The 119,027-nt window shown below is 41.0% G+C and overlaps 4 protein-coding genes, 1 long non-coding RNA gene and 3 other non-coding genes across 12 annotated transcripts; 3 read left to right on the top strand and 5 right to left on the bottom strand.

Annotated features, from left to right (window-relative positions):
* Window positions 1-49,305: 49,305 nt before the first annotated feature.
* gmeb1 (glucocorticoid modulatory element binding protein 1) lies at window positions 49,306-55,874 on the bottom strand. Of its 4 annotated transcripts, none has more exons than XM_057354220.1 (10): window positions 55,756-55,874; window positions 53,720-53,871; window positions 53,537-53,592; window positions 53,328-53,449; window positions 53,145-53,248; window positions 52,697-52,845; window positions 52,482-52,613; window positions 52,265-52,402; window positions 52,032-52,184; window positions 49,306-51,391 (listed from the first exon to the last, which is right to left on the bottom strand). In XM_057354220.1, exons 2-10 carry the CDS (start codon window positions 53,848-53,850, stop codon window positions 50,577-50,579), a joined length of 1,800 nt encoding a protein of 599 aa, XP_057210203.1. In that variant the 5' UTR covers window positions 53,851-53,871; window positions 55,756-55,874; the 3' UTR covers window positions 49,306-50,576. The 4 variants fall into 4 exon arrangements, with proteins under 4 accessions (XP_057210203.1, XP_057210204.1, XP_057210206.1 ...); XM_057354221.1 differs by lacking the exon at window positions 55,756-55,874 and adding an exon at window positions 53,969-54,481; XM_057354223.1 differs by lacking the exon at window positions 55,756-55,874 and having other exon boundaries at window positions 53,537-53,608; window positions 53,720-53,830.
* A 488-nt stretch (window positions 55,875-56,362) lies between these two features.
* Window positions 56,363-56,496, bottom strand: LOC130567561 (U11 spliceosomal RNA). Its single transcript, XR_008964610.1, has one exon. It is a non-coding gene; the product is annotated as a U11 spliceosomal RNA (small nuclear RNA).
* A 3,100-nt stretch (window positions 56,497-59,596) lies between these two features.
* rab42a (RAB42, member RAS oncogene family a) lies at window positions 59,597-62,932 on the bottom strand. Its single transcript, XM_057354233.1, has 2 exons — window positions 62,032-62,932; window positions 59,597-61,510 (listed from the first exon to the last, which is right to left on the bottom strand). The coding sequence occupies exons 1-2, from the start codon at window positions 62,244-62,246 to the stop codon at window positions 61,084-61,086; spliced, it is 642 nt and encodes a 213-aa protein (XP_057210216.1). The 5' UTR covers window positions 62,247-62,932; the 3' UTR covers window positions 59,597-61,083.
* Window positions 62,933-78,489: 15,557 nt separating this feature from the next.
* LOC130566625 (tripartite motif-containing protein 16-like) lies at window positions 78,490-89,948 on the bottom strand. Of its 2 annotated transcripts, XM_057354226.1 has the most exons (7): window positions 89,864-89,948; window positions 88,098-88,741; window positions 87,914-88,009; window positions 87,488-87,721; window positions 86,140-86,287; window positions 83,122-83,169; window positions 78,490-82,242 (listed from the first exon to the last, which is right to left on the bottom strand). In XM_057354226.1, the coding sequence occupies exons 2-7, from the start codon at window positions 88,668-88,670 to the stop codon at window positions 81,710-81,712; spliced, it is 1,632 nt and encodes a 543-aa protein (XP_057210209.1). In that variant the 5' UTR covers window positions 88,671-88,741; window positions 89,864-89,948; the 3' UTR covers window positions 78,490-81,709. The 2 variants fall into 2 exon arrangements, with proteins under 2 accessions (XP_057210209.1, XP_057210210.1); XM_057354227.1 differs by lacking the exon at window positions 83,122-83,169.
* A 79-nt stretch (window positions 89,949-90,027) lies between these two features.
* LOC130566629 (uncharacterized) lies at window positions 90,028-91,933 on the top strand. The gene is made up of 7 exons (XR_008964499.1): window positions 90,028-90,066; window positions 90,540-90,590; window positions 90,941-91,000; window positions 91,075-91,142; window positions 91,322-91,368; window positions 91,574-91,618; window positions 91,798-91,933. It is a non-coding gene; the product is annotated as an uncharacterized LOC130566629 (long non-coding RNA).
* On the top strand, window positions 90,741-90,876 carry LOC130567547 (small nucleolar RNA SNORA16B/SNORA16A family). Its single transcript, XR_008964596.1, has one exon. It is a non-coding gene; the product is annotated as a small nucleolar RNA SNORA16B/SNORA16A family (small nucleolar RNA).
* On the top strand, window positions 91,175-91,253 carry LOC130567546 (small nucleolar RNA SNORD103/SNORD85). Its single transcript, XR_008964595.1, has one exon. It is a non-coding gene; the product is annotated as a small nucleolar RNA SNORD103/SNORD85 (small nucleolar RNA).
* Window positions 91,925-101,427, bottom strand: ctps1a (CTP synthase 1a). Its single transcript, XM_057354224.1, has 18 exons — window positions 101,278-101,427; window positions 100,040-100,220; window positions 98,514-98,684; window positions 98,267-98,367; window positions 98,065-98,181; window positions 97,896-97,979; window positions 97,536-97,616; window positions 97,230-97,381; window positions 96,965-97,097; window positions 96,708-96,796; window positions 96,166-96,260; window positions 96,029-96,091; window positions 95,835-95,878; window positions 95,639-95,735; window positions 95,356-95,411; window positions 93,071-93,167; window positions 92,821-92,965; window positions 91,925-92,643 (listed from the first exon to the last, which is right to left on the bottom strand). The coding sequence occupies exons 2-18, from the start codon at window positions 100,215-100,217 to the stop codon at window positions 92,559-92,561; spliced, it is 1,788 nt and encodes a 595-aa protein (XP_057210207.1). The 5' UTR covers window positions 100,218-100,220; window positions 101,278-101,427; the 3' UTR covers window positions 91,925-92,558.
* Between the last annotated feature and the right edge of the window lie 17,600 nt (window positions 101,428-119,027).

Here is a 119,027-nt window from a genome sequence, read left to right as displayed (position 1 = left end):
CATATAAGTAAGGGATAAGGTTAGGGTTCGCATCGGGGGGGGGGTTCTTCGCTTCCACAACGTGCATTAAAATCCTTCATGGCTTACATTAAACGGTTTTAAAGGGGTCATATGACACGGCTAAAACGAATATTATGGTTTGTCTTAGATGTAATGTAATGTGTATACACCATTTAAGGTTCAAAAACGCTGTATTTTTCACATACCGTGCATGTTTGTATCTATATGTAGCCATTAGAATCGAGTATTGAAACAGACTATGGTATAAAAGTGTTCATGGCTTTGTTGTTGTTTCCAAGTGAAAAAGTTAACTTCTGTATGTGCTGCCATTGTATACGGTCAATATCCAGGTCAACTTTATTTTTTTCTTTGTGAAAACTTGAACACAGCAGATGAGGTGGATTAAAACATTCAGTGCTCTTTTGTGTTTGGGCTCATCTCAACTCCATTCAGTTTACAGTAGCTGAGCCACTTCAATCCCCAAACCTGGCAAACCTCACGACATCTCCACATTTAAAAGGTGTTACAGTATGATTTACACATTTTTTCTAAGATACAATCCAAATCAATGAAATGATTGCATTTAATCTAACTGCTGGTGTTGTGCTTGTAGTTTTATACTGTCAGAACGACATGCTTAAGAAGTACACAAAGCATCTTTACCACATTATATTTATAATGCTACAGTAATTGAGGCAAAGACAAGAAAGTCCTTGCTGGCTGCTTGACTATAAAAGTGCTGACTATTACAGTAATGTGTTTTTATACGATAGATGGTTGTGACAATAAAATAAGTGCATCTTCTGTCAAGAGTAAATTGCTTTCAAAAGGAATGATGCCTGGTCTTTCTTGTTCACATGATGCTCCTCTATGCGGCTATATCATCAATACTGACAAGTATTGACTATAAAAGATCAATATAAACTCCATTTGCCACAGTAAAATGTATTATATTGTACCTATTCAAGAGCAGCCCTATGGGACTAATGTACTAGCAATATGACATAGACTGACAAAAATGCACTTAGTTTTAAGGCAATAAAGGTTTTCTGTTCTTTTCAAGAAACTTGAATTTGTCATAAACATCAACAGGACTTTAAAGATGCATTAGAGATGCTGAAAATGAATTCAGACGCATTACTGCAGAGCAGACACGTGTGTTCATCAGTCCACAGTAAGGAAACTTAAATTCTGTAGTGTTGAGTGAGCGTCCTGCAGAGATCAATCCAAGAACACAACAGGCAATCCTGAAAGACATGAGAAACCGAACAACAAGAAGGACACAGCTAAAGAGGTGTCTGAAGAAAAAACATGTTTGCACAAGACCACATGTATGTCCCACAATGCATGTGGAAAAAAAGTTGACCATTCTGTCACGGTGTGACGGTAACCAGCAGAACCTCATCTCAACTGTGAGCATGGTGGAGGGGTCTTCATGTCTTTGGTCTGCTCTGCTGCTTTTCGATCGATAGAAAGTCATTTTGAAGACAGAAGGCAGCAGTCTATGAACTCGAGCTTAAAGAGAGGCTGGGTGATGTTACAAGTAAATCCACTGAAGAAGAAAGTCATGTGATTTGGAATGGCCATGGGTCAGAGATTTGACCTCAGCCCATCTGAGATGGAGTGGGTATGACCTAAACACGGCTTTGCATTCAGTACAGAACAGTGGGGAGAAATGTCCAAAATATAACCTCAATGTTGTGCAAGTCTTATAAGCAGCTCCAGAAACATTTAGTGGAGGTACTGTACTGTTACTACACCATAGTGTTCACTTTAATAAAACGATTACTCATGTCTTTAAAGTCCCCGTGAACCGGAGGTTGCGATCGTTTTTACTTCCGTATTCTGACACATTTCCGAGTGAAAAGGAATTTCAAAGGAGAAAATTAGTTGGCGTGGCTTGCGTTTTTTACTACGAATTGATTGGATGTGCTAAACAGCTGTTGCGTTGATTTTGAAATGAAACTGGCAGTAGACTGTGTAGAGAATCTAGCATAAGCCAAATGGTCGGAGTCATTGAAAGAATAGCCATCAACCCCCACTCCCTTTTGTCCTGGTTTCTTTTGCTATCATCATCAAAAGACCATAGCAAAAACCTGGCTCCAGGGGTCTGGTTTTAGAGTTTGGATAACGTTTTGTCTCTCGGTTGGATATTTATGACCCCTATGCTTCAAAGCATTGGTGAGAAGTCTCTGTCTCATCTCAATTCAATTCAATTCAATTCAATTTTATTTTATTTATATAGCGCTTTTCACAATGTGCATTGTTCCAAAGCAGCTTTACAGGAGCAAATAAGAAAAACACAGAAAGGTAAAACACAGCACAGTGCGTGGTGTTATAGACCAAGCAAGATCATTATAATAAATAATATCTAATGAATAAATAAATAAATAAATAAATAAATGCAGTCTCCCGGTGAGCAAGCCAACACTGCACTGCTCTGCTGTGGCGAGGAACCCAAACTCCAATGATGAATAATGGAGAAAAAAAAACCTCGGGAGAAACCAGTCTCAGCTGGGAGGGCCAGATCTCTTCTGACGTGTCATAGCTGCACTCAGTGACCCCGACCAAAGCCACCGAGCAACGTCCACGAAGAACAGGGAGAGCCCACGAGCCGCGACCCAGGAAGCCCCACCCGCCGAAACCGTGCAGGTCCAACCCGGTCCCATTCCGTGGTCAACAACAGACAACAGAGGAACAACCAGGGAAAAAAAGTAATGGCATAATTAACTTTATTCCTCTGTTGTCCGTCATCGACCACAAAACAAGACCAACCAGACCAGACCCACACAGTCCCAACAAATGTAACGCCCCGAACCACAAACAACAAGCCCCCCCCACTCCCCGCAACACCCACCCAGCTACCTCCAATCAAAGTCACTGAGTGCAGCCATAACTTCAAACTGCTGTCATGTGATGTAAGTTTAGCATTAAATACCAAGTATTGTAAATTTAGCATTTATGTGACAGGTAGTTCGTCTTTGCTCTCGGTTGGGGATGGAATCTCTAACTTAACATCTGAGGCTAACCAGAGAAATGTCCCTGACAATAGGAACTTATGTGATTAAACTGTCCTTTTCTATACATATATCTAATTATCTAGGTTGTGTGTTGGCGCTCGTGCCATTTTAAATAGTCTGTCACAGTTAGATATACAAGTTTAATTCAGGCTTTGTTTGTATGCGTTCCATCTGAATGAATCATGACTTGTTGCAATTCAAACCTGTCCATTTTTGATATCTAAATGTTTGTCTTTACAATTCCTCCTTGTATATCCTCCTTGTATATATACATTGTATGACCATAGAACACTTTCTTTTCATTATGTTATAATTGGGAATGATATTTTGTAAAGTTGCCAGGAGGTCATAAAGATGCAAATTAGCTGTTGAGTGGACAAAGAACCTCTTCCCTGCTCAACTCTGATTGGTTGATTCAAACTCAGGTGGGCATGCCCTCTCATGAGGTTAAATATCGAGCCTGCTCTGAAAACCCTCTCTGGTCTTGTCGTTCTCTCTTATCTTCCGGCTTTGTCTCTTCCTCTCTTCTCTTCGGAGACTGCCCTTCCCCCCCCTGGGGGAAGGGATGGAACAATGGACTTCTACTGCCATGTGGTTAAGCCATGCGGGCCGATCACGAGGCAACTTTTCTGCAGGACTGCCTTTCTGAAACCTTTTGAACAATTCCATCTCTACACGCGCATATGGATATCGGTCCAGCACAGAGCTTGCAAGTATCCGTTTCTATTTATAGAATAGCTGCGTTAAGTCTGTGCCTCTTTGTTAAAGATGATTTTTATTGGTGTTCAGAAATCGCTGCCATGCCCTCTCTCTCTCTCTCTCTCTCTCTCTCTCTCTCTCTCTCTCTCTCTCTCTTCTCACTCCTTCTCCCTCCGCGCTACCAAGCGTATTTGTGTTTAAATGTTTTGTTCGTTTTATGCGATCGTCATTGTTTTGTTATCATGTAGAGTAGAGTTTAATAAACGACCATACACTGTAAAAAATTGCTGTTAAAAAACAGCCAAATTCTGACAGTAACATACCGTTTTTTGTTAAAACAGTAATATACTGAAGAAAACAATGCATCCTGGGCATTATTTTGCAGTTTAAGAAACTTCTGTTAATTTACAGCCATCTGTCAACAGTAATCTACTGTTGTACTGTATGCAATGCATTGTGGGCTGTGTTAACCCCTTCAGACCCTGCTTCAATAAGAATGGACATTATGTCTTTTTTGGTTTAGACCAATAAAACTGCATGTTTCTATCATTTTAATAATACCTCACAGATTGTTTACAAAGTTAATGGTAACCTCATTGTCTTGCCCCTGTTATATTTTATTTGATTGTTATGTTTTTCAAAAAAATCTAAAGATATTTTGGAGTTGTACAACACAGGATTTTATTTATTTAATGTCCATCCCAGTGGACATGCAGTCTTAAAAATTATAAAATGGCAGACTTTTTTGCACTCCAGCTCATTACACACAATTGGCATTTCACAAACATTGATCCCTTGATTACCAAGCACAAGCATAAATATGATCAAATCAGCCATCAAGTATAAGCAGAAACCCAACAGGCACAATCAGACATATAGGGCCTATATATAGGCTACACATGTTGTACACAGACTGAAATACTGCAAAAAAATATGTTTTTTCTATTTACTTATTGTATTACTCAGTCCTACAATAAATATGTATTTTGTTAGCAATTTTTTTTACTTTGACTTCTATCACACTGTTTAGGTTTAAATTATAATTCACATGGTTAAAACATGCAATTTTATGTTGCTTCAGTTGGGGTTTACAGTGTTGTGGACTTGAAAAAAAACATACAAAATCCACAAGTTACCACAAATCCTATTTTTTACATTTGTTTCTAAATTAAAGAACAGTTAATGTCAACTGAATATTTTTGCATATCCGTTTAGCATAGGCAAATATCAGAGGGTAAATAACAGTACAATGCAGTATTTTTCTGGAGCATGAGAATTAGTTTTGTGAAAGTTCGTGATTGTTCGTCAGTTCAGTAAGTTCACAATTCTTTAGCGTCCCGAATCATTTTCAGTCAGGTACTTTTGGCCAGATGGAGTTTTCCCACAAATGTCAGACTTTTCTGCCTGAAGAGGACCCACGCGAGGACGGACCATCCGTAGCGCTTTATCTGCACCAACCTGCATTTGCACGTTCAAATTACACGGTAAATAAAGCATTTTTTACTTTTATCGAGAGTATGTGGTTCAGAAAGGAAGTATTATCAAGTAATGTTTGAAATTGCTGCCTAACAAGCTGTAGTTAGTAAGTAACTTACGCGATTTAAAAAGGGCTCGTCATCTCCGAGATACAGTATAACCCAAATGTTCATATTTACTTGCATTTTACAGACCCCAAGTTTTATCGGCTTGTTTTGCCATCTCTGAACTTTCAAAACTGTGGTTATTGCAAACTGGCTAACGTTAGTAAACTTAAACAGTCTATTGCTAATGCTAATAACAGTAGCTTCAAATCACCACTAAATGTAATGTTTGAAATTGCAATGATTTTTTGTTTAAATGTGGCTTATGTTTGAAAGGAAAGCAAACTGATAGTTTGAGTGTTTAGCAAATACAGATTGATTTAGCATCACTTGCGTAATGATTAGACATGGTGGTGGAAAAAAATGAGAGGGAAGAGACAAATATTTTTTCAAGCTTTTGCGTTATCTCGCAAAACTTTTGCGTTCACGTGAGAAACATTGCGTTCTCTCGCAAAGATATTTGGGTTATCTTGCAAAACATTCAAACGTCCTGTTGTCCCGCTCCGTACATTAACAATGGAGCGGTTTATAGTAGATTCCCAATAACTCGTGAGCTAAACTTTGTTATAACACAAATAACACACAATTCCTTAGATTAGGATCTACAACCCAGTCTTCCTCAAAACGAGAATATAAATTGATATCATCTGAGCAGGCGACATGGACAAGTCCAAAGGAACCTTCTGCAAAGTGACTGTAAATCCGAAAAGCGTTACTACAAAAATAGTAATTAATAACTTAAATGTTACACACTGAAGTCTCACCAAATTCAGTTTACACATTAATGCTCTCCTGCTGAATTTAAACTGGTTGTAGTTATACTACAGTACTGTATGTAGCACTGAAGTTAATGACTATTATTAGTAGCCTAATGATATTCGTGTTTTGCACTTTGCAGACGATCCCTTCGGTATTGTCTCAGCCAGCTCCCGCCTGAGATCAATAAAAGGCTCGATTTGTGGAAAATTAATTTAAAGTTCATTGTTTACGTTACATAGAATGAGATGTAATTTGTGTTATAAGAACGTTTAGCTCACGAGTTATTGGTTCGGGAATCTGCGACTATAGACCAATGTTTATGTAGCCTACGGAGCTAGTCTTAAATTCTGCCAGCGGGACATTAAACATGAAGTGTTTGCGAGATAATGCAAATATGTGTGCGAGGGAATGCAAATATCTTTGCGAGAGAATGCAATGTTTCTCGTGTGAATGCAAAAGTTTTGCGAGATAACGCAAAAGCTTTAAAAAATATTTTTCTCTTCCCTCTCATTTTTTTTCCACCACCATGTCCTTAAAAGGGCTCCGTATAATACTGATATTGGTCACATGGAAAATTTAGCCATTTATTCTCGTCTCATTTCTGACATATTTGAGCCCTATATCGCTGCATATTTAGTGTTTAGTGTCAACGCTTATCTAAATGTTGATTAAATTTAATTTGAGAATTTTTTTGTTTTTTGCTGTTTTACAGTGTTCCATGGAATACATCAGGGAGAAAAACAAGCAACCAACGTTATGGTCATCTGCAACAGATGGTGGATGGATAGTTCCTAATTACATTTTTGAATGCCAGCACCTTCAGTATCTCATAAGACTCTTAATAAATGTACTCTCATGTTTTAAATATGTCAAGTTTAAAGGGGGTAGCCTCTGTTATTTAACCTGTTTTATTGCCATTGTTTTTATTTGTAAGTTTCAATTATTTGTTTTGCTACTGAAAAACGTGACTTGGTTGCTTGGTACTTGAGTCATTCTTTTTTTGTGTTGCTGCTCTTAAATAAAAAAAGTTGTTTATGTCCTTTCTAAAACATTTGCTTATAATTTTATTAATATTTTTTTATTATAGATATTTTATGTTAAGCAGACATGTGTAGCCCAAAGGACAATATTGTGCAATAAAGATGAAGTTAAAAAACAGCTATGTACTGCCGTTAATTCTTACAGCAATATACCGTAAAATAATTCCACAGCATGAATAACGTAAAATTACAGTAAATTACTGGCGTCTCTGCTGCCAGCATTTTACCGTTAAATACGGGAAAAACAGCAATGCACTGTATTTCGTTTTTACAACAATATACCGTAAAATAATTTCACAGCATGAATAACGTAAAATTACGGTAAATTACTGGCATCTCTGATGCCAGCATTTTACCGTTAAATACGGGAAAAACAGCAATGCACTGTATTTCGTTTTTACAGCAATATACCGTAAAATAATTTAACAGCATGAATAACGTAAAATTACGGTAAATTACTAGCGTCTCTGCTGCCAGCATTTTACTGTTAAATACAGGAAAAACAGCAATGCACTGTATTTCGTTTTTACAGCAATATACCGTAAAATAATTTCACAGCATGAATAACGTAAAATTAAGGTAAATTACTGGCGTCTCTGCTGCCAGCATTTTACCGTTAAATACGGGGAAAACAGCAATGCACTGTATTTCGTTTTTACAGCAATACACGTAAAATAATTTCACAGCATGAATAACGTAAAATTACAGTAAATTACTGGCGTGTCTGCTGCCAGCATTTTACTGTTATTTTACAGAACAATTTTTTACAGTGCATTTGTGATGGGTTTTCTGTATTCATGCTCACAGACTTGGTCCCTTCCACTGTGTTTCGATTCGCTACCTTTGCTCTAAATCCTGTTTGGTAAAGTCATGTTACTTGTGGCTATGAGATAATGTAAAGTATATAATATCATTGAGGTATTTGCTGGACGAATGCATACAAGTATTGTTATGCTTTATATTACTAATCAGAGACCGTAAAATATGTATATTTGATCACTAAACTAAACTAATTCCTTGACTGAAATGGATGTTTTAAATAACTAATTTCATGGATATGATCTTGAAAGAACTGGTGGAGAGCCATATTTGGTGAGCTTTGCTCATCAATATAATAGTGTTAGCTAAAACCGCTATAACTGACAGTTAAAGGGGAGGAGTTAGCGGATGCTCTGCCCAAGCTGTCTAGTTTACGTCATTTGAGATGGATAGTCATTTCAGGGCGGAAGTGCATTTTCAAAAGATTATGAGACTACATGAATTTTAAAAAGAAAATGACCCACATTGATAAGCTATTTATTATAAATGCTGCAATATTTCATGAAAAAATAAGAATCGTCATAAATAAAATATAAAAAAACAGCAGGGTGGATAGTTTAGTCAGATTGTGTTTTTGTGACATAGATTTTATTTTTTTGCCGTTAAAATAAACATAATATTTATAATAAATGAAACAACGTGGTGGCAAAACCTCTAAAAGATATGAAATGTCAAGCTTTCTGGTTCTAGTTTACTGTACAGAATGAAATATCAGTTCTTTCTTTTTTTGAATAAGCAAGTAACACAGGACATAACAAAAGTCAATGACACCAAAAACAGACCCAGCGATATTAAGACGAATACAAAGTATACATACATAGCAGATTACAGTAAGAAACATAGAAAAAGAAAAAAAAGAAGAAAAAGAAAAAAGAGAAAAAAAATGACAGGTAGATGAAGATCAGACAACACAATCAATGCAGGCAAAAACAAATTGTAGACTTTTAAGCTGTTAACCAGTATATCACACTATATGAATCTAATGTAGAAAGTGCCCCTAAGATTTCACAAAATTAAGTTAACAAAGTTAACAAATTAGATGATGGGATTAACGGCAAGCTCGGGAGTCAGTTAGTCTCGGAGAGAGCCTTCTCCGCATTGGCCAGACACAGGCAGAGCAAGCAGTGTCCATGCGTGTCCTGCCGGTTCTATGAGCCTGGAACATAAGGCACACACGGAACACACTGGAACACACGAGCAAAAGGATCCTAGTTCTTCCTCTTCTTCTGGGTGTAGGAGTGAAGGAGAAAGATTCTGAGGGTATGCGTACAAGACGGTGTACTACAGGGGTGGTGGCCATCTTGAACTACATTGGCCAGTTCCATTTTCTTTCCAACGCCAGTAGAATAACTGCAATGAGGCTTCAGTAAAGGTTTGGAGAAGGGCGTTTCACGCAATGTCTCGTTCCCTCCTCTCAGGGAACCGAGGTTACGACAGTAACCGGAGACGTTGTGTCGTTACAGCAAGCACAGTACGTTAGGCTAGAGCTTCCATCTTTATTTTGTTTATTTTATTCCGAGTCACTTTCACATCCTGAATATATACTTCAAATGCATATTGCAGACTTTCTCATTGATTTTGGCTAAAAGTACACGTCTTTTTTTGTCCAGAAATGATTATTTCACGATAAATACTTGAAATACTTTAAAACCTAAATATAGCCAAGAAACACTTTTCCCATTGCCATATTAAGGAAATAAATACTCTCCTGTGTGGTGAGAAAACATTGCTATTTTAATTTTCTCCACTCCCACCTTTGGCAAGTTAATTCTGGATGCTGGGTGTATGAGATGAGTGAATCAGTAACAACCAAGAAAATACACTGCGACTGCAATTTGCAAATGTTTCATCTCTCAATAAAATCACCTGTGGACATTCGTCTTCTTCTCCAGACACGAGCAAAAATGAATTCCAAGTGTAAAAGAAAACATCCTGTCAATATGCATTCATTTCACACATGGTTTGCAAAAAGCACAAGCAATCCATATCATGCGTAGTGTGACAGAATAGTTGGGAAATTTCATCAGCCTCCCCTCACAAAAAAAGAGGTATACTTTAAGTTCATTTTAGTATACTTGGGTAAAGTTCAATTCTGCATCCCAATTTGCATACATATACTATGCCCTGTTTTTGTAATGAAAATGTATTTACTTTTAAGTGTGTAGCAAAAGTGTATGCATGCATTGGGACATACTAACGCAAAACGGAAGTGATCACTCTTTCTTAATGACAATGTGATCATCAACAAGCATTTGTTCATTTGTTATTTCTAATGTTGAGTAATTAAATGTATTAATTCTTTCCTGTAGTATCAGTGGTTAGAGCATGGCGCATGCAACGCCAAAATCATGGGTTTGATCCTAGGGGTTGCACATAGAGAAACAAATGCCTATAGTATAATGCAATGTAAGTTGCTTTGGATAAAAGCGTCTGCCAAATGCATAAATGTTATTTAGTGAAACATCACTTATTTCATTTTGTTAATACAGTGTAGTGTCACTATAAACTGTATTTGAGGCGTTGTCAGCCGTTTGAGTGTTCGTGGATCTGCATTTCGAATCTTCACTGAAACAGAGGCCCTGTCCCAAATGGCACACTCCGGTCTTGTGGACCTCCTCAAGTGCAGACCTATAGGCACGAGTCCACAAGGGTACATTGGAGCGCATTTTTGGGACAGACTTGAGGTTGTCATGCCGGAAAGAGGAAGTGGTGCTTTCTAATCGCTATTGCAGTACTTTAATGTCATCCGCTGATCGGTCTGCGCAGCATGAATTTGACCACACTGTTGTCCTTGTTGATGTTATTTGGAAAAGGACATTTCGGTTTTCATAGTTCTGTATTTCATATGGTGATCGTGCCATCTGAGCATTAGATGTTTGTAATGCAACTGCTTAGGCTATATTCATTTATTTACCTTATGTGCATAATGTGTTCTTAATATGCACATATGTTGTTACTTAACATGTCTGTATAATACAGAAGCTGTGTTGTTCTGTTTCATAGAGCCCAGAGACCATTAAATATAAATCTACAACTAACCATCAGAAGCTTATTACCTTAAGTAAGAAAACGCATTGCATTAAACATTTTTATACTTTAATAGTTGGCATAATAAGAAATAAATAAGCATTCATGTGAAAAAGAAAATTTGTAATTTTGAGTTTTATCCCATCTGTTCTCTGATTGGGCGTTCGCAAGGATTCCTGGGGAGGTAACTTCAGCGGAGTCTGTTTCAATGCAGGCTTCGCCAAAGACCCCATCGAGGGCACAAAGGCGACGCTCGCGAGCACACCTCTGAGCACAAAAAAGACAAATGGAACACCCTACGGACTTGTAGACTTGCACACTTAATTTAAGTCCACATGAAGTGCGCATGAGATTATCCGGGTACTTTGAGAACACTCATTTCAACATACCGTGATTTGGGACAAACTAATTCTAATTTCAAATACTATTAAGGGTGGATATCAATTTGGGATGCAGGGCAAGTATATTTTAAATGTACTAGCATACTAATATCATTGCACTAGCAGTATCCTTGGAAAAGTATAATTTCAATATTACTAAACAGGCCCACGTTTTAGTATACTCTTAGTTTTTAAACTACAAGTATAGGCTACTTCTTTAAGTAAAATTAACATCGTACTTATATATTACTTCTATCATTTTTTTTATATCTGAAACATACTACTAAATTCCAACTTTATTATTCAGTATTTTATATACGTAAAATGTACTTTTTTAGATTTGAAGTACATTTCTATGATAGATGAGCTTCTGTTTTCTACCCAAAAGCTGACTTGTTATATGAACATGAATGATTTAAGGCAGAATGTAAAAATGTGAATTAATTTAGAAGGACGTATACTAAAAGCACACTTCTGTTTTAGTAAGGGTATGGACAGCTGGTGTGGGTGGACGTGTATGTTGAAAATGAAAATGTATATCTAGTCTAAAAACAAGAGTGACTCTTAACCTTGACCCGTGTCAGCTGTCTTCCTGAGAAGCTCATTTAAGTGCAACAGAAGCACGAATCTCTCATGACCTCACACTGATCACTTCACGTGTTCAGCAGAATCTCACCGGCAGTCTGAGTTTGGAACGCACCCCGAGCCGCCCTGTTGCATATCACCATGACGACAGCGTGTCAGAATCAGTAATGAGTTGAGTGAATGCCGGGATAAATTCCCTGTAAAATATGCTGACCTTTAGCACAGCACCCTGCACTCTCACATATTTAACCGCTGAGCTGTTGGGCACGTCTTACAGGCATTAACATAAATATGAATTCATGCATATTGCAAATCAGGACCGGCCAGTTATGGGAATAATCAACTTGCATCCGTTGCGGAACCACCAAAGCTTTCATTGGCATTGAATAGATTCGCACAGAATACATATTGATGGTGAAATAGGTTAATTAATCATTTAGGGTTGGATATTTGCCACGGCACAGTGCGTGGTCACTACTGTTTTCCCCGTAAGACTCGTTGCATTACTAACATTTTGTTTTATCAACATACATTTTTCAATGAGATGCAGTTCCGCCTCAGAGCATTTAGTCAAAGAAGAGAACAAACGAGTCTAAATTCTCTCTGCATTGGTGCTTGCGAACGACAATCAGATATTTCATTAAAGTTGCGTTTTGCTTCGTCCCCAGAGCGCGGCTTTTGTTACAGGCATGACAATTTCATTTAGAGCCGTAGATATATGTCAAAACAGTTTAGCTTCCTGAGGACTGGAAAATAGCAGCGCACACAGAACAGATATGACGTGTCAGGAATCATCTATTGTGCGGATGCAACCGATGGTAAGCTTTAATGTGGCCCTGAACATCACTCCTGAGAAGAAAAGTGGACGTCTGGGTTAAAGTTTGGCAGCACCGAAAAAATGCTTCCTATTTTTTGGGGGGAAATAAAGTTTTGTGATCGATACTCTTAGAATTAAGTCGTTTATTTTATGATATTTACCAAATGACTCGAGTCTTACATTTACGTCTTGACCGGCAGATTTCAAACACGTTGAAAAATTGAAAATAGTAGTTAGGGGAGAGTGGGGTAAGACGAGCCAGTGGGTAAGTTGATCCACCCACTGTATCTCAGCGACTGAACACTTTTGTTGTCATATGACCATACATTTTGGAATCACCCTTTATTTCTGCCAGAATGTGAAAATGTGAAGCCCATGGGAGAATTGGACAGCATAAATTGGCTTGTCAAAGTAAAACGTTTGCATATCAGCTGTAAGGGCTGGTACATCAAAGCAAATGTATCCAGGTCTCCTCTCTTCGTTAGGTTGCACTGGCTCTCTATAGTCGCTCGCATTCAATTCAATCTCTGCTCTTAACCTACAAAACCACCACTGGTTCGGCACCCCCATTTCTTCACTCACTAATTCAGACTTATGTACCTGCCCGATCCCTGCGCTCTGCAATCCAACAACGTCTTGTGGTGCCGTCACACAAAGGGAAAAAAATCACTCTCACGCACTTTCTCCGGATGTGTTCCACAACTCTGGAACGATCTCCCTCTTGCCACAAGATCAGCGGATTCTGTAGCGGTCTTTAAGAATCGGCTAAAAACACATCTCTTCCGTCAACATCTGACCCATTAGTACAGTCTTCTACTTCTTTTCTACTTTTCTATCCCCCCCAAAAAAAATTCTTAGCTTCGTATGCTGTGATAGGCTGACTGAGACCAGCTGCACCTATGCATTGTTGTTCTTCTGTTGCACAGATTGCTTCTACTGTTTTTCGTCGCTTTGGATAAAAGCGTCTGCTAAATGACTAAATGTAAATGTAAAAATATTTATGATGCATGTTGGTGATTTACCAATATATAAAACCATGCAAATGATTTGGCAAAATAGTAGCCTTTGTAATAGCTAGTTTTTTCCAAAGGGGCAGCTATGGGGCAAAGTGAGCCAAATGCTGTGGGTTAAATTGAGCCAGTGTCGATAAGTCAAGTTAACTTCAATTTTTAAACCTTTAGAATTTTAAAGAAACTTAAGTCACTAATGGTCTAACATGTTTGGCATTAAAAAGCACTGTATAATACCAAGAATCTACAAAAACAGACATAGTGAGAGCAGAAATTCATGTATTTTTACTTAACTCTCTGTCTGTTTTTGGAAGGTTACAACTTTGGTGTTTCACAAGACAAGATACTAAAGAAATGCAAACCGAAAGATATTGCAAATTAAAGATGTTGAAATGTAAAGTTTTATTTGGTTATTTTTTGTTTAAGTTAGCTTAAAAAAAATAACTATTAGTATTTGTAAGGTAAAATAATGACTTAAAAGTTTTTTTAGAAGGTAAATCTTTAAAAACATGGTATTTATTCAAATTCAGTTGCATGCTCAGTATGTCTCCATATGGTTCAACTTACCTCCTGACTCGGATCAACTTACCCCTATCATGAGGCAAACTGAGCCACAGGAGCACTTTTTTTTATAAGAAGCCATGTTTTTAAAACCATATGTCAGAGTAGTGTTCTTATCGTTTAGATTGATAGGAAACATCCTGAAATTAGATTAAATACTTTTATTGCACTTATGCCTCATTTTCTTTCATCTTGATGAACACATAAGTAAAAAGTGGACCATCTTACCCCACTCTCCCCCTACATTTCAAAAAGCTTTTTTATCTATGTGATGCATTAAAACTAGATGTAGAACTGAGCTAAAATGAGAAGCCATGATGCTGATTTAACTTGACTGTTAGAAGAGACGGTTGATCTGGAACTTTCAATGATACAATAAAAGTAATCTCGAGGACATTAAAGAAGAAATAGTGAAAACAAATTCTAGACAGGAGAAGACCAGAGGTGACAGCTGAAGACAGAATTCGGAATATTAAAAATATTATTTAAGAAGGTGTGGAAAGAAAGAAAGAAAGAAAGAAAGAAAGAAAGAAAGAAAGAAAGAAAGAAAGAAAGAAAGAAAGAAAGAAAGAAAGGATTTGGGAATAAGAGATATATTCTGGGTTGTTAGAGTCATGTGCCAGTCAGTCAGGTGTTCAGCATCTGTTCAGTGTCTCTTTGGTCTTGATGAAGGTCTGCCAGCTCTCACACTTTACATTTTTACAGTGTCTATAAATAATGCACCTGCTAATACACCGCGGATCAATTACTGTTATTAATCACATCATTCTGAAAACACGATTTAGCATCATTTAACTTAGAATGAGATAGACATGTGTGAGATGTCCGAAATGGAATAAAGCAGTTTTGGTAAAACTTTGAAAGAGACATTATATAAAATCATTCACTTTTTATTCACCAGTAAAGCAAATACGTTTTACAGTCTACATAGGACCCAATTAGTAGTCCAGAGAGTCAGGTGACAATCTTGTTTATTTCCTCTTGTTGGATGCTGGATTGAAGTTTGATGTTGGAGAAGCTTTGGAAAGATCTCCATTTGGGATGTGTGAGCTCAACACCCAACACATGTTGCTTAGCAGAGCTCCTAAATAGCCAGCGACACAGATCGAAAAACAGAATTCATCTAGCGGACTGACACCAGACAGAGAGAGCATCATATTCAGCAGCAGGGTTTGAATACTGAATACAGGACGTGTGGTGATGGTCTGACGCTCAACACCGTCTGTCAGCCCTGCTAAAGGGGACAGTATGTGTGCGTCTGCGTGTGCGCGCGGTAGGCATCATGCATCTTAATGCAAACTAAGCGTGTCGTACTGACAGCACACAGCAGCATTCTTTACTCGATACTGACAGGAAGGAGACAAATACTGCAGCCCACCCCTCTATCTCATCAGCATCATTTCTTTTCACATGATGGATCACAAATTACACACATGCAGCCCCAAAGACCCTGCTGCAGAACAACTCTAACTCTCATACACCACAATAACTAAACCAACCAGTTATCAAAAGACCAGAAAAGCACTCTAGGTTGATGATGTGACTGTCTGAAATAGAACATTGCGTCAGAAAAGATACACACTTTACATCAATGTGTTCCAGTAATATGATGCATTTCTGAGTAAAACGGCATATTCAGTTTAGGAAAAAAACAGTAGAAAGTGGCTTTGATTTTATCTAGTGGGAATTCATTGGACCGTGGGGAAAAAACTCAAATGAATCGGAAAGTTTAAAGGGAAAGAAAACAGAGGCAGAACAAGAAATGACCATTCGATGAGAGATTCTAAAGACGTTTTTCTTGCGATAAGAAAATTAATAATGCCAAGAAGGTGTAGACACTAGGGTTGTCACGGTACCATAAACATGTCTTACGATACTATACCAGCTGAAGTATCTCGATACCAAGTAGTATCACGATGCTGTGCCATATAATTCAAATCTATACAAAAAACACAGATTTAGATGAAACATTTTGTATTTACTATAGTAAACTGTATTGTACTTTGCACTAGAATATGTTGTCGTATTAACTGTAGTAATTGGATAAATTGTAGCAATACATTTACATTTAGTCATTTGTAAATACTATAAATACTGTAGTATACTTAAATATTTACTCTGATAAGACTCAAAAACACTAGTATCTATGAGTTTTAGTAGTTTACTGTAGTAAATACTGAAGTACACTAGATCATTTTTCACGTAGGAACTAATTCAAATGTTGGACAAATTTAATTGATACAGCAGTCTTTATGAAGGGACATATTAGGCTTACTTTAAATACAGAACTAAAACGGCCAGTAGGTGGCGTCAATTTTCCACTGAGTTAGTGAATCGTTTAACCAACTCGTTCAAAACGCCAATTTGAATCATTAACTCGTCCGAGACATTCAAAACACACATTCATTTTGGAGATAAACACCGCAAAAAGGCAGATGTAAGTGTTCAAATAAATATTAATGCGCATATGCAACATTAACTACGGTACTACGATACTACCGTTTCAAAAATAGAGAGGCATCGCGGGTATTTTGAAGCTCTAGCATCGCGATGCTACCGTAGCACCGGTACACCGTGCAACCTTAGTAGACACTTAAAAAGCACATGGGCTTCATGCTTCATGTTGGTTTCAGAATGGTACAGTAGCTCTGTTGGTTTTGGAACAGACGTATTAACGTATCTTAGTATCGTTCAGCCTCCCTCCGCTGTTCACAAGCAACTAAAATAGCAGCCGTGAACAAATCTGGAGTCACTTGTTAGATGCAAAACAAGTAGGGACTTGGCAAACAGCACTTGTGTGGCAGCAGAAATGACTCTCTCGCTGTCACATCAGGGTAATTGCTGTGGAGATGGTATTTTAAGCCAATGCATTCTCATCAGCACGCCGCAATTAAACCTGCTCTCGGGGGTCCAGATATTAAAAATAACTATGGCTTGAGGAAGAACTTGCCAATTTCACGCAGGGAGGCCGTAGGGACGGCCAGATGCTTATTAAACAAACATCTCCGCACATTGTGAGTCACTGTCTCCCCTTTTTTATTTTACCCTCGTCCCCGACTCCTTTCTAACATTCCTGCTGCTGAAGTCTAACAGGAACGGATGTAAGCTAGTCAGGTTGTCAATGGTGATGACCTCTGTGATTGGGATTGAAGTGTATCACATTTAGGGGATGAGATGGTACTTGGGCAGATAGAGGGAAGGATTTATTTGCGTTTATGTGCAGGCTTTGTTTCGGCACCCGATTAAGGAAAGAAATCATTTATATCAGCTAAGATGTGTAGTGAATCACATGATGAAAATGATTACATTTGCTGGGGAAACAGGTGACAGATATGAACAAATAGTTAGGAAATTTGTCAGAAAACAAGAGGATGGGGTCAATACATGAGACATTAAAGAGAAAACTCTCAAACACACAACAGATGAAGGTCATAAACCATGTGCTCCAACAAAAAACAGAACACCACGTTGATCACAAAACACACAAAGAATGAGTTTAGACGCATGCCGTCAAGAAGTGACTAAAACTTAAGTGTCAGGATCCAAACACCATTATCTGACGAAGCAAGAAGATATAACACATAAAGCACAGGAGTCAGTAAACCAGATAAGACAAACCACCACAAACACTCAAATACCCACAACGGAACAAAAGGACAAGACCCCCGAACATGAGATCCTGTCGCCGACGCCAAAACCCAGTACAAGAACTGAGAGTCAGGCTCTGAACATCTTGCTCTGACCGAGTGCTGTCACGATCCGTTCACAGAGGACTTGAGTCTGTGACTTCCTGAGTTGATTGTTTGAAGCTGAATACACTGTGAAACTGTACTACAGCCAGAGAAAAGCTTCTGAGGAAAGATTATGAGACGCAGAAAGATCCAGTCACACAGCAGGAGTATAAACTGCTTTACTATCCTCTATATAAATCATCAACGTAAGTCCAACAAATGCTGAAATATGATTGTCATGATTATTATACATCATATCATTGTAATTGGATGCACCGATATATCGGCCACCGATATTAATCGTCCGATATTGGATTAATTGAACACCATCGGCATATCGGCAATAGCATGAAAAAGGCCGATACCGATGGTTTATTAATTAACTGCATGGAGGCAATGAGTTGCATGAATAATCCAACGTTATTCTCTTTGCAAAATAATTAAATCACAGACTTTATTTAGGTTTTTATTAAAGAAATGTTCAATGTTAAGTCAAATATGAGTTAATGTTAATATAATGTTAATAAATAAATATTGGATCACCTTTGAAGATTGTCATGTTGTCTTATTGTATTTTTATCTTAACTTGTGCCTCTCTTAAAATGTTGAATGGATCCAATTCATGTTCAGTCAAATTAATGATGCAGAAAAAAACTAGCTAGTATTGTAAAGTACTTTATGCAGTTGACCAATATCGGTATCGGAATCGGATGATAGGTGTTTGTTAAAATCGGTATCGGCCAAAAAATTCCTATCGGTGCATCCCTAATTGTAATGAGAACAAATCTATACTTTATGTGGTGTGTGGAACTGGAATAAGACATTTGCAAAAGTCACATATTATCAAGTGTCTTTGCGTTAATTTACATCCTTCTTCATCACTCAATGAATGCCTCAGTGGTTGACCAGAAATAATCCAACCTTTCTAAAAATGAACACATCATCTGTGAGGACGAGTGAAGTAAAGTGTTAAAGTTGTTTAATGAAGAATTCAGCTTTACATGTGCTTTACAGATCTACATGCATGAATACACCATGGATGTGCCGATCTAGTGTGAGCATATGTTCACTTCTCTCCTTTATAACTTTCAAACAACAACAGAAAAATTCATAGCACAAGAACAACAGAAAGAGTTTCACATTAGGCATGTTAATGCTTTACTAGTTGTATAGCTGTTCTACGTCAAAAGCATACAAAAATGTAGGACTTCATTATAAACAAAACCAGTTTGCATCTTCAAATGACAAGTCTCAAACCTCAAAAGTCAAAGTTTCAAGGAATTGCTGATGCCGGGGACAAGTTTAAGATACAGAACAGCTCTACACCTGCATTACTAATTTTAAACAAAGTCCGTTTACGGAAGTCGTGCCACTCGTCGGCCATGTTTGCAATGCCTCTGGGCAGCTATTTATGTCATAGCAAGTCCACAGTCCTATCTACTTGAATGGGGGAAACAGATACAGTATTTCTAAAATCCCTAGCAAAAATCACAATTAAACAGCATATTTCCGATCAATAATGAAACATGACATGAACTGTATCATAACTTTGGTTTTCTAAGCTTAAATTGCGCCAAAAATCACATTTTTCAAGGTCGCCTAATTTACTGCGCCTGTGCACAAGCTGGCAAGCGCCTCACGAGAGCCCCGCCTCAGAGAGTCCTCAGTCTTTACTGACTGACGATTGGCTCTTTTTTCTGAAAGGCGGGACTTCCTTCACGCGACCATATCGAGCATTGCATTCCCCGCCATTCATTGTAACAGCAGTGGCGCATCTTGTTAATATTAATATCTTTGTTATAAGTCATAACTTGACTATACAGTAAGCTCTTTCTTACACAAGCGCACTGAAAATGGAAATCTCACATTTGATTTACTTCTGAATTACTCTGGAAACATCTCTATCCAACATCACAGCTCAGGTATCATAGCCAATTCACAATCATGAATCAAATTTTCCTGGGTCATCCATGGGCATGTCATTCCACAAGATGATAGTTCTGACTCATAGAAACCAAATCATCCAGCCAAGAATTTGGTTATATTTTCATAAGCCTTCATTAAGCCTGTAAGTTTGTCCCGGCAATTACAAACCTGCTGAATGACATGCTGTCAGGATCTCTCTCTCATCTCTTCTCAGACTGCACTGGGCAGGTTCTGTGAATTATCTCGACTAACTTCAGTTTGACATGCTGTAATTACAGCAGTTTCCCCAACACAGTAAAGGGACTTTATTTGCAACATTCATTACCGAAGAAGTTTGACGAGATGAAAATCTGTTCCCAGTTTAACAACATCAAGGTGATTTTTAAATGGAAACACAATCTGTCTTGATAAGAACTGCTGAGAAAATAACAGGTTTGATTTATCATAATGAACAGATTTGGTAAAGCGGCTGACCCTAGACCCTAAGATACTTTCCAAACAATCTCACTTATTTTCACAACTCTACAGTGCCAGCAAACTTCTTTAAATAAACAAAACATTTCATTGTTTAATTTTATTGCTGTCAGAGTACTTTAATACAAAATACAAACATGTAAAAAATGAAAATTTAGCTTTTTGGAGCTTTGGATAACATGGTGCCCTTGTTATACATATGAAATTAGAGATGCACAGATATATCGGTTAATTATCAGTATCGGTCGATAAAATCAATTTTATCGGCTGATAGTTTTAAGGTCCGGTTGAACGGGCAGTTTCTGCCAATCTCACCTCAATCTTGAGTACCTATAGCGTAGTATTGCACACTTCGTCTGAGTCTTTAGTTTGATCACTTTTATAAAAGATAGATACAGCTGTACGATTATTTCCGAAAACATACGACATCCTGGGGGTGTGCGGGGGAGGAACTAAATCACGAGCACACAATACATCATCGCATTATCCCTGCATAACTGTTTTGATTCACTATAAGTTCGTGTTGTTCACATTATGCACATACGCGCCGATTGCCAACAAAGCACAGACATATGACTTAGTTTCACTTACCACGTGCAGTTCATGTCCGGTATCTTTTAGCGCTGGGACCGCACCATCTAACAGTTTCGAACGATCTGCAAATCCAGCGTTATATCCACCATTTATGACACCCATCACTGAAATGCTGTGAAAAAAGAAACACACCTCAACTTCTCTCACTAACGCAAAAGTAACGAGCTGCAGATGCAGGCCCAAAGCGCAGCCAATCTTGACGCAGCGCAGCCAATCTTGATGGTAGGTGGGTCTCCCTATCGCTCGTTGGTTGGCGCGTGGACGGGCAATTTCTTTCACCTTGCCGTGGGCTTGCTTTTCCGGGAGAATTGCCGGAAACTCTTTAGATTACGGCCCACAATGAACCGTGTAAGTAAACAGAATTTACAGAGTAACTATTTGTAACAATAATGTACCTCTACAGCACATATCTGTAGGTAACGGGGAACAATATGCAAAGTTTGGGGAATAAAGAAAAAATATTTATACTGTAAGTATTTTAAAACTAAGCGGTAACTATTTTAATATAACGTGGTATGCATGACCTGCAGTATGCTATACAACAATCTTAGCGTGAACACACTACATTTTTGTAATCACAATGTACCCATAATTAAGCTACTGTGGATATTAATAAAGTATGGGGTTCTTATTTTAGTATTATAGCAAACATGAAATAAGGGGAAATGATGAGCAAGCAAAACAGCACGAATGAAGCGCGCAGAAGCGCACTGTAAATTTTACAGAGTTTTGACTTTAGGAGTTTGTTTGATGAGTTTTAATGTATAAAATGCGCAAAATCAATGTTGATCTTCACTATAATCTGTAATCAAGTATTTCAAGAGCAGTTTGATTTGGATGTTTATATGGCATGCAGTTCCCTCATAAATATATTTATATTTAATTTTCCTTACTCTTAGCCCTTTATTCCCCAAACTTTACACATTGTTCCCCTATACTTACAGATATGTACTGTAGAGGTACATTATTGTTACAAGTAGTTACGCTGTAAATCCTGTTTAATTATACGGTACATTGCGTTACCGAATTGCCCAATAAAGGACAAAGAAAAGTTGTTACGTAATGGTTTTTCATGTTCGAAAAAAACTTTCCGAAACCTAAACGCACCTTGGGGGAGTGTATGGAGCACAGAAATACTACGTAATACGTCCAACTCGTTTTTTGACAAGTTGACCATGTCAAGCATGAGAAGCCAGCACGTTTAACATTGTAAAGAAGTCAGAATGAATGAAACGCCGTTAAATCTCCCCTTTAAAAACAACCAATGATACGAGTCGATATATCCTGGAAAATGCAATGAATTTGTGCTCTGTACATACTAAAGGTTACAAAATATCACCAGTGTGATGTTTAACATTAATAGTCATTATATGAATTAGCAACATTCAGAAAGTTAAGAAATATGAATTTAATCGTCAGAATTGGTATTGGCATTCTGAATAATCAGTATCGGTGGAGAAATTTTGTATCGGTGCATCTCTATATCAAATTATTATTTTGTGTTCAGCTGAAGAATGGGAGTCATACACATGATGAGAGATTTTCATTTTTTGCCTGAACCATCCCTTTAAATACAGCAGATTTAGTGTCATGCATTAGTTCTGAGTGCAGACGCTGTGGGTAATTCTGGATGGATTACGGCTGTTTCACGGAGGTGGTTTATTCAGGCGCTTCTAAAAATGACTACTGGGAATGTCTCTGAACACTCCCACCTCATGTCATATCTGTGAGGATTATGCCAAGAAAAGTTGAGAGGGAGAAGAAGATTAGTAAAGTATGAAATGATGATTAGAGGAGGACAGTTGTGAGCGTGCCCATGCTGCTTATCCGGTCGTGATAAGACCCATCACAACATGCGTTTGTTTTTCCGTTCCTGTACCCTGACGTCCGTCCCTCTGTTGTGTGGTGTCTCTCTGCTTCTGTTAACAGGTGGACTCCTCGCATCTCCCCGCCTGAGTGATGAGGTTCACGCCTCTGTCCCTCCACTTCCATTTTTCTTGCTCACTTTTTTTCCATCCTCTTTAGACACCAAAGTCACAGCTGCTGTTAGGAGCGCATTGAATGCGGTCCACAAGGGCTGGCAGCCTGGCGACCGTCGCTGAGACGGCACATCCAGAAGTCTCTTTAAAGCCATCAGAGACCTTCATCACAAAAGCTGGCAGACTCACTAATAAGTAAATCTGCTATCCGAACTAATGCAGAGACTTTCAAGAGCTGTGATTTCCAACCCCGAGGGGGTTTTAAGCAGGTATGTGGGGGTACTTAGAAAGATTTCTCTTTGTTAAATGTAAAGGAAAAGACAATGTGACAAAAATATTTGGGAATTTCATAGGTTAAAATCAGTCAGTCACATGATACTTGCTGATTGGTTTAAAAGAAACTCAATATTGGGGCAGTTTCCCGCACAGGGTTTAAGCCTAGTCCCAGACTAACTTAAATGTTAGAGGTGTCTTAATCAAAAACAATTTGCTCTGACATATCTTAAAATATATCAGTGCGATTGTTTAGTCTCAAGATGCAGACCGGTAATGTTTTTTGTATAGCATGTTTTTAAATTGACTTAAATATCCTAATTTAACTAAGGCCTAGTCCTGATTTAAGCTTATCCTTGTCTGGGAAACCACCCCATAGTTTTCATTAAATTACTGCAGCACTACTCTTTTCCATCTGTCTGTAACGGTCAATCTGTGAAGCTCCTCCTCCTGAAACACTCAGTCTTCTCTGATTGGTCAGGGGATTATTAGGGCTGATCACTACAGAATTAGGGAAGCATATTGGTTGCTATTATATTTTTTGTGTATTTAAATATACATTTGAAATAACATATGTGCAACTTTAAGTACAAAATGAAAATAAAAATGTATATCAATTACATTTGTCAGTTCCTACACTAATTTTAATATGTTATTTAAATGGAAATTTTTAACCCTCTTTAAATTGCAAAATTCAAATGAAAATGCATTCCCCGGATTGATTATATATGTTTAAGATAGTCAAGCAAAACTGTAGCAAAATGAAAATTCAAATGTCATTTTCCCTAAATGCATTAACATTAACAGGTCGAACATTTGGGATTGCATTTTCATTTACACACAGCGCGTCGGGTGTTGCAAAATTCAATGTGGACATGAAAATGCATTTCGAGCTGGCCACGCCCCCTCCCCGGTACAGCGTCATTGCGTGAAGGCGGAGCCAGCATCGCTCGTTATGTGTGTTGTTTTGAGGTGTTGAAAACACGTACGACTGCAGAGATTATAAAAGCGTTAAATCGCTTGCATCGTTTTCATCATGAACACATTCAGTATTTGTTGTCTTAGTCAATATCTTAACATAATAATTCAGATAGGGTTGTTCCGATACCGATACTAGTATCGGAAATTCCGCCGATACCACATACAATTCTGGTATCGGAATCGGCGAGTACTTGAATCCATGTACCGATCCGATACCAATTTCTTAAACAGGACGTAGGTATGCCCGCTAGCTTTGCTTAATGCTGCAAATGGCAAGGCTTCTTCACTGCTCATATTGCAAACACAGAAAGTTGTGCTATGAAGAAGAAATGAAAATGTGCTAGGGACATGCACGAATATTCGATCCGCAATAATTATTAGAAAATTAAAAATGCTATTTGAATATTTTTATTTTTCATAAAAAAACTGCATCACCACAGGTTTAGAATTGTCTTGTCTTATTTAACGCTTCTTCACTTCATCTATAATTACTTTATAATGTACAGAAAATATAAAAAATAGTTTGCATGTGTCCAAATCTTTCTACAGTCAGATCGCAAGCTAGTTTAAATATTTTAAGTTCACACAGGGCGGCCTGACGGATCGCGTGTTATGCTCAGCTCACATCACCAAACATGTTTTAAAAACTGGTGAGCCACAGAATTCGTTAACATTACATTACTTATATAAGTTGGTATAAAAATACCAACGTAATATTAAATGATTCGATGATTCATTTATTTATTACCATGACTTGTTCGGAGCGGTTGTTTGTTCGTTAGAAATATGTTGGGCTAACTAATGCTGATTTCAATAACTTTAAACATTAAAATGTACATTTCACTGCAACTAATGTTAATAAATTTGGCCTTAGCATAAGACTGGTACCTTTCTCCATACCTAAAACCTGCATTTTCTTCCAAAGAACTTCAGGGTCGTCGCCTTCAAGTTATAGCCTGTAAATAAATCCGCACGGGTGTTTGTTTTAAAACGCGTTGAAATTCTTTAGGTAGGCTTAGTTGAATTTACTTGTTTAGCTTTGCATTGCATTTACATCAATAAGACAGACACTGACCATGAAACGACAAAGAAAACAATATTTGCGATGGTGATCAGCAGAATTATTCATTCTTCCTCAAATGCCGGTCACGTAATAAACAACAAGCAGTAAAATGGCTCCGTCTTTGTTTTTAGGATCAATTAACAGTCGGTATGGAGGTATCAAGAAGCCTGTTTACTTTATTTATTATCAACATTATAAACAATAAAGCCAGATATTCTTGTCAGATATGGGTTTTGTTACCGGGAGTTAGAGAAGAGCCACGCAACGCATTATTCACATTTTCCGCTGTCGGTTTGTAAACCGTCGGCTTGTTGAACAGACTTTCAACAGAGTAAAATAGACCTACTGTATTATGCTTGTTTTTCTTATCAAGAACATGTTAAACAAAATAAAGAAGATAACCATATATCACAGACTTTCAATATGTGTTTTGTTTTGTACGTTTGGTTTTTGTATGATTTTGCTTTGCGCAGGTTTAAATGCAGTTTTTATGTATTTTTTTTCCAACGTTGCTAATCTTTTCAACATTAAAAACCCTATATACAGGATCTAATATTAGTTCATTATGAATATTTAATGATAGTGTAATAAGCCCTCCTAGTATTCAACATGTAGTAGTAGAGCATATTGTTCGGGCATCCGATGCTGTATCTGCTCAGAGTGTTCCCATGCGGTTGAGGTCATTTTCAGGGAAGGTACCCCGGCCTCCTAACGAGCCTGATTTTGATACTTGGAGGGCAAGTGTTGAATTTTTACTTGGTGACCCGTCCGTTTCTGATTTGTCTCGCATCAGAAAAATACTAGACAGCCTTTTGCCACCAGCGGCTGATGTTGTAAAACACATTGGCCATCTGGCATCTCCGTCAGTATATTTAGAGCTTTTAGAGTCTGTTTATGGGTCAGTTGAAGATGGTGACGAACTCCTGGCAAAGTTTATGACCTTGCTTCAAAACCATGGAGAGAAGCCCTCTAGCTACCTACATAGGTTGCAAGTCATGTTGAGTGCAACAGTGCGGAGGGGAGGCATTTCAGAAGCCGAGCGTGATCACTACTTATTGAGACAGTTTTGTCGTGGGTGTTGGGATAGCAGTTTGCTTGCAAATCTGCGTCTTGAAAAAAGAAAGGCCAACCCCCCTTCGTTTGCTGAGTTGGTGGTCTCTGTTAGGACTGAGGAGGACAGGCAGACTTCAAAAGAAGAGCGAATGCGAAGTCATTTAGGATTAGTTAAACCTGGTTCACACTCATTGAAGTCGCGAGCTGCAGCTCACCAGCTGTCTACGAACACTGATGTAAGCAGTGGAACCACCACTGAGATAGATCCGGTGAAAAAACAGATATCGGAAATGCATGCACAGTTAGTTCCTCCAAAGCCTCAAATTCATAAGCAGGGTCATACTGATTGCAAGGAAGATGTAGGGTTTTCCATGTTGAAAAAGGAAATAAATGAGTTGCGAGCGCAGGTCAAAGCTATGGGGTCAGCTGCAACTAAACAAACCCCCCACACTGATCCAAATTCTTCAGAACTCACAGAACTAAAAAAACAATTTCACATATATATCACATAAAACCGTAAATGAATTCAACAATGAGAAACCATAAAGCATTTGCATAACGAGTCTTTAGCACAATAAAATGTTTATCACATCAAGCTCAATCCAATTCCACACTGCAAGTTCCATAACTGGCTGAATTTTGTTAGTGAATCAGTCTTTGCAGTCTTTTTCACATCAATTGTTAATTTTACTTAGTCCTCCAGTTATGACGAATGTCTTCCGTGAAGAATAAAACAGGAGAAATGCAGGTGTGTGTGTTTTTGTTCAATTTCCTACCGTCCCACTCGGTATTGAAAGTGTCAATTTCACCAGATCACTATTTGATGCTAACTCCTCGTGGCTCGCCAGTTCCAACTCCCTCTAGGAACTCGGGAATCAGAACGAACTCCGAACTCCCCGTTGAAATCACAGGATTCAAAGCAACTCAAACCAAATCCAGCGGAAAAGAAAAAAAAAACTTGACCAAGATCAATAATAAATCCTTACTGATTTATTCTGCTCCAACAAAGTTTTAGTTGCTCTTATCAGCGGACATCTCTTATCAATCTCGTGTCTCTAATATGCTCTCTCTTCATATCATATCGTCAAAATCCTTACACTAAATAGTGCATAAGTAACTCTTTCTATTAATCAAGCCCCGCTGCATGATTAGATCATTTCTCCGGTCTCTATCTAGCTCCAAACGTTTTTTTTACCCCGTGTCACACGTGAAACGTTGCAGCACAACTCGTGCGCTACCGAAAACCCGGAAGTGTTTTAAGACCAGACAATACTCTGATACCTCATTGGTTGGCTCCAACCAGCGAACCGCATCCTCATTGGCTAATCCACTTCCCATAGAAATAAAGGGGTCCCGGCTCAATTATAGAAATAGCTAGGTTTTTATGACATTCGTAACAGGGGTTACACTCTCCCCCTTTGTTCTTATGCACGTCCTCGTGCATGCATTTGGCTGCATTGTCACTGCGCTCAAAACGCCTTCAGGTACCATGACACACTGATCACGAATTAACTCTGAATTATTCTCTGCTTGAGCAAACGCAGTACTTAGTCCTTGTAATAAGGACTGAACCACGGAGATTAGGGGATTCCCCAACTGGGGATAGTGAAATTTCTTTGGGGGTTTTACCACCCTTGCAGAATGCCTAATACCTTCACTTTGTGTGTTTTCTCTTTCTGGCACTCTGTCATCTACCACATCTCCTTGAGGTACTGTTTCTTACATAGGTTTGTTCCTCTCACTTTGAACAACACTCGACTCATTGACTGGATTCAACTCTACACTGTCAAGCAACTCAGCAGACTTTTCAATTAACTCCAACTGATCACATTCCTCCTCCCAAGATATTCCTTCAGTGTTGCCTTCCCTACACTCTTCAAACTCGACATTCTCAACTTCCACCGCATCTCTCATACGTAAGCTCTCATTTACTTGGCCAAACACCAGGTTTTGTTTTTCCAAACAAAATCAGCATTGGTTTGACATTTGTCTGGTACCTCTTGGTGAACTGCATTTGGGGTGATAGGACGGCGCGCCATTTGAAGAGGATTTTCGGGTACGACAAGGCGAGTAACCACCTCTAATGATCTTCGGGGTACAACACAAAAAAGAGATTCACTTTCCGAATCCTCCTCATTATTTGAATATCCTGCCTCACCATTATCTTCCAAAGCAGACTGAGCTCTGGTCCTACATCTTTGACGCACCTTTGGTGAAAACATCTCACTCGCTCCAACCCCGGATAAAAATCCACAAGGCAAGAGCAGGTCTCGATGCAAAGTGCGGACTGGACCATCCTTCCCTTCAGGACAAACAGTGTACACCGGAATCTCTCGAACTTTACTCAACACGACATATACATCAGGTTCCCATTTGTCTGCCAGTTTTTGTTTACCCCTTAACCGGACATTCTTGACCAAAACTCTATCTCCCACTTCTAAAACGGAGGGTACCACATTTCTGTCAAACCTCTTTTTATTTCGTTCTGCCACTTTTCTGCTGCTTTCTACTGCCATTTTATAGCTTTCTTCTAGTCTACACTTTAGAGAGGTTACATACTGCGAGTGGGATTGCTGTGATTCATCATTTAAGATTCCGAAGGCTATGTCCAGTGGCAACCGTGGCTGCCTGCCAAACATCAGCTCATATGGTGAGTAACCTGTGACATCATTCTTGGTGCAATTGTAAGCGTGCACCAGTGGCTTGACATACTCTTTCCAATGAGCTTTCTGTTTGTTCTCTAGGGTACCCAACATCTGCAGTAGAGTCCTATTAAACCGCTCTACGGGGTTTCCCCTGGGGTGGTATGGTGTGGTTCTAACTTTACGAATGCCGGCGATCTTTCACAATTCCTGTATAATGCGAGACTCAAAATCCGGCCCCCTGTCGCTGTGTAACTTCTCCGGGAAACTGTAATGTACCAAGAAATGTTCCTAGAGACATTTAGCTACAGTTTGAGCCTTCTGGTTTCGAGTTGGAAATGCAACCGCGTATTTCGTAAAGTGGTCAGTTATGACCAAAATGTCTTTGGTGTTGCTGCTATCGGGCTCGACGGACAGAAAGTCCATACAAAGCAACTCTAATGGCCTGCTAGTCTGTATGTTTACCAACGGGGCATCTTTCTGCACTGGAGACTTCCTTCTGACACAACGCTCACAAGTACCGATCTTCTTTTCTACAGCACTGGCCATTCGTGGCCAATAAAACCGGGCACGAAGAAGATCGAGGGTCCTCTCAACCCCCAAGTGACCCATGTCATCATGCAAAGAGGTAAGTACCATCTCTCTCAGGTCTTGCGGTAAGACAAGTTGCATCCGCACTTTTCCCTGATCTATGCGCTTTCGATACAATAGGCCATCCCTAATTTCAAATCTACGCCACTCACGAGACCACAACGACATTTCCAGTGGACTGTCTTTCATTCGGGGGGGTCCTTTGTTGGACTTCATGCGTTCAATGACCTCCCTTATTTCAGGGTCTGCTCTTTGTCTACATACCAAGTCATCCTCTGACAATTTAGGGATAACCACTAGGCCATGATCACTCTAGTCCAAGAAAGCCTGGGGTATTGCATCTGCATTCATCCCAGGGACTCAGCCAAAACCACCAAAGAAGGCTGATTAATCTGATGCCTTTCACAGATGGCTTTCACCACCTCTGGTAAAATAATCTGCTGTCTCTGGTCGACTTCACTCAAATGGTTCAGGGTGAACTGCTTTATGCGCTCGCGTTCTTTCTGGGACTCCAAATCATCCCTGAGCTGACCGTTTGGTCGTCGAGACAATCCGTCTGCGTCCAAATTTTGAGAACCTGCCCGATACTGAATTTTGAAATTGTACGTAGACAGGCTAGAGAGCCACCGATAGCTTGTGGCATCAAGCTTCGCCGAAGTCAAAACATACGTTAGTGGATTACTGTCTGTTACCACTGTAAATTCGCACCCATACAAATAATCACTAAATTTTGAGGTAACTGCCCATTTTAATGCTAAAAACTCCAGCTTATGGGCAGGGTATTTAGCTTCACTTCGAGTCAAACCCCGACTGGCGTACGCGATGACCCTTAACTGCCCTTCTTGCTCTTGATAGAGAGCAGCTCCGACCCCCGTAGTACTGGCATCGGTATGTAACAAGTAAGGGAGCTTGGGATCAGCATAGCCCAGAATAGGAGCAGTTGTCAGTTTCTTTACAATGGCTTCAAACGCTGCTTGGCATCCCTCAGTCCATCTTTCACCCAACGGATCTTTGGGGTTGAGGTAAGGTTGCTTCCCCTCCCTACACTTAATCTTTTTCCGCACTGGAGGATACCCCACTGTGAGGTCATTTAAAGGTCTAACAATTTTAGAAAAGTCCTTTACAAATCTCCGGTAATACCCGGCAATTCCTAAAAGGATTTTAACTCCTTAAGAGTCTGTGGTCTTGGCCAGGTTTTTACAGCTTCTATCTTACTTGGGTCAGTACTCACACCATGTTGCGAAACAACATGACCAAGATACCGCACAGAAGTCTGAAAAAATCGACACTTCTCGAGAGAAAGTTTTAACCCGTACTCTTTTAACCGGTTAAGAACTTTTATCAGACGGCGTTCATGTTCTTCTAGGGTGTCTGAGAACACAATTAAATCATCAATAAACACCAAAACTTCACTCCTATTTAGACTACCCATACAACGCTCCATTAGCCGCTGAAAAGTACTTGGGGCGTTTGTTATTCCCTGCGGCATCCTATTAAATTCCCTAAATCCAATTGGGCAAACAAAGGCTGTCTTGGCTTTATCCTGCTCGTCCATCTCGATCTGATAGTACCCCGATCTCAAGTCAAGGACGGAGAACCACTTGGAGCCCGTAAGTACAGAAAATGCTTCCTCAAGATTTGGGAGAGCATAGGCATCCTTAATGGTCTGCACATTTAACTTCCTGAAATCAATGCAAAGTCGAACAGAATTGTCTTTCTTTCGGACTACCACAATGGGAGACGCGAAAGGGGATTCAGACTCTCTTATTACTCCAGCATCTAACAACTCCTGCAAGTGTTTCCTAACAGCACTGACATCTTGCGGATGAATAGGTCGAGGTCGCTGCTTAAAAGGAGTCTCGTCGCATAGCCTAATTCGATGTTTCACCTGGTCTGTATGACCATAATCCATAATCATGCAGTGAGAAAACCTCAGGCATCACATTCAGCAAAGCTGTTATTCTACTCTTCCATTCGGTCGGCACAGGTGAATCACCAAAATCAATGTTTATCTTAGCTACTTTTGATTTCCCAGGAATTAAGGAGGTGTTACTTTTCTGAGGAATTTCTGTCACTTGTTGAACAGAGCAAACTTCAGCTAGCACGGTCTTAGGAGAAATGTCAATGTCGACCTGGGTTTCATTTTTTACCAACACCGGCACACTAAAGGTACGTTTACCAGGCAAGGAATGCAAACTACTGGCTACAACTAAACCACCAGGTAAGTTGGATACTTCAGCAGGCTCAATGACAGCTAAATCTTCAAAAAGACAATTGTTCAAATGAACCACTCCATCAAACACTGCAGAACTGCCTGCAGGTACTAATTCAGGATTGTCACCTCCCAGGGTCACACATCCCAGGACCTCTGTCCGCCTCTGCTGATGTTTATCACTTAAAATCTTAAGCACAGCTCGATAGCCATGGAAAGCTGGGTTGAGATCAGAATCACTTTTAGCATGCGTATCATACAAAGTGTCCAAGGAATTCGTCCCTATTAGTATCTGCTGCACTCCTTCCAAATCAGGGACCACTAAAGCTAAGGTGTCAATGTCTGCCTCGACCCCGAAGAACTCCTTAGGGAACATTAGGGTAAGTTCCACATACCCTAAATAGGGTACCGACTGCCCATTGGCCCCTTCCACCTCTAATAAAGCATCTAATGACTTCAGAGGGAGATCAGATAAATGTGCGTTGTGGAATGACAATGGGATGGTTGTTACCTGGGAACCAGTGTCTAGTAAACAATTCACCTGCGTCCCCTCAATGCACAATCTGAGCAGTGCACTTTGTCCCTATTAACCCTTTAGGTAACCTTCCTGATATTCTGTTCTTTGAACAAGAGTCAGATGTTTTTCTACTCCACTTAGGGCACTCTACTTTGGTTCCGACCTCTGCATGCCCCATTACAGGGTCGGCTTGAAGTTTAACGGCTGAGACTCAGCACGGTTCTGCAAATCCCATTGGGCTTGTTTCTCTCGCAACAAACAACGCTTTCGATCAACTTCGGCAGGATTTGGGTCATTTTCACAATGAACAGCGATATGCCCAGCCTCACCGCAATTAAAACAGTAACTGGGACGAGGTCGCGACGAGCCTGCACCACCTGACTGAAACTGGCTGCGCTTATTTAACTCAATCCGCTTGGGCTGTGCCTGTGACAACTTTTGTGTTTGACCTCTCTGTGCTCCACTCACAGCCAATTGAGCCTTTAGCTCAGCAAATTGTTTCTTTAGTTCTGTGAGTTCTGAAGAATTTGGATCAGTGTGGGGGGTTTGTTTAGTTGCAGCTGACCCCATAGCTTTGACCTGCGCTCGCAACTCATTTATTTCCTTTTTCAACATGGAAAACCCTACATCTTCCTTGCAATCAGTATTACCCTGCTTATGAATTTGAGGCTTTGGAGGAACTAACTGTGCATGCATTTCCGATATCTGTTTTTTCACCGGATCTATCTCAGTGGTGGTTCCACTGCTTACATCAGTGTTCGTAGACAGCTGGTGAGCTGCAGCTCGCGACTTCAATGAGTGTGAACCAGGTTTAACTAATCCTAAATGACTTCGCATTCGCTCTTCTTTTGAAGTCTGCCTGTCCTCCTCAGTCCTAACAGAGACCACCAACTCAGCAAACGAAGGGGGGTTGGCCTTTCTTTTTTCAAGACGCAGATTTGCAAGCAAACTGCTATCCCAACACCCACGACAAAACTGTCTCAATAAGTAGTGATCACGCTCGGCTTCTGAAATGCCTCCCCTCCGCACTGTTGCACTCAACATGACTTGCAATCTATGCAGGTAGCTAGAGGGCTTCTCTCCATGGTTTTGAAGCAAGGTCATAAACTTTGCCAGGAGTTCGTCACCATCTTCAACTGACCCATAAACAGACTCTAAAAGCTCTAAATATACTGACGGAGATGCCAGATGGCCAATGTGTTTTACAACATCAGCCGCTGGTGGCAAAAGGCTGTCTAGTATTTTTCTGATGCGAGACAAATCAGAAACGGACGGGTCACCAAGTAAAAATTCAACACTTGCCCTCCAAGTATCAAAATCAGGCTCGTTAGGAGGCCGGGGTACCTTCCCTGAAAATGACCTCAACCGCATGGGAACACTCTGAGCAGATACAGCATCGGATGCCCGAACAATATGCTCTACTACTACACGTTGAATACTAGGAGGGCTTATTACATCTAAAGGCAGGGCAGTGTGGTCAGGCACGGCATCTGCCTTGTCAGTCTTAGTCAGGTTGTGATCATTCCCTCGTTGAATGCTACATGACGAAACCCTATCGGAAAAGGAGGTGATAGTTTTCTCTTCATCTGCCTTTTGGTTTTGAGTCAATGACCCATGAGTCTGAGAATCAGACACAACAGGGGACTCATTACCATCACTTGGCATACGCAAGGGCTCACTGTGAAGACTAGCAACATTAAGCTTCTTGAGTTCTTGAAGCATGTCTTGAAAAGATCTTCCACTAGTTCTAGCAATTTCTTGCAGTTCTGCTAAACACTCAGTGACATCAGTTTCTTTCTCTTGAGAGTACACACCACTCAAGGTACGCTCATTAAAGGTTGTGTCTGGATCAGAAACACCAACAACACGTACAGGCAACAAAGGTCGCAGCTCATCCATAGCTGAGCCATCTCGGAACTCAATAATGGCATGGCGATGAAACTCAGAAGATGGGCTATCTATAAGCAAGGTTCGTTGTATGCTGCCAAAACGCGTTAGCCATGACTCTAACTCACTATCTGTTTCTGACAGTGTTAAACCAGTCACTAGAACAGCATTAAGGACGTTCACTTGTTCTCGTTTTACAATGTCCATAGTGGCTGATCACTATATTATATATAGTACTACTTTGGCACTCTATGGTCAATATTGTTGTATGGCACCCAAATTCTCCTGGCTGGCTCGCCAACTTTTTGTAACACTGCTTATCAATTCACTACAGACACAATGGGGTCTGTGTATGGACCAGTTCTCACAGAAGACCAAATCTGACTACTGAAGAACATGGGGCATATAACAATAATTAACCACTCACACGCTGTATTAGATTTTACTGAATGTATTTTGTACAGTCTGAACTGAAAATGTAATCCACAATTCGTTGCATGGAAAACAGAGGAAATAAAAGGTATATGAATGAAAATAGAAAACAACAACAAAAAAACAAAAGAAAGAAAATGCTGCTTACAGTAAGAGGGAATGGGAAAAAAACAATTTCACATATATATCACATAAAACCGTAAATGAATTCAACAATGAGAAACCATAAAGCATTTGCATAACGAGTCTTTAGCACAATAAAATGTTTATCACATCAAGCTCAATCCAATTCCACACTGCAAGTTCCATAACTGGCTGAATTTTGTTAGTGAATCAGTCTTTGCAGTCTTTTTCACATCAATTGTTAATTTTACTTAGTCCTCCAGTTATGACGAATGTCTTCCGTGAAGAATAAAACAGGAGAAATGCAGGTGTGTGTGTTTTTGTTCAATTTCCTACCGTCCCACTCGGTATTGAAAGTGTCAATTTCACCAGATCACTATTTGATGCTAACTCCTCGCGGCTCGCCAGTTCCAACTCCCTCTAGGAACTCGGGAATCAGAACGAACTCCGAACTCCCCGTTGAAATCACAGGATTCAAAGCAACTCAAACCAAATCCAGCGGAAAAGAAAAAAAAACTTGACCAAGATCAATAATAAATCCTTACTGATTTATTCTGCTCCAACAAAGTTTTAGTTGCTCTTATCAGCGGACATCTCTTATCAATCTCGTGTCTCTAATATGCTCTCTCTTCATATCATATCGTCAAAATCCTTACACTAAATAGTGCATAAGTAACTCTTTCTATTAATCAAGCCCCGCTGCATGATTAGATCATTTCTCCGGTCTCTATCTAGCTCCAAACGTTTTTTTTACCCCGTGTCACACGTGAAACGTCGCAGCACAACTCGTGCGCTACCGAAAACCCGGAAGTGTTTTAAGACCAGACAATACTCTGATACCTCATTGGTTGGCTCCAACCAGCGAACCGCATCCTCATTGGCTAATCCACTTCCCATAGAAATAAAGGGGTCCCGGCTCAATTATAGAAATAGCTAGGTTTTTATGACATTCGTAACAGGGGTTACAATAGTTATAAGCTTGATGTGAAATTGTAACTAAATAAAAACGAAACAAATTACGTATTTTTTTCACTTAATTTAAATAAACGAATATTCGTTTTTATGAGCTCAAATATTCTAATATGAAATTATTGAAAAATGCCCATCCCCAGTGCTAGCGCTGTTTGGCAGTATTTCAGAGTGGACCAACCAGCCAGTAAAACTGCGACAAGAAAAATAAATAATATTACTGTCAAATGTCTGTCAGATAATAAAAATACTCTCTAATTTACTGTATGTTTTTGTTCATGTTTTATTAAGGGATAAGTCTAAAGCACACCATAAAATAATTATATCAATTCACACAGGGCTAGTATATACAGCTGTATACAGATACACACCCTGGTATCGGATCAGTACTCGGTATCGGCTGATACCCTGAGCCCAGGTATCGGAATCGGGAAGGAAAAAAGGGTATCGGAACATCCCTAAATTCAGAAACTGTTTTTGTGGCGCAACGTTTCCGTAACTTCAGGAATCGAGTTACAGTGGTTCTGTCACAGCCCAAACTGCAGCATCTGGATGAAGGTTAATTTTCGTAAGGGCAGATCTCCACTTTGGCAATGTTTATGTATATTTGTGCATAATCTCTCCCCTTACACTGTCTCCAGCACGAAAGTAGCACAGTACAGACAGGTGTTTTTTCACGTGGATGGATCACGTTTGTGATTGTACAGTTGTTGGGCAAGTTACTCTGGAAATGTAATTAAATTACTGATTACTTTATTTCAAAAGTAATTAGTTACATTACTCATTACATTACTACCCCCACCCCTCAAAAACACAAAATAACCTCTTTAGCCTTCTCAAGACTAAACTTTATTGGGAAGTGCATACTCTACTCTATCTCGTCTTTAATTATTTTAAAGAGCAGGTTTCAAGGTTTTAGTAAGTGTCCTAATGTTGTATTAGAGTCCCCAACAGCATGTTCAAATGCATCAAAGGTAAAAAAACGGTGCTATTTTCTTAAAATAAGCATTTAGTATCTATCCATTTCTCAAAGATCCCTAAACGATTCCTCCGAAGCTGTTTAAATGTTCCGCTTCTCTAAGCTCCTCCCTACCGCGAGTCCAGTGTGCTCCGATTGGCCAACTGGCCCAATCAGTTGTGATTGGTCTTTTTTCATACACTGCGTGTCAGAAACGAAACGCCCATTACCACAGTTCATATCTCAGGAAGGTTTTTGTAAACAAAGACGCTGTAAGTGTGTAAAAATGGCATCAGTATTACCATATCACAAGTTTTTATCTTGATAAACTTATCTTCATAAACCATTCAGACTATTGTGTCCTATTGATCTTTTTTCGTCATAGCTGTGGGAGAACAACAACGGCTCTATCCAAAAGTTTATCATTACTTTGATTATACAGAGAGGAGTAACTGAGCAAGTTAGCGAGAGCTTCCAAAGATAATGCACACACCTTTACATAATAATATGATATAGTGCTGCAGTCCGTTTTTAAAATAATGACAAGCAAACCGTTTTGTTTGAAGGGGATCGTGACCACAGCTAAACTTTGCACACTTGACAAAACCATAATGTGAGACACGTTAGCAAAGTGCTACCGTGACTAAACGATAAAGGGATACAGTTTGTACAATACTACGACATGTAGAACGACAACAGTTTACAATAACCGCCATATTATTAGGTAAGAGTTGGATTATTAAAACTGTAACACTGTTATACGTTGTTTACCTGGAAACCTACAGCTGTACTAAATATACAACATGGATTAGCACAATTACTTTAACGTATATTGTAAGCACTCAATTTAACATGTACACATAACATATTTATCATACTTACAGCTTGTGGTTCTGAGACGCTTGTTAGTCCAAATAAAGTTGGTATTGACTTATCTTCAAGGGTCTAGCGGCTGGTAAATCCCGCATTGAACTCGCCAAAAGTTGAGAAGCAGTCGTCGGTAAAATGATGAGCACATTACACAAGGTTGGAATTGTACTGCAGTGGTATCGTGGAAAAAAAATGTAACCACTGATCCTTCACATCGTCATCCTTTGGCAGCGAAAACAAAGTACATTTGCATTCACAGCACAAAACACAGCGTCCCCTCGACATGTTGTATACGCAACACTACCTGAAGCGCTAGTGGGCAGGTCAGAGTGTTCCTGTTTCGCGGGAAGGCGGGGATTGTGCTGATGCATTACACTGTGACGTATCGATGTTACACTCAAAAGATTCGAAAGCCTAACGATTTTTTTGGGCGGTTCGGAGTCGACTCCTTACTTTGGAAGCCAATATCTTAATTTATCATGGATTTTTTGGAATAACAACTTTGCAGATCGTCAAAATTGAAGGAAAGCTACGTTACACACTGAAATGCCCGTAATTTTATGAGATTCATGAAACCTGCTCTTTAATACATTCTTTCTGCTTATTCCATACTAAAGCCTGTCATAAATAATAATAGTAATAATTAAACTCTGTGACATTTTAACTTTAAAAAAGTCACATGTTAACTAGTATTTAACTAGCATACTCCATAATGTAAAAAGTCTCTCCTTAGTTTCTTATAACTTGTATATCTTAACAAGTGCTTCTTCATATTTCTATGATGATTTCTTCGTCATTTAACAGATATAACAGCGTTAGAGCAGCAAAAACTAGTCTGACAAAACATAACATGTTGCTAATAGCAGATTCATTGCTCTCCGTGCCCAGTGACGTCACTTTCTCCAGAAGTTTAACCGTGCTGTACTGCCCTTTCAGGTTGTTTTTCGCGGGAGAGAGGGGTTTGCTTACCTCCACATGTCCGACAACGCACAACAATGCTCTTGCCTTTGACAGAAATAAACTCAAAATAATGATTGTATTTCCAGCTACAGAACGCATACGTTTCTCTCTCCATGCTGAGTTTGTTTTCGCTGGTAGTACCAAAGATAGTCTTGTGATAGGGATATGTATGGGTCTGGAATACTTACATTTGAAGCATTAAGACTAACATCGATCACGAGAGGCACCTCAGCCAATCATATCCGGTGTCTAGTCTCCTTGCCTGCGTTCCGCACGGTGATAGCGTTGGCCGTTACAAGTTTTTAGCTTAAGGTGGCAGGCTTTCCATGGAGTGGCTTTATGGAGCGATTTTAGTCTCATTAATTATTCACGCATAAAACACGATGTACACTTGCGTAGCCAGTTTCACATGCATAAAACCTAATTCACGTGCACAAATTATATATGTACATTCACAAAAAACAATTCACGTGCGTAAAATAAAATTCTATTCTCATAAAATATGTTTCACAAACGCTTAATACAATTCACAGACATACAACTAGGCACAAATATTTTGAAAGTTTACAATGTACAAGTTTATCATTGAATGTGAATGTGCAAATCGTCACTCACGTGTGAATTGCCCTGGATTTGTGTGTGTGTATTTTGAGACTAGGCTTGTTCGACTTGATGCGGCGCCGCAAGATCCGACAGGCAGATGACATCAAAGTACAGCGAGAGCCATTCGAAAAACCATAAAATGTTTGGTTTCTAATCGCTCTCGCGGCAGTGCTGTCCCTCCCACTTGAGTTGTCATTCTGTTTAAGCCAATCAGATTCAACCTTACAATTCAACAAATCATAATCGTGGAGAGCGCAAAACTCAAGGAGCACTAGTGTTAGCACTAAAGGCTCGTTTGTACAGCTTCGCTAATCTACTAAGCTAACATCTGATCTGTGATGCTGTATTAAAACATAATACAATAAATCTGTTTTTATTAACTTATTTTGTAGAAAAAAAAGTATGAAATAGTGAGTGAACATGACCACTTAAAACTACACAACCAGCAGTCACTTCCACTGAACTGCTAAAATCCGTCAGGGTAACAAACTGTGCCTGATAGATGAGATGTGTTCATGTTTGTACGTCCATAAAATGTATGTTTTAAATGAACAAGGGCAAACAAGGACAATAAATGACTAGTTCTTGGAAACATTGTTTTGTATGGGTGCATAGATTTGTAGCTAGCCGCCTTTTGGAAAATATCTTGCTTAAGGGGGCTGAAAAATGACTAAATTGGCAACAGGAAGTAAGTCAAACTGCGCAAAAGGTGCGCAGAGCCGTTTTCCTTGAGTCCTGTGCTCTCCGCTTTTATGATTGGTTGAATGATAAGGTTGAATCTGATTGGCTAAAGAGTACGACAACCACGTGGGCGGGGTTGCGCTGCCAGGAGAGTCTCAAAAAACACACACACACATCCAAGGCGATTCACACGTGAGTGACGATTTGCACATTCACATAACACGATAAACGTGTAAATTTTAAACTTTCGAAATATTTGTGCACAGTCGTATGTTTGCGAAACGTACTTTATGAGAAAATAGTTTTGTTTTACGCACGTGAATTGCTTTTTGTAAATGTATATTTATACATTGTGCATGTAAATTGGGTTTTATTCATCTGAAACTGTTTACGCATGTGTGTATCTTGTTTTACGCGTGAATAATTAATGAGACTAAAATCGCTCCATATTGGCTTTGGTAGTATTTTCCACGCAAGCGCGTTTCAGTTTGATGACGTCGTGGGTGCGACAGGCAGGCATCCAGACTTTGAAAAAGCTATTTCGCTTTTTACAATTTAAATGATAAAATGATACAACGGCAACGATGTAACGCAGCTGTAACGTATAGTTACCTGGGATAGGAACTATAATCTAATTACTATTTTAGGAATTATAACGCGTTAAATTATTCCGTTACCAAAAAAGTAATCAAACTACAGTAACGCGTTACTGCCCAACACTGTTGATAAGGCAGAGAATTCTCTACAAGATGTTCTAGCAATGTAGCTACTAGTTCCATATTCTACAGACACGTAATAATCTTAAAAAACACGTGAGTAATTTTTGTCTTTGTGCTCCAATTCGTGTGCAAGCGATAATGTTTTATCAGCTCTGCAGCCACACATCCATGCACATAAGGAGTGATGCTGGCTCCGCCTTCACGAAATGACGCTGTACCGGGGAGGGGGCGTGGCCAGCTCGAAATTCATTTTCATGTCCACATTGAATTTTGCAACACCCAACGCGTTGTGTATATGAAAATGCAATCCCAAATGTTCGACCTGTTAATGTTAATGCATTTAGGGAAAATGACATTTGAATTTTCATTTTGCTACAGTTTTGCTTGACTATCTTAAACATATATAATCAATCCGGGGAATGCATTTTCATTTGAATTTTGCAACTTAAAGAGTGTTAAAAATATCCATTTAAATAACATATTAAAACTAGTGTAGGAACTGACAAATGTAATTGATATACATTTTTATTTTCATTTTGCACTTAATGTTGCACATATGTTATTTCAAATGTATATTTAAATACACAATTGCATTGTCATTTTACATACTGCATTGCCATTTTGCGGATTGCATTTCAAATTGAAAATAGCAACCAATTTGCTTCCACACAGAATGAGATGCACTGTTTCTCTTCACTCCGTATTTTTTTTAATGTGCATTCTAATTAATATCAATAAAAATACAGCTACCTAACATAATAAAACACAATAAAAACATAACACATAGATAACATAATATCAAAAATTAAAAATGGAGTTATCTCATTTTGGAACCAAACTCTTCATTTATAGAGTATGTTTGTTGTCACTTTATATCACGCTGCACATGAATCATTTTTAAGCCTGTCTGAGACTTCTGATGCATGAAATGTTCTTACACAATGAGCTAGATGTATAGCCAGCTGTGCGAAGAAAATGACCATGTTGTAATGTTGTGTAAGCATTTTAAATAATCATGATTTTTAATAGCAAACAGAAGACTGGAAGGTATTTTCTAGTCAGGTGCTTAACAAAGGAAAATACAGAAAACTGTAAAAAATGACACGGATATTTACTTAAAAAATGTATGGTAAAAATATTACACAAAATATTTTTAAGTACTTTAAAGCATATTTTTGATGCAATATTCCATTAATAAATCAAGTAAAATTACATAAAATATTTAAGCACGTCACATGATAAACTTAAAAAAATCAAGAAGAAATACTAATTTGAGCATTGGAGATAACTTTTTGATCTTTTTTAACTTCAGTTTAACATTTATTATTGTTTATAACATATATGATGTACAGGTAAGCTGAGAGTTGACTCAGTACTGACATTAGCAGCATTACTGTTCACTGAGTGAAAAACAAACAGCTTGAGCTCTCCCACAACCTAAGCACAAGCACCACTCTTCTGAAAGATGGTAACCACGAAACTCAGAAATACAAACAGAATCCCTTCTAAATCCTAAAGACAACTGAACGATAAACACTAGCACAAAAGCACTTTTTCTCAAAAATGACTCTCTTAATGCTGTCGCATGCAAAGCATGCTGGGAACTCTAAATTCACTGCTCAGTTAGTGAAATTAACTGAAATAATTAATGTATTCCCACCACAAAATAATTAAGTAAAGATCCTTTATGGCAAGTTTATGTTGATTTTGTGACTATGGGATGATTATTAATCCTAGGCCCAGCCAGGACAATAAACTGTAGTACTTCGTTGTGAAACCTTGTTAATTACTCATTGTTTTTCCATTTTAAGTAATTTAAATGAATGTTTTAATTGTCTCGTGCTCACAGTCAAACTGGTCACCCCACGATACATGTTATGCACGCCTCTTCATTTTGACATTATTTTTATAATGTTGATTGTTACATTTGACATCATAATAATTGACTGTTAAAATACCACGTGCTAGATTTTGTCATACTGTGTAGTCTATTCAAGGACACAGCTCAGTGCAGGCAATAGTATGATAAAAGATTACTAAATAAATTGGTCAAGTCCTAGGCTTTGGCCTAATTTGAGTCTATTTATTTATATTAAATGAACTTAAAATGTTTAATTTGACCTATTGGACTCTCTCTTTATCAAGAAACACATAACAATCCAAGAAGGGAGATCCTTTCCTGAATTAAAGAGATGCAGCACGTGCTGCAAGGATTTCCACTGCCCGTTTTGCAGTTCTTCTTTGTTTCACCCAACAAAGTTGAGCAAAGTGAAATCCCATTTGGAGAGCCGTTTCAAACGTGCAGTTCTCCATAAAGGTAACATTTGCCAACATTCTTTTGGAAATGCAAATTGAGTTATGTTTGCAGTAGTATGTATAGAATGCATGAAAAGCAGCATTAATGTTAACCAGATTCTTTCAGATTTTGGGCATTCATACTTTACACTGATGGCCATCATAATAATACTAAAGTTTATTGTTTTTAAAATTTAGGGTGTACCATTCACAGACGTGGATTAGGTTGCCGAACAAAGTGGCATTACCACTGCATCCACTGTGATTCTATGGCGCAACGTAAACCAGACTTTTTTGTCTTCTATTGTGCGTGTTTCTGCCCTTTCATAGCGTACTGTATATGATACTGTATGCTGCTTATGTACAGACCTGTGTATATTTCAATTAAGCATTTTCTTTTGATAGGCCATCATATATGACCTGGCTGGGTTGCAGAATTTGTCACTGCAGGATGCTGAGCAGGCCTTCATCTCTGGTCCAGATTATCATCACAGGTAAGAGTAGAATTTGTTTTACACAATGTCCAATATCTTGTAAGCGTTAACAGTATTTCTGTTAACCCAGCAGTGATTATGTTCTCCGTTTTCTATTTCAGTGAAGTGGAAGAATTTAATTGAGCGATTGTGAAACAATTGAGAAAAGAGGGGAGAACATTCAATTGGTAGGTAATACTGCATACTTCGAATCTGAGCTTTAAATATTTAAAGGTCAGGAAAAGTCACGTCAATAACATGTTATTTCTATTCAGATTTCTTGCATCTCTTGTTATTATTTTTTCTCAGTTCATAGGGGCTTTATTGACATGAAAGTTTCAAGAACCTTTTGATCCCACAGCATCAAAACAATGTGTGTGTGTGCTCTGTGGTCACTATAAGATCTCTGAAATATGAAATTTAAAATTAGAGAGTTGAACATGTTCAACTGAATGTTCCTTATTTCATTCACTTCTCTCTCTTTCTCTCTACGCCTTTATCTCTCTTAGGATTCAATGAAGACGTTGATGAAGTCATTGAACAGCAATTAAGTTGAATTTAATGAGTGGTCATTAGTGAAGTGGTTAATGAATGTGGTTCATTTAAACATTTTTTTGTGTGTGTGCGTGTTCAACTGTTATTTTGTAAAATATACATGATATTAAATCTACCCCCAGAGTTCCATGTGTCTTCACTCTGTACTTGAAATGTGGTTGATCTAGTGACTGAAAAGGCTATAGCATGATTTCTTGTTTATTTCACATGATGTGTTACTATATTATGCTAGTGTCATGGTTCTGCCACAAGACCAAGAAAAACATGACAAGATGAGGCAGAGCCATGACAGAACCTCATGTTTCATGTGGAGGGAGGTAATTTTGGCCCGTATGGCTTGCCATACTCCCTCCGGTCTCGTCTCTGTTCCCGCCCTCTCGTCTCCTCATTATTGCTCGTTATTGTTTCATGCCCGTCTTGTATTATATCTAGTCTTGTTGAGTTTAGTGTAGTTGTCTAGGTCCCTGTTTACCCTTCTTGTAAATACCCTTGCTGTTTGATCTTTTACCCCCTCGTGGGTTTTTGTTTTATGTTTTGTGTTTTATTATTAAACCTTTATGTTAACCCCTTACCCGCTGTCTGCACTTGGGTCCTCTGTCCATGTCTCACCTCCCCGTTCATGACAGCTAGTTAGTCACAATAATTACTCAACATTCAGCTGTTAGCAATAAGGTTTAATTGCAAGAAATATAGTATTTGGGTGTAATAAACCTTTAAAAAACTAATTAGAATTGGGTGGAAATACTGTCTTAGTTGCACTTTTTCGGTCCTCAAAAACTAGGGTCTTTGGGACTGTGGATCTCCGAACGCAAAAAGGTCAAAAAAGGGTCCTGGAAGTGTGGTCCTGGAATTGCGGCCTACGGTATTGCAGTTGAATAATATTGTTTAAGTGGGTTGAACATGATAAAATTAAGTTGAATTCACTCAATAATTTGTGCATTTAGAATTCTGAGATTTTTTATAAAATTTTAACTTAAATTTTGGTTAAAAAAAATTGTATTAAGTAAAGTTTACTCAATTCATTTAATGAAATCTACTATGACACAGAATCATTTTTTACATCTGGTGCTTAAGCTCAAATCATGAAAAACTGTTTTTAGTCTAATTAAAGCAGTCCTATTATGCTTTTTCACCTTTTTAGCTCTTTAGTTTGGTAGTTTGCAAAGTTACAAATCTTAAAGTCCACTCCAAAGGGAGATATTCTCTTTTCCAGAATTACAACAAACGGCTCTGCAACGGAACAATGCATTGCTTCTGTAAATATTCATATTCTTTATTTTATTAAATACCGCTCAAGTCATATGCAAATAAATGTGCCGAGATCTGGTTGAGATGCTTCAGTAGACTGTTGGCACCATTTTGATTAAAAAACGTCGTTGTTTGTCCTTACTGAGATGGATGAATGTTAATGATATTTACTTTTCACATTTGGAAGCCAGGAGACGAGGAGCTGGGGACGGCCGCCGTGGCCATGACGCTGGGGTGAGGGGATGAGGTGTTGGGAATGGCTGCCGTGGCCGTGACATTGGAGTCAGGAGACGCAGAGCTAGGAGCGGCCGCCGCGGTCGTGGCGAGGAGACTGGAGAGGTATAACACGACCGTGGCGTACTGACGGTAGCCAGTCCTCTTGGCCATTTTTGGGAAAGCCGGGACGGCCACTTCGTCCCAACCCTGCTCCCCCTAAATTTACTTGGGGAAAGTTCAGGGATGCGGTGGCCGCCCAGGCGCAAGCCAGCACCAAGGCCACCATGGTAGAGTCTGGGGAAGCCATAGAGGAGGAGCCAGGGGAATCCATGGAATCCATGGTCGGGTAGCTCAGGAGCAGAGAAGTTCATCAAGTCGGGGGAGTTTTGGCCCTTTTGGCCTTCCACACCTCCCCCGTGTCGAGGAGCTTGCTAGGGTGAGTGACGAGGCGCGGGCTCGGGTGAGCGTTGGGTGGTGGAGGAGTGAGGTGTGGACCCGGGGTGAGCCGGAACGAACCCACTGCTAACGACTGGTGGTGGATGACCATCGCTCAAGTCCCCATCAGCCCTCCCGACGCAGAATTCTGAGCCATTACTCATCCGCGTCGGGAAGCATGATGAGGACGAGCAGATCGTCGTCCAGACCAGGTTAAAATACACGGTTAAGTATAGGATCGTTCCAACTCACCCGGTAACACACCTGCACAAACTCCTCCACGTAGCTCTCCAGAGGCCGTCCATCTTGTCTCAGGTCAATCAGGTAGGCCTCTGGAGAGAATCTGTAGCATTCCATTTTTTAGGTCCGGTATTCTGTAACATGTAGCGGGTAGAATCCACAAGGCACGACACGGAGTAATCCAAAACAGGTTATTTATTGCACAGAAACCACGGGAACACAATTACACTTGACACACTTACATAAACAATACCGGACACTGAACAAATGAGCAGGATATGTATAAATAGTCCACAGGTGATGACGGGCAGGTGTGGGGATTTCTGACGAGACAGGTGTGGGAGCTTGGGAAATGAAGTCCTTGGGGAAAACACGGGGAGAAACAGAAGGTAACCGTGACATACTGTAGGCAGAGCAACCGCTACTAGATAAAGCTTCTTTCCCCCATACATTTTTGACATACCGCCATCATTCCTGCCTGTGTCATCTGTTTAGTTACTTATACAGTAAGTAGCACAACAACAATAATAATTATTATAATAATAATGATCATTATCGTTATTATTATTATTGTTGTTTTTATCGTTATCATTGTAATTGTTATTATCGTTGTCATTGTTATTATTATTATTAAATAATATGTATACTGTAATCACAATGAGTCTTATGAAGCTCTATAAATCTAATTTTGGAACCAAACTCTTCAAATAATACTCTAAAGAATGCACATGTGAAAATCTGTCTCTGGTCCCTACAGTGAAGGCAGTTGTCTGAATTTAGAAGAATGAGATGAAGACAGCAGTGAACACTTCAGTGGTTTTACACAGATAAAAAGAATGTGTTGTTATGGCTGAAGGCATACGGTGGCATTTTGTTCTTTCTTTGGAAATATAAGGCTAAAGGGCACATCTCATATTTAACAAATAATACGTTTACTCACTGTTTGAAAGAATAGTTGGTTTGATTGGCATGACTGTATACAACATACTGTATATTATGCTGTCCAGAGGTCATTCAAGTGATTTTGATATAAATAAAACATTTTGTATCTTTCTCTTTTTGATTTGCCAACACAAACGTCTTAGTGACAGTAATACCTTTGTCACATATCGGCCTTATAAACCATATTTTCGAGGTAGATTTATAGGCATTCCTTATATCTTTAATAAGCAGATAGTTTATGTAGATGTCAAAGGTGCAACATTCCAAATATACAGAGTTTAAATGTTAACATCTAACAACCAAGGCTTATCTCATCTAGACAACAACACATTTGAGGTTCAAATAAAAATGACGGTGTAGTTCTCATGTGCACTGAAGCTCTTATATGAAAGCAAATCATTCTAATGTGACCTGTGATATGATGGCAACATAACAGAAGCACCACACATAAAACTCCCATCACAATCATACAGCATTATAAACATAGTCCACGTCTGTGAAGTCCAGCATGGTCTCTCTGAACTGAGCGACGTAATGATTCTTCAGAAATGTCTCTTTAGAACAACACAAGGAATGCAGTTTTTGGAAAGAAGTGTTGCTTTAAAGCACTGTGGTGTTGAGTGTTAAGCTCAGCTGTCTGAGAGAGTTTAGATCTCGTGGCTTTAATGACAGTCGGTCATCTCAAGAAACAGCGGTCGCCCGTCAGAGATACGAGAGCTGACAGCACTGCCGGAGAGACACGGACATGCCCATTACAGCAGTCTACTCGACTTATTCCTGCTCTTTATTAAAGCAGAAACACACTTCAGACCCCCACACACTTCACATTTCAATAATCACACTCACCGGCAGATGATACCCACTCACATACAGAATAAATCAACGGTGCTCAAGCGCCCCCTGCTGGATATTTCATCATACACCGTATAATCACAGGCAATGTCTGTTAAGAGCTGAGATCAGACCTGAAGCAGATCATCTTCAGGATTACAGTATATGAAATTATACAGACAGGTGTGTTTGATGAGGACAAAAGAATTGTACACCCCTGATCTAGATGACAATACAGTACAAATGCAGTTCACCCAAAATAAAACTTAAATTCTCTCACTATTTACTACATTATGATGATGTTCAGTTAAACCCAAAAGAATAATTTAATGCTACAATGGTGTCGTCATCTTCGTATATGGGTGTCAAAATAGATAAGTATGGATAATTTAAAGTCCCAGTGAAATTAAAAATGAAATATGAAATCATGAAATATTGTAGCGTTTATAGTAAATAGCTTATAAATGCGGGTAATTTTCGTTTTAAAATTCATGTACCCTCAAGATCTTCAGTTAAAATCTGAAAATGCACTTCCGCCCTGAAATGACTAACCATGTGAAATGACGTGTTTAGACGGCTTGGGCGGAGCATCAGTTAACTCCTCCCCTTCAACTGTCAGTCTGCTGCCAGTTTCATTTCAAAATCAGTTCCACATTGATCAATCCAATCAATTCGCAGTGAAAAACGCAAGCCACGCCCACTAATTTTCTCCATTGAAATTCCTTTTCACTCAGAAATGTGTCAGAATACGGAAGTAAAAACGATCGCAACCTCAGGCTAACGGGACTTTAAATATGGTGCACATTGTTAACTTCAAATTTCATTGGTTCTCATGTTATATGCACGTTTCCTGACACGCAACAACCAATGAAATTCGATTTGATCGTGCGCCGTCACGAATGTCACCATGATTTGTCTGAGATAATTGACATCCTTTGCCAAGACTAAATGTACGCATTTTGAAATCTCTTCATTGCTCTCATCTGTGGTTCAAGATGTCAGGTGTGGTTTTGCTAAGCTGTGAAGTAAAAGCCATTGGCTATTAAAAAAAAACATTATTTCCTGTTTTAATAAGTAGAACAACAAAAGGTTGTCAACATTGTGGAAACCACTTCAGAGGCTCCTCAAAGATCTGTGGTGTTGGTTGCAATGTCAAGATCGTCTGTGTTGTGTGTGCAGACATTTACTCTAAATTCATTTTTTATAAGTCCCAATATGTGCGTGGACAGTTGCATATCGCTGTTGTCCTTCTGAAACCCTGTATCTCCACATTTTGTGATTTTTATTTTTTGCCATAAATCATTTTATTAGTCACGCTTTTACGTTTGTCACTGGGTTTTGCAATAAGAAGTATTAAAAAGTGCTTGTTAATTTAGATGGAGTATTTGGTACCTAATCATTTTAAAATAACATTTTTTCCATTTCCTGAAAAAAAGGGAATCTGGACATATACAAGGTTCCAGAAGGATAGCGGGACTATACACATTTCAATGCCCATTTTTATCCATCAGGCCCGAGGAAATTCATGCATGAAACTGTAACGAGTTTAAAGAGATAAAGTCTTTATTGTTTAATTAGTATTTCAACAAAACAATTCTCTCTTTTTACATTTATTCAGGTTTGGTCTGTGAAAGTGGAGCTGTTACGCCTTGAGATTGGCTGGATGGCCTGTCAATCACTTATTCCGTCATTTCAATCCATATGAGGGGGCTCAAGAAAGACATCAAAGGGGTTTCTATAATCAGTCTCTCCAATAACAAAGGGGAAAACGATAGTATATTTGAATTAAAATCAAATACCTAATTAAGCTCTTAAACTCCAGTAAACATAACCAAAAAGTAGTTTATACAACTTGCATGCTGTAATCCGAAGTGTTACAATGACCTCAAGTCACTACATACCAAAAAAATCCTAACTGCTTTCTGTTCAGCTCTTCCAATTTTAGTCACACACATTCAAAGCCTTCGACTTGAGTCTGTTCTGAAAGTCTCACGCGGCTTCGGGATTCATACAGATTACTGTTTCAAGCCCCTGCATGATGACGGTAAACAGTTTTTGAGAAAAACATGAGAGAGAGCGAGCAAACAATACAAATCTTTATATTGAGTTCTTCCTCTAACGGTAATAAGTTAATTTTATAGAATTTATAAACCTCTATAGAAAGTATTTTAGAAATTGCTTACAATAAATGATCATCATAAATAATATCAAGGCAGCGCCAGTCACTGTAAACTCATGACTACCGGTTCTGTAACAGATGAACACACAGCTCACTCGACCGTCGTGTACAAGGAAAGGAAGAACTATTTATTTTCGGTGAAGGACAAGCAGGATCCTTTCAGACACATTCGTCACACGTCCAAACTCTCGTGTGCTAATACACTTAACTGAACATTAGTGCCATTTATACCCTACGCAGATCATAGACGGTGTCAAGTCTAACTACTGGAGTGTGCTAAACAGCAGTGAGCATGAGGCATTCATGAGACTGGAGATCTGTTATTTTGGCACCAAACCAACAAAAATGAGAACTAAGTGCTGAACCGAAACATCCGAGCTCAAAAGCAAACACAAATACTGATTGGGCTCCTACAAGTCACAAACTGTTGCGATTCTCATACAAAAAGGAATACTGAACTTGCTTTGACAAATACGGGACACGTCAGGCTTGGCTGTGCAGGAAGTAAGTCATGAAAAACAGGACAGCTGTAGCGGCAAACACGCGCGCTCCACCTGCTACGCCACAATCCCTTTCCCTGTCTGACCCGCTCTGTCAGTCTCTGAGGGCGGTTTGTGCCAGAGCGTCTCATTTGGCTTTGCCGGCGTCCTGCGTCTCTTCCTGCACCACTACAACCGGCAGATTGTGGAACTGACCGTTGGCCTCCAGCTGTATCTCCTCCTCCACTTCTCCTCGCACCACCTCCTCGTCGCCGTGCACCACGGTCGCTCCGCACTCCTCTTCTTCTTCTCCTCCGGCGGCGCTTCCCTCCAGCTGAAGCTCCATGACGCTCACGCCGTGATCGCCGTCCGACGGGTCGATCTCGATCAGGGTGGTGTTAGCCTGGTTTTCGTCCTGTTGCACGACCCTGACGACGCCGTCCTGCATCACTACTGTGCCCGCCACCACCTGACCGTCCTGAGCGACGCCGGCGGCGGTTCCCTTCTGCGTCAGCTGCACCAGCTCCACCGTCCCCATCTGTCCGTGCTCTTGCATGGCCGCCGTGCCCAGCAGCGTGAGCCCGGACGCGGGGTGGAGGGCAACGGCCTCTGTTTTTCCGTCGGGAGCCATGGCGATTCGCGTGAAGAGCTGTGAGCCCGGGGGCAAGGCGTGAAGGGTGACAGTATTGGAGGGTTGAGCGAGGCCGGCCACTGCGTACGACTGGCCGATGGATGACAGGGTGATCGGGGACAGAACGGTGAACTGTTGAGGCTGGAGGGCGAGAGGTTGGGCTACGGATGTGCTGAGCACCGTGGTGGATGCGGGCCGCTGGAGGCGGGGCCGTTTGGGAGCGCGTTTTGCTGGAGGGGTGGAGGGAAAAGCCACACTGCTGAGGGCCTGAGACTGAGACAGCCAGCTGAGGGACTGTAGCTTCTTCTGCTCTTCTATCTGCTGTTCTAATGCTTAACATAAACATAAGAGCTGTGTCAATGTTGTATAATGTGACCATTGATGCAACTACTAAATGAATACATGACTGTGCTAGTTTCATGTCTCTCGTGGACTTCTCGTATAATAAAATTCTCTTCGCTCAATATTAATTTCATGTGAATTTGCTAAGGTTTGCTAAGGGTTTCGCATTAATCATCCCTTCAAATGAGAATAAAATATAATTATTTTAATTACGTTAATTAATACAAATGTTCACTCATGATTTGCTACCTTTAAACTACCTTTATCGCCACACTAAAATCCCATATGGCCAGAATTTTTTTTATCTTTATAAAATAGCTTGTTTTAAATCTTTAAGAGCTTGTTTTGCCTTCAGAAGCCTCAAGTCAGTCCCACTGTCAGGATGCTTTACCATGTGTTATTTAACAATAATCAGTCATTCACATTAATTAAGGTTTTATGTTATTGTTTATATTATGTCATTGTTTACATGTCCATCTCGGAATCCATGTTTAACTGTGTAATGTGTACACATGTGTTCCTATGAGAAAATCTGTACAATTATAGTTAATAATATGATTATTATTATTATGACTAACTTCCTGCCTTGTAACGTTCAGAAGTAAACAGAAGTATTTTCTCTCGACTCACCGGTCAGTGCTCGCAGGACCTGCGTCTGCTCTGGGTCAGTGATCTGCCGTCGGACATTCACTATTTGTTTGATGGAGTCCAGCAGGTCAAAGACTTGAGCCAGGTTGCTCAGAACCGCGATCTCTGCAGGACAGACAAGTTCATCAGTGAGCACTACAACAAAGACGGACAACTTTTACTGTACAGTCAGAACTTCTTCTTGTAATAACGGTGGTATGTTTTGATGGACCGACCTGTATCTTGTAATGAGCTCTGATCACTGCGTAGCTGAACTCCTCTCAGCAGACCCAACAGCTCCGAGCGGATATTAGACACCACCTCACCCATCAGCCCCACCTCGGCGATACCCCTCCAGAAACTCAGCGTCTCATCTGAAGGTCACACACACAGAATGTCAATCACCAGCTCTGCGGATGTGTTTCTGAATGTTGTTTTATTCACTGTGTTTACCTGAGATGTCAGGTACATCCTTCTTCTCAGAGGTTTCTACCGTGGCTGTGCTCCACTCCACCGTGCCCACCACATCTTCTGTGTTCTCCTCAACTGCGACGCTCTGACCTCCGTTACCAACAGGAACATGGCCTTCAGGTCACACGCGTCACACCATCAAACCGGGTTTGTTTGAGATCTAACCTCGAGGTGTGTGTGTGTGAGAGAGCACTAACCTTGAGTGGTGGTGGGTGTGCTGAGCCCACTGCCGTCCGGTGGGAAGCGTGTGTTGTTGATCAGCAGGTCAAACTTGGTGCTGCGGCAGGTGTTTGTGCACAGTGTGCTGTGCTGATAGAAATCCAGCTGACCTGAGTCCATCATCCTCCTACACACAAACACACGCTTCACATGACTGTTCATCAGCTGAATTCACAAAACATACACACAACAGTGTGTAAAAGTCAACACACACTGATCTAATAAATGTTAAGACTGAACGTGCTCCAAGTCACTTGGAATAAAAGCGTCTGCCAAACTTCTTAAATGTAAAAATGTAGTGTTTCTGTTGCTGACTGGGTGTCAGCATCACAAAGGTTGTAGGTTTGATTGCCAAGGAACACAGATATTGATCAAAATGTACACCTATGTTGCTTTGGATAAAAGCATCTGCCAAATGCATTTTACCTGAGCATAACTCCGCCCATCCTGATGGCTCGCTTCCAGTCCTTCAGCGTGGCTTTACCAGACATGTGCACAAACTGCTTGGGACTTATCAACTGATCCTCATACTGCAAATACAGCCAGAAATTCAGATGAGACACGTAAGAAGCTGTTTCACGTACGGTCTCCATTCCCCTCGACACCAACCTTAACACATCTGACGTTGATTCCCGGGCAGACAAACTTCTTGAACAGGAGTATGGCTTTGCTCTCGCCACACGTGATGGGATAACCCAGCTCTAAATCCTCTCCTTCAGCAGACTCCTCATCTGAAAACAACACACACACAAAATGAGATCTGAATGCTGCAGAATCAGGTATTCCAGAGAGTTGTGTATTAATATGGGAACACTCGCCTGGTGTCTCCACCGCCACAACAGCAGCATCAGTCTCAGTGTTTTCCTCTCCAAGCCTAAAACAATCAACATCTGTCCATATCATCAACATCCACCCGTTTATGCCCGCAACAGTTTCACGTTCTTACGAACCGAATACATATGAATGTAGAGTAATATCCTCTGAGATGAGATCACACATACCCGGGTGTGATGGGTTGCAGCTGCAGGATGACTTGAGTCTTGTTTTGGTCATCAGGCTCAGCATCCTCTTCCTCAGTATCCTTCATCACCACCATGTCCTCCACGGACACAGTGACCTCAGTCTCTGACATAACCCGCACTCTCCTTCAACTCTGACAAGTACAGTATATTGCATATACAGTATAGTAATGAACTAATGATTGTCCGACAGCTAACGTTAGCAACACAACGGACATGGGTTCAACTCACAGGTAACATATACCTCCAATGCACTGCAAGTAGCGCTGGATAGAACGTCTGGCAAATGCGTAAATGTTAAACATTACTGCTGCCCCAAAAACAGCTCAAGATTCCCGTAGTTAAAGCGTATCTTATATTTGATATTAAATATTGTTGTTATGGATTTAACAAAATCCTCCACATCTTGCAATGAAGCTGCTCAGACTGCCCTTCACTGTCATGTTGTTTATTGTACTATTATAACAAAAAATAAACTACGGTTTCGGAAAACATTACTTTATTGTGACATTTTATGACTTAGTATTTGGAGAATTCTCAATACATCACAACTTTATTCTCGAAATCTTTTGTTACTGTTGTTACGTCACTGCTAGAATGTGCCTAGATGTAAACATTCATGGTTTTAGTTGGAAACATACTGATCACTGACCATTGAAGACTGGTCATTTTGTGTGTGTGTGGGGGGGGAGGAGGGTTTTTCGTTGTCAGCAGGTGATTTTTTCCTGAAAGTTCACCCAAAATTGAAAACTCTGTCATCATTTACTCACCCTCTTGTCATTGCAAACCTTTTTGTCTTTCTTCTGCAAACAAAATAATATATTTTGAAGAAAGTTGGAAATTGAACAGCGCCGGTTCTCATTCACTTCTATTGAATGAACACAAAACCAATGCAAGTAAACGGGAGCCAGTTAACAACATTCTTCAAAATATCTTCTTTTGTGTTCTGCGGAAGAAAGAAACTCATACAGGTTTGAAATGATAAGAGGGTGAGTGAATGATGACAGAATTTTCAATTTTGGATGAACTGTCACTTTATGGACATTAAAGGTTGGGAAGTCATTGGCAACCCCAGGTCACAAAAATTATGTATCTGAAAAAGTATAACTGTTTTGGAAAAAAACCTTTTAAAACCTACACCACACACAGAAAATGCTTTTATTACTCATCTCTAAGCCCAGCTAATAAGCACAACTGAATATGTCAGGAGATCTCAGTGAGGATTCATCATGTGTAAAAACACTAGAATTAAAACAGGTTTAACCCCGCCAAAAAGCATAGGCTACCGGTAATATCATTTAAAATACCACATACCTACTGAAGTTAATAAATATAGAACAATGCAATTGTAATGCCATCTAATAACCTCACTAACGTTATACCATTACACCCCTTACACAAATTTACCATGGTAACCATAGTGTCTGTCCACCAAAACAGTTACTACTTAGTATAAGCCACTACTATGGAAGAAGGATCACACTGTTTAAAACATATCAGTAGTAATTATACAGGAGGTGATATACGCTACGCTACTATGGAAGTATGGTGACTATGGTAGGTTTTAACTGACATCCCTTCTTGCAGTGGCTAATTCAGTTAGCACATTAGCATGAGTTTTCCTCAGCGCATCTCCGTTTACGTGCTAGCGCGCTATGCTAGCTCACGCACACTCCGCCGTTTTCTGTCGGTTTTACTGTTATATATTTTAAACGAATAAAAGTTACGTTCATAAGCGCCTCGAGCGCGGATCATTCACGAAGCATTTGCCGAGTAGGACGCACGGTATATAAATGACGCGCTGGCGTCGCGCCGCGTTGCTTTGCTCTCATGACGTCTGCTCGTGCGGCGGGACGCACACACACTCAAACGACCCGACGCACCGCCGCCGTGAGAGGCGGGTAGCCGCTGACGCCCGTCGCTAAAACTTCAGGTCGACGTCCCGATGAATTTCTCCGCGGCTCGGTTACGTTTAAGCGTCACGGTTAAGAGAGTAAAAGGCGCGGGATCGGCCTTACCGTTTAGATCGCCGTCGGTGTCATCCGTACATAGTGAGAGGCTTTAGCGAACATGCGCAGTTTGTTGAGCGAGACTTCCTGCTCGAGCGCGTCCCTGTTCCATCTACAGCCATAACAGACATTATTACACTCCACTGGATCGCCGAATAAAAGAAATGCTCAAAAAACAGATTCGCTGTGGTCGTGGAAAACGTGGGAGAATCAGGGAATTTAAAATGGGATTTTGCAGTTTCGCGGAGTCATGACAATTAGATGTGTTGCGTTCGTGGAGTCGCATATTGATATCAGACACGTCGTGAGATAAATTATGAGATATTTAAAAACATTTAGGTTAATGGGTTTGTCTATACTAAGTATAATTCTGGTTTTAAATAACTTCAAAGCTTGTATATACTTAGTGACAGTTACAACGTACGTGTACATAGATACATTAAGTGCAATCTTTTAACTCTCTTGCTTGACACTATAATTTTATAAACGGGCTAATGGACCTTTTCTAAGTCGCCTCCTTGTTGTAATTCACATACTGAAATCATCATGTTCAGGGTGAACCACTTTGTCCATGTGTTGACACCGTAATTCTAAAACTGTCTTTAAACCGGTTAATTGGGACGCTAAGACCAAAGATCACCAGCAGCCCCGATTTATAAAAATTGTGCATCCGAAATCTCTTGATAGCGATTCCGCAACAGTGGCAGAATATCTGTCCCCGCTGTGCCAAACATAGCAGATGCCCTTTTTAACTTGAAGTGCTTCCAGTCTGGTGTCCCGGTCACAGAGTCAGCGCGTCACAGTGACGGTAAACACAACACTTAACCCATCGCTCACTTTCGGCACACTTCACAATCTGACTGCGACTAACTGCATGATGAGGATGAAGTATACGTGACTCTAATGATTTGCTAATGTTGCTGTTCATTAATATGATAGAAATAACCAATGTATTTGGCTAGGAACATGGCAAAATGGAGGATCATGGGAAATGGGCGGTGACCATAATGATTGACAGGCCCATGGACCAATAATAGGCCATGATGGAGGTAGAGTTCGTTTTGTGGAAAAGTGAACTGGGGGATTATTAAAGCATGTTAACATTTATTTCAAGAACGTTACATATTGTTTATAACCGTTTGTTATGTCAGCTGTATTGATCATATTTTTTGTGGATTTAAATGTGCATTTGAAAAAGCCAACGCATCCTGAATTAAACAAAATAATTATTTTCACACAATAGTAAATATCATCTTCACAGTATATGTGAAATTATTTATAAATCGCATATTTGATTTATGTTGTGTTGCCGTGCTAATACAAACTAATATAGAGAATAGCACAGGTTATTTTATTAATATTTTATTGTAATTGTATTTTATTTAAACATGGGTGCTATGTACTGCTCTGGGGGTACGTGTGTTCACTACTCTCTGGATGGGTTAAATGCAGAGGTCACATTTCGTTGCCTTGTACATGTGCAATGACAATAAAATTGAATCTAAATCTAAAAAATCTAAATCTAAATCTAAATGTATGGCATATCAACGAACAATGCAAATATATTGACAATTTACAATGCTCAGAAGTTTGATGTACTGCATTGTTTTGGCTTGAGTATTTGTTACATATTGATTGATATATGTGCGATAGTGTAAGGGTGATAGTGGGTTCCTAATAAAAACATGTTTTTCTGTGGAAATTATTTATTCTATATCTATGATACACAATGATCTTCATGTATACTAGCTATTTTAACATCATTATGTTTTCCCCCTTCTCTTAAAAATGTGTAGTTGCAGTCATTATTAAGAACCACTAGGGGGCGTATGAAATGTTTTTAGGCCACCACCATATAACATCACAAAATATACCATATACAGGAATGAAATAAATGCAGTTACCATAGAAACTAGTCATCAAGCTGTGCAAAACCATTCAGTGACCAGAATGTAAAACAGTTCTGGCATCTATTTCAGTACTTTAGACCATTTTAAATCGTATTTATTAATATAAACGACCCCACACCATAGTAGTAAATTATTAAACACGCCCAACTTGAATAATTTGAATATTGTTCAGAACCACAGCTGTTCACACAGCATTTGACCACATTGCAAAAACAAGCATTTTAACATTTTACAAAATAAACCCTGATGATACAAATCCAGTGTTTACTCTGAAATGCAGATTGAAAAGGGTTGAATTATTTGACTAAATCTGGACCTCTTTGTGACGAGGCAGGCGTGACGAGAGCCGTGGGAGGAGAGATGCGAGGCCGTGTGGCGCCCAGCTGACACTCATTATCACTCGCACCACCGGCCTCGCTTCCTCCTCCCACGGGTCTTGTCACGCCTCCCTCGTCACGCTCTTGTTTAACTAAGCTTTACATTTTCACATTTACAGTATCTGATGGTTGTTCATCTGTACATTAAATGATGTAAACTTACTACTAACTTAAACTGATTGTCCTAATGCAACACATTATTAGATCCACATACAGACTTTGCACACATTTATTTGACATGTTCTTTGCTTGTCGGGGGAGATTAAAAGGGACAGTTCACCCCCCAAAAAAATTCTGTCATCATTTACTCACCTTCGAGTTGTTCCAAATCTGTATAAATTGCTTTGTTCTGATGAACACAGAGAAAGATATTTGGAAGAACAATTGTAACAGTTCTTGGACCCCATTGACTCCCATAGTAGGAAAAATTACTTAATAATTTTTTATTCTGTTGAACACAAAAGAAGATAGTTTGAAGAATGTAGGAAAGCAAACAGTTCTGGGGCACTTTTGACTAACATTGTAATTTTCCCTACTATGGGAGTCAATGGGGGCCAAGAACTGTTTGGTTACAAGCATTCATCCAAATATCTTTCTCTGTGTTCATCAGAACAAAGAAATGTGTACAGGTTTGGAACAACTAGAGAGTGAGTAATTCATGACAGAATTTTCATATTTGGGTGAACTATCCCTTTAAACATAGCAAAATGTGTTTCACAGATCTGAGAGTAATACATTCTAATACAGGGTCTATATCATCTTATTTTTTATGATCATTAGGATTTTTAGCATTTTGACAGTTTCAACATATTTAATTTCCCCATTAAATAAAAGTACAGTATTACAATTTGTATTGAATTATAGCATAAATCAAAGTAAAAGATAAATACGAATAAAAACAGTTGCTTTGTAGCTTCTTTCTTTTTGGACTCAACTCAACTGCTTGAGCCACGCAGAAACTATGAAATAAAAGAAACATAAATTAATCCAACTAAACCATTGACTGCCACCAAAACCTGTTGCTATTCCAAAGTATGTGTGTGTAACAATGTTCAAAGTAAGGAAGGAAGGAAATTAAATAAACTTTTAATAAAATAAACCAACCACAAAACGAAAGTAAAGGGCCGACAGCTACCTCACGGTCAACTGCTGGCCACACAAGGATAAATAAAACTTAACACAATATCCAGGCCTGGTCCTCTCTTGTCCTTCACTCCTGTCGCTCGTCCTTTTATGCTTCCGCTCCTCTGTGAGATGCGAGACTGGTGCAACTCGCAGCTGACACTCATTATCACTCGCGTCACCGGCCTCGCACCGTTCCCTCACGGCTCTCGTCCATCGTTTCTTATCTCACATGATATAAGAAACGATGAGTTGGGTTTGGTGGATTGCAGGGCGTTGCTGTGCAGTTATTTAGGAGTTTGGCATTGATATACAACATTGTCATTTTTGTGTGATCAATGTCACAATTTTGCTCATTTGATTAGACAAAGTAAAGAAAATCTTTAAAATTTTGCATTCATTTTATGTAATAGTGTTTCATTGTTTTCAATGTTTTGAAATCCAAAACGATTTGTTCATTTCCAGTTTTGACTTTTATTTGAATGACACATATTTCTCCTATAGAGATGATGGGCAGTGAGAGGAGACACGAGTGCTGTGATCAGCTCTATTACTGGCTGTGTATTGAGCTGTACTTATTTCTCAGTAGCTCTGTTCCAAAACCTACAGAACTGCTTCACCGTCTGCTTAAGCAAGTATCACGTAGAGGGAGAATCCTAACTGTCAGGAAACCAAAGTCAAAGATATCTCATACATTCCCACTTATCACAGAGCAGTCGCTCGACTGGCGAAATGCCCAGCACACACCGCCAGGACGCTTTTATACCTCGACCACCCAAACCATCAACCACATCTGTAACTGATACAGTATATGAAACACTCTACACAGAGGATTACAGTATTTTTAAAAACACAAATAACTCAACACACACCAATATTGGGTAAAAGAGCTCATTTTTAATCAGACTGAACTGTTTACCAATACTTTTTAAAGCATGGAAAGAATAATATGTATATTTATACTCAGTTCAATGAGGTGTCTATGATGCCCTCAAATTCGACCTAGGTGGGCAGATCACTAGGCTTTGGAACAGAGATCACTTTTAAAATAAATACTGATGAATTATTAATGTAAAAATAATAAAATGATTATAAGATATAACCCACTTATCTGAGTAATGCAGCAGAATTGTATGATTTTTTACATATATTGTGTGTGAATATAGCGCTCCATTACATTTGCAGAAGCCTTTCCACCCAAAATCATGTCTAATTTTTGCCCCACTTTTAAAACAATCCCATAACATCTGAATTGCTGCATGACTTAAATTAAAGTCTATGCTATCGATATATACTAAAATCATTAAAGAGACATTTAAAATGTACAATTCTGGCAATATAAACCAAATATTGATGATTCGCCTTGTTTGCATGGGTATATACAATTCTTCCCCAATTGCACAATAAATTGTCCAATGAACCTCTTATCTATTGACCATTTCAGAGCAAAAGAAAAAACCTTCTATGTCCCAACTTCTAATTTCAATAAGAAACCCATCCACACAGAAAATAGATTGTTTTAAAAGCTATAGAATGGACAATAATGTTATCACTAGATTTTTGAATGTTTTCTTTAAATGCGAATCATAACATAAATAACCAAAGGGGGAGAAACAACCGTTGACATCTCACAGATGTATAAAACCACACATTATTGTTCACAAGATTGCTGCAAGCTTTTTTCACCACGAGTGCCTTCAGAACATGGCACGGTCTCCGGTAAAGTTAAGCAGGGCCTGTCCATTCCAGCCCAGATATACTGATGCTTATTCACTCATCACATCAAACTACACCTCCATTCTCAGAAAGCAACAACAGGGTAAACACGATGGTGAGCAGAGACCAGACAGTGACCGTGATACGACACAGGTGAGGTGAAGAACGACTGAACGATACACAGGTGAGAGACTAAAGGTGCATGGTGGGAGTCAGCAGTTGCAGCTCTTTTCCCTCTCCGCCACCTCCTCGGCCGGATAAAGAACCTTAGCGGTGAGGCCACTTTTGACTCCGTCCCATCCGTCACGCGTGGAGATCTCGCCCATCTTCATCAGCTCATAGATGTCCCGTGTGAGCAGCTCGAAAGCTCGTTCCACGTTGCTGTTGCACTTGGCTGAAGTTTCCACGTAACGGAGGCCGAGTTCGGCCGCCAACTGCTCCGCCTCGTCCCGCGACACTTTGCGGTCGCGGCCTAGGTCGCTCTTGTGGCCGATCAGGATGTAGACCATGTGATGAGGCAGTATGTGCTCGCTGACTTCTCTGTGCCATTCCCGCACGTGATCGAAGGTCTTCCTATTGGTCAGGTCGAAGACGAGTAGCCCGCCCACCGAGTTACGATAGTACGAAGTGGTTATGGACCTGAAGAAGACAACATTTTCAAGATATACGTAATTCATTTGTAAAGACCACAAGTGCCGTTTCATTTGATCTGTTCACCGAATAATTACAAATGTTTTGAGCTTGGAGGCAGGCAGCGCATGTGAATATAGGGCAACAGATCAGAGACTCCAAACGGGTGAGACATATGACAAGACCTGGAACAAATCAATGTGATGAGCCTCTTTAACTCATTCATAAACACCCTGTTAGGCCTGTGCGCATGTCTGCTTTAACTGAATAACACAAAACCCCATCGTGAAAGGACTATCCCACACTATATACACGACCATCCATGCACAACCGACATGCATTAATACACAAAACACGCATTTCAATTGCCATCATTTCTCGTGTCATCCTTTTTCTTATTTCATCATGTCATGAATAAAGATTTAAAACAATATTACGATACACACATTCTACGTGGGTGTAGATTAGCCTAAAACAGTCAGCGAATGAGACATCATATGAATATTATTATCTATAATAATAATAATAACCTGAATCTCTCCTGTCCGGCTGTGTCCCATAGCTGTAGCTTGATTTTCACCCCCGGTTCAATGTCCAGTGATCGGGCGTAGAAATCCACCCCAACTGTCGGGTCCGCTACATCGCTATATATGCCATCCGTGAATCTCTTCAGCAGAGAAGATTTGCCAACCGTCGAGTCCCCGAGTAAAATAATCCTGAACTGATATTGCCATAAAGCATCCATGGCATGGCGCGGTCCGAGCCCGAAGACAAAGCGCACGGCGCACGGTGTTTACATTGAGTCTACGGAACGCAGGGGTGTGGGGTGTAGTAGAGGCGATGTGCTGCAGTCATGTGATGACGCAAAATCTCACACACGAACCTTCAGTCTTCCTGTAGGCTGTATAACTAAAAGCGAATTACTTTCACATTCGAGCTGGAGGAAGGGAAACATGCCGAGTGTTGCAAAAATAATGCGTTATCCTCAAAATCAAGTTTGTTTTTGCTTCTAACCTCCTATGTGCCGTATTTTACATTGACTTGAAGTGATAACTGTGTTCCAAATACCGCAAACCACAGCTTTAAGTGGCTTATCATTTTTCGAAAGCGGTTATTCCATAGGCTATCTGGCGAGGTTCAGAAACAATAATTGATGTTCCTCCGCCAAGCAATGTAGTTCTTCAGAAACAAAGCGCAGCGGCGCAGTAATACGAGTGTAATGAGGCCACAGATGTATGTTTCGTGAGTTCTTTACAGCGACTTTAAACGCGCGAACAAACACAATCAAATAAAAACGGTCATTCTGTACATCGCATGGCAGAGCACTGCATTACAGCGCAAAACAGATTGACTCCATCGTCCTCATCAAACGTGTCACCTGAATTCACGCTGTGGAGTTTGTTGAACGTAGACGTCACACAGGCTCTGTCCGTGGTGCTGAAACAGACGAACCGCGATCAGAGCCTTGACTCCGGAACTAGAACAGGTAACCCAAGATTTAAGTCAATTTCACATTCAAGAAAAAAATATGATGCCTAATGAGTTGATTTTAGTCAGATGACCAGTAGTAATAATAGAGTTTCACATTGAAAAACGATATGTCTGATCTTCACACAGATGCATTACTCCTGCACATGACTATGCCATTCACTGGGGGGCATGTTTTATACTATAGATACAGAATATTCTAAAATATTTATGTATGAACTGTGCAGTGTTTAAAGACTATTCGTGGATGGAAGATGAAAACCTACATGTTCAGGTGGAACTCTGTCCCAACCTAAAAATGTATTTCCTAGACTCCATCACCCCTCTGCCTTTTTAAATACTACCAAACGGCAATGCAGTAAGTTAATAAACACGAAGGCAATCAAAGTTTGACCTTTTTGATGATCTTCAGTCTTCTGACGACCTGGTCAAAACATCAGAGAAGTGGGTTCTGCAACACATGTTGCGTTTTGTCTCTATTCTGGTCTGGATTCACAGTTTTTAATGCAGTTCTTATTCACTTGACTTTGAATATCTGAATTCAAAATCTTCCACAGCATTCTATTTAGAGAAATGTTACTACTAAGAACATGGTTACGCTGAAACATGCATCTAACCTCTCGATCAAACTATATGAAATATTCAGGGGGGACAAATAATTTCTCACAGCTTGAGTCTTTCATGACAGGACTGTCTCATATGTACACACACATTTCTGTTCAGGTGCTGAAGGGTTTGGCGAATAGAAAATGAACAAAGATAGTAGTGTCAAGTAACGAGAGGACAGAACCCAAATGCAGGCAGGTGAAGGGTTTAAACAAAGAATTTAATGAAAGATTTAATAAACAGAAACAAAACACCCACGATGGGGAAAACTCACAGAAACTAAAACAAGAATCAAAACTAAAAACTTTCCCACAAGGGGACAAAACAAAACAAGGTCCTTTGAATAATAAATAATAAGTCCACAGGAACAAGGAATCTGGAACACGAAGGCAAGGTAAGGTGAGGTACAAGGAACACGAATACAATAATACAATGAACCGACAAGGACTGGGAATAAAGACAGCACTTATAAAGGGGAAACACTGACGAGGGATAACTGCACAGGGACGGTGAAGGACAGGTGACAATACTTAACTGTCATGGCTCTGCTTCCTTAGTCATGTTTTTCTTGGTCCTGTAGCAGAGCCATGGCAAAGCCTTAGGTTTTATGTGAGAAAACCATGAGATGTTTGTTTTTTGATATCTCATGTGTTTTCTCAGGTTTTGTCATTGGCCCCGCCCCTCTCGTTTCCTGTATTGTCTCCCTCTTGTGTCTTATGTTCTACACCTGCCCTTGCTCGTTATCCCTCGTTTGTCTTCCCTATTTATACCCTCATGTTCCTTTGTCCTGTGCTCGTGTATTGTGTGTGTTCCTGCCCGTGTGTCGAGTTGTGAATTTCGTGTTTGGATTACCTTTATTCCCTTTGTGAGTTTTGTGTTCTACCCTGTAATGTCGTGTTTAATTTTAGACGTTTGGTCGTGTCCTTTAGTTTAGTTTTACTGTTCTTGTTTTCATTTTGCCCCCGCGTGGGAAGTCTTTTGTTTAATATATATTTCTTAGTTCTGTTTTCCCCCATTGTGGGTGTTTTTGGTTCCGTTTTTTTGTTTGTAAAATAAAGTCTTTGTCATTAACCCCTTACTGCCTGCCTGCGCTTGGGTTCTCGTTCACCACCATCCTTGACAGAATACACGAGCCAGTTCAGAACCCAGCGGGTGGCACGGAGTCGGACGAGGCGTATAGGAGCCGCCAGGCTCACGTCCTGTTCAGCTTCCGCCAGAGGGGTACCCCCGTGAAAGACTTCGCCATGGACTTCCTGTCCACCGCGCGCTACTCGGGGTTCACCGAGGCAGAGTTGAAAGTAATATTCAACGGCTGCCTCGATGAACCCTTCGAGCCAGCTGAGATGCAACGGTTGAGACACCTGGGCTTCGCGGACCAGGTCGAACTCACGATGAATCGTGAGGAGCCCAGGGGAGTGTCCATGGCGGAGCCTCTCACGGGGCTGGCGGCTATCCCCGAGGACTGTCCCTTGCGGATCGGGGTTGTGGGCATCACCACACCGTCCTCTTCGCCGCCAGCGAGCCTCGGCGGGAAGCGGGGGAGACGTGAGTCCTGGGGCTCCACGTCTGAAGAGTCCCAGCCGGAGCCAGCCGCACCCTTTGCCTCTTTTCTTCAGCCGACCTCCAGGCGGGTGGCTCGGCTGAAGAGAAAGAGGCAGCGGCGGGCAGCGCGGACTTCCCTCCCTGCCGGAGCAGCAGCCGGCGTCCCAGCCGGTGCAACAGCCGGTGTCCAGCCCAGCATCCAGTCCGGTAATCCAGTCGGCATCCAGCCGGCATCCGTTCCGATGCAGCCGGGATCCAGTCCGGTGCAGCCAGCATCCAGTCCGGTGCAGCCGGGATCCAGTCAGGTGCAGCCGGTGTCCAGTCCGGTGCAGCCGGCGTCCAGTTTGGTGTCCAGTCTTGTGTCCAGTCCGGTGTCCAGCCCGAGGTCCAGTCTTGTGTCCAGTCCTGTGTCCAGTCCGGTGCAGCCGGTATCCAGTCCGGTGCAGCCGGTATCCAGTCCGGTACAGCCGGTGATCCAGCCGGCGTCCCAGCCGGTGATCCAGCCGGCATCCCAGCCGGTGGTGCAGCCGGCGTCCCAGCCGGTGATCCAGCCGGCGTCCCAGCCGGTGGTGCAGCCGGTGATCCAGCCGGCGTCCCAGCCGGTGATCCAGCCGGCGTCCCTGCCGGTGATCCAGCCGGCGATCCAGCCGGCGGTCCAGCCCTGTCCAGCCGGCCTTCCAGCCGGCGTCAAGCCCTGTCCAGCCGGCCTTCCAGCCGGCGTCAAGCCCTGTCCAGCCGGGCTTCCAGCCGGCGTCAAGCCCTGTCCAGATGGCCTTCCAGCCGGCGTCAAGCCGTGTCCAGCCGGCCTTCTAGCTGGTGTCAAGCCCTGTCCAACCGGCCTTCCAGCCTGTGTCAAGCCCTGTCCAGCCGGCCTTCCAGCCGGCGTCAAGCCCTGTCCAGCCGGCCTTCCAGCTGGCATCAAGCCCTGTCCAGCCGGCCTTCCAGCCGGCGTCAAGCCCTTTCCAGCCGGCCTTCCAGCCGGTGCCCAGCCCTTTCCAGCCGGCCTTCCAGCCGGTCCCTGGGAGACTCCCAGGGCCAAAGACTGTCCCCCCCAGGACTCCTCCTAAGTCCCCTAGGACTACGCGCCCTCGAGCGCAGCCGGGGACTGGGACTTCTCCACCCCCATGGACTGCCCCCTATGGGCCCTGGTTTGGTCCCTCCCCTCCTCCCATGTTTGTTGTTCTTGTTGTCCCACCCAAGTCCCTTTGTTATTTTGTCTTGTCTCCACTTATTCTGTTCTCCATGTTTTGTCTGGTCTTGTCTTTGTCTCAGTCTTCCTTGTCCTGTCCGTCTACCCCTTGGTGAGCACCTGGAGGTGCTCATTAAAGGGGGGGCTTCTGTCATGGCTCTGCTTCCTTAGTCATGTTTTTCTTGGTCCTGTAGCAGAGCCATGGCAAAGCCTTAGGTTTTATGTGAGAAAACCATGAGATGTTTGTTTTTTGAACATCTCATGTGTTTTCTCAGGTATTGTCATTGGCCCCGCCCCTCTCGTTTCCTGTATTGTCTCCCTCTTGTGTCTTATGTTCTACACCTGCCCTTGCTCGTTATCCCTCGTTTGTCTTCCCTATTTATACCCTCATGTTCCTTTGTCCTGTGCTGGTATTGTGTGTGTCTCCGTGGATTGTGATGTGTTTGATTACCTTTTCCCTTGAGTTTTGTGTTCTACCCTGTAATGTGTGTTTAATTTTAGACGTTTGGTCGTGTCCTTTAGTTTAGTTTTACTGTTCTTGTTTTCATTTTGCCCCCTCGTGGGAAGTCTTTTGTTTAATATATATTTCTTAGTTCTGTTTTCCCCCATTGTGGGTGTTTTTGTGTTCTTTTTTTGTTTGTAAAATAAAGTCTTTGTCATTAACCCCTTACTGCCTGCCTGCGCTTGGGTTCTCGTTCACCACCATTCTTGCATTAACTAATGGAAACTGGCGGGAAGATGATGGGACAGGTGAGAGGGATGAAACACTAACGGAGAAACAAGGGGCGGAGCTAAACGAAAGACAGGAGGACACGCGGCGAAATGTCAAAACAAACCGCCACGTGTCTCCACACAAGACGACACACACACACAATTCATGGTACTGTCACGACCCTGTCCACAAGACACGATAACTCCGAATAGGAAGGACAGGACCCTGACAGTACCCCCGCTCCAAGGGCCGAACCCCGAACGGCCCAAGGGGAAAACATTCAGCGGGACAAAACAGACAGGTACGAAGAAAGACACCACACAGACAAAACAGAACATACTAGGGGCAGGGCCGACAGAACAACGAAGGGGTTGGGGTTGGACAATAAGAAAAACATTAACGGGAAGGGAGGGGGGGGGAATGGGCTGAAAAAAACTGGGAACACTAAACTGGGGTGGGACAGGGGGTGGGGACCTAGGAGGGACATGGGTGTGTTTCCTAGGGCGGGAAAGGGCAGGACGGGAAGGGACAGACATGACAGGGGAAGGCTGGGACAATAATGGCTGGACCGGGTTGGACGCCGGCTGGAAGGCCGGCTGACAAAGGCTAGGTGCCGGCTGGAAGGCCGGCTGGACTCGACTGGACGCCGGCTGGAGGGCCGGCTGGACGGGACAGGACACTGGCTGGAAGGCCGGCTGGACAGGACTGGACGCTGGCTGGAAGGCCGGCTGGACAGGACTGGATGCCGACTGGACGGGACAGGATGCCGGCTGGAAGGCCGGCTGGATGGGACTGGACACCGGCTGCGCCGGCTGGACTGCCAGCTGACGCACCGGACTGGACACCGGACTGGATGCCGGAAACACCGGCCTGGACACAGGACTGGATGCCGGCTGCACCGGACTGGACGCCGGCTGGAAGACTGGTTGGGACGCCGGCTGCATCGTCGGCTGGATAACCGGCTGGGACGCAGGCTGCATCACCGGCTGGATAACCAGCTGGGATGCCAGCTGGATAACCGGCTGGAAACCGGCTGGACGGCTACGCCGGCTGGAGGGCCGGCTGGACAGGGCTAGACGACCGGGCTGGATAGGCCGGCTGGACAGCGGACTGGACCCTGGCTCGGAAAGGCTCGGCTGGACAGGGACTTGATGCCGGACTGGAGGCCGGGACAGGGTGATGCCGGCTGGAAGGCCGGCTGGATGGGACTGACACCGGCTGGAACGCCGGCTGGACGTTGACGCCGCTGGGACGCACCGGACTGGGACCCGGACTGGACTCGACTGGAACCCGGACTGGACCCAGGACTGGATGCCGCTCACCGGACTGGACGCCGGCTGGATCACGACTGGTTGACGCCGCTATCGTCGGTGGATACCGGCTGGGACGCAGCGCACGCTGGATAACCACTGGACTGCCGCTGGATAACCGGACTGGACGCTCGGAACCGGACTGGATCCGGCTGCCGGACTGGATAACCGGCTGACGGACTGGACACAGGGTGAAACAAGCTGGACGACCGGACTGGCGTCGGCATGAGACCGCTGGATAACCGGCTGGACTGCCGGCTCTGCGACCGGCAGGGGGAAGTTCCGTCGTGCTCGCTCATCTTGCCTCTCTTCTCTTTTCGCCGAGCCACGCGTCTGGATGGTCGGCTGAGGAGATAGAGGTGAAGGGTGCACGGCTTGGCTCAGGGTGGGAGCCTCAGAGTGGGAGCCCCAGCAAGACTCCTCTCCCCTCCCCCTTCCCAGCCGAGGCTGGCTGGCAGGTGACTAAGAGGGTAGCGGAGTGGTGTGGCGACGCCCAAACCACCCCGATCCGCAAGGGGTGCGTCTTGGGATAGCCGCCAGCCCCGTGCAAGCGTCTCCGCCCATGGGACGGACTCCCTCTGGGCTCCTCACGATCATCCAGTCGACGGCGTCCAGTTCAAGCCGCGCATCTCAGCTGCTCGAAGGATTAGCCTTTGAAAATTCCTTCCTCTGCTGGTGAACCCCGAGTAGCAGCGGTGTGGACAGGAAGTCCAGTGGCGAAGTCCTTCACAGGGGTCCCCCTCTGACGGAAGCCAACAGGACGTGAGCCTGGCGGCTCTGTGAACGCCTCAGTCGACTCCAGCCGTCAGCCGCCTGGGTTCTGACTTTGGCTCTGTCATTCCTGTCACGGTTAAGGAAATGACGAGAACCCAAATGCGCAGGCAGGCTTGAAGGGGTTAATACAAAGACTTTATTTTAAAAATAAAACAGAAACAAAAACACCCACACATGGGGAAAACAACTCACAGAAAACTAAAACGAAAGCATGAAAACACTAAAAAAACTTTCACACAAGGGGACAAAACAAACAAAACAAGGTACTTTGAATAATAAGTAAATAAGTCCACACAGGAACAAGTGAATTCTGGGAACACGAAAGGCAAGGGTAAGCGTGAAGGTAATAAGGAAACTAGCAATACAATAACACAATGAACCCGGACAAAGGACTGGGAAATAAAGGACCAGGACTTCTTATAAAGAGGGGAAAACACTTGACGAGGGGATAACTACACCGGGACGGTGAAGGACAGGTGACAATTGCTTTAACACTACTAATGGAGAAACTTGGCGGGAAGATTGATGGGGACAGGTGAGAGGGATGAAAACACTAACCGGAGAAACAAGGGGGCGGAGCCTAGAACAAACGACAGGAGGACACGCGGCGGAATGTCAAAAAACAAACAACCGCCCCACGGTTTCTCCACACAAGACGGAACACACACACAACAAATTTATGGAACTACTGTCACGAGACCCCGTCCCACCAAGACCACGATGAAGTTCGAATAGGAAAGGACAGGAGACCCTGACAGTACCCCCGCTCCAAGGGCCGAACCCCGAACGGCCCAAGGGGAAAACATTCAGCGGGACAAAACAGACAGGTACGAAGAAAGACACCACACAGACAAAACAGAACATACTAGGGGCAGGGCCGACAGAACAACGAAGGGGTTGGGGTTGGACAATAAGAAAAACATTAACGGGAAGGGAGGGGGGGGGAATGGGCTGAAAAAAACTGGGAACACTAAACTGGGGTGGGACAGGGGGTGGGGACCTAGGAGGGACATGGGTGTGTTTCCTAGGGCGGGAAAGGGCAGGACGGGAAGGGACAGACATGACAGGGGAAGGCTGGGACAATAATGGCTGGACCGGGTTGGACGCCGGCTGGAAGGCCGGCTGACAAAGGCTAGGTGCCGGCTGGAAGGCCGGCTGGACTCGACTGGACGCCGGCTGGAGGGCCGGCTGGACGGGACAGGACACTGGCTGGAAGGCCGGCTGGACAGGACTGGACGCTGGCTGGAAGGCCGGCTGGACAGGACTGGATGCCGACTGGACGGGACAGGATGCCGGCTGGAAGGCCGGCTGGATGGGACTGGACACCGGCTGCGCCGGCTGGACTGCCAGCTGACGCACCGGACTGGACACCGGACTGGATGCCGGAAACACCGGCCTGGACACAGGACTGGATGCCGGCTGCACCGGACTGGACGCCGGCTGGAAGACTGGTTGGGACGCCGGCTGCATCGTCGGCTGGATAACCGGCTGGGACGCAGGCTGCATCACCGGCTGGATAACCAGCTGGGATGCCAGCTGGATAACCGGCTGGATAACCGGCTGGGACGCCGGCTGGATAACCGGCTGGATAACTGGCTGGGACGCTGGCTGGATAACCGGCTGGATAACCGGCTGGGACGCCGGCTGGATAACCGGCTGGGTTGGGTTCCGTTCCTCTCTCCGTTGCCTCTTCTTTTTCAGCCGAGCCACCCGTCTGGTGGTCGGCTGGAGGAAGGAGGTGAAGGGCACGGCTGGCTCAGGGTTGGAGGCCTCTGATGAGGACCCCCAAGACTCTCGCCTCCCCCTCTTGCCACCGAGGCTGGCTGGAGGTGAGTCTACAGAGGGTGAGGCGGATGGTGTGGCGACAACCAAAACCCCGATCTGCAGGGTGCGGTCTTCGGGGATAGCCGCCAGCCCCGTGAAAGTCTCCGCCATGGACGATCCCCTGAGCTCCTCACGATCCATGGGGTCTCAACCGGCGCATCTCAGTTGAAGATTACCTTTAATTCTGCCTTGGTGAACCCCGAGTAGCGCGCGGTGGACAGGAAGTCCATGGCGAAGTCTTTCACGGGGGTCCCCTTCTGACGGAAGCCAAACAAGAGGTGAGCCTGGCGGCTCCTGAATGCCTCGTCCGACTCCGTCAAGCCCGCTGGGTTCTTTTTGGGTCGGTTCATTCTGTCACGTAACGAGAGGACAGAACCCAAATGCAGGCAGGTGAAGGGTTTAAACAAAGAAGACTTTAATAAACAGAAACAAAACACCCACGATGGGGAAAACTCACAGAAACTAAAACAAGAATCAAAACTAAAAACTTTCCCACAAGGGGACAAAACAAAACAAGGTACTTTGAATAATAAATAATAAGTCCACAGGAACAAGGAATCTGGAACACGAAGGCAAGGTAAGGTGAGGTACAAGGAACACGCATACAATAACACAATGAACCGACAAGGACTGGGAATAAAGACAGGACTTATAAAGGGGAAACACTGACGAGGGATAACTACACAGGGACGGTGAAGGACAGGTGACAATACTTAACACTAATGGAAACTGGCGGGAAGATGATGGGACAGGTGAGAGGGATGAAACACTAACGGAGAAACAAGGGGCGGAGCTAAACGAAAGACAGGAGGACACGCGGCGAAATGTCAAAACAAACCGCCACGTGTCTCCACACAAGACGAAACACACACACAATTCATGGTACTGTCACGACCCTGTCCACAAGACACGATAACTCCGAATAGGAAGGACAGGACCCTGACAGTACCCCCGCTCCAAGGGCCGAACCCCGAACGGCCCAAGGGGAAAACATTCAGCGGGACAAAACAGACAGGTACGAAGAAAGACACCACACAGACAAAACAGAACATACTAGGGGCAGGGCCGACAGAACAACGAAGGGGTTGGGGTTGGACAATAAGAAAAACATTAACGGGAAGGGAGGGGGGGGGAATGGGCTGAAAAAAACTGGGAACACTAAACTGGGGTGGGACAGGGGGTGGGGACCTAGGAGGGACATGGGTGTGTTTCCTAGGGCGGGAAAGGGCAGGACGGGAAGGGACAGACATGACAGGGGAAGGCTGGGACAATAATGGCTGGACCGGGTTGGACGCCGGCTGGAAGGCCGGCTGACAAAGGCTAGGTGCCGGCTGGAAGGCCGGCTGGACTCGACTGGACGCCGGCTGGAGGGCCGGCTGGACGGGACAGGACACTGGCTGGAAGGCCGGCTGGACAGGACTGGACGCTGGCTGGAAGGCCGGCTGGACAGGACTGGATGCCGACTGGACGGGACAGGATGCCGGCTGGAAGGCCGGCTGGATGGGACTGGACACCGGCTGCGCCGGCTGGACTGCCAGCTGACGCACCGGACTGGACACCGGACTGGATGCCGGAAACACCGGCCTGGACACAGGACTGGATGCCGGCTGCACCGGACTGGACGCCGGCTGGAAGACTGGTTGGGACGCCGGCTGCATCGTCGGCTGGATAACCGGCTGGGACGCAGGCTGCATCACCGGCTGGATAACCAGCTGGGATGCCAGCTGGATAACCGGCTGGATAACCGGCTGGGACGCCGGCTGGATAACCGGCTGGATAACTGGCTGGGACGCTGGCTGGATAACCGGCTGGATAACCGGCTGGGACGCCGGCTGGATAACCGGCTGGGTTGGGTTCCGTTCCTCTCTCCGTTGCCTCTTCTTTTTCAGCCGAGCCACCCGTCTGGTGGTCGGCTGGAGGAAGGAGGTGAAGGGCACGGCTGGCTCAGGGTTGGAGGCCTCTGATGAGGACCCCCAAGACTCTCGCCTCCCCCTCTTGCCACCGAGGCTGGCTGGAGGTGAGTCTACAGAGGGTGAGGCGGATGGTGTGGCGACAACCAAAACCCCGATCTGCAGGGTGCGGTCTTCGGGGATAGCCGCCAGCCCCGTGAAAGTCTCCGCCATGGACGATCCCCTGAGCTCCTCACGATCCATGGGGTCTCAACCGGCGCATCTCAGTTGAAGATTACCTTTAATTCTGCCTTGGTGAACCCCGAGTAGCGCGCGGTGGACAGGAAGTCCATGGCGAAGTCTTTCACGGGGGTCCCCTTCTGACGGAAGCCAAACAAGAGGTGAGCCTGGCGGCTCCTGAATGCCTCGTCCGACTCCGTCAAGCCCGCTGGGTTCTTTTTGGGTCGGTTCATTCTGTCACGTAACGAGAGGACAGAACCCAAATGCAGGCAGGTGAAGGGTTTAAACAAAGAAGACTTTAATAAACAGAAACAAAACACCCACGATGGGGAAAACTCACAGAAACTAAAACAAGAATCAAAACTAAAAACTTTCCCACAAGGGGACAAAACAAAACAAGGTACTTTGAATAATAAATAATAAGTCCACAGGAACAAGGAATCTGGAACACGAAGGCAAGGTAAGGTGAGGTACAAGGAACACGCATACAATAACACAATGAACCGACAAGGACTGGGAATAAAGACAGGACTTATAAAGGGGAAACACTGACGAGGGATAACTACACAGGGACGGTGAAGGACAGGTGACAATACTTAACACTAATGGAAACTGGCGGGAAGATGATGGGACAGGTGAGAGGGATGAAACACTAACGGAGAAACAAGGGGCGGAGCTAAACGAAAGACAGGAGGACACGCGGCGAAATGTCAAAACAAACCGCCACGTGTCTCCACACAAGACGAAACACACACACAATTCATGGTACTGTCACGACCCTGTCCACAAGACACGATAACTCCGAATAGGAAGGACAGGACCCTGACAGTACCCCCGCTCCAAGGGCCGAACCCCGAACGGCCCAAGGGGAAAACATTCAGCGGGACAAAACAGACAGGTACGAAGAAAGACACCACACAGACAAAACAGAACATACTAGGGGCAGGGCCGACAGAACAACGAAGGGGTTGGGGTTGGACAATAAGAAAAACATTAACGGGAAGGGAGGGGGGGGGAATGGGCTGAAAAAAACTGGGAACACTAAACTGGGGTGGGACAGGGGGTGGGGACCTAGGAGGGACATGGGTGTGTTTCCTAGGGCGGGAAAGGGCAGGACGGGAAGGGACAGACATGACAGGGGAAGGCTGGGACAATAATGGCTGGACCGGGTTGGACGCCGGCTGGAAGGCCGGCTGACAAAGGCTAGGTGCCGGCTGGAAGGCCGGCTGGACTCGACTGGACGCCGGCTGGAGGGCCGGCTGGACGGGACAGGACACTGGCTGGAAGGCCGGCTGGACAGGACTGGACGCTGGCTGGAAGGCCGGCTGGACAGGACTGGACGCCGACTGGACGGGACAGGATGCCGGCTGGAAGGCCGGCTGGATGGGACTGGACACCGGCTGCGCCGGCTGGACTGCCAGCTGACGCACCGGACTGGACACCGGACTGGATGCCGGAAACACCGGCCTGGACACAGGACTGGATGCCGGCTGCACCGGACTGGACGCCGGCTGGAAGACTGGTTGGGACGCCGGCTGCATCGTCGGCTGGATAACCGGCTGGGACGCAGGCTGCATCACCGGCTGGATAACCAGCTGGGATGCCAGCTGGATAACCGGCTGGATAACCGGCTGGGACGCCGGCTGGATAACCGGCTGGATAACCGGCTGGGACGCCGGCTGGATAACCGGCTGGATAACTGGCTGGGACGCTGGCTGGATAACCGGCTGGATAACCGGCTGGGACGCCGGCTGGATAACCGGCTGGGTTGGGTTCCGTTCCTCTCTCCGTTGCCTCTTCTTTTTCAGCCGAGCCACCCGTCTGGTGGTCGGCTGGAGGAAGGAGGTGAAGGGCACGGCTGGCTCAGGGTTGGAGGCCTCTGATGAGGACCCCCAAGACTCTCGCCTCCCCCTCTTGCCACCGAGGCTGGCTGGAGGTGAGTCTACAGAGGGTGAGGCGGATGGTGTGGCGACAACCAAAACCCCGATCTGCAGGGTGCGGTCTTCGGGGATAGCCGCCAGCCCCGTGAAAGTCTCCGCCATGGACGATCCCCTGAGCTCCTCACGATCCATGGGGTCTCAACCGGCGCATCTCAGTTGAAGATTACCTTTAATTCTGCCTTGGTGAACCCCGAGTAGCGCGCGGTGGACAGGAAGTCCATGGCGAAGTCTTTCACGGGGGTCCCCTTCTGACGGAAGCCAAACAAGAGGTGAGCCTGGCGGCTCCTGAATGCCTCGTCCGACTCCGTCAAGCCCGCTGGGTTCTTTTTGGGTCGGTTCATTCTGTCACGTAACGAGAGGACAGAACCCAAATGCAGGCAGGTGAAGGGTTTAAACAAAGAAGACTTTAATAAACAGAAACAAAACACCCACGATGGGGAAAACTCACAGAAACTAAAACAAGAATCAAAACTAAAAACTTTCCCACAAGGGGACAAAACAAAACAAGGTACTTTGAATAATAAATAATAAGTCCACAGGAACAAGGAATCTGGAACACGAAGGCAAGGTAAGGTGAGGTACAAGGAACACGCATACAATAACACAATGAACCGACAAGGACTGGGAATAAAGACAGGACTTATAAAGGGGAAACACTGACGAGGGATAACTACACAGGGACGGTGAAGGACAGGTGACAATACTTAACACTAATGGAAACTGGCGGGAAGATGATGGGACAGGTGAGAGGGATGAAACACTAACGGAGAAACAAGGGGCGGAGCTAAACGAAAGACAGGAGGACACGCGGCGAAATGTCAAAACAAACCGCCACGTGTCTCCACACAAGACGAAACACACACACAATTCATGGTACTGTCACGACCCTGTCCACAAGACACGATAACTCCGAATAGGAAGGACAGGACCCTGACAAGTAGAGGGAATAAAATTAGAAATGACAAATAAATTAAGAGAGAGAAACACAAGCCATATCAGTAGATGTTTCTCAGCATGACCATTACTGAAAACATCTCTCTATTAAAAACTATTCGAAGCGTCCAGACGACAAATTCCCTGGAAGTTAACAATGAACTTTAATGTGTATGTTTATAAATGATACACTCATTACAGTGCTGTGACCAGAGCTGTGATGAGTTCATGAGTGATACAGAAGGAAATCACAGTGCCATCAGGAACTAAAACTGACATGACTTATGCATTTTCTGTAAATCTGTTTTGCAACAATGCAAAACTGTGAAAGGTGCTTGTGACAATGCAATTTAATACGAATCTATATTCAAGGTTGTGTGATGTTTATTGTGGTGACAGATTAGGAAATTAAAGTATTTACTTGATGCACACTTTGCTTGACTTTTTGTCTGTAAACTAAAAATATATATATAAAAATCCTGAAAGTAGAAAGAAAAATAATAATAATAAATCCTCCTGACTTCTGATAAATGAAATGTTCTTTATAGCACCACTGAGGTTCTATGTAGCACAAGTTTTTATTCTTACAGAATGGGTTCTATTCATCACTAAAGAGGTTGTGCTATTGTTACAAGCGGAAGAGTCATTTTTTGGGTACTATTTAGAAATGATAGCTATTTTTCTTAAGAGCGCATCCTCCGCTAAAACTGTAATTTCCAACACATTATACCTTATCAGAAGCATGACAATGAGCTTTTACATTACATGAACTATCACTGAAAATTAGGGGAATTCTCTTTAATTTGTCAAGAAAATTTCAAGTTCTTTCTGGTTCTCGAATCTGAGAACTGCTTCACTGTTTGTATCACTCCACCACTAAGCTAAGTTGGATTTATGAAACTGAAAGTATACACATTAAATTTCGAGGTTGCACATCCTGGTACAGTAGGTGGCGGTGTGCACCTGAACACATTGGGTGCGCTATACACCACCCTGATAGCTCATAAACATTTGGCAAAGATATACATATTTGATGTCTGCATTTACATCTGCAAGACATAGTTTGCTCATCTGCAATACGTCTCGGAGACGTCTGCTGTCAGATGTCATATACAGTAGACATCTAGAAGACGTCTGTAAGATGTTTATGATTCAGAATGGATGTAAAACTGCTCTTTCTAAGATGTTTTTACACAGCACATCTTTTGCAAATCTCCAGATCTTTGGCAGACATCTTACAGACGTACCTGTGCTAGCTGCCCTTATCAAAAAGTATACTTGAAGTTAATATACTTACAGTAAGTAAAGTTCAAGTATATTTTATGTAGTAAGTATACTAATATCAATGGACTAGTACTTGGTGTCAAACTCAATTCCTGGAGGGCCGCAGCTCTGCACAGTTTAGCTCCAACCAGCTCCAACCCACACCTGCTTGAAAGTTTCTAGTAATCCTGAAGACCTTGATTAGCTGAATCAACTGTTTTTGATTAAGGTTACAGCTGCGGCCCCCCAGGAATTTAGCTTGAACCCCCTAGCAGTATACTTGAAAGTGCACTATTTGGATAACAGAGTTTGCTAAATGACTAAATGTAAATGAATACCGCTTGGGACTAAATTGGCCCACTTTTTAGTTTATAAAAGTATACTATTAAGTGTACTTTATGGGGCGGTTTCCCAGACAGGGATAAGATTAAACCAGGACTAGGCCTTAGTTAAATTAGGATATTTAAGTCATTTTTAAAAACATACTTTATAAAACGACCTCACTGGTGTGCATCGTAAGACAAAACAATTGCACTCATATATTTTAAGATTGTCATTGTAAGTTGTTGTCGATCAAGACACCTCTAACATTTAAGTTATTCTGGGACTAGGCTTAAGGCCTGTCCGGGAAACCGCCCCTAAGTGTAACAATAGTAAGTAGTTGAGTGCACAACTAGTTTACAATTACGTTTTTCAACTATACTATACTCCAAGTAAACTTGTGTACTAGTTAAATACTTTTAGCACACGTTTAGTCTACGAAAGTACACTTGGGCCTGGTTTCACAGACGAGGCTTAAGGCTAGTCCCAGACTAAAATGAATGAGTGACCTGTCTTAACTCAATATAACTTGCCCAGAAACATCTTAAAATATATCAGCGCCATTGTTTTGTCTCGAGATGCACACCAGTACTGTATTCTTCTAAGGCGTTTTCATAAAAGTGACATAAATATCTAAATTCAACTAAGGCATAGTCCTGGCTTAAGGTAAAATGTGTCTGTGAAACCTGGCCTTGAAGTTAACTCCCAGTAAACTATCAGTTAAGTAGTTTTTATCCTGCAAGTATACTTGTAGGTTTTCTTTAGGTGTACTGGTAGTTTACTAGTTCATTACTTGTAGCACAACTTAAAGCTTAAAGTCAGTAAACTACTAATTTACTTTAAGTATGCTTGTAAGCTTTCTTTAAGTGAACTTGCAGACATACTGATTGTTAAGTAGATAAAAACTTGTAGTACATTTGTAAGTATACTTCACAAGGTGGATTCTTAATAAACTACTAGTTAAAGTATGCTTGTATTTTTATGAACATACTATTTAGATATTACTTTTACACTTGAAATACTTGTAACATACCTTTAACTGCACAGTACTGGCCAAAAGTATTGGCAGTGAGTCATACATTTTGTGTTTTGCAAAGTTTGCTGCTGCTGTGTTTGTAGATTATTGTCCACATGTTTCTATGGTATACTGGAAAACAATGATGAGCATATCTTAAGTTTTAAAGGTGTTTATTGGCAAAAACATAATATATGCAGAGTTAATATTTACAGTGTAATTACAGTCTGTAATTTGCTCTGGCATGCTGGATATTAGCTTCTGGGCCAAATCCTGACTGATGATGAACCCTTCTTGCCTTGCTAGTGCTCTGAGATGATCACAATTTGTGGGCTTTTGCTCGTCCACTCGCTTTTTGAGGATTGACCACAGGTTCTCCGTATGGGATTGGCATCTGGGGAGTTGCTTTTTTAGCAATTATTTAATGTGTATCTGCATAATAATCTATAAACAATGTGAATTAACACTAGATCTTCTATCTATGCAATAGATAGAACAAATAGAAAACTTTTCAATAAGTTAAACACCAAAAAATAACCAAAGAGAGTCAAAACATTCATTTGAATGTGATGACATGTAATAACTGTACAAAATATTTCATACAGGCATATATATATTTTTGACATACAGTATAACGGAGCATACACGTATATCATATATGTGGAAGGTTTTCAAGGTATTGATTCCACTATTGGAAGCCTCCAAATGCAGAACGTGTTGAGAAAGAATTGATTTGGGTCATTTCGGATCGGGTACAGATCTTTGAACCCGAGAAGACCTCTAGTGTGTAGTCTCTGGTGATCGTTGAAAAACAGCAGTGTAACTTTAGATGAATCATTTTGTGGTTGTAGTGTGTTTGTTGTTTATTTCGTGATGGATTAGCTGCTGTTTGTGATGTATTGCTGATATCCTCTTATTTTCTCTTGCACTTGTTCTTTCCTATTGTGTTTTGAAATAGCTATGAAGTTTAGTGAGGACATGTTTTTCTGTTATATATTTTATGTTTTTAGGAAAGGTAGATTTTTTTAGGGAAGGCGTTATATAGGCCTGTATAAATAATGTTTTTTTTTCAAGTATTGTTACATAAAATTAATTCTGTGTGTTTGTCATTGACTACAATCAAATCAGTCAGACAGAACCCAAGTGCAGACAGCAAGTTTCAACACGAAACTTTTATTCAACAAAAGAGAAACTACAGCGAGCAGTGGTGAAGAACATGCACTTATAATGATAGAATGATGATTAATCAGGAAAAAAGAGGGTGCGATCAAGACACAAAAGCACACGACACACAGAAAACAAACCATGAACAAAGAACACAAGACTGAAGAACACACAGCAAACACAGATCATGAGCCATGTGCTCCAACAGCAAAACACCAAACACAGAGCATGAGTTTAGATCCTGACACAAGAACCATGACTAGAACACAGATGTCAGGATCCAAACTACACTGTTTTCTGAAAATAGTCTGTTTGCAAGCAGCAGAAAGCCGTCTGTATGCAACATACATACAGTAAACCCAAGTGTTGTTTACTCTGTTGCACATAATAGCACCAAATTAATAAAAACCCCCACAAAATATTCACCCGCGTTCTGGACAAGAACGATAGAACTATGACAATTTTCGTTAACCGAAAATTATCCGTCATTGACAGATTCTTTTTACCAGTGACGGAAAAATCTGAAGGCCGTCCGACACTTTGACGGATTACAATGAGTCATCTGTCAATTAATCAGACCCCCACGTCGCGTGCTCACACATACACTCAGGCGCGCACAGTGGTGCAGTGTTTGCAGACTTTTTTCCTTCACAGAGCGATAGCGACTAATGTCATTTTGGATAAACCTTAAAGGGGTGCTGCAACGATGTGTCATGCATTCTGACTTTACAATGTTGAACATGCTGTCTTCTCATGCTTAACATGGTCAACTTGTCAAAAAAACGAGTTGGGTGTATTACGTAGTATTTCTGTGCTCGATACACTCCCCCAGCGATCGTACAGGTTTCAGAAAGTTTTTTTCGAACATATAAAACTGTTTCATAACAATTTTTCTTAGTCCCTTATTGGACAATTCTCCCGGAAAAGCACGCGGCACGCCCACGCGGCAGCAAGGAGAGCAGGAGAAGGAGCGTGCGCAGACGTCACTTTCACTTACGTATGTGCAGGAGAGAGAGAGAGAAAAGTTCAGGTGTTTGTTTGTTCACTGCATTTGGGTGATGAATGTTATATAAATGGTGGATATAACGCTGGATTTGGAGATTGTTTGAAACTGATATATGGAGCCGTCTCAGCACTAAAAGATGCCGGACATGAACCGCATGCGGTGAGTGAAACTGATGTCTGTGTTTTGTTGGCAATGGTTGCGCACGTGCTTTAGTTCAGCCTACCCCTCCCCCCCCCCCATGCACCGTATGCTTTCGGAAATAATCGTACAGCTGTATCTATCTTATATAAATGTGATCAAACTAAATACTCTTCGAAGATACGAAGTATGCAATATTACTCTATAGGTACTCAAGATTAATATAAGATTGGCAGAAACCGCGTGTGTTAGGGCCGCTTCAGTGAGTTGAAAAATGTCTCTCTGCGTCTTTTCCGTTCAGTGAGCGGCAGAAGCAGCACATTCATAACCTAACAGCAGCTTAAAGTTACTTGTAAGTGAATAAATTATTACAAAACAGTATTTACAAGCATCTGCCATTGTTACTGATTGGACATGATTACAAACATTTGTCTGTAATTATTATTTTATGTCTGACAACAGAAACATTAAATCTGTAAACGACTTCAACTGCATTGAGTATTAAGTTCAGTAAGTTCAGAGAGTAAATGCATGTACATAGTGATGATGTCACAAACATGCTAATTAGCACGTAACATCACCTTAAAAATATATAGATTATGACAGATTTTTTACGAGCCAATGAAAAAGTCTATCGCAACCTCTGAACAACATAAAACCATGTGAATGGAGATTTTTAATAGTAATAAAATAAATGTTCAGTGTAACATGCTTAAATTTCACACTTTAAACTAAAATAGTTTTTGGATTGATCTCAAATTCAGATTTTGCTTTTCGTTTAGTGATTAAAACATCTGACAGTTTCTCATTCACCATTCAGTCTAAATCTGTGAGGTGTAGAATCTCTCTATAATCTATAGATCACACAGCTTCACTGATGAATTGTGACAAACAGTAAATCCAGGATAGAGCGGTTGAGTGAATGTGGTGCTGATGCTGTGGATGAGGGTCATTGTGTCAGAGATGCTGTAGAAGGACAGAATTCCTGCTCTCTCATCCACATACACTCCTAATCTATCAGATCTGAGTTTTACAGGGAGTTTAGTCTTGATCTTATTGTGTCTGAATGAGTAACTGGAGTCAGAGCAGATCAAACTCCAGGACTGATCATTATATCCAAACCAACACTCATCACCCGGTCCCTTCCTCCTGATGCTCTTATATGACACTGATATAAACACATTATTAACACCAGTCCTCTCAATCTCCCAGTAACAGCGTCCACACACACTCTCTTTACACAACACCTGACACGCATCATCAAATCTGTCCGGATGATTGGGATACTGACACTTCTGTAGGAAAGTGTTTGTAATCGTTCTGTTTCCCTCAGACAGACAGAGATTTTTATTCAGTGTGTTTAGATCCAGAGTCAACTGATGAGAATCTGATGAAGAAAAAACACATTACAGAAGGATGAATTTAAACATGAAAATAAACATCTGATCAAGGTCTCCTATCTGAACTCTTCATTGACTCTTAAATGTATGAATGACTGTCCTGAAGAACCGATTTTAACTCTTCGATTTTACTATTCAGTTTATCTTTGAACACAAAAATCCATACAGTATAACAAACGTAACTAAGAAAAATATGTATTTAATAAGATTAAACTAATGCATATATCACTATGCAGTCCCCATACGATTTTGCGGAGATTTTTTGTGATTTCTGCAGCCAAAAATGCTTAATTTTGCAGCAGCTTTATTCAAATTTAGCGATACAAATTGACCGAAAACGTTAAAAATACTACTTGAATTGCCAAATAGGGTACTTATTTAAAACTACCACCTGTTAAAACATTATTTATGCATTCCCTATGATTAAAAGGCATGCATCAGATTCATACTGAAGGTGTGCAAACCTTGGCCGCTTTAAATTTAAGGCCCGCCCAAGAGGCCATTTTGACTGACAGGTCAAGCAACCAATCACGTTTCGTTTCATGCCGTTACATGTTTATGGCTGTGGAAATGTCTCTGCGATAACGTTTATGAGTTCATGCCATGAACCTCGCATACTTTTAAGAAATCAGCATTTAGTTGATTGTGATTAAAGTTCATTGACACCAAAATAAACATGACAGCTTTCTTCATAGATCAGATGGCTTTATGTTGACCTTGAGACCTTGATTAGCTTGTTCAGTGTGTTTGATGAGGGTTGGAGCAAAACTCTGCAGGGCATTGGCCCTCCAGGGTAAGATTTGAGGAACCCTGTTATAAACTCTATCATTGTTCAGAAAGATAATCTTGTGGTGTGTGTTATTTACATTGTAGGAAGTCGTCTCTGATCCTGGGGACAGTGTTGGTGTGTGTGACTGTGGAAATCAGCAGATATAAACAATGTCAATCTCATGATATCATAATGTCCTTCCACTGGACTGTATTTCTAATATGATGTCAGATGTCCAGTGTTTTACCTAGCACTTTAAGTCACTTTGAAGCCTTGAGCTGTTAATTGAGTAGGTGGACTCAGCTGTGACGCAATCACTGACCCAATAAGCAATTAGGAATCCTCTACTTTAATGGCACTGATTTCTGAAGTGGCAGCCCTCGTGTGAAGACTGACCTGAGACTTTACCTGTGCAACTCCACCGCGCAGCGACACCAGCAGGACACTGCACACCACGCTGAGTTCTTCCACAGCTATCTTTCTTTCCTACTGTCTATTTTTCTTGCTACTAACATGCATTTCCAGTACATTCAGACTGTCCTCCACAGACCCACTTACAAATGTACACAGCGGAGACTTCAGCACCATCTTCATTCCCTCTTCATTCACTGTGCGTGTCTGTGTGTGTGCGCGTGTCTGTGTGTGTGTGCGTGCTTGTCTGTGTTTGTGTGTGCGCATCTGTGTGTCTGCGCATGTGTGAATATTGTGTGTATGGTGTGTTTTGTATGTGGGTGTGTCAGTCTTATGTGTTTTCACCTTTTTCTTGTTTTTACATGAATATCTTTAAATGTTTTGCTTATAGTCAATGTCTCATGTACAGCTGCTTTGTAACAATGAAAATTGTAAAAAGCGCTATATAAATAAACTTGACTCTGCACTAGCCCTCAACAATCTGCTTGTCTGGCTGTAGGGCCTGCCAGTCATCTGTCAACAAGGCAGACTTCATTCCGGCCTTTGCCAGTCAGTCTAACCTCAGTGTTCTGGCACTGACTGAAACATTGATCTGTAAAGAGAACACTTCCACTCCATCGGCCCTGTCCACCCATTTCACCCACACTCCTCGTCCTTCTGGGTAAGGAGGTGGAACAGGTTTGCTTGTTTCAAACACCTGGAAATTCACTCCTCTGTCTTTTTCTTGCAGTAACTCCTCATTCGAATACCATGCAATTACCATCAAAAATACATTGTGTTGTCATCTATCGCCCTCCAGGTCATCTGGGAAACTTCTTAGAAGAGCTTGACACGCTGCTGTCCTCTATCCCTGAAGACGGCACTCCACTGGTAATGCTAGGCGACTTTAACATCCACCTAGACAAACCACTAGCAGCTGACTCTCCTCTCCTCGTTTGACCTCCGCAGGGCCAACACCCCTCCCACCCACAGAGGAGGACAACTGCTAGATCTTGTTCTAACTCATAACTGCACCGCTAATAATATTTTCGTTACTCCCCTGCATGTCTCTGACCATTTCTTTATCAAGTTCACTGTAACTCTTCCCGTAATCTCACCTTCCACCCCAACCCTGTTTCTTTCCGCCGTAATCTTTGTTCCCTCTCTCCTACCTGCTTTTCATCCATGGTGTCTTCCTCCCTACCCACCACAACCCTCTACTCGTCTCTTAACGCCGAGTAAGCTACAGATAGTCTCTGTACAACCTTAACATCCTGTCTTGACAATGTCTGCACTCTCACCTCTAGGCCTGCACGTGCTACAACATCCTTCCCCTGGCTTTCTGAGACTCTTTGTGACCATCAGATCAAGCTAAGGGTTGCGGAGAGGAAGTGGCGCAAGTCTGGAGACCCTGCTGTCCTCTCCAAGTATCAACATCATCTTAACTCATTTGCTACTGATATATTTGCAGCCAAAATCAAGTACTTTCAAAACAAAATCCAAATTGCATCTAAAAAAAAGCGTCAGCTTTTCTCAACCTTCTCCTCTTTTCTCTGTCCCCCTCCACCTCCCCCCAGTACCTCGCTGACCTTTTCCAACTTCTTCACTGATACAGTGGAGACCATCAGCGGCAAATTCTCTGCTCAACACATCCCAGATCTTTCTCTTACCCCTTGCTGTCCTCAACTCCCTTCTTTCTCTCCTCTTTCTGAGACTGATGTCTTCAATTTTTTTCTTTCCACCTAGCCTACTGCCTGTCCCCTAGACCCAATCCCTTCCCATCTCCTACAGGTTATCTCTCCGTCTCTACTGCCTCAACTCACACACATTATAAGCACTTCCATCACCACTGGTATTGTCCCCACCTCATTTAAACAAGCCCTGGTAACACCTTTACTCAAGAAACCAGCACTTGACCCTTCAGTGGTCAGCAACTACAGACCAATCTCACTCCTGCCCTTCCTTTCCAAGGCCCTCGAAAGGGTAGTATTCAACAAACTCTCTGCTTATGAATGAGGAATAGAAAGAAAACCCTCTGCATCACTCTGTGATGATGAATGAGGAATAATGGATTTAGAGCTTGATTTCCTTGAAATGTAGTGCCCGCTGTACAGATGCCTTTTTACTATTCTGTCCCAGGTGCGTGTTTCGTCTATGCAAACCGACAGATAGCTAACAGGAGTCAGAAAAGGTCAGACGCAGAAGTAAGGTTGAGAGCTTTTACTGTTTTGTTCTTTCCTCTCCTTTCTCTTTTGTAAAAAGGCAAAGCCTTTCCAAGGCACAAACGTAAAGAGAAGATTAACCTCTAACCCGAGAGTCACATGACTTAAACAGCCACTTAGAAATTAGCTCAGTTATCGATGTACTTTGTAGCTACACCAAAATGCCACAAGGTGGTGCTAAAAAATAATAAACAAATCTTTGACATGACACATTCGGTTCCCCTGTGGTGGAATGAACTACCAACCTCCACTCGAACTGCAGCATCTTTAACAATTCAAAAAACAACTCAAAACATACCTGTTCCGCATTTATTTGACTAACCAATAACTGTCTATGTATTTGTGTCTAATACAAAAATCTTCCTTGTTGTTCATTCTCTCCCTTGCTTTCTTCAGCTGCAATCCTCCTTGTGACATGGCCTTGTAAACCATCAGTGTTTTTGCGTGTTGACAAAATGTTATATGCTTTGAATTAAAAACGTCTGCCAAATGTAATGATTTACCCGAGATCTTTCTCATGGGCTGTGTGCAGAAATCCTGCAGTTTGTCTCTCAGCTGACGGACAGATTCTCTCACAGCATCAAAAGAAATGAGAAAAGTGACACTGATGTCGTCTGGAGATTCAGGAGGTGCAGAGAGAGACTGAAAACTCTACAGCATCAAATAAACACACAAATCCCATCATGACTTCACATGAAAACAAGCAATACTGACACAATATATGATGTTGTTTAGACCATGCGGTTCTCAAACTGTGGTACACATACCACTAGTAGTACTTGATGAGACCCCTGGTGGTACGTGACACGACAGGAAATTAAAAACTAAATTCATTTTGTGTTTTAAATACAATGTCAAATGTTTAATACATGATCGATAAATACGGAATACATCTCGTATAGCCTATGTGCAATTTTAATACAGTTGTATTAATTATCGTTTATTTATCATTGGTCGATGTAAGCAGATTAAGCTTCTTATGTATTTCTGAACTTGAACCGCTGTTTAAAGCTGTTGTTATTGCTGTAAAGCGCTAATTCAACAAGCTGGACAAGATTGCATCTACTCAAGAGTTCCTGTTTCCTGCATCGCTGCCGGCGGCTTGTTTGTATCAGTGCTTTTACCACTTCGCTCTAATATTATTGTATTTTATTGTCGTTGCTAACTTATCCTGATATCTCAATAACCCTGTTCCTGTTAAGCAATAGCGTGCTTCTTATGTATTTCTGAACTTGAACCGCTGTTTAAAGCTGTTGTTATTGCTGTAAAGCGCTAATTCAACAAGCTGGACAAGATTGCATCTACTCAAGGTTAAATCAATGAAGAGCGCGTTGTGATTTAGTTTTGACGCGCCGCATTGACGAGCTGCTGCAGTAAAGTGCAAGTCTCTGTTTGTTATGTACAGCTTCATCACTTCTCTTGATATTTAAGTATACGTATATTTATTTATCTTCTGTCTTTAATATTCATTCTACATTGTCTGTCTTTAATACTGTAGGTTTGTGGTCTTTCTGCAAGTCCCTACAAAGTTAATAAATCCCCATAAAAGTCATTTACAGAGCCTTGTTAACTGTGCACTACAGAAAAGTGTTTTATTTTATTTAACAGTTGGTAAATAAAAAAGTGTTTGTATTATCAATACATTAGAATTGGAGGACGAGGTGTAAAGATAAAGATTCATAGCTCTACTAGCTGAAACTGAATGTTTATTCATGTGCTTTTTCTATGGCGGTCATTAGGTAGTTTGTTTAGTTTTAATTTTATTAAAGATGGCACTTGATCTGAAATGTATGAGAACCACTGGTTTAGACTGTCAGTGTAATGTTGATGAATGAAAGAGACTTCACAGACCTGTAGGAAAGTGATGTGATCATCTGTGTGTGAAATCTTGTCCAGCTCAGCGTCTCTCCTCCTCAGATCATCAATCTCCTGCTTGAGTCGCTCCAAGAGTCCTTCAGCTGGACTCACTGCAGCCGTCTCCTGATCTCTGATCAGCTGTGTCACCTCAGAGCGTCTTCTCTCAATCAATGACATCACTTCAGTCAACATCATCTCACAGTCCTCCACTGTTGTCTGTGCACACCGCTGTTACACACACACGCACACATTACAGTTACACACACACACACACACACACACGCACGCACGCACGCACGCACACACACACATTACAGTTACACACACACACACACACACACGCATTACAGTTACACACACACGCACACACACACGCATTACAGTTACACACACACACGCACACATCTCATCACACTTCACCTTATGACACTCCACAGCGTCTCTCAGCTCCTGAACATCTTTCTCTCTCTGGTGGATCTTCTCCTGAAACTTTCTCTGCGTCTCCTTCAAGTGTTTCTGAAGGACACAGAAAATAAAGATCATAAGTCATGTGACGATGTGTGAACATTAAGAGTCTACAACAGCGTGTGATTTCAGTTCAGACCTCTTCATGTGTCCTCTGTGCTGCCGCTGAAACTGTGTCGTGGTTTTTATGTTCATCCATCAAACACATCAAACAAACGCACTGCTGATCAGTACGACAGAAAACCTCCAGAAGCTTCTGATGTTGAGGGCAGATCATCTCCTTCAGTTTTCTAGTGACAGTCACTATTTTGTGTGAATTTCCTGAGAGAAATTCCTCATGACGTTCAAGATGAGTTTGACAGTAAGACTTGAGACACGTCAGACAGGATTTGATGGCTTTGTGTTTTCTTCCAGTACAGACGTCACACTCCACATCTCCAGCTCCAGCGTAACACACACCAGAAAGTCTCGTCTTCTTCAGCTTCTCCACCATCTCAGCAACCACCACATTCTTCCCTAGAACAGGCCGAGGGCTGAAGGTTTGTCTGCACTGAGGGCAGCTGTAGATTCCCGTCTGATCGTCCTGATCCCAGCAGTCTGTGATGCACCTCATACAGTAAGTGTGTCCACAGTGAAGCGTCACTGGATCCTTCAGTAGATCCAAACACACTGAACACATGAAGTGATCCTGATCCACTGAAATACTGGCCATTTTATCTCATTAACACACACATCAACTGCTTAAGAACACTTTCCTGAATGTGTTTGAGAAAACAGGAATGTCTGTAAATTTAATAAGAGTGTGTCATGATAAATAAACAAATACAACAAAATAATGAAACAATAAAAATGCAACAGAACTGCATCTATATTATCACACCTGTTGTAAAGTGTTACTGTAAACATGAACTAAACTGTCAAGATAAACTTAAAATAAAATATTAGTTCAAGTGTTTTCACATTAATAAGACTTTTATATAGGGATGTTGCAATATCAAAATCTCACTGAACAATAATACCTCGGTATAACATCCACAATACGATATTAATTGCAGTATTTAACATGACAAGTGATGACTTGGAAACGTGCCATAAGCATCCTCTTCTCTTTATCCTCCAATCATAACTGCTGCTTAGAGGTGTGAGTTTTAGTATGAGAGGGGTGAAATGACCTAAAAATCCTTTTTATAAAATTAAATCATTGCACCAGTTGGACCTCGCCAAAGGTAACATCTATTATTTTTTCTAACATTCTCTATGTAAGGCCAGGAAGACCTAACGTTTCATACAGTCATGTGACCACCATAACATTGAGACAGTTCAGTCAAAGTCAAAGTCTGCTTTATTGTCAATTCTGCCACATGTACAGTACATGCATATAGAGGATTGAAATTGCGTTACTCTCAGACCCATGGTGCATACAAATAACACTAACACAGAATAAAAAGATATATACAGATTATTATACACAACTTTTACAAGCAGTGATATTTAAAAAGAGAAAAAGAAGATAGGTAATGGGCCTGGCAGATAGAGTGCAAACCAGTGAAATACACAACAGTGCAGATGTGAGGTAGTGCAAAGAGCTTATTAGTCTGTTTAAAGCGACAAAGAGAGCAGGCTTTGTTTTGTTTGTTGCTATTGCGATAACACAATAGTGATAATATTGTTACATCCCTACTTTTTTATATAACTTTATCACGTTAAATAAGGTAGACATGCAGTGACTGTTCAACATGCACTTTAAAGTAAACGTTTATTCTTTACTTCTATCCTGAAGCATTTATTGGTCTTTCTTTATTAATGTTGGTTAATACATACAGTTGCTCATTGTTTGATGTTAACAGAGATACAGAGTTTGATTTAAAATTAATTAGTAAAAATAACATTGTTATGTTGCTGTACCTGTAGGCCTACGCGTGTTTTCTCTCCGTTTGGCTTACTTTCGATTTAGTTCCCCGTCACTTCGAAATCCCAACTACATATCCCATATCCCTATGCGGCCGAGACGTCGCCTTCAACCAATCAGCGTTAAGAAGCACTGTATAAAAGGGTGCGTCACGTTCTTTCCGTCCTTCTTTGATCTGCGTTGAACAGCTAGTGTGGAGGTAAGCGCAAATATAATCCAATAACGGCGACGCCTGTGTTGAGGGTTTCCATGTTTAGTTTTCTCTAAATAATTTATATAATCTATGTAGCGCTACTTACACTATACATTTTTGGTGTTCGTGGTTTTTGTCTAGTCTAGTCTAGCAGTAATCTTTGTCGCAACGTGGATTGGGTTAGGCTGAAAAGTCTGCATAATGTTTATTTGTCGTATGTGGTTGTTGAAGTTAATCTCTATTCGTTTTTATCAGCGTAGCGTTCTTTGTAATGTCAAGTTTCGCATGTAGACCGACTCGTGCCGTTAAAATGTAGAACGCAACGTGGTTGGCCATTTAATGCAGGGTTTTTTTTCTAAAGGTTTTTCGTTGTCAATTGTGTTTGCTTGCTTTAAAATGCACGTTTATATTCCTCTATATATGTAACTTTTTTTGCGTGGTTGTGTAAAATCGTTTATAATTGTGTATTTGCTTTTCAGTTGAATCCCTTGGCTTTCACCATGATGTCCATCCATCCACATGCCGCAGAGGTACATTTATTATTTACGTTCGTGTTAAGTGCATAAAACTGCAGCACGTGCGGGGCCTAACGTGTTTAAGGGGATAATTCGCGCAAAACTGGGGTCTGTGAGGGTGGTCTTTGCTGGCCAAGTTTAGGCACACTGCGAAAAAATTTTTTGTGTGGCCCTTATCGAAGCCGTTCCTGTTCATCTATAGCAGGCGCGGTCAAACGGGAGCCAAGAGCAACACTTTGACCGACGGTCGCTGTACAGTTCACCTGTAGCTGTCTCGGCAACATTAAGGCAAAGGACAACACACGTGTTTGTCAAAGATGTGCCTGTTTTTAAGTTGTCTGGGTCTGACTGTTGTTTTCATTCAGGTCTGATGGCTCGGATGTGTTTGACCGTGTTTTCAGAAGGATGAGTTGAGTGAACAACTGGTATGTTTCACCTTTTTTTCCTATTGTGATGGCTAATATAGGATTGTATTTACTTGTCTTGTTTTTCTACACAGGTGAAGATTTCCTTTGGTCGGTAGTTGTGCTAGGATGATCTGAATGACGGCAGTATGCCGCCTCGCAGGTTTGTTCGTTTCGTATTCCACCTGTTTTCATGTTGGCTGTGATGACCAGAACTTGCCCTATCTGAGAGAGCAGCTCTGTTATGAGAAAGTTATCTTTTATCTGAGCCACTGAAAACTGAACAAATGGCATGTTTCTCTTTCCTAAATGTGCTTTGCTGATGCTTGTTTCTTGTTTTAGATGGCAGTGAGATGGGATCACTTCCTGAGAAGTCTAGTAAGCTGAAGGTAATTTGCTTTTTATTAAATGAATGTCCTGAGGATCGGTGCAGTCACAGTGCACCTGGTTCTCCAGGTATTGCTTCATGAACGGGGAGACTTTGCCACAGACACAGTGGACTGAATAGCCAGTCACTCTACTGTCTGACATTTGGTCACTTCATTACGTCACTTGCTATATCAGTATTGAAATGAGCTGTTTTTCGTCTTGTAGGTGGAGATGACATGGGATCTCTGGAACGGGGCGATTCAAGGCCAGGTTCGTCTAACTTAAGCCATGACCAAAGCTAATGTGACCGCTCACAGATCGATGATGACAGTGTTTGTAATGGTGACTGCTGGATGAAACTTGCGGATATGGGGCTGAGATCATTCAGTCTGATGTTCGTGTATGCCAGCTGTATGTGTGGTTTGTTCATTTTACTTTCTAACCTTTAGGTGTGATCTTCACCTGGACCTGAAGGATGCAAGATGACCGCTGTAGCGGTTCTGTGTGATTGCAAGTGGACTGGACTGTGTGAACAGGCTTTAGGCAGTTTTCTGTTTTAATAAAACTCATAATCTAGAAGTTTAATATTCCTGTTTTTATTTGACCAATAAACCTTTTAAGTGTTGTGATGTCTAAATATCACTGGTTGCTAAAAAAATCACTTTAGCGAACAAAATCAAATAACATGCAGTTAAAACTAGCCCACAACTGAACAATACTGGGATGGAGATGTTAATTCTGACTGCATTTGGATGTCTTCCAGCTTTGACCAATAACCGGTAAAGGCTTAGTTCACCCAAAAATTAGTTATTTGCTCGCCTTGAGTTCCAAATAGTTTTCAATTTCATTGTTCTGATGAACAAACAGTTCTTGAACCCCCTTTACTACCATAGCATGAAAAATTCCTTTTTCTGTTGAACAAGACATTTTGAAGAATGTAGAACCATTCTGCGGCGCTTGTCTACAAGCATTTGTCCGAATATCTGTTCTACCAAACAAAATTCATACAGGTTTGGAACAACGAGATTAACAATTTTCATTTTTGGGTCAACCATCTCTGATTTTTAGTTAACTGGTAAGGGTTTAAATTGGTTTTGGAAATGGTAACTTTCAAGAACACTGCAATAAAATCAGCCCAAATGCAAGCACAATACTTTTCCCTGATTAAAAACTGCTTTGTCAAAGTCAAGCGGGATGAAATCATACAGATTTAATCTTGAGTTATTGAAAGTAGTTTGAAGTCTGTCATCTCTGAATCTGGAGAACTGCTGCCACTTCCATCACTGTATGTATCTCTGTGGAGAGAAAGGTAACCATTAGCCACAATTTTTATAGTATTTTTGCCGATGATTCAATAGAGACTCGATTTTCCATCTTGTGTAAGTCGAGCTTTTATTTAGACTTCAAATGGGACCAAAAGCTCCAGTTAAGACACATGTATGTTGAGCCGCTGGGGTAACACAGGTCCATACCGTGGTGAAAGCCGACAGCCTTTCTGAAGATAATTTGGAAGTCGCCCGGCAGCAGCCAACAGCAGACCAAAGTACGGTGGAGATGGTTTAATGGGTCTTGATGTGAATTCTGGGTGATACTGTACACCAACGAAATAGGGATGATCTGCAAAACAAAGATGCATCATGATCTCAAGACCCATAAACCGAACGATTTAGGATTCTTGAGTCTAGTGAATGTTTTCTAACACATTCGTCCTCTCTCACGTACCGTCCAACTCAATGACCTCCATTCTCTCACCCTCCACGTCCTGACCCACAAACCTGAAACCTTTATCTTCAAAGTGCTGCTTCAGCTCTGGGTTCACCTGCGCAACAGGGCAAATAATGATAGAGTTAAGACATTACATATAAGCACCATAAGTGGTGACAAAATGCGTTTTCTTGCTGGAAGACGGAGCGACTGAAGTTGAAAAATATCAACTCTGGGATAAATGGCGCACGACGTCAACCGCTTTTCTGCTCATTGTCCAATCAAATGAAAGGAGAGGTGGGCTATGGTGACTAGGGTTGGGTATCGAGAACCGGTTCCATTTTAGAACCGGGGATTCGATAGGACGCGCATTTCGGTTCTGTTTATTGATTCCTGACTTTTTCACTCGCGAATGGCAGTGAGAATTTTACAGTTGTATCTGTCTGCCAGGACCTGCGACAAGGACCTTATCTCATTACACACATGCGCAGTTCATTACCATCGGCACTATGAACGAAGCAAACGTTCAAAAGTTTGGTTAAACTTTGTGAAAGAAGATGACAGCATCACCACATGCAATACGTGGGGTAAAGATATTTCGTGAAAGGGAGGAAGTACCTCTTATATGATGAAACGCGTCTTTAATCTGAAGGAATGCACCGTGTTTAGTCTCAGCCTCGAGTCCTCCTGCTACAACGCACCAGATAACTTACAGCTATTAGCAGCGTCTCACACTCCGGTACAAAATACAGATAGAGATGAAAAGACAATCAGTTATGTTTAAGTTACTTAATTTTTTAAAATAGTGATCATAATTAAATGCATTCGGGAAGCTACAGGACAACATGTTCTAGTTTTTTTTAATTATATTCATTTGAATTATTAATTGAATCACTTTTAAAAAATGAATTAATTCAGTATTTTATTCACAAATAATTGTTTAGATAATGGATGATCTAGCAACTGCATGTTATATATTTTATGTTGTATTTTGTGTTATACTTAAATAGTTTGGGTTTGTAATTGCTTCTGATTATTCCTTAATGGAAGTGTTGTTTATTTCATTATTTGACGAATGTCACAGTTAACAGTTACAGCCTACTGGTTATAGCCTAAATGTGGCAAGAATAAAAGGTAAAAACTGTTTTTTAAGTATTTGCTATTTTTTCTCTCCCCCAAAAAATATTGGCATCGGAACAGAGAATCGATAAGAACCGGATTCGATAAGAAGAATCGGAACCGTAATCGCTAAAATTAAAACGATACCCAACCCTAATGGTGACGGAACTTTACAGTTCTTGAAACGTCCAGAGAGTGCAATGATGGAGAAACTTGTTCTGTCTGACGAGCATAGTCAGAGCAAGCGCCTTTTGCTTGTACCGGTTTTAGTTTCTGCTAATATGACATTTAACAGCAACTAGAGAGTTCGCGCTATATTCCTTGACTGACAGGGCAGCTGATTCAGTGGTTGTATAGCAAGCAAAGTCAACGAAAAAGGCAGTGGAGTGCACCACATTTTCAAACAGGAAAAGGCTAAGACCTCTTTTGTGTTATCTAGAGATGTACTCTTATATATTAGGCATTTTTTGATCAATTTTTGGTGACAGCATAAAATGATCATTAAAACAGACCGATAACTGTTAAGGCACAGAGTTGTATTTTACGTAATTAAATATTTGACTTGACAAAAAACCTACAAATTCCTTCATTCATTACATTTATACAGCGCTTTTTTGGGTACTCAAAGCACTTTACATCGAAGAGGGGGAATCTCCTCAACATCCACCTGGATGACGGCAGCCATATTGAACCAGAACGCCCACCACACACCAGCTTATTGGTGGAGAGGAGACAGAGTTATGAAGCCAATTAGTACACATGGGGATGATTAGGAGGCCATGGTGTATAGAGGCGAACGGGCGAATTTGGCCAGGATGCCGGGGTTACACCCCTTCATCTTTTCCAAAATACACCGTTAGACATGCATAGGGAAAACAACTGTTAATCAGGTGAGATCACTCATAAGCCATGCGCACTAAATAGAGAAACAAAAATGTCTGCAGTCTGAGCCTTTTCAAAATCAAACGAAAGTAGTACAGCTAACAATTTAAACACTTCCAATATCAGCCGATAGTTCATTGTAAAAACAAAGAAGCATCTTTAATCTTAACAATAAGACTCTGGTCATTTGACTATACGATTTAACTGTCGATCAGTATTAAATCACCCAGTTACAATTGCAGTATTTTGATCATTTCAAAAGCCCTAACACAAGTATAACAAACGAAGTAGAGAAGATGTACCTCAAAACGATGCCTGTGTCTTTCATCTACATAGTCCACATCCCCGTAAAGTCTTCCTGTATGACAAAAAATAACAATTTTATATAAAATGAAAATTATATTGTTTTGCCATACAGCTTTCCTGTAGCTCAGTGATTAGAGCATGGCACTTCGATCCCAGGGATTGCACATACATAGTAACAAATGTATAGTAAGATGCAATGAAAGTCACTTTGGATAAAAGCGTCTGCCAAATGCATAAAATGTAAATGTTTGGTATAGTATTAAAGTGACGTTTACTCACTTAGTATGCTGTTTTTGGATTTGAAAATGGTTCTCCTTTTTCCCAATCGCATGGTGCCGCCCATCTGTCCTGGATTGTGCTCTGGCATGTCAATCACCTGCGAGACAACCAATCAAAATGCATTCTTACGTTCATATCTGATTTAATTAGCTGTGTTCATGACCCTTCACTTTCAATGATAGGAAGGGAAACTCACCACAGGATGTTCTGTTTCCGGGTTAAATTCTGTGGAGTTTGCATCTGTGATGGAACAGAAGAATGACACTCTTAACATATTGTGTAAATACTAAATCATCAGCCGTTCTCTTTATCGCAGTGTTTTTCAATCCTAGTCCTCGGGGCACTGGGAATTGACTGGGAAACACGGATTTAACGTCACGGCAGCCGTACCTGTCCAGCCCAATATGTGCCTGGCGAATTCACACACAGCTAGCTGCATCCCCAGACACACGCCTGAAAGATAAACCGTGTTAGTACGAACACTGCAGATTTCATCATATTTGAATGAAATATCCATGTGATGGTACCCAGGAAAGGCTTCTTCTGTTTTCTGGCCCAGCTGATGGCCTGAATCTTGCCCTCCGTCCCTCTGACTCCAAACCCTCCCGGTACTAAAATACCACTGGACACATGAAATACAACAGCAGTAACATTAGCCTGGACACGAGGGCTGTCAATCATACACTTATAGACTTTCTATAATATTGAAAACGGCAAGAACTTGAGCCAGTTCATGTTTGCATGCATGTGAAGTGAAAAGTGTTGGTACTTGCCATGCGTTTAAACTTCTTCAGAAAGTCTTTACATGACCTCTTGTGAAAAACAAAAAGTTTACCTTTTGTGTTGATTTACAAAATTGGCAGATTGACTACCACTTGTATTAACCATATTTTACTACAAGTACCATAGCTGAATTATGTTTACTGTTGCTACACCATGAGTCATTTGTGGCTGCCACATGTTTTAGCATTTGTAATTAAACCATGGTTCATTTCATAAGTGGTTTCACTAACGTTATCATCTGTTGTTGTGGACGATGATGCAATGAACAGGTGACAATTGTACTCACTCAGCGCTGCAGAGTTTCTGCCAGGCCTCATGATATTTCACCGGCTCCTCCTGTAATGTACTGGACTCCAGATCTGCAGAATCTATATACTGAAAAAAACATGTGACGCTGTGTTACGTTATAAGTCACTTTATATGAAACCATACGATCCGAATAAAGCCACGATGGAGAACATGAACATCATTTGACTCCCAGTGACCTTCACACAAGTCTTTGACCATCAGCATTGACATGCAGCTTCGGGTGGACTGACTCACCTTCACCTCAAGTTTGTGGCTGATGGCGAGAGCTGAATGCTCCAGAGCTTTAATGACAGACGCATACGAGTCGGAGAACTTTGTGTACTTCCCCACCAGAGCAATGGAACATTGCTCCAACAACCTGTCGGACCTTTCACAATAACATACAATGGATGAACAAATCACACAACAACACACACACACTATCTTTTGATCCGGCGGCATCATTTCAGAGCTTTAAGCAACTTATAAAGCGCTCCTGAATCTGTGTCTATGGTCTCACCTGTCTGACATCTCCTTCCACTTCGCAAGCATCTTCCTGGGTCTGTTCTCTATGGGCAGGTTCAATCGGCGACAGAAGTATCCCACAACACCCTGGTCCTCTAAGAGCAATGGCACTCTGTAGATAGACGACACGTCATGGACGCAGATCACCTGCACAAGACGACAACAAATCATTCACTCTTTGCAGTCAAACGTCCTTCAGACACAAAGAGATTTTAAGCGGGGGTCAATGCATACAATACGTGTATAATATTTTAGTTGTCAGACCTGCGATTTTAGACGTTCCTGTAGAACCTTGACGTACCTGTTCAGGTTCCACATGACAAAACATGGAGATCTTCTCTTTAACGGAGTTATCAAGTGGTGTGGAGCATCGACACATGATCTAGAAGAGAAAGAACAACATGAACTCACAGGCGAAACAAACCTCTCGACAACACCACCTGTCCTAACTAAACAGACATGGGCTCAGTTTTCAAGTGAGCTGCCTCTTCAGACAACATTTAAGCCACCTGAATTTTGTTGCATCCTCATTTTTTTACCCAAAATATGTCCGCAGTGTGCGTGTGCACAAATGCATGAATTAGACTTGAGGACTTTTAGAAAATTGTTGCAATGTTGTGATTGGTCAGGATGGAGAAGATACGTTCTGATCATATCTCACCAGATCAGGTGACAGTCCCAGTCCTCTGAGCTCTCTCACGCTGTTCTGGGTGGGCTTGGTCTTCTGTTCTCCTGTCGCGCTGGGCTGAACATCAGAGATGGCGTGTCACTAATACGAACACATGCCATCTGACATCTGTTGTAATGTGTGTTTAAACACAAGCGCTCACCTGTGGCACCAGACTGACGTGAATGTTACAGAAATTCTCTCTTTTCACTTTAAACTGGAACTGTCTGAAGGCCTCGATGAACGGCATGCTCTCGATATCTCCCACTGTACCACCCAGCTGGACAAACGCAAATCCTCACATATTAAAAACCCATCAAAGGAAATGGATTTCATCACATGAGGTATGAATGTGGTGGTCTTACCTCAATGACACAGACTTGTGGTTCAACATCATCGTCGTCTACAGGAACAAGGGCCTGACGCATCATCCACTCCTGGATGGCATCCGTGATGTGTGGCACCACTACAACAAATGACAACGATCAATGTCATCCAACTTCTCCCTAACCACAGTTGGCTGGAAATCCATTTTAAAAACAGCATTTATCATGAAATTCTTAGTAGTAGTATCTTATGGAGGAAGACACATTTCTCAGAGGATCTTCTTACCCTGTACCGTTTTGCCCAGATAATCTCCTCTGCGCTCTTTATTGATGACTGACTGGTAGATCTTGCCGGTGGTCAGGTTGTTGTCTTTGGTGAGCCGGATGTCCAGAAAGCGTTCGTAGTTTCCCAGATCAAGATCGACCTCTCCTCCATCATCTAACACAAACACTTCACCTACACACAAATAACACGCATCATATTTACACACATTTGACAAAGACGCTTTATACCAGATATTTGAAGCGGAGGTGACATGCTATTTCATGCATTCTGACTTCTTTACACTGTTCAACCTTCTGGCTTCTCAAGCTTAACATGGTCAACTTGGCAAAAAACGAGTTGAACGTATGATGTAGTATTTCTGTGCTCAATTCACTCCGCAAGGGTTCGGAAAGTTTTTTTCAATCCCGGATTCCCGTTTCGTAACAAGAGTTCCTAGTCCCCTATTGGACAATTCTCCCAGAAAAGGACGCCCACGCGTCAACCGGCCAGCGTGAGAAAGAGCACGTCCATCAATGCCTCTTCACTCGGCTGACGGAAGTTTATCTGTGTTTGTTTGCTCACTGCATTTCGGTGATGAATGTTTTATTTTTTTGGATATAACACTGGATTTGGAGATCGTTTGAAACTGATAGATGGCGCGGTGTGTACGTGCAAAATGTAAACAACACAAACTTATAGTGAATCAATGCGATGATGTATTCTTTGTTCGTGCTGTAGTTCTCGTGTATTTATTGTAACTAAAGCATTATAATACTTGTGAATTGTACCACCACAACACAATAAAAACTAAAGAATATACCATAAAAATAACCTGCAGTACAATATAATATTATTTAAGATAATCTCAGTATGAAAACCAGTCTACCAAAATTTCATTAACATACAAGTAAAATGTTATTGTAGTCTTGTAAGTGAGAATAAAACAGACTAGAAGCTTTTCTATGACTGATAGCATGTTAATGGTGGCTTCACTCCTGATCAGTTTACTTAATTTACAAGTATTTGGCGGTTGTATTATTGACAGGTAAAAGCCTTAACCTTTAATATATGATAAACCAATATTTTCCGATGTATTTCCAAGAAAATAAAAAACATATTTCTTTATATTCAGAACAATATGGTCGTTTCAAAGCTCAATCAAAAATGTATGAGAATTAAATGTCAAATCTCTAAAACAGACAATTAATCGCCATAATCACAATGATTTACTAGACAATTAATCGTCAGCCAAATTTCATAATCGTGACAGCCCAACCCATTATGCTAAGATGTTGGTGTTTGAGCAGGTTGCTAGGGCATTGCTAGGGTAAGCCATGGGGTTGCCAGGGTAAGCTGTGTCATTACAATGCATTTCACTCCATGCACGTGCCGTGATGATATTCTGTTATTAAGAGGTGTCCGTGTCATTTCATTTGAGCCTTTTATTGTTAGTTTTGGTGGGTAGGAGGTAAAAACACTGTATCTATAGCATAAACCGTGCAAGGTGAGTTATGTTAAAGTATAACGCTTCAAAATAAAGACTTTACCATGCTCATAGGGGGAAAAAGTGCCTGCATCGATGTTAATGTACGGGTCGATTTTGATGGCTGTGACGTGAAGGCCGCAGGACTTGAGAATGGTGCCCACACTGCTGGCAATGATACCCTTCCCAATGCCAGATATCACACCGCCTGTCACCAGTATATACTTCATAATGCCGCTCATTCACTGGAGAAACAAATGAGAAGAAATCATACACGTGATTCATCTGACTGGACAGAATACAACAAACATGCTTCAGGTTTTCTTCTCATAGAAATCAGTGCTCATTTAATGATTCAATGTTGCTGTTACAGGTGATAACGGTGAATTTGAACATTTGTTTTCCAGAAACATGTTACACTGACATGCTACCACGTCACATGTGATAACTTTCTCAACAATTTCATTGTGGTGAAGTTGTGATGGAGAAATGTCACACTTCAGCTTTAAAGCACAAACTGTCACTAAGATCAATCTTTAAATCGAATCCCACAAGCACATTAGAGTGATAAGAACAAGATCAATTCAGAACCAAACAAACATTTCTGGGAAACCTTTGGCTGGAACATCAATTATTCATGACTCAGTCAAGCACCATTGCATGAACTCTTATAATATCTGACTCTTAAACACACACTCTGATAATAAAGACACAAGTCTATTTCTCAAAGCATTTACTGACTCAATGACCAGTCATGTATATGTATATGTATATATGTGTGTGTGTGTGTGTGTGTGTGTGTGCGTGCGTGCGTGCGTGCGTGCGTGACTTATTCTAACAATTAGTTATTTTTTGTTTAAAGACAATGGTGTTTGATTAATTTTAACACACTTTGTGAGCAACTATTGTGTTATACTTCAATTACTGCTAATGTTATAACGTGTTATAAAGGAACTTGGTACACATCGCTTAATTTTTCGATTTGTTTATTATTTTATTTAGATACATTTTTTTAAGATGAATGGTAAATCCTTTTTAGACATCACATCCCTGCATCTAGTTAACCGGTATACAGAGCTGTATGTTAAGTTACACGTGCTAACAATGAGTTAACGTTACATTGTTAAAAACGGGACATTGTGATTTATCTATAAACACCTGCAACCCACATAAATATCGTGTTGTTGGCTTTATTATTTAGTTTTTACAGTGCTGTGATCTGTTTTCTACAACCCACACAATTCTTTATCGGATCTTCCCAAAACGATGCTAACTAAAACGTCACGAAAATATTTCACTTACCTGATTATTTCTAGATTATCTGTATAAATACGGAGTGTAAAAACTCCTGACCAACTCAATAAGACTTGTGTTAATGTATAAAACACTGTTAAACTGTGATCATTAGCCCGATAATAAACGTGCTCCCGCGCGTAGCTTTCGTGCACGTGGTGTTATGGCTAGAAGGGATACAGCTACGTCCACTGGGCATGCGCACTTCAATACCGCATCATTTTTTTCAGGCTGACAACAGTTAATAACTTTTTTATATTATTGTAAGGTAAGGGTTAAGGGTTGGGGTAGGTGTAGACATTAGCTAATAGAATTTATTGTAATTTTATGTCGAGATTTTGCATCACTTCCGGCCATAGCGGTATCCCTTCTAGCCACAAATTCAGCAGCAGATAGCGGAGAGGCTAATCGCTGTAGAGCAAATGGGTGGAGCTTATTCGTAGCTCCTCCTCGCTAGACGTCCAACGAGGAGGAGCACGTGTCCAGCAAGGAGGAGCTACATCGCAGCACTTGCGTGCTTCGCACAATTAGGAAAGATGGCGCACAGTCACAGACAATTTGAGGTAATGGCAGAATGCAAACACTGAACTTTCAAAAATAAAATGAATGTGAATGTCCTTGAATGTGTAATCGTGCATAAGTTGACGCTAGCGTCAAACACCTAAATACATGTAGGCTAATTTGTGGTTCAGCGAAGCATTTTTAAGTTTAGTTTCCGCTACTGTTAACAGTGTATATTATAACCGATTCATTTCATATTGTTTGCATTAACACGTGGACACCACTTATTTTAGCAATGCTTGTTTTAACGTAAGGGGTAATTCAGGTCTAAATGTGCATACAATTATTTGAATGCATGACATGGAGATGGAGAACCACCCGAAGCGAAGCGAAGGTCACAGATGTGAAAACCGGAGTGTTTATTGCACAACTAGGCATGCATTACCCAGCTTATATCATGGTCTTGCCACAATTAATAAGGTTAAAACTGTCATTGATTTTGGAAAGACACTGTGAGTATCTATACAAACTGACTGGAACTACAGGTGCTGGTCATATAATTAGAATATCATCAAAAAGTTGATTTATTTCACTAATTCCATTCAAAAAGTGAAACTTGTATATTATATTCATTCATTACACACAGACTCAGTATCTCAGAAAATTTGAATATTACTTAAGACCAATACAAAGAAATGATTTTTAGAAATCTTGGTCAACTGAAAAGTATGAACATGAAAAGTATGAGCATGTACAGCACTCAATACTTAGTTGGGGCTCCTTTTGCCTGAATTACTGCAGCAATGCGGCGTGGCATGGAGTGGATCAGTCTGTGGCACTGCTCAGGTGTTATGAGAGTCCAGGTTGCTCTGATAGTGGCCTTCAGCTCTTCTGCATTGTTGGGTCTGGCATATCGCATCTTCCTCTTCACAATACCCCATAGATTTTCTATGGGCTTAAGGTCAGGCGAGTTCGCTGGCCAATTAAGAACAGGATACCATGGTCCTTAAACCAGGTACTGGTAGCTTTGGCACTGTGTGCAGGTGCCAAGTCCTGTTGGAAAATGAAATCTGCATCTCCATAAAGTTGGTCAGCAGCAGGAAGGAAGTGCAGAAAATCATGCAGGAAGTATATGATAAAATAAATATTTGTGTGTCTTGCCTGCACAATCCTGACCTTTAAAAAGCTAACTGGTGGTGTGATCTGGGTTAATTCTGTAAATGGTTTTGTATTGTCATGGAGTTTTAGGTGTATTAAAATGTCTTGTTTTTGACCAATTAAAGTTTTGTGGGGAAAAAAGGTCACTATCCATGTGATTGTCTTAATCAAAAGGTAATGAGTCCATCCAAGATTATATTCCTTACACATTATATTCACAACTATACTGCTGTACATGCATTCATTTTTATTTGGCAGCGGCTGTTTGCACTAAGTGAAAATAGTGACAGATGATATTTACACTAAGCTTAAATAGCTGTATTTTCTTTTGATTAACTGTAAATAGGAGTTAGATGCTATATTGATACTTATAAATAGTGGCAGATACTATTTGCACCTCAGTATTGTGCATTAAACATTATGAAATAATAACCGTGTAAATCATTATATTTATCCAAATAATTAAAAGGATAGTAATTTATTGAGATAATAAAGCCCAATACCCAACATACCCTTAACCTAAACTTTTGGAATAAAAGGTTATTTAAAGTTTAAATTGATTTTATTGAAAACAAATGCCTTCCTGATCTGGGATGTAATGGAATTAGGTAAAAGAGCATTTTTGGCTAAAGGTGAGTAAGAACCCCCTATCTCCAGCGTCAATCCTCTACACACCATACCTTACGCACTGTGGCCGCTGTTTGAAATTACGTCGACAACAAGGTTACCTATTTGTACTCAAATTGACACTCCGTTTTTATTTTTTGAAGTGGAGCTCCTAAGTCTACATTTAAAAGGAATAAACAAGATGAGACAAGCTAATAGGTGATCATTTTATTTATTTTTTATCACACCTGTAAGGGCAAAGCAAAAACCATATCAGCGTTTTTTTACATTAATGAATTATATATTTTATATGATTCACAAATAGCGTTAATATGGTTGGGGGACGAAAGCAGGGGTGCAGATAGTGTAAGTCATACTGTTTATCATAGAAACAATGTCATGAAAACATGACAAAAGTTAAAGAGAGGAAATTAAAGTACGACCTATAGAGGTGAACCTTACGGTATGGAGCAAAAATTGTGCCAAAACTTAACAAACAAATCCAGCGTTTTGCAAACAAACGCAACCTTTTTTGCAAAATAAACTAAACTCTGAAACAAACAGAAAGCGTTTTACAAATAAATAATGCAATTCGAGAGAAAATGCAAAGATGTAACATATAAATGTACTGTGTATAAGTCTCACCTTTTTATGAGATTCTCTCAGCTTGATTTGCTCACAAATGGGATCCTGCAGATTTTCTCACAAATGTGACCGTGCAGATTTTCTCACAAATGGGATCCTGCAGATTTTCTCACAAATGCATGTGCAACTTCCTCTTACAAAACAGCAGGTGGTGTTATTGGGAATTTGACACTAGTTTCTATAGGAAGAAGCCATGAATACTACCTTGCGTGCCACCCTTGCCAGTGCCAGAATCTGAATTAATTTCATTCATCAAGTTTCATTCAGTTAGTCTCATGAAATTTATTGAAACTGTTAATAATAATCAGTTGCTGTTCTTAATAATAAATAATGAATTACGCATTGGTTTTAATATACAAATAACGTACAACAAACTGGATGCATTTGTAATGTTGTCACCCCTTCCACCCAATCCCATTATCTCGTTCTTGTTTTCCAACTGTTTACGTTCACAAAACACACTACTTTTACAAGGATACTTTCTTATAAGGGAATTTTGACATAATTTTGTGTTTATATCAGGGATGGACAGGCAGGGGTGGGCTGAACCCACCTTCAAAAAATAACACCAAAAATTGTTGTATTTTCTATTGGCTGAAAGCAACGTCACTCTTCACTTCACTGCTCTGCTCTGGCGGAAGCAAATTATTGGAAGCAAAAGGAATTTTAGATGCACTGCACATATGTAAAATTAATTGTGCAGTAAAATCAGATTCATTTATCCGTTTTTGCGGTCTTATTTTGTGCTGTTAACAAACAGCTATTACTTGCTTGCAATATATAGGCTAGATTTTAACCTTTTGACTTTCAGTAATGACTGAAAGCTCCCGCTTCAGAAATAAATCTGTGTCTCTCCATCTCAAACACCCCAATTCACACTGCAGGTGGTAGCGAAACAATGTGCAAAATAGTTTAGTTTAGTTGCGATGCGCGCTCACGATACCACATAAAAAACAGCAGACACGATGTAAAGTTCATTGTGCAGTGTAATAAGATTAATTCATCTAATTCATTAAACGAAATTAAACAGAAATCGGTGATCGTTCAGTGATGGGGAATGTTCTTAGCCCGCTTTCTTTTGTAGGCTTCTATTTATGTCCAATTTACATAACCGCTTTATTTAAGGTGTAAAACATCAACGAAATTACTATATAATTTATACACAATTACTATATAAGAGGCAATAATCAACAATATATATTTTTTGTTTTAAACTCGAAGTCTTCCGTAATGAATGCCTGTTTTTTATATTTATAAAATCATAAATCATTTAAATCCTGCATGTATTGCAGTCATATACTGCAGTGTTTGTTGAATTCCAACAAATTCATGAGAGCATGATAATAAACTAATTTTTAAAAATCTGGCTTATTTCATAAAACATTTTTTTTACTTTTTCTAACATATACAAACATTAGTTTTGTGTTGCTTAAAACTAAATATGAACTTGTTTTTTGCTGTGTTTCTGTTTTAAAAATACAGATCATCTTTTCTGTTTCTCCAGTTCATTTTCTCCAAATAAATAAAAATAAATTGTATGAAATTTGGGAGAAATGTTGTCAGAAGTTCACAGAAATAAACAAAAATGATTATTTTACCAAAACACATTTTTATCAGAAAAAAAGGAAAATACTTTTTAAATGGACTCTTAATTTTGTCTGCAGCTATACTGTCTGTGTGGTTGGAGTATATGCCCACCCAGGATATCTGCTAGCCCACCCTTCTGCACCTGGCAGGAACTGGGCCTGTCAATTTTTTAGTAAGATTTCAGTATAGTATTTTGTGCTCTTTCTGAGATGCGACTCGGTTTTTAGTGATTTTTCTGCATCAAAGTTGCATTGATACATATGTTTGATTTTTATCCATAGCAACTCATAGATAAAAAGTATTTAACATTATGTCTAAACACTATGGCATTAAAGTAGAAAGTTTTCTAGGCTATAAAAAATGAAAAAGCAAATAAATCGTCGTGGAAGTTGATTCAATCAGTCATTGTTTGGTTGCCATTAATGTCAGGGTTGCGGACAGAGAACCCAGACGCAGACAGCTAAATAACCAAAAAATACTTTTATTAAACGTAAACACAAAACACACAATGGGGCAAAACAGGAATTCTTAATAATAAAACAAACAGAACACTTCCCACGAGGGGGAATAAACTCAAGGACTCAAAAAGAAACAAAAACGTATACTTCATGAAACACGACAGGGCAGGATCACAGCAAGGACAAAGTTCCAGATGAGGGTAACGCAGGGCAAGACAAGGAATGGCAAATACAACAATGATCTGACACAGGACGAGGAATTCACTGGGCTTATAAAGGGGAACACTAACAAGGGATGATGACGCACGGAGGGTGACGGCTAGGTGACGGGGATAAACACTAATGGGGAGATTACCGGGAAACAAGGGGGGCGGGGCCAAGGCAAGAGACAGGAGGACACACGGCGCAATGTCAAAACAAACTGCCACGTACCCCCACACAAGACGTAACACACACAAGACATGGTACTGTCACGACCCTGTCCACAAGGCTCGAAAACACCGGACAGGATCCTGACAATTAGCCTATTTAGGTTTAAAATGAATGCTGCTTTTTTTTGGCTATTTCAAGCTAATTGGGCAATTTTTTACAATAAAATAAACCAGCACAAAAAAACTGTAATATAAATGTAAGTCAAACAATTGAACTATCTGCTGTTTTGGGAGAAGTTGCATAACTGAGAAAATCTGCACGGTCACATTTGTGAGAAAATCAAGCTGAGAGAATCTCATAAAAAGGTGAGACTTAAACACAGTACATTTATATGTTACACCTTTGCATTTTCTCTTGAATTGCATTATGTATTTGTAAAACGCTTTCTGTTTGTTTGAGAGTTTAGTTTCTTTTGCAAAAAAGGTTGTGTTTGTTTGCAAATGCTGGATTTGTTGAAGTTTTGACACAATTTTCGCTCCATACCTTACGTAGCTCCTCCTAGCTGAACGTGACGTGAAGCTCCTCCTCTCTGGATGTGATCTGTAGCTCCTCCTCGCTGGACGTCTAACGTCCGCCCATTTGCTCTGCAGCGAGCACCTTAATGTTGGTTGGAACACAAGACAGATGTTGGAAATAGCGCGCCAACCAGGGTTGGATCCTTCAGCGAAGGAAAACAATGGTATTTTTGGTTCTTCTTCGGTGTTTGATTAATTTTAACGCACTTTGTGAGTAACTATTGTGTTATTCTGATACTACTGATAAATGTTAACAGATCCAGATTCTGTAGCCATCGTTAAGAACCGTCTGAAAACACATATCTTCCATCAACACCTGACTGATCATCTACTTCTATCTCTTTTCTACTCTTTCAAAAAAAAAACTTAGCTCTGTATACTGTGATAGGCTATATGAGACCAATTTTCTTTTATTGCACTTATGCTTTTTGTTGTCCTTATGTTGTTCCAATTGCTTCCATTGTTTCCCTCATCTGTAAGTCGCTTTGGATAAAAGCGTCTGCTAAATCAGAATCAGAAAGAGATTTATTGCCAAGTATGTTTGCACATACAAGGAATTTGTTTTGGTGACAGGAGCATCCAGAACACAGAAACAGCAACAACCGTACACAGAGACCATAACACAATAGAATACAGTACACAATGATTTAAATAAGGGCCTATGGGTATAAACAATAAAGAAATACAATACAATAAACATAAGATAAAGATATAGAGAGTGTAAAGCTATGTATGTATGTAAATATGTACAAGTAAAAAATAAGAATAGACTATTGTAGTACAAGGTATGTGCTATATACAGCAGAATGAATGAAATATAATTGACAGAAAAAGTTGTATAAAAAATAGATGGTGTATTATCTGGAGGATATAATTAATATTGCACTTAATTATTATTGCACAGAGTTATTAATTGCACGGTGTGTAAAAACATTGAACTGTTCAAGATGGCCTGAGGGAAGAAGCTGTTTTTGTGTCTGGTTGTTTTGGTGCTCAGTGTGAAGAGCTGATGTCTTGGATGTGAGAGGTCCAGGGTGTAAATGTTCAGATGTGTTATAAAGGAACTTGGGTACACATCGCTTAATGTTTCGATTTGTTTATTGTTTAAAAAATGTTTTAAATAATTGTATTTTCGTTCAGGGGCATCTTGTTTTTTCTCTTTTATTTCTTATTCTTTTATTTTATTTACTTTTTGACATGCTCCTTGCTACTTTTTATCTTAGTGCAGCAAGTTATTAAATATATAAATGTTACTAATGTAGATCTTGTCCCGTTCAACTTGTCCCACCTGCTTGAGGAAGTCAGTAAGTATACCTATATAATTCTGGTATCGTTGTCGGCGAGTACTTGAATCCACATACCGATCCGATACAATTTTCTTAAACAGGACTATGCCCGCTATAGCTGCAAATGGGAAATCACTTCACAGGGAACCGCTATAGAGCAACGAAGATGAAATGAAAACGTGCTAGCAGTATGTAGCAGTATAAATCTGGGATGAGATGTCTGTTTGGTCACTGACATTCTTCCTAACACATTCTTTTGTGTTTCGCAAAACAAAGACATTTATACAGGTTTGGAACAATCTGAGGGTGAGTAAATGATGACAGAATTGTTTTTATTTTTGAGTAAACTGTCCCTTTGAGGCCGATGCTGATGTCTTTAAGTTATGATCACGTCATAAATACTGCAAGATTTAAACAAACAACAATAAGAAAAAAAATTGACGCTTTTGGTATTGTAATTATGATTATACATTGAAATCGTATTGCATATCATATTCTTATAGGGTAGGCAGACAAACTGAGTTTATATGGGAATAAACAGAAAGCGAGCGATCATTAACTTCAGTTATAATCTTGCGTTATAAAGGACGAAACGGACTGCATGAAACTCCCGTTAGCCTATAATACAGTTTGTCTGTAGACTAAGAAAAAAATGAAATTGTTCCGTTTCTAATGTGTTTTTATTTCAGGAAGGAACACCTGGCAACACAAGGACCGACGCAGCAAATGTGAAAGTTTGAGGCGGTGGTGCATTTCAGAGCCCACACGGATGAAAAAGCGGCAAACAATTGTGAACTATAGCAGGTAAATGGGGGGAAGTATGGTAACAGAAACAAAGGACAGCGTTCAAGTATCCAGTAAGCACATAAATCGTTTTAAAATGCCAGTGTATGTTCATTTAATTTCCCAGCGTGTCCAGTGACAGTCAGAGTACACACAAGCAAAAGAGGAACGTAATAAAAAAATCCTTTGTGTTCAGAGGTGTAAATAAGGTCCTTTTCAGTCCTATATTCAGCTGTTATGGGTGTAGGCATCTGCTTGATGGCACCTTTTGTTTTCTGTGATGTCCACCTATCTTGTGAGATGCAAACTAGGTTCTTTTGAAATATCAGACATATCATGTCTATGAGTAGTTTTACATCGCCAAAGAACCGTTACAAACCAGACCTCCATACACGTTTACAGAGGCACATATACTTCAATTAGTTTAGATTTTCTTCAAAAGTGTTGTGTAGATAGTCTGGTGGCGTGTTATATTGTTAGACACCTTTTGTGGGACTAACTCTGATAACTATTGCTTCTTGATCTGATATTGTTTGGTGTCTTACCAACTGGTTGTGTGTAGGTCGCAAATAAGGGTAGCCTACACTAAAACTTCATTTCAAATGTGTTGTTATAGGCACTTTTAATAGACAAATCGACCGTTTCGTTTTAGACAAATTGACTTGATTGTGCAAACTGTATATTGTATCCCCTAAACCTAACCATCACAGAAAACTTTCTGCATTTTTACACACACTTTTATAGATAGCCGTATATATCTTTCTGAAGAAATATGGCACGAGGGTAAGTAGGCTAATTGTAGTATTATTATTATGGCGTGTGAGGTACTGTATGAGAGCATCCTTATGAACGTCTGTAGTTTCTGACACAACCAGCAGGGGTCGACTTGCGCCTTAAAACTAAATTTAGTGCCTATAACTTCAGACTGGTTGGTCACAACTCCAATTCCGTGAATTTAGAGAAAGACGTCTGGATTTTCACTTCACTGTTAATGTTTAAAGTCGTAAGAGCTCTGGCGTTTGCTGCACAGATTGAAACTATATCTAATTATTATAATCTAATATAAAAATCGAATATACCACAAGTCTTGTACTTTAGTGAACAGGCAGATGGCAGTGTTAACTACGGTAAGACTCCTTGAAACGTGCTTACCTAAGTTAACTTCACCTTGACCTGTTCTTTTGCACTATTTGCCTGGCCGGGGGGGGGGTGGGGTTAGGGTTGCTTTAGAATTAGAATTTTAAAGTTTTACTTAATTAATATTGCATATAGGAATTTATAGTATGTTATATTTGACCTGTGCTTCTCTCTCCTTTATCTTAAATGTGTGCTCTCACTGAGCGTGCGTGTCTACTTGTCTGCGCGCGCGCGTGCGTGCGTGTGTGTGTGTGTGTGTGTGTGTGTGTGTGTGTGTGTGTGTGTGTGTGTGTGCGCGCGCGCGCGTGTGTGTGTGCGTGTGCGCGTCCATGTGTGTGTCTATGTCTATGTGTGTTAGTACGTGTGCGTATTGTGTGTGTGGAGTGTTTTGTATGTGGGCATGTCTGTCTTCTGTGTTTCAACCTTTTCTTGTTTTTACAGGTACAACTTTAATTATTTTGCTTATAGTCAATATGTCTCATGTACAGCTGCTTTGTAACAATGAAAATTGTAAAAAGCGCTATATAAATAAAGTTGAGTTGAGTTGACCTAAACATGTCAGGCCTCGACTGCAGACTGCCTCAATGTAACATCACTATTTCAGTCTGATAAACAGTGAATCAGTTCACAGACTATTTAAAGCTTAGACAGATTTTAGAGCTCGAAATGAACACCTAAACTATAACCTGTCTGTCTGTATTTCTGTCGATGAAGTGTATAAAATCAACACGAAACAACATATACTTTCAGAATCAGAAAGAGCTTTATTGCCAAGTGCTTGGACACACAAGGAATTTGTCTTAGTCACAGAAGCTTCCAGTGCACATACAGGTTAGTGACAAGGCACAGGTAACAAAACGTAAAAAATATGTGAGAGACAATAGACATTTGACAGAAAGGACAATATTAGACAATATTGTATATTATATATATTTCTATTATACTTCTGTAGTGTGATGTATTTAAAACAGAACATTTGATTAAATTGATCAGAAATGAAACAGAAATGAAATTGCTTTAGAATAAAATCAGTTTTCACGTCACGTTGACTTAAAGTTGAGCACATATCCTCAAACCCAGAGGATCCTCAAACTCATGCACAGAACACAGTGAGGAGTGTAAGTTCATTGAAGGACACGGACAGATCCTCTTCTGTCATATGTAACAGTGAGGTTGAGCTAGAGCTCATTTTCCCAGTAACCCAGAGGACACGATGTTCTCTTTAACCCCCATCAGATGGTTCAATCTTTTATACAGGCTCTGATCTCCCGTGATGTCTCTTTGAATCAGACGCATAAGAGAGAGAGACTTTTCCCTGTGAGGGAATAACAGGACCAGAGAGAGAACAAGCAGTATGTGCTGAGATGAGATACACTGGTAACTGACCTCTTAACTGTAACTGGATCATTTTTGTAATGCCTGTTTTGTAATTTAAAGAAAGGTGGTGTATTAAGGGGTGAAAACAGAGAAAGATATTTGGAAGAATGCTTATACCCAGACAGATTTTTTCCCCCATTGACCCCCTTAGTAGGAAAAAATGACAATGGTAGTCAAAAGTGCCCCAGAACTGTTTGGTGTCCTTCATTCTTCAAAATGTCTTCTTTTGTGTTCAACAGAACAAAGAAATGATGAAGTAGTTTTTCCTACTATTCAATAAAATAATGACATAAATAAAATAAAATTTAAATAATGATATTATTAGACACTAGCTAGGCGTGCGTTTCCCGAACAACAACATAACTTGCTGGTTAACCACCATAGTACGATGCATCGTTTGAGAAACTAACTAGCTTCTCACGACTGTTTCCCGAAAACATAGTAACTTTGTCCCTCATCTGTCGTTTGAACCATAGTGGTTCCAAATTATAGTTGATGACGTCACAGGAGGTGGAGTTATAGCGTCTTCTAATTAATCTGTTCAGAACGATTTAATGTCATATTATTACTGTAAATAATGTACGCTGCATCTGAAAATGTATTTTTGCTCTCTGTTGTTTTATTTCACGATATTTAATTAATTCATAAGTTTTCAACTATGTAACTCCGCCCAGGGATTCCCCAGGGTCCTAGAGCACGTAGGGTCAGACGCACACACACTTAAAAAAAACAGCGCTTCTATTTTCTTGACAAACTAAAATATGTCAATTTTAATTTGTATCTATTTAGAATGATGGATATAGAATGCACTGCATGTTGCTTGCTTAGCTAAGTCTATGTCATACTATCAAGGAACTATGCTTCTAACCACAGCTCTAGACCTGTAGCTCCAACCACGCAACTTTGCGACCCTGTTGAAAAAACCAGCGCATGCTGGTTAGGTACGTTTTGTAGCATGGTAGCTGGTTTAAGCTGGTCCTTAGCTGGTCATGTGCTGGTTATGAGCTGGTCCTGAGCTAGGAGCTACTTGTTCAGCCAGCCCGTGAACAGCTAAGGATGCTTCAAAACATACCTAACCAGCATATGCTGGTTTTTTCAACAGGGGATGCTGCTTGCGATCGATCGTTGGAACGAAGGTTTCGGGAAACACTTAAATAGTTGAACTATGCTGGAACAGCGGAACTTGCGACCATAGTTGGCTAACAATGCTTTTGGGAAACGCACCCCAGACCAGAAGTTTACTGCAGTGCATGCTTGTGCGTCCGATGAAATCAGCCAATACGGTAAAGGCATATTTCGCAAAACTGACATGGAAACACTTTTGGTTGCATTTACAAGTCACGTGGCTTACGAAAAAGTCACATGACCATTCGTGATATGTATGGGCAGAACATTTTGAAAGATACGATGTAAGAAATTCACATTATGTAATATCTTATATGATGGCCTAAATGCAGGAAAATGAATGAGTGCAGTATGGAGATTTATTAGGAACTCTATAACTTAAAGGTGCCATAGAATGGAAACTGCATTTACCTAGGCATAGATGAATAATAAGAGGTCTGTACATGGAAATGACATATCGTGAGCCTCACACACTATTGTTTCATCCTTCTTGTGTAAATGGTGGTTTCAGACCACTGAAAAACAGTCCAATCCAAACATAACACCGACTGTGACGTTACAGTCGGGATGTACGTCCCCAGCGTTGCATATACCCACCCATGTTCTAGGCCAGCCGGACGTGCACAGCCGTATCATCGGAAGGTCTGCAGGTATTGTGAGTAGGGTTGGGCGATGTCTACCAAATTGGCATCGTATGCTTAGGCGTAATTTGCGGGTGGATGGGTGGGTCATGTCCCCACCACTTTTTGCCAAAGTCAATTTTGTCCCCACCACTTATTGTGAGAAATAAAAAATACGGAGCGTCTATTTACCGTGCAAGTAGCCCGCTTTGTAAGCAGAGGCTATTTATACTAACTCCGACCATCAGTTTCAGATTGGAATAGACAAAATGTAAGAAAAGCAGAAGAAGCTTAACTGCTCCGGTGGCGTAGAGCGTAAAGCATGTGTTACCTGCTTCATGTCGTCGTGGGTTCGCGATTGCTGTTTGCTGAACTTTTTCCCTATCACATATCAGATTGTAAAGGTATTTATTTTTAATAAAATGATGAAAATATTTGAAAATGGCTGTTCAAGTCATACATGTACCAAACATTTTGCGCTTAATTGCACTTTGGTGCTATATATTCGTCCTTATTGTTCTCGACATGCGGTTGCTATCGCCTATTGCAAGATTAATTACATTTTGATACTTGATAGAAAACTCCAATAAATGGAAAAAGTCACAACTTTGTAGTTTCATGAGTTCAAAACAAAATTTAGAAAGTTTGTTGTATATTTGTAGCCTATCAGGCAATGCCCGTAGTAATTAGTGAAAATGAGATTTTTTAAAGATATTATTTTCCATCTGTTTCCCCTTTATACTTGAATGTTTGTCCTTATTAGCAGGGGGTTGTCAAACACCAAATTTTTAACATGGGGAAAACACACATTCGTTTCAGTAGTTTTTACACGAATTAATACGTTTAATTACGTACGGCAACAGCCATCCTTACATATAATAAAGCACAACATGCTTTAAATGATCTACTGATGAAAACATGATATAGTTTAAAAACAAATGGAAGCAGATCTGATATGAAAATTTAGAACAGTGAGATCAGCGGATTCGAACCTGCTTCACGGCAGTGTCAATATAATTTGTCACGCGTCTTTCGCACTAACGTTACACCACTGAAGCCGTTGATAAAGCGACACAGTTTTTATACTGTTTTCTAGAGGAGTCACCTACATGTTACGCGCTTGTGTCGTCCATGAATATTCCCAACGAGTTCTTACAGAAACAATTTATTAAAGTATTGTTTGTGTCATCTTTGTCCCCACCACTTTTCAAAACAAAGTTACGCCATTGACCGGATGATGTCTACAGTGAAACCTCGCAATGGACGATGACATCACTGTCTTATTTAAACAAGCCTCGACATTTACGAAGTGAGGCGCATCTAGGCGCGAGCTGCGCAGAGACACATCTTCTTTAGAGGTGGACGAAGTACACAACTTCCTTACTTGAGTGAAAGTACAGATACTACTGGTCAAATATTACTCCACTACAAGTAAAAGTTGTAAAGACAGATTCTTACTTAAGTAAAAGTACAGAAGTACGTGCTTTTAAAAGTACTCAAGTATTAAAAGTACATTTCCTTTATGTCAGTTGTGCATTGTTTTATTGTCGTATACCTTATGCCTCTGAAGCAACCTACTGAATACACTGAGTAGCTCACAGTATCAGTGTATTAAAGGAGTAGTTCACTTCAAAATTTGCCCCCATTGATTTTTATTCCTACTATGGAAAGTCAATGGGGGCAAATTTTGCAGTGAGCAACTCCTTTAAGAGCTTTATATGTTTAGCACATATATGTTTAGTTTAGATATAATCCTGTATGATCATTTAGCCTAATTATCCTCATTAGCCCCCTAGGCCTATATGTATTTATGAGCCGTGTTCTTTTATTTTGTATATTCCCTTTACCAGTTTTAGCAGCAATTTACCAGTAAGTAGTAAGGTTCTTGTAAATAGTCAAGTGTAGAAGCCATGTGTTTGTTGGATTTATTACCATTTGTATTACCATAATTTAACTACAAACATAAACTATAGCTAGTATAATTAAACTATGGTATGTTTAGTTGCTGTGGTTTTACTAAAGATTATTAATTGGAGTATGGTTCCTATATATAGAAAATGGTAAATTTGTGGATACTGTGGTTTTACTGCAAATACCATCCCTGCAGAAAAAAACAATGAATTTTTGAAGTAGAATGAGATTTTTAAATTAAATTCCTCTTTGTAGTGTGTTTGGGTACCATCCCACCAATAAAATCCATCACATACAAGTAGACAACAAGTATCCATAGTACAATTCCCATTATAACCATTAAATCCATTACATTTTCTGTTGTATTTTGGGCAGGGTTCTATTGTTTTTATTTCAACAGGAATACTTCAACTATAGTTACTTCAGTAAAAACATCATTCATTTTCCAAATCGCTTTAAATGATACAGCAGCAGATCAGAAGTTAACACGCACGCGTAGTTCAAGGTGTATGTGATGCTTATTTACCAGAGGTGGGACCAAGTCATTGTTTTCAAGTCCCAATCAAATCCCAATCAAGAGAGGCGAGTCAAAGTCAGGTTGCAAGTCCTGAATGTTAATGGAACTGAATCAATATCACTTTTGTGCCCACAAAAATCACCATTATTGTGATCAGTGTTTGCTTTAGTTGGGCTCCTGACCCTCGGCTTCAGTAAAGTTACTTATTCAGTGGTGTGATAGTGTTTCAGAAAGAACGCTTGTGCACTAAGACAGAAATGCTAAAAAACAACTTACATGACATTTAAATATATGACGTTTATCATAAAAAAGTAATAATACTGATTAATTGATGACTAGTTTGAGTGCTCTGAATTGTAAATGCACATGAACTTCAACAAAATGAACCGCAACATATTACTGACACACTTAGACATCAACACTCATCACACAAACCTCAACAATGGTGACCATTATCAAAGTAATTCAGATAAACAGATCAACTGCAATGCATGCTGGGAGTCATAAATGAGTTTTGTACTATGATGTTACCCTGCATGCATTGCAGCATGCATTTTTCTTTTGTTGATTGTCACCATTGTTGAGATTCATACACTGATTCTTCATGTGTTTGTGTAGTTAAGCTGTTTTAACAGTTTGTGATTATATTTGTTCATTCCTAAATAAATTCACAGTGTTTTATAAGCTCATACTCCTGTAGCAGAGAACTGACATTGACAGTGAACAAGAGAAGACAAACTTTAAAATGAGTTCATCATTAAACAGAAGTGAGTCTCTGTCTAAGCTTGCTTTGACCCAATGATTGTATTTTTATACAGCTACAACGGCCAAAGAAAACTCATTTAACATTAAAATAAAAGAGTCAAAAGCCCAACTAAAGCAAACACTGATCACAATAATGCTGATTTTGTGGGCACAAAAGTGATATTGATTCAGTTCCGTTAACATTCAGGACTTGCAACCTGACTTGGACTCGCCTCTCTTGACTTGTGACTTGATTGGGACTTGAAAACAATGACTTGGTCCCACCTCTGTTATTTACCGTTTAGCCGTTATGCCGATAATTTTTATGACAATGTTTCTACGATCTTTGACTGATCGTAACCCACAGATGATTACACCACACTTTAACATGTGCCTTTTTCGTCTTTTATGTTCTATTTGCCTTTTTAGAGCGCTATCAATGGTGTAGCAGCGCCTATACGTTTACATTAGTTTAGCGGGGAAGATCCCAGAGTTGCCAGATTTGCGTACATTTTTTTGCTAAATGGCCATTCAAAGCTTGCCGGAAAACCGCAAGTTTAGAAAAACTGAAATACTTGGCAACATTAAAAGGTCCTGGAAGATCGCAAGCCACATAAATCGCTCACACAGGAAAACCCGCTGCATAGAAACCATTTTCTACTTTGGACCTTTTTATAAATGTAGTGGAGTAAAAAGTATGATATTTGTCTTTCAAATGTAGTGAAGTTAAAGTACAAGTACTCAGAAAAAAAGAATACTCAAGTAAAGTACAGATACTCAAAAAGTGTACTTAAGTACAGTACTCAGGTAAATTTACTTCGTTACTGTCCACCACTGTTATACAGTTATAAAGTCAGGCGAGTCTGCGCAAGCTGAGCGTCTTCTTTAAACAGTCTTCTTTACTATTCAAAAAGGCTACTGTAAGATTACGCCAAGCTAGCTGATATGGTGTTTTATCGAGAATTTCACCTTTTTTAAACAAGATCAGTTATTTGGTATCACGTTTTTACTATGGAGACAGATCAGTCTCAATAATAATACATTTACAAAACACAATTCATAAATTCACAGCACAATTCACAAAATCAGATTCGTAAATTCAAAACACAATTCATAAATTCACAAACATTTTCCCCAAATGCTCACACAAATATATCTCTCAGAAATAAATTCAGAATGTTTTCACAAATATGTATAAATCATGTTCTTGAATTACTTTCCAGTAAACATTTGTGAATGTTGTTACATGTATTTATGGATCGGTGAATCTGCATTTGCAAATCGTCACACGTGTGTGGATTGCTTTGAATTTGTGTGTGGTATTTTTGAGACTGTCCTGCCACGGTGAGATTCAAGCATAACTGTGGTGTCGTACACCAAAGTAAAATAATATTGTAACCAAGTAATGATATGTCAGTTATCAGACTTAAACATGTTATTGGTTCACGGTTATGTTAAGGTGTCTGATTGGAGCAACTAGGGGATGTTCCGCCTCTGTCAACCGGATATAAAAAAGGAAGTCTAGAATAGCACGAGGGGTGTGTTCCGGTGGTGAGAAAATGGCCACACGTGTTGTTAACTGCTGTGTACAATAAAATATCTTTGTGCTGACGATATTGTTTCTCGCCGTGTTCTATCCGGTAACTTCTTAAGAGGGACTGTTCTCTCAGACACAACAGTAACGTTTTTTTTAAGGATGGCCTGTTCAGCCAATCGCGTTGAGCTTTTGATCCACCAATCAAAACGCTCCTTACTGAAGTGACTCGAGAAGCTCGACGCTGCACAGTACTGTGCAGTGTGCCTGCATCGGTTCAAAAACAGAGAGGGACGCAAGAGCACACTCAACAAGTAAGTAAAGTTTACTTTTTATACCTGATGCCACTCTATATCTCATAAAATATTCATAAAGCTTGTTTTTGTTACTGAGCTGGCGGTGTTGAATTGAAGGTGAACATGTTTGAACTGGTGTTTGTAAGAAGACTGTTGCAGTTACCAGAGCCTTTAAATTTCAGTCGCCACAAACTTTGCTCTTGCGGTTCACGTAATAAAACATTTAAACAGATGTTGACACGTATGCCTGAGCGATAAAATAAGAGTAATTTTAAATATTGTAGTTGGGGCTCGGGGGCGTTGGATCCTCTGCTGTTATATTTTAAATGCTGGCAATGTTTTACCTCTTCAGGATGTCATCGCGATTCGCAAGGCAAAGCATATTTAAAGCTTTGATATGTTAATGAAAGAAGGGAAATGGCGTGGAATATGACTTGTGGTGATAGATAGTTTCAAATATTGAATTTCAGCACCAAAGCACATTTATTTCAGTATTTTTCGACCACATTTGTTGCTGAAATGACTGC

Source organism: Triplophysa rosa, linkage group LG16 (genome assembly GCF_024868665.1).
Source record: "Triplophysa rosa linkage group LG16, Trosa_1v2, whole genome shotgun sequence".
Classification (NCBI taxonomy): Eukaryota; Metazoa; Chordata; class Actinopteri; order Cypriniformes; family Nemacheilidae; genus Triplophysa; species Triplophysa rosa.
This window is presented reverse-complemented; position numbering and strand designations above follow the sequence as displayed.

Bases quoted from the DNA above. Each gene is read 5' to 3' on its own strand.
- gmeb1 (XM_057354220.1), bottom strand. From the start codon at position 53,850: ATGTCAGAGACTGAGGTCACTGTGTCCGTGGAGGACATGGTGGTGATG. The intron at 53,450-53,536 runs GCGAGTGTTCCC...TGTTGTTTTCAG, and splicing joins TGTGGCGGTGGAGACACCAG to ATGAGGAGTCTGCTGAAGGA. The intron at 52,614-52,696 runs GTTAGTGCTCTC...TGTGACCTGAAG, and splicing joins CACACCCACCACCACTCAAG to GCCATGTTCCTGTTGGTAAC.
- LOC130566625 (XM_057354226.1), bottom strand. From the start codon at position 88,670: ATGGCCAGTATTTCAGTGGATCAGGATCACTTCATGTGTTCAGTGTGT. The intron at 88,010-88,097 runs GTCTGAACTGAA...TGTGTCCTTCAG, and splicing joins CACAGAGGACACATGAAGAG to AAACACTTGAAGGAGACGCA. The intron at 87,722-87,913 runs GTGAAGTGTGAT...TGTGTGTAACAG, and splicing joins ACGCTGTGGAGTGTCATAAG to CGGTGTGCACAGACAACAGT.
- rab42a (XM_057354233.1), bottom strand. From the start codon at position 62,246: ATGGATGCTTTATGGCAATATCAGTTCAGGATTATTTTACTCGGGGAC. The intron at 61,511-62,031 runs GTTATTATTATT...TGTCTTCTTCAG, and splicing joins GCCGGACAGGAGAGATTCAG to GTCCATAACCACTTCGTACT.
- ctps1a (XM_057354224.1), bottom strand. From the start codon at position 100,217: ATGAGCGGCATTATGAAGTATATACTGGTGACAGGCGGTGTGATATCT. The intron at 96,092-96,165 runs GTACCATCACAT...TTTATCTTTCAG, and splicing joins ACAGAAGAAGCCTTTCCTGG to GCGTGTGTCTGGGGATGCAG. The intron at 92,966-93,070 runs GTACGTGAGAGA...TTTGTTTTGCAG, and splicing joins GGAGGTCATTGAGTTGGACG to ATCATCCCTATTTCGTTGGT.